At 31.9% G+C, this 144179-nt stretch overlaps 1 protein-coding gene and 1 long non-coding RNA gene across 3 annotated transcripts; one reads left to right on the top strand and one right to left on the bottom strand.

Annotated features, from left to right (window-relative positions):
* Positions 1-27054: 27054 nt before the first annotated feature.
* LOC129956466 (uncharacterized) lies at positions 27055-62645 on the bottom strand. The gene is made up of 3 exons (XR_008782696.1): positions 62542-62645; positions 45988-46122; positions 27055-27177 (listed from the first exon to the last, which is right to left on the bottom strand). It is a non-coding gene; the product is annotated as an uncharacterized LOC129956466 (long non-coding RNA).
* A 3385-nt stretch (positions 62646-66030) lies between these two features.
* LOC129957538 (SAP domain-containing ribonucleoprotein-like) lies at positions 66031-90009 on the top strand. 2 transcript variants are annotated; one of them, XM_056069892.1, is made up of 8 exons: positions 66031-66236; positions 74142-74226; positions 76675-76961; positions 80000-80052; positions 81645-81720; positions 84339-84410; positions 87384-87455; positions 89859-90009. In XM_056069892.1, the coding sequence occupies exons 1-8, from the start codon at positions 66180-66182 to the stop codon at positions 89898-89900; spliced, it is 744 nt and encodes a 247-aa protein (XP_055925867.1). In that variant the 5' UTR covers positions 66031-66179; the 3' UTR covers positions 89901-90009. The 2 variants fall into 2 exon arrangements, with proteins under 2 accessions (XP_055925867.1, XP_055925866.1); XM_056069891.1 differs by having other exon boundaries at positions 76597-76961.
* Positions 90010-144179: the final 54170 nt, after the last annotated feature.

The following is a 144179-nucleotide window of genomic DNA, read 5'->3' as shown; positions in this document are numbered from 1 at the left end:
CTCTCATACACACAGTCTCTCTCTCACACACACAGTCTCTCTCTCTCACACACAGTCTTTCTCTCACATACACACACTCTCTCAAACACACACATGTAATGATATTTTTAATTTAATTTAATTTAAATCTTAATCGATTTCCTCATTTTTATAGTATATTATATGTTAACTTTATTCTAAAATGTTCGCTTATTTCCTGATCCAAATCCCACATTTTTATTTAATTGTTTCTGACAGTGCTCTAGAACTGATGACTCTTACAATTTCTCAAGCTTCAAGCGGAGGGATAAAAAATCCCTAACACCTACACATTCCTTTCAGATACTTATCCAAGATTCTTTTTCCTAAGTCTACACGTGTGAAAGAAATCTCTATCAGAATCTCATAGTAAAATTACTCAGGGAAAAAAAAATGCTTTCTCTTTGCTCTTGCCTCACGATGTATCTCTTTATCGTTGATCATTTTTCCATGGTCAAAATATGACTCCTGTGTCATTTCTTCTATCCGGCTACACGTTTGAAAAAATATGATTATATATGTATATGTGTGTGTGTGTGTGTAAACATATTTCTTAGTAGTCTCGTGGCCGAAGAGAGAGAGGACACTTTGAATTTTTAACTTTGATTTATTCCATCCCTGTAGGCATAATTTATGTACAAGAATAAGTTGTAAAAAATACATCAGTTTTCAATACAAGCGCAAAAAAGACCGAAATGTTTTCCTCGGTGATTATATACTATGGGATTCTGATAGGGATTTCTTTAACACGTGTCGATTTAGGTAAGGGAAATATAGGTATCTTTAAAAGAATGTGGTAAATAGTAAGGAGTTTCATCCCTTCACTCGGAGTTGAGAACTGGCAAAAGTAATCATTTTTACAAAGTGCGTGTAGCATGAATTAAATAAAAAAAAAAAGGTGGAATTGTATCAGGAAATAAGAGACCATTTTTAGAATGTCATTAATATGGATTAAATTAAGATAAAAATCAGGAAATTAATTAAGTTTAAATTGGATTAAGAGATATCATTACATGCATATACATATCTTAAGCATTCTGACAATGTTATCTACAACAACATTCTGTGTGCTACATATTCTATGACGCTCATATTTGAAATACCATTCATAGGATAAAAACCCGTCTAAACGGGGACGTCTTCTAATTATACAGAATTATTAACTATTTAAATTAGCTATTAATTATTACTAGCTTATTAATAACTATTATTACTATACAGAATTAATAACTATTAAAATACTATGGTGCAACGAGTATTATTTAGCAATCTATTTCTTTGATTAAACAATTTATTTAAAGTGAAAAAAAAATAAAGCAGTGACGTTCAATACCTGATTGTGAAACATATTGCTCGCATTAATTTTCCAAGAATAATGTAACTTTCATCTTTCCTGTAGCAAGTCATTAAGGGCACTCATCTTTTTCTACGTAACTAATAGTTCATGGTAATTGCATCTCTTTTGCATGATTTTTGGGTTAAAAAACAGATTAAATAACAAGTCCCGCCTTTCACATTGAGGAAAGTACGTATTATTAAAATTGCAACACGAACCTTCGCTTAATGAATATTTTGAGGAGACAATATGTCTTCGATCTCTTATTCATTTTTATGTTATTGCTTCTCTAAAGGTTAAAAGTACTGCTGTTGATAATTGAACAGATCACGGCTTTGGAAATATTTTCTACTTTTGTGGAGAAAAGATTTTTTCCATGCACCAAAACTTTAAAAATCTTTCTCAACGAATAATAAAGATAAAAGTATGTGTATATATTAGCATTTACAGGCCAAATCGTTTGACCTACAGCTACTAAATTTGGCATATGCATATATATATATATATTTTAAATTCTTAATTTAACACATAGCAATTTCATTCTCTTATTTCCTGATCTAATTTCATTTTCTCTACTTCTTTAATTCAAGGGAAGCTTTATAAAATTGCTGAATCGGCTAAACGCCGACGCTGTCACACGCTCCTCGTGAAGGGCTAGAAAAATGTCCAATAAGCACATTCTTTTTTAAAAGATCCCTGTGTTTCCCTTACATGTGATTGACATGCGTTAGAAATCCCTATCAGAATCTTAATAATATTGTAGCGAAAATTGCTACTTCCGACCAAGCGCCGATGGCTCAGTCGGCTGAACGACGCATCTCATCGCGGAGCGGAAGGTTGCGGATTCGAATACAGCGAGGCGAACTGCCAAAAATTGATTTTTAATTTCAATTTGCTTTATGTCAGACTTATGCAAATTTATGTTAATTATTCTAATATGTTATTTATGTAAATTCCTAATTTTCTGCGGGACTTCTTTTCTGCGGGCCTTTCAAATTCTAGAAGGTTCTTGAACTGTATATAAGTAGTTTCACAATCGGTTAAATTGTTATTAAAACTCTTCAGTTGATCTTGATTGTGTTCATTTCTATTGGACTTACTACATTCACTTCATGTACGTGACAATATATTAGCACTGTGAAAAAATATTTTCCCTATCCCTATCTCATGTCATATAAAACGAGGGATAATTTTTTCTCTGTCTTCCCCACTTCTGCTTTTGTACCGCGCAGAGAGCGGACGTGCCTTGTCCGCGCCTTCTTGAAAATAAATCATGCCTCCCGGGAAAGAATAAATCGAACTTAAAAGTGCAAAATGACTCTTCTATATCTTCGAAACTGCATTCTGCTTCAAACAAAATAATACTTACATATACCTTAGAGGGCGGAAATGTGCAGCTCGGGGCACTTTTTTTTTCTTTTCGAAATTTTAATCAATTTAAAAGTAAGCTAAAACTTATTGTTTCTCCCGCTATAGCTTTCCAAAATAATATTACAAAAAAAAATGTTTTATCCTGTTGCTAAAATTTTCTTTAAAAATATTTTTTAATGATACCAATTTAATAATCGTGCAATTTTTTTTTAATTTTGGTGATTTTTAAATTTTTTTTTAAAAAAACTTATTTTCAATAATAGATTATTATATTGTTGCTCTGAAATCTAAACCGTATTTCCATTGTTTCATCCAATATTTAAAATGCTTAATCGTATGTTTTCTTTCATTATTGAAAGCTACGGAAGAAATATTCTATTTAATATCTGTGCTGTTTACATAAGAAACAGGAGAGTGAAATTACAATATCGCGAAATTTAATAGATAAACAGCACATATACGTTTTTAATTGCACTATAATGTCGTGGGATTGGTTCCCATAAGAAAGGCTCATGCACACAATGAGGAAAACATGTATGAGCCAATTAAAATAACACAGTTTTAATAACTGACAATTAGGCGGAAAAAGGATATGAAAATATAACTAAATGATTTACCTGAAATGAAATATAATTAATATCTCTGGGGAATCAACTAATAACCAAAGACGAGTAGTATAAAATAAAATTGAAACGAATTTTTTGTTTATTCTTAATATAAGTTTAAATTAATGGAATTTCGTCAAAATTTCCTCGTAAAAATTATGAAGCATTAGGAAGATTTTAGTGAAGATAAATAGGTTGTAAGTTTAGGTAGATTTTAGTGAATAAGGTAAGAAATACACGGAACTTGATAGATAAAATTTGGCATATAATGTTTCTCCAGACTTATATATCTATATCTAATTTTATAATGACCGAAAACGAATTAACCTTACCTGCTTCGTTCTCCTAAAAAGTTGAATGACCGTCATTGCGACGCATTTGGAAACTGAGGGTGAAGTCTTAATGGTCTTTATTGGCATGACCCGACTCTTCCCGCTTAAGTTAATTTCCATCATCGAAATGGAGGTAACTATATCCATTATGATAGGGGGAACATTCTTGCTTATCCAGCACATTGGAAAACTGAAAGCGTGGTAATCTACCTTCTCATGCTCGTACTCATGGTCCTTTTAGTAAATACGACAGACTATAAACTGTCCGTGAGTTTCCTGCCCAATAAAAATAAGAATACTATACACATTTCCCGTAAATGTAAAAATCGCAATAAATAAGTAAATTCACTTTAGTACATGATATAGATAGCCAAATCATAGACCTGTATTAAGATTCGAACCCAACAAATCAACTGGAAACGTCCTAGAATTCATTCTCATAGTTCTACATATGACATTAATCGAAGAATGATTATTAATATTTATGAGAGAAAGTCATTAATGTTTATATATATATATATATATATTAAACACTTCGTCGGATATAGTATTGCTTGAAAGTAAAAACTTATTTTTAGGGTCTATTCGGTACTTTTCAGTTGTTGAAGCCTTATTCGTCGCCAAATTGAAATGCTGGAATTATTCCATTTTGGCGCCAACATTAATCACTAAAAAGAAAAAACTGCTGCCAAGATTTCGGGAATTACGGCTAAAATTCAGAGAACAGTGACTAGAATGTAGCGGTTTTGTCTGGCTTTGTTTAATGTAAAGGTATTCTTTATTCTATGGTGAAAAGAGACGGCGAGCCAATATACGGATATATATGTAATGATATCTCTTAGTCTAATTTAAGCCTTAATTAATTTCCTGATTTTCATCTTAATTCATTTCATCCAATTTTCCCATCCAATTCCCAATTTTTTTATTTAATTCATTCTACACGCGGTTTAGAAAACTGAAAGTTCAGCATTTTCCCACGCTCCTAGTAAAGAGATAAAAATCCCTAATTCTTATCAAATTCTTTTAAAGATACCTAAATTTTCCTTTCCTAAGTCTACACACATCAAAGAAATCCCCAGCAGAATATCATATTAAAATCATTGAAAGGAAAAACTTCTGCCTCTTTTACTTTTGTGTCGCGATATGGATTGACGCATAGCTTATTTTTTTGTACATAAATTATGCCACTAGTGGTGAAATAAATCGAAGTTAAAATTCTAAAAGTTCCTTCTGTTTAGCCACTCAAATGCTAAAATATGTATTAGTATATATAATAGGTTTTCGTTCCAATTGACAAATACTATCATAATTCTCGCAAATGGATTTCTGTTCAAAACTTCACGTTTATTTGCAGGAAGTTTTTATAAAATTATAACTCACGATATTTTTAGAAATCTGAATATCTTTTTTAAAAATTAGAAGGCGAATTTTCATCTATAGAGATAGTAATTATCGTCTTAAACTTTTATAAAACATTTTTACAATTTCTATAAATATTTGACAAGAGTCAGAAATTTAATACAATTTATCGTCTGAAAATAAATTTGTTTTTAATGCGAAAAGAATTCCCGCTCAGTTGATTTTCCGAATGGTAAAATTTATTGAGCAAAAAATATGCATTAAATTTTGTTTTTGCAATGAAATTTCCGCTACAAAAGTACTTGAAAGGTCGCAAAAAACTTTTAAAGATGATTGTTTATCATAAACAACAATATCTGATTACTATAAAAAATTTAAAGATGGTAAAGAATCCGTCGTATATCATCCACAATCTGATGGGTAATCATTTCAATTAATGATCAAGATATCGATAAGGTCAGAAAATTGGTGCTTGGTTATAATTTTTTGACAATAAAAGATATTATTGAACAAGTTTCTATATCATTTTGTTCCTGTCAAACAGTTTTAAAAGATTATTTAGGATTTCGACTCATCATTTTCCCAAGTTATTCCAAGAATTTTGAATTTGTTCCCAAAATAACTTTGCTAAAGTAATCCAAGGATTGCCATCTCAGCCATTTTTTTTCTCTGAAAGCAGTATTACAGTAGACAAAATTTGGATTTATGTTTTTAATGCAAAAACATTTCAATAATCAAGCGAATGGCGTTTGAAAGGCAAAATAAAAACGAAAAAAAAAAAAAAAATACGTTAAAATCTTTTTCTATTATTATTATTATCATGGTGACGCACTTTATGAATTACTCCCAAATAGACAATAAAAATTATCATTTGAATGTTTTGCACTACTTGCGCGAAACAATTCGTCGAAAATAACAAGAAATATAGTGAGAAAACTCACGTATTTTACATCATAATAATGTGCCTTCTCATAGAACAATTATTATTTGTCAGTTTTTAATCAAATATTCAATAAACATGGCTTCATGTGTTCACCTGATATGGCACCGTGTGACTTTTCTTATTGAATTCCTTGGAAATTGCTTCTTCGTGACATTTTTCATATGCCTTTGAAATTAATAATTCTATAAAGGAAAATTCGTTACAAACTCTGTATGAATTTCACACATATGAATTTAAGGAATGTTTTGATGTAGGAAAAAACGCTGGTAGAAGTGCATTGCAGTCAAAATAGATAATTTTGAAAATATTCAATAAATTGAAGGTTTGTGGCACTATATCGTGTACTTTTAGTTCACTATAATAAGAATTGTTCACATATTAAAAATTTTCAAAAATTATCTTTCTAGAAACTAATAATAATTGTTTAAAAACTGTAACTCCAATTAAAACATTGTATTCATATTTCGGTATAAGCCTGAACTTTTAAAATAAAATAAACACTAATGTGTTTGTTGAATTGAATTATAAGAACAATTTCTGGTTATATAGGTCTTATAAAAACTTTAACAAGTTTCCTAAAGAATTTGGCATTTTTAATATACTTCTTAACGTCTTTAAGATTAAATGTTTACACTTTTAAATTATTAATGTGTTTTCTAATGTATTTAGACTGAGTGTTTATAGACTTTTTTCTTTCTTGTTTGGCGTTCATTTCGTATCATAGACTGAACAACTATATATTTCTTTTCCCTAGCGTGCATTTTCTGCCAATAAAAACTTTTATTTTTAAAATCTCAGCATTTTTTTTTTAATTACTTAGTTGGGAATCGAGAAGAAACTTCAATTTTTAAGGTTAAATCTCATTAAAAATGCAATATCTTTTGGTGTTTTAACAGCAATACATATTATTAAAACATAGTTAATATACTCTCTCTCAAAATCTTTCTTATACAAAAAATTTAAAATACCTAAAAAATAACGTAACTTTGTTGTGTTAACCTTGCTTTAAAATAGAAAATAACTTCGACTGTGTTTAAACAACTCAGGCAAAGTTATTTTCTTTCTCTGTTTGGTGTCTGGAAACTGATTTTGTAGAAAAATATTTCCCTTGAAACTGAAAGCAAACAGCTGTTTAATTTTTTTATTTACAATTTTGTGTTCACGTGCTTTGTTTTAGTATCAAAACGTCACATTGGTTTTGAATTGAAGCCACCGTAATGGTAAAATAAACAAAGAAAAAAAAAACCACACTTTTACTCATAAGCTAAAAAATATAAAGTATTTTTTATTAACAATTCACAAATCAAAACAAGATTTGTAAAATCAAGAAGTACTCATGTAAATAATCTAAACTATTCAAAATTTTAATCAGTTTTGAAATATTTTCGATCAAGAATCAGTCGGAAAATTTTTAATAAAGTTTAGGAAGTTAGCTTTCTTAGTATTCACTGTAGTCAATTTCATCATATTGTTGTGTTTTAAATTTTTCTTTGTTGTGTCAAAGTTTTAAGATATTGAATATTTTTAAGATTTTGGTCCTTTAAGTTGTATACTTTGAAATGTAATAAGAGTTTTTAACTATTTCTTACTGTTTTTTTTTTTTGTGTGTGTGTGCTGCTAATCCTAGATAACAACAATTTTATCATCAAATTGCTTTCAATGTCTCTCGCTATTGCTATTTTTATTTTCATCGCCAAATATTTGATAAAAAATTCGCTTTTTGCTTTTTAATATACTATGGTAAAAATTATCTTCATATATTTTTCTTTTCAAATTTTTCTGCTTTTTGAACTTATATTTCTTTCTTCCCTTTTCTTCTTTAACTTATTCCTGACTAGCCGCCTTTGGCGACCAGCCGGTTCGCCAATCTTAATGTTCGGTTAAATTTTAATAATTAAATAGGTTGAACCGGAGTTTAACCCCCTCTTTCGCCAAGTTGTGATAACGCGCCAAAGCTGGCAATCTTTATTATGCGCTATAATTGAACATCTGCTCCTTTGCTTTTGAACATTTCGCAAGACCGTTGTTGGCGATTTTTAAAAATTGCGCAAGCAGGGGGTTAGACTCCGGTCGCACCATTAAATATTTTACGCAATTCCAACTTTAATAGATTCTTCAGAAAAATATTTTAAAACTTCAAATTTTGATAATCATATAATTCACTTATAATATTATAAAGGCCTTCAGTCATAGCGTGATATGTATCTCTCTAATTTTCTGTTATCCCTCGTAGAAATTATGCTTTAAATTAAAGTGCAAAGGATGAATCTGCAATTAATATAATAATATTTTTTACTGAAACAAAGCATTTTTTTTAATAATATGTTTACTGATAATACAGTCACTGAGCGTTTAAACTTTATGGGCACTAAAGAATATCTTTCTTAATTTATGTAATATCTCAAGAATTTGTCAACAAAAATTTCTCAGATTCATCATGAACAGATCGATTCATTAACAATGTTTAGTTTTAAATGCATCAAACACTAAGAAAATAAAATGAATCGTTTAAAATAATCGGTCGAAAACAGGTTTAAAAAAACTACTTAAAAAACGATGCACTTAAAACTATAAGCATATACAAAAATATATATATAACTAACATAAATACAATTTAATTTCAAAAGCACGCAATTAGCCTAAAAATAATTTAAATCATTGAAAACAGGTTAAAAAAAACTACTTAAAAACGATGTACTTAAAATTATAAGCATATGCAAAAAATATATAACTAACATAAATACAATTTACTTACAAAAGCATGCAACTAACCTAAAAATAATTTAAATCATCCGTTGATAATGGTTGTCATGTCAACAATCAGAACACAATGCGCATACGTGAATTTTCTTCGCCAGTTACGTTAACGCAAATGCGTGAATTTTTCTACGCCAGTTGGGGTAACGCTATGCAGATTAGAAATTTTTAATTTCCTTTATTCTGTGTTATTTTAATTCAAAAGTACTTCAGAATGAATCTGAAACATGGATTAATTAACAATGTTTCATTTTAAATGCATCAAACATTAAGAAAATAATAAGAATCGTTTGAAATAATCCGCCGAAAAATGTTAACCCTAGCCTCATTACTGTTGAGAGAAAAAAAAAACTGAAGCCTTACTCATTTGGCGGTGGGGAAAATGGAAGATTTTTTTTGGCGGAAAAGTTGGCGGTGGGTAAAATGAAAGATTTTTTTGGCGGGAAAGTTAGTTTTTAATTAATAATTAAAATTCTAATTAAAATTTCAAAAAAACTAACCCCAGGTGCACATTTCCGACCTCTAAGGTATACATGTACCAAATTTGATAGCTGTATGTCAAATGACCTGGCCTGTAGAGCGCCAACACACACACACACATTGAGCTTTATTATAAGTATAGATATAGATGGAGGATTTAAAAAATCGTTTGCCATGTTGACGTATAACTGTAACTTTATATGTTTTTTGACCGTGATATGTTTTACCTCAGAGTAGGAGTGTTTTTTCTCTGTGCGTTTTAATATGTTCATTTTTATATCTTAAGGTGAGATATAAAATATGAAATATCTAGTTGTATTTGTGAAAATGTGAGCTTATTATCGAACTCAGTTTAAATATTGAGTATTTTGATAGTACAAAGATATTTTATAATTCCTTATCATATTTTTTTACGAAATAATGTAACCCGAATATTTTTTTTTTAAATTGATTACTTGACGATGCTTTCATATAAAATCATATTTTAATTCAAATCGATAGGCCAATGAATAATTAAGTTTTGGAAGTGTTAAAATAATTCATTGTCATCGAAAATGCAAATTATAGAATATTTTTAACATGACAGAAAATAAGAGAAGAATATGGATTACAAAATTCTTTCCAGACATGAAACAAGATACATCACAGCATGTAAAAACTAGCACAGCTGCATAAACAATCTAACTGGTCAATCTAAAGAAGACTTAAGAAGAAAAAAAAATTGAAAACTGATGTGAGCTTCATTAATCCTAATGGCAGAGTCTCGAATTTGACGCCGGAGATATCGCAGATACGAAGTTCATTCCATTTCATTCATTTAGCAGATCAGACACTCATTAAATCCATCGAGGTCAAATGTTTTCTTGTTATCGTAGAAGTTTGGAAATATGGTTTATGCAATATGATATCTTTTGTGCATTATAGAATAACGAAAAAACATTTTATATATTTTTGAAATCTTCTTATTCATTAATAAGTCATAGTGGCTTATATTCAGATAAAGAAAACAATATTTATATTGCCATCAAGGCCACTCTTTAGTGGACCAATATTTAATGCAAATCAACAAATCTGGGGATAAATCTGCAGATGAATTTTTTTCCATCTATCTTATTATATTTTTGAGTCGTCATATCTGCATATTCGAGGATAGAGGAATCTTGATTGTTTTTTAGATATCGATTAACAATTTTAATGTTAAGATCGCCTAAGAGTAAAGAATCACTTGTTAAATCCCATTTGTCTTTTTGTCTTTGTCATTTTGTTAAGTTCACAGGCAAATACAATTATTTTTAAAAAACTTTTTCATATGCGCAATTTACAAAGAGAAAATTTTGCATCTGTCGAAAAATTGGAAATTGAGATATTGACAAATCTGCACTTTTCAAATCACCTTGAGTCCCCAAAATACATTTTTGGAGTTATGTCTGTTTGTCTATCTATCTATGAACACGATAATTCAATAATGCTTTGAGCAAGTAGGAAATTTGGTTTGTGGTTTTTATACCAAATTTGATAATTTCTATTAGATTTCCGAATATTCCGAAATTCACTTTCCGAATATGTTGACACGATTACTTCAAAACAAAGAAAATCTGAATGAAATTTGCTGCACAGATTTTATTTCTAAAGTGCCGATACGTATTAATTTTTGAACCAAATTATCCAAAAAAAAAATTGACCGTCTCCCTGTTCGTACTTTTATAAGCAAGCATGATATCTAGTATAAGATTTTATGGTTGAAAATTGTAATTTAGTCTCAATTTTTGGTTTCAATTGGTAGGAAAATAATAACTTCAAAATACATATTCGATGTTCGGATGTTTGTGTTATCGCGTCTAGGGATTGCAATACCGGTATACCGGGATACCGAATACCGGTATTTTGAGTCATTTGTACAATTTTGTAATACCGGTATTCACAAGTTTTAATACCGTTTTTTCGGTATTTACTAGAATTTTTTTAAAATTGTCTCCACTATATGTTCAGTTATCGCCAACATAGCAAAACAGTATACGTTTTTGTTTTTATGCCTCCCTAACGGGCGAAATTAAATAGCTAATGAATGGCTTAATTAATTGCTTAAATCTAAATTAGCAAAACATGGATTATCCCTGAAAGAAAATATTGTATCCATAACGACTGATGGAGCAACAATTATGAAAAAAGTTGAAAAATTGATTGGTGCAAATCAGCAGTTGTGCTATGCACATGGAATTCAATTAGGAGTAATAGATGTATTATACCAAAAAAATAAAGAACAGAAGAATCCAAATACTGTGGATATAGAAACTTCGGATTCCAACTTTGAAAAGAGTAAGAGTGAAAGTGATATTGACAATGAAGATAATGACAATGTAATTGTTAAAGAAGATATTGCTAATGAGGATGAAATATTAATCTACCAAGAATTGCTTCCTATAATTTTTTAAGATATTTAAACGTTACCCTATTAAAAAGGATATATTACTAAAATATATACCAACTGAAAAAAAAAAAACAGAATACATATATGTTAATATTAGATTCTAAAACACGTTGGAACAGTTTACTGCTAATGATGGAACCATTTTTGAAATTGAGAAATCCAATCCAAAAAGCAATAATCGATTTAAACCTGTAAATTAATTTTTCAGATAGTGAATTCGACTTAATATCCAGAACTATATCAGCTCTACTTCTAATAAAACTGACTATTGAGACATTATGTCGGAGAGATTCTAATTCATTGACAGCTAATGCAACAATAAATTTCATGTTGCAATCACTGAAAGAGCAGCACACATCACTATCTGAAGAATTATATATTACATTGAAAAATCGCACAAAAAAAAGGCATACCAAAATAGAAAATATCTTATGGTATTTACATAATTATAATGATTTTAAAAATGAAAATGAAAAAGAAGAAAATAAAATAAACAATTCAAATCTGATTAGAGTAAATTTTCTTAAAATTTTTTACCCACAAACTTATCCACATTCAGAAGAATTCGGTTCAATTTTTGAAGATTATGATGTCACTACTGTCGATAGTGAAAAGGAATTTCTCTTGAACAAAAATTAGAATTAGCGATGAATAAAAAAATTTCAACGAATCGAAATACAATACAGAAATCAGCTATATCCAAAACCATCCGACGAGAAATCGATTTATTTGAAGATGAGGGATTTAGAGGTAAATACTTAGAAAAAGTATTGCTAACAGTACCAACAACTAGCTTAGATGCCGAAAGAGCGTTTTCGACAGCTGGTAAATGTTACACAAAATTACTTTTCAGGCTTAATGACAGTACAATTGATGTATTATGTTTTTAAAGATCACATTTCAAAAATTTGTAATAGTACCACAGACTGAATAGTGATATTTACACTTTTTTTTGTGATTTAAATAAATAAGATGTTCCTTTACTTTTTTGTGATTATATACTGTTATAATTTATAAGTTACAAATTATTTTTTGTGATATTTACACTCTCTAACAAAATTGGCAAATAAAACAAAGAAACACCTGTGTTTTTTTTTTTTTTTTTTCTTTTCTAAAATTTCTAATACCGGTATTAAAACCGGTATCCCGGTATTAAGATTTAAAAAATACCGAATACCGGTATTGAAATTTTGGTCCGGTATTGCAATCCCTAATCGCATCCTAGCAATTAATCGCCCGAAACAAGTATCCAAACATTATACACTGTTAGACTTATGGCTGTATTACTACCCACTACGTAATCTGACCGGCAAGAATTTAAAATTTTTTACCAACTCGAAAGAGCTACTTCTACTCGTTCTGTGAATTTTTCTTGGTAATTTTTTTTGTGTGTAAGTGTATAAAAGAAATCTACTCTTGTCTTTAAATATGCCGTAGCATCTTTTGAAGTTCTGAACATTTCAGCGGAAGAATCAATCCATACAGACTCCTTCATACCTGTTGTTCGCAAAGGCACGGGATTAATAATACTAATTTATTTGAGATCATACGAAAATATTTCCGCTGCTTTTCTGACAGAAGATTTAAAAACATTCAACAAAATAGCAAGATTAAATTTCTGACTATTATAATATCTTCTTTCCGTGTAAGTCATATGCAAGAAACAAAAGTTAATACAATGAAACTGTATAAACTCTTATATAATCCTATATTATTATATTAGCGTTATAAAAAAAATCATATGTAATGCTTTTTTTTTTGGCGCAACTTCATCTTAGATTCGGTTGCAATCAAAGTATAATATTACAGCTCAGTAGTTTGATAACTTGGATAAAAAATGTTGTCCATTTAATTTGTCACGAAATAAATGAAGTAATAGGTAGCTGGTATCTTTAATTGATATAAAAGAGTGAAAATCTGAATCATTTTTCGTGATTCGTTTACAGAGTCACAATACGATCTTTAAAAAAATACTTTCGAGTTGATAAATTACGAACATGTTTAAACGCATGTCTTCGGTAGAATGATTGTTCTAGAACTGATCATTCTAGATCACATTTCGAAATGCAGTTACATCCAAGAAACAAACAGAACCCTTACCAACGGTGCTTCTATTTTCAGTTCCGTTACACAGAATTCTGACTAGACTGATACAGATGAAGCCGGAAGTTGCACATAACGAACCGACGATTTTCACGGTTAGAAATCTTGGCAACGTAAACCGAGACTTCATTTTGTTTTTGCAGACGATCTACCGCTGCGTTCGTTCGTCTGTCGCAAAGGGTTCTGGGAGGACGATGACTGATTCAAACAAAAGGTGCATTGTCAGTCGTTGCATCACCTGACTTGAGCGTTAAGAGTTTTAAAGTTGTTGGCTCAGGTCTTCGTGTTCTTTGAAATTAACCTAAAGAGGTACTCAAGTTTGAAATTTGTCGTGGGCGTCAAAATCTTAAGTGTGGTAAAGTAGATCTCTTAGAAGAAGTTATTTCAAGAATAATCACAACTTAATAAAACTGCGCAAAGAAAAATTTATTTATTTTGGATTTAAAGTGAAAAGAATTGACGAAGCTTTAACTTTGAGGGAAAGATAAAGGAAATTAGAGCTTTTTCCAAATGCAATATAGCGTCTTTTATACGTTTCTCATTTATGCGTTGTTTCATCACTGTCTGATTCATTCGCAACCAATGTATGGCTAAATATTTTAACTTAGTTTATGCGAAGCAAAACTTCGTTTCTTCTTTCCAAAATCATTATTTTTTTATCATTTGAGAACATGATGTTGTTTTGGTTAGAGAGTTTTGAAACTCGAAATCGCGTAGGCAATGGATAAAGCATGAATGGAAATTTTCATGCGAGTTCGCAAATTGTACAGACTAAGTCTATGGCAAAGGATACCGACGTGCTCTGATTGGTTTAAGCCTTGGCATCTTTTTGGCAATGTTTTGTCAAAAAGATGCCATAACGAAATATATTTTTATAAAAATAAATAGATTTTGTGAATTTATCTCCCCTCCTTTTTTTTACGGTTTACATGTAATATTAATCTGGAACACATGTACAGCAGAAAAGATCAAATCCTGAAACCTAAATTCAGGAAATATAAAAATTACAATTTATTAAAAATATTTTGTGTGTGTGTTTCTTCTTAATATTATTTTGATATAACTAAAAAAATGAGCTACGAAATCATATATTCCGTTAAAGCTTACATATTTATACGTTTTGGGCATTAAGTAATCCTCTCCTCATATGTAGTTGATGGGAAAGTAACAAACGTTCAGCAACAAGTTTCACTGACTGCATAAATTATCTAATAAAGGCACGAAAATCATAGAAAAATAAGAATTATTTAATTGCTGCATCATATGTTGAGTTATTACTTTCATTTAGTTCTTATACTTCTGCGCATAAACAACATTAGTTACTTTTATTACTGGTATTATTAGTAATATTTATTATTAATTAGTATTAGTAGTATTACTAGTAATATTTAGAGAAAACAATTATATTAATAAAAATTAGATTGTGTTGCTATTCACTCGTATCTTCTATAAAACTAATGAAAGGTACGAGGTTTGAGCCAAATAAGCGAAAACTACACTATTATGAGTGCAAAACATTGCCAAAAAGATGCCAAGGCTTAAACCAATCAGAGCACGTCGGTATCCTTTGCCATAGACTTAGTCTGTACAATTTGCGAACTCGCAATTTTCATCATCATTTTTTAAGCGCATATATTTTTTCACCTGCTTTTACTTGTATTGCATTATTATTATTATGTATGCGTTTTTAAAATGGATGCGTTTTTATTAGGTTGACCTGCTTTTACCAGTATTGCTTTATTATTACGTACGCTTCTTTGACAGCAGATGCGTTTTTAAAAGGTTGACGTAGAACTATGACTTCATAGCTGTTATTTTATCTCAAAATCGGTCGAGCTCCAAAACTTTGTTTGCCAGCTAAAAAAATTGAAAATGAAAGTTTAAAAAAATTATCATATATATAGAGAGAGGGATACAGACCAATAGAGAAGTCCCGTGATTGTTTTAAACCGGTTTAAACTGGTTAATGACTTCAATTAATCAAGACAAATAATGACTTAAAAATAATAATGTTCTCACATGATAACTTGAAATTTGCGATCGTAGATTTCATTTTAATTTTAATTTTTTCCTTTTAAAATTGAAACTTTTCTGTCAGTTGAATAATTGATGACGAAGATAAATTGTCTGACTAAATTAAGCGACAGTGAAAAAAAATGAGAAAAAAAATTGTTCCATTTTTCTTTAAAAACACAGTGGATTGAAGTGAAAAACTTCCAACTTTGTCAAAACAGTAATGAAAAACTTTCAATGGCTTAATTTAATTCATAGTACTGTATATAATATTCAAAGACAATCAGCAAATCAGATGATTATGAGATTTTTTTAATTTATCGCCTACCTGAAAGCACATAAATTGTATAAGGAATGTATAATTGGTACTCATGTTGTGCTATAAAGATATGATTTTTTTTTTCACTTTTATGACAAACTAGTCGTTTAGGCGACCAGTTCGTTCGCCTAAGATATTGTTTTTTTTTTTATTTCATTTAAATAGTTTAAATATAACTTCAAATCCATGAAACGGTGATTTTTTTTGACATTTTAAATGTTTTTAATTGTCTTACAAATGCTTCTCTCATTGTCTATATGAGACTTTCTAATGGAGACCCGTCCCATGACATCATGGCTCTTTTAAAAATATGTGCTTTTCGGATTCAAGGAGGTTTGAAATGTAGAGATTCGTCAAAATCTCGATCTAGAATTTTTTTGACAATTACTTCACTTCTTCTTGTACAAATAGTATCCGAGGAACTGAAAATATGTAAAGAGACAAAAGCTTTTGGGGAAACCAAAAATGTTTTCCCTCGTTTTTCCAAAAACGTCATTGGTTGCTAGGCAACGAATTATTTTGTGAGACAGAATGACCGACGAAACTCTGAAGCATCGAAAACGTAGATAATATCAATTACTAAGAAACATTTTATCTTTTGAAATATAATATATCGATAATTGGATTATAAATAATTCCATTTTTAATGCAAGTTCCACGAGGAATTTTCATTTTTTTTTTTTTACATTTCCGGATACAATGTATAGAAATATATATAATACATTTTTTTCTTTCTTAAAGAATGAACCGTAAGTTTTCTCTTCAGAATTGGGAGCTAAAAAGATGACAGTCAAGTTCTGATTACATTACTAGGGGTTATAAATTTTTTTTAAAAATCAGTGAAATCGGACCTGAAGTTGAAACGGGGAAACTGGTTCTTTGGTTTTTTCCCCAATTATTTTAAATATATAGATGAAACTAGTTCATAATAGATTTCTTTCGGAGAAATATTCATCAGAAGTTAGGATGAAAATATCATAATCATTTATATTTGTCAAGCAATATATAATTATATATTAGCAAATGCAAATTTATTAATTTAATTACTAAACACTAATATTTTTATTTACTGTATACTTGAGCTGTTCTCAGTGTATCAAACATTATGAAATAATAGTACCATCGAAAATGTATTTCTCCGCGTCGTTCAATTGTCCATTGTTTTTTGCGATATTGTATTTAACTTCATTTTCTTATTCATCATGAAAATTGCATCATGCAAATTGTTAAAAATTTTGCAAAAAATAGTTTTGTTTGACTCTTGAAATGCAAGAGAAGATTATTAGGCAATTAAATTGTATCGTTAAAAAGAAGATTTTAAAATTTTAACTAGTTTTTTAAAAATTATTTTTTCCAATGACCTTTTTGAAGGTAAAGCCGCAAAAGGCCAAAAATCACGCTTAATTAATAATTTTAATTAATTAAAATAATTATTAAATTATTAAAAAATCAGTGTAAGACAACATTGCCTCCCTCTAAAGACACATGTGCATATATTCTCCTATTTTATTAATCGAGATAGTGAAGTATTATTAAAGAAAATAAAGGCATTTTTAAATATTTTTAGCTTTTTAAATTGACCAAATCAATTGAAAGTTTATAGGCTATCCCAGATGCAGGTAAGGTTTACTTTCGAGATATAGATCTTTCAAAAAGGTTTTCCGAAATTATATGCTTTATACAATAACTCAATGATACATCAATAGTTTTCTGGATCTTTACAACACACGCACACACACAAAATAAATAAATAAACCACATCTTTAAAAAACGTAAAGAATAGGCAATTTTTTGTTTCTCTTAATTCAAGCAATGGATGCATTAAAAAGCAATGTTATTGATACTGTTGCCATAGAAACACCAATTCTTTCCATGTAATTCAATGTCAATTGTAAAAGTTAATAATGCATGCTTATTATTTCTTCTCAGGATGCTTCGGATGATAATGAAAAGACGAATCAGTCGATATATCGATATTCTCAAAATGTGCAAATTCAACTTCACATTTATGGAATATGAGAGAGATGAATAATCAATAAATGCTTTTATATATACATGCCCCAGTTTTAATATTTTAAAACTATTTGCTTACTTTAAAATATAAACCATTTATTTTACCTTGTCTCGCAGACTACTTGTAAAATAAAACCAATAAAAATGATTTCCAAATTAAAGTAATGTCATTGCAAACGATTTTGCAATGACATTACGTTCAAAAACAAAGAATTGCAATTATCAAAAAATTGATGATTGATATTTTGATGAATCTTCACATTTTAGACATGCAAAAGTCTGAACCCCCCCCCCCTCCTCCACAAATTAGACGGGCGAAATTTGATCTGCGACCTTTACAAAACTTCAGCTTTGTTTTCTTTTCTTTTAATCAGTTGTTGAATGAAACTTGTCGGTGTTTTTCAAACTAACTTTGGAAAACTGATTAAAAATTAACGAAAAATTATATGGAAGTAAGATAAATTAAGATAAACTAATTTTTTGAATTTTAATATAGCGTAAAAAATTTTTTGTTACATCTTCGAAAGTTATGGCTAAAAAAAAATTTAAAAACTAATTAGCTACTACTTTTCCTCTTTTAGAAAGACGCAATTTTTTTTTTTTTTTAATATTGCAGAAATTCTTTCCTTGTACTAAGGAACATGTACGCCTTATTTCATTAGAATTCATTAAGAGCATAGAAATGTATAAGGTGCAAGCAAACGGATAGATATTCAATTTTATATGCAGAAAATGTACATCCATACCAAATTTTGGACAAACTAGAAGACTGTCCGTTTATCTTTTCGTATCAAGATACGTTGGTTAAAAAATTTTGATATGAAATCTTAACCCTAAAATAGTTAATTTATATCAAATTTTGGACTCACCCTATCAATAGTAGGTAGTCATTTGGGGCCCCTTTTTTTTTTTTTTTTTTTTTTTTGTAAAACAAATATATATATATATATATATATATAAATTTTTTTTTTGTTAATACATCAATTACTTCAGAAAAATTACAATTTTTCGCAATTTTTTTTTTTCGATGCTTATTAAAGCAAGTGCATTTAAGCGTTCTGAACACATGCTTGACCGAAGATAATTCTTCACTGATTTTAATTTGCTGAAAAAGCGCTCAGCACTTGCTGTAGTAACTGGCAACGTAAAGAAAAATTTTAACACAGTTAATGCATTTAGAAATAACTCATTATAATTATTATTTAGTATGCATTGCAATATGTCTCGCGCGTTATTTACATCTCTTTCATTCAAAATCAAATCCCGTAACAAACAAATTTCTTGGATTAGGTTTTCATCTGCATCTGTGTTATAAAACTTCAACAAAGGTTTTTGAACATTTCTCTAATTCATATTTTGTGTCTTGTGACAAAGCCTGACGACAGCTATGCAAACACCTTCAATAGCTCTTAATGTCGCACTAAGAATAAATTTCAATTTTTCTGGCGTCTTTGTGGTTTCTAAGGGTTTAAGACTGAAATCATGTATAAAGCTTAAAGGATAAATGTAGGAAGAAGGTATGTAAATTATTTATATCATCATTTCACACAATATTAAGTTTTTTCATGTATAAAACAGATTCCTAATTCAAGATGAGTTTAATAGAAAATGAAAAAAAGCTACAAAATACTAATTATATTTAATACATTCCATACTAATTAATTTTAACAAGATGAATGGTTGCATTTCACTTTCCAGGTTTTGAGCATTATTTGTGCCACTTGAAGCTTCAATTCAGTTTCTGGATACTTTTTATAGCGAGACACAGAAATTAAAGGTTCGGTAAGACTTAACATTAATGTCCAGTTACTTGCAAAACACGACAAAATCGTGCCAACTTTCTGAAAACTCGTCAACAGTCAATCAAATAAGAATGGTTCGACGGTGTGCCTAGCCAGGACTTATAATAGTTAAAAAATATAATTTATAGTTTATACATAATAGTTTAAGTATAGTTTTATAGTTTGCACTTAATAATAGTTTTTTTAAAAATTCGAACTACATAATTTGACGAATCAGCACGTTTTAAATTTCCCATAATGTGATAAACTTATTTTTAAAAAATAAAATCACGCCTATGAGTGAACACAATTATTCAAAAGCGTTTTCAGCTTGATGGATGAAATTTTGTATAGGGTCTCTACTTCAGATTTTTAAATTTCTATCAAATATTGAACGAAGTGCATTCAGAGAAAATTTTTGAATTCGGTAGTCCAAAAGTAATTTAACTCGATAGCAACAAAACAAAAAACGCTAAATGAGTAATATTTGATGAACAGATCTAACATCTGATGATGTCGTGTCCACGTTACAACAGAAAGAGTGGTCCAGTAGCTTCTGAGAGTAAAGACCCCTAAACACTCGAGGGCAGAAGTCTGACTTCCAGCTCATATGAAAATGGACTCACACACTTGCTTGCACAACCCCTTTTTTGAGGGGGGCACTTTCACATACCTCACAGACAGAACACAAGGGAAGAACAACCAACTCGAACCCGGGACGCCCATATAACGGGGAAGACACGCTACCCCTAGGTCAGGATGCCGTCGATTTCACATCTAAAGTATTTCAAATTTGGATTGACCGTCTGTCGATCTGTTCGTTCATAAGCGTGTAAACATAGTAACCTAACGACTTAATCTGATAATTGATCTTATCATAAATTCCATATCATTGGTATGGAATTTTGAGTTTTATTTGGTGGACAAATGAGCGTCCAAAATACATATTCGGTTTTTTTCATTATTCTACGAAGCACTAAAAGCTCATGTAAGGGATTTTGAAAATTGGTGCTTCTTGAATTGATGTTTTTTTATGCATTAGTTTTACATGAATTTTAACTTTTAGCATACTTTTGCGCTTTTCTTCTCTCTCTCTCTCTTTTGCCTCCCACTTCCTTTGTTTAACAGATTACTACGCTAATATGAGATGGCAATTTATCTCAAATATAGCACAGGGCAGAAACTTATTTCTTAATATATTAAGCAAAAAAGAAATTTGTTCTCAAATTTTACTCAACACATTTTTTACAAATTTTAATCAATCTCGATCGATAGTATTCGTTTTAAATCCCTCATGAAAAATCTATTGAATATTCGAAAAAATATATAAATTAAAACCCACATGATTTAATGAAATATTAACTCCCCTCTTTGTCCCCCCCTCTAGTATTCTGTGCTTGTTATTAGATTTATCCCATTGTTAATTTCGTAATAATCATTGGTTATATTTAAGGTTGTTACTGGATGCAGAAGGTTTCAACAATCACTCTTATTATTGTTGTTAGCAGAAATATTACTGTTTAATGTTAAACAAAGGCACAAAATACATACAATATAATAGATGAAACAATGAATCCACCTTCTGCTGCTGTGTTAAGAATCATTTCTCTTTTTGCAACTGATCGTTGTGTGACTTTTTTTTGCTGAGCTATGCTTGGTGCGTTTTGTGAACATTTGAATGAGGCTACAGCCATCATTGGATGGATTGTCCTATGGACAAACTTGGAACTGTTGAAATATTACATGTTCCCTCACTTACCCTCAGTCGGAGATCTGTTTTTCGATCCCGATTCGGATCAAGATATTGATACACCATCTGATCCACCTGCGACTAGAGTAGAATCCGTCCCAGTGGTTCGCTCCTACACGGTATTTAGGATTTGGCAGGCTTTAGAACTTCCAGCGAAACTGGCTCCATCTGCAACCCAGAAGTTAGATATCCCTGTTGTAGAATCCTATACGGTCTACAAACTATGTTCTGCTCTGGGTTTGCCTGCACGGATGACTCCTGTCGGAGTGCCAGTTGTAGAATCCTTTGCGATCTACCAGTTCTGTTTAGCCTTGGATATTCCAGTGAGATACCGGTCGCAGAAGGACGCAGTTTAACATCAAAACTGTCGTCGGCTGCCAATGCAGTTTTCAGATCAGAACTGTCTTCGGATGCAGCGCTGGAGGGTGGGTGGGCGGGGAACAAAAGTAGCCCACCTCCACGTGGTGTTCCCTGGGCAACGGTGCAGTTCTTGGGAACTGCATCGGCTAAGAGGCTACTCAAGTATGAAACAAATAAAAAACTTTTCATTTAGTTTGACAAAACTGCGCACTTTATTTTTGATTTTGTGTTTTAATGCCCCAAAATTTCATTACAAGCATCAAATTCAGAACAAACTGAATGCGTATTTACGGTAGCAACAACTGTAATGTTTTTTAGATATACAGAAAAATTATATAATTTTTATACTAAAAAAATAAAAAAGAATTTAAAATATGTATTTGACAAGGAATTGTAGTAGAACTGACACATACAGAAAATCAGTAGCATTGGCGATCATAAATCTGATGGAGGAATTTTATAATGACTTAAATTTAAAAAATTATAGCAACAAAAATTTACAAATTCATAACTTAATTCGCCGCCATATATTTATAAACAGTTATGACAAAGTGGATTAAAGGCCTTATGGTCAGAGCCGGCCTTCTCTTCAAAGGGGCCTGGGTGCAAGAAGTCATTTGGGGCCCTAATTTTTTTGTAAAGCAAAGAAAAAAATCTGAACATATATTATTAATGCATATTTATTTAATATGTGATTTTTTTTTCTTTTGCTAATACATTAATTACTTCAGAAAAATTACAATTTTTTGCAATTTCTTTTTTGATGTTTAATAAGGCAAGTGCATTTAAGCGTTCTGAACACATGCTTGGCCAAAGAAAATTCTTTATTAATTTTAATTTGTTGAAAAAGCGCTCAGCACTTTCTGTAGTAACTGGCAACGTAAAGAAAAGTTTTAACACAATTAATACATTTAGAAATAACTCATTATAATTATTATTTAGTATGCATTGCAATATGTGTGCGTTATTTATACAATAATATAAAACTTTACAAAGTTTTTGGAACATTTCTCTAATTCATATTTTTTTTAAGTTGTTATGTTGTTGTTAAGTTGTTTTTGTTAAGTGTGATTAATTTGAAATCAGAAATACTATTTGGTATACTTTTAAACCCATCTTCTATTGGTACAATAACAGTATCAATTACAGTGTTAAAAAAATAACATCTGAATTCCTCTACCTTTTTTTTTTTTTTATAATTTCGGAACATAATCTTTTCCTTTTTCGAATTCGTTTTTCAGGAAAATGTTCAAATTATGTGATAGCACTTTTGCTTCCTCAAAAAATGTGTTAAAAGTTTGTTTTTAAATTTTGGATTTCAGTTTTAATTTTATCGACTAAATTGAAAGCCAAGTCAAGAACAATTGTTTCTGCTTGAAATATTTTATTTTTTATTTGTTAATTTTGGAAAATTTTGCAAACAATACTATTAAACATAAAATAAATGACAGTTCTTGCATCTAATAAACTTTAGTTTCGGATACCTCTGTATTATCGTTGCTTACATCATTTAAACATCAATAAATTCTTCTAGGGTTCCTTACAAGTTCCTTCAAACTGTGTATACACTGCTTTCACATAATCTATTTTGGCTTCCCAACGAGTGTCATATAATGGTTTAAGAGTAATGTTTAAATGCTTTGGAGAATTTTCCATCTTTTTCCCATTGCAGAAAATAAGCAATATAAACGTTGTAATATCCCAAAAAGTTTTTTTACTATATAAACTGCTGGTAACAGTATCACAAATTAATAAATTAAAGTAATGTGATAAACAAGAAACATAAATTGCATGCGGATTTAGAGAAAGTATTCTAGATTGCACTCCTTTATATTTCTCTTTCATGTTACTACCGTTGTCGTATGCTTGCCCTCTACATTTCATAATATCTAAATCAAGCTCAGTAAATCTTTGCAACAGAGTTTTTGTTAGTCCTTCTCCAGTCACATCAGTTCCTTCAATAAACCCTACATCTCATTTATAGTTAACCTTTTCTCTTCAAATTTTATATACCTAATAATGATGAAGTTTGTTCCCACGGGAAATATCAGGAATACAATCCCTTTTAATACTATAGTACAGGGCTGCTTTTATATCATGTTTCATTTTGTTAAGGACTTCATTTCCTAATGCAGCGATAATTTGTTCTTTTGAACTATGTGCTAAATGATGTACAATTTTATTTTTCGAATTTATAATTTTGTTTATATGATCCGTTAACACAGGGTCCTATTTACTTAATAATTCCATCAAACATAAAAAATTTCCCTTATTAGGCTATCCTTTTTTTCGCGATTTCCTCGAAGTAGAAGATTAGAAAAATAGAATCATTTAACTTGATTTGTATTACCCATAGTTGAAAGTAAATTTATTCGTTTGAGTAATTCTTCCCAAGCAATAAGCGAATTAAAATGACAACTAGAACGCTCATGATCTTGGATTACAGTTCACAGCTTTCTCCAGTTATTATAGCCACCTATAAATCGTGTAGTTTAGACATTTCTTATTCTTTTGGAAAATAGTATACAACAAAAACAAAACACGGAGTCTTGCGTTTTTGAATAAATTAATCATCTGCGAAGTTGGGTTTCGCCATTTGGCATTTTTTAAAAATAGTACTTAGTGGAAAATGATCTACCCTAGCATTTTTAGCAAAACATCCCTCGTGTTGTACAGATCTGCTTTAACACAAAACATTCTAAATTTATCAGTTATAATACTTGGTCATAAACCAGGATCAATTATACTCTCTTGATCGTATTTGTTATTGTCATTTTCGTCATTATTTTCTGATTCAGTCACATTTGTATAAACACACGGTTCTTCAACAAATTTCACCGTTTCAACATTTTCAATGCAAGACTGTGTAGTTGGAGTAGAAATTTCTTCCCCAGTTGAAGTTCGAATTGTAATTTCTGAAGTTGAAGCAATTTCTTTTCCAGAATTACTTCGAAGCCAAGAAAACTGATCTACTTGTGACTTCTTGTGAATTTTAGCTTTTTTTCTTTTTTCTTTTCTTATAATTTTCTTTCTTGACATCCAGAGGGATATTTCTTTGGCGTGGACATGGTTATATCTAACGGTACTAAGTAGTTTATAGAATGAATTATCAAATTATTATATGCTATACTATACGCTATTACCTTGTAAGGGAGATAAGTGACTGTAAATCTACTTACCTTATATTAATAATATTTGCACACTTGCACTAGACTATAATTTATACTGTAAACTTCGTATATTTCCAAATCCGTCGACTACTCCATTTAAACTTCTTTCTTAATTCTTCTTATCCGGGCGTGGCCTGTAAAGAAGTAATGCAGTGTGCATTGCTAGGAGTTGATTGTTTAATTTATCTTCGTTTTACTTTTTGTTTCAACAACTTAATATAAACAAATATGCACAGATGCACACATAAAATATACTACATTAGATGTAGAAAAAAGTAGATAGTTGATGATTTACAAGTTCATTTGAACCCAGCCTCATCCTCGACTTCTGGGAGCCGCATGCGCCCAGAGGTCGCACCGCTCTGTCTTAACATGTCTGAAAGGGATCTCCTTATTCATAAATGAACTCCGCCGGCGTCCTGGTATAGGGGTAGCGCGTCTTCCCCGTGATCTGGGCGTCCCGGGTTCGAGTCCCGGTTTGGGCATGGTTGTTCTTCTGTTGTTCTATCTGTGAGATGTGTGAATGTGCCCTCCTGTAAAAAGGGGTTGTGCAAGCGAATGAATGATGCGTGAGTGGCAAAGTCGTACTCTTGGCCCTAGTTGGCGCTGCTATAAAAAATAAGAGACGTCCCCCTCAGGTTTAAATCGCTGTCTTCGTAACAGCGGGCTTGTCAGTGGCAAGTGCCATAAGAAACAAACAAACAATAAATGAACTCCTCTTTCCTCCCCCCCCCCCTTTTATAGGTATCACTGCAATCGTTACCCAATAACAGCGTAAATCGAAGCTCAGCCAGCGAAGTGGAAACAAACATATACTTTCAGTATGTGTAAACGCTATTATTGTTCAGAACACCGTTTGAATTCTTGTTCACAACGGGGCCCCTCAAACGCGGGGCCCCGGTGCATATCATCCACCGCAGCCCCAAGATGTCCGGCCCTGATGGCAGGATTCCCCAAATTAATTGAAACTCTAATCACTATAAAACACAACTTGAATCGTAAATGTGTAAGAAATTTAAGAGGGGAACCCTATCATCGGTTGAAACAGAATTTCGTAAAATTAAGGGATGTTAGGATCTCATGAACGTCTCTTAGACCTTTCCGACTATATTCTGTTAAAAAACAATTTTCCATCCGAACACTTTATATAAAATTTTAACCTGGCCTGTTAATTCACTGAACGGTTACAGTTTTTTTTATTATTATTATTTTAAACGAAGTTAGGGTTTAATGATTCTAATGACATTAAAATCATCCACCAAAAGTAATCCAAATGGTCCAAAAGGTAAATAGTGCAAGAAAAATTATAAGGATTTTTTTTTATTTGATGAATACAATATCTTTACTATTTTTTTTTTTTTAAGTGAGGTTCATTTTCATCTTTATTGTTTGTTTGTGTATGTGTTTTGACGCTCTACAGGCTAGATTGGTTGACCTTGAGTTATCAAACTAGGCACATATATTCTTTACAGGGTGGAATGTCCATCTCGGAGCAACTTTTTTTAAATATTAATTGGAACTTTGATTCAAAATTAACAACATTTTGGTTTTTTTTCCCGTGATAGCTTCTAAAACTATCAGGGTACAAATATGATTTTCATATTGCCTTAAAATTCAAACAATTATTTTTCAATAATATTAATTTTTGCCGCATAAATTATTTTGTATATTTAAATCCATTTTTCAAAAAACTCTTTCAAACATGCTAACAAAAATACAAAAATACGTAAGAATTCCAAATATTAAATGTATCTCGAACGACGATACAAAAACATAAAAATTCTGAAAGAACACTAAATTTATTGATAAAAGTCAATATTAAAGGTGTATATATATTTTCGTTTTTTTTTTCCAATCCGAATTGCTATCAATATTAATTCAAGAAATAATGAAACATGTAAAATAATAAAATTAAACCTTTATCTTAAACATGTAACAAATAAATAATGAAGGTAAATCTCTGTCTTTAACACAAATCAATTTTCGCGAAGCTGATTTCAGGAAAGCAAGCAATATGTTTTCCTCTTTCTGAGAAGAATCTATAAAAAATTATATTTAAAATACTACTATTATCATGAAGAATAAAGTGAAATTTCGCACTGTTTTAGGTTAGAAATTAGGTTAGGTTAGGTTACAGTGTTAAAAGGTTCATAAGTAACAGAATGTATTCAGTTTTTATTAGTGGAGCTGACAGGAAATAAAGTAAATATATAGTAAAAATGAACAGGACAGCTTAAAGATTTTAAAATAGTATGAATTTTATATATTATTCCAACATTTAAAAATATTTTGTTGAAGGAGCTATTAAGACCAAGTTGTATAAAATTTTTAATTGAAAATTTCAGCGATCATTAATCTTGGCGAACCTGTTGGTCGTCAAAGATGGCTGGTAAAATATTATAATACACAAAATCCTTTTCGTCATCTGCAATTTCATATCTAATTAAATTGAAAATATTAGTTTCTCTAGCGAATTTTAAAAACTGATGAAAGTTTATTTTTTTCCTAGGTTCTTAGTAATTTTCAAAAAGTATACTAAATTTAGTTTGAATATAACGAGTTGATGTTGGGATATGTGTACATAATTTGAAACAACTGTAATGTTTTCATTAACAAGAATGGCAATACCATGTAAATTTTTATACATGATGTTAGTTTCCAAAAATTCGTGATTGTGGACTGTATTACTTCTTATTAATTCCTATTTTCAGTCTCTGCGTATTTCATGATATTATAATATCCAAATATTATCGCTTGCTTACAAGTGCCAGTTTCAATGAACATTGAAGAGTATCTCTTCATTTTTCAATGAATTTTTCTTTATAGGAAGATTTATAACATCAACAATAGCGTGCTTATACTTATCCGTAAAAGTTTGTATTGAGTACATAAAAACAGATGAAAACATACTTTTTATTAATAAAAAAATGAGCTATTTAATTAATTGTGACAAAATCTTCCTTAAATATCTTGTTTATGCATCAAGGTATCTATGAACAGAATTTGAAGAAAATCACTAAATTAGTTTAGATTTATATAGCACACAAACTGTATATTCATGCGTTGCATCTATGTTTGTATAGATTATTGAATGTAGTAAGTTTTTTTTTTATTTCTTTTGCTTCCCTTGATGGAATCTGTCACATTTTCTTGGCTATTTATGCTAAATATATTATTTATTTAAGGAACGTGGTCTTTGAAGTTCGCTAGAAATACTTTTGAATTAATAATATAAATATATCACTAGAATGTTAGGCTTAAAAAGTAATATTCATTAATTTTTGCTTATTTATTTAATTTATTTGTCATAATTTTTATTTATTTTATAAATGAATGCCATGTTATTTTATAAAATGAATTTTTTCAATGAGTTAGCCATACGAATGATTTTTCTTTTACTTGATTTTTAATAAATAAGCGTATTAGTTTTAAATGCTGAATTATAAATTTACTTGATTAATTTTCATAAAAATTTAAACTAAAGATCCATTTGCAGGGTTTCATCGAAATCTGGCAGAACAGCCTTCGAATAACAAACGTTTTTAAACTCCCAATTCAGCAAAGAAAAAAATAAGTTATGTCTACCATTTCGCAAACCTTCCCATCATCCTTTGGATACAAGTCAATGTCAAATCTTTGAGAGGCTTTCACACTCGTGGTGGAATTCTGAATTATGCGTTGTTTCTGTAATTTCCCGCCGCCACGATATCCATATTCATACTAACACTCATAATAAATCATGATGTCATCCTGTTTCTGTTGATATTACTAAGTTTAGTTACACAAGCCGCACAACTGCTCTTGGAAAAAATAAAGAAATAAAATAAAGTTATAAAAAGAACAATGAATGCAGAAAAATCGTCTGCCACCCGAAGGTTGTCGGCTCTGTGAGTTGGTTGCCAACCATCTAGTCATAACTTCTTTTTACTTTTTGCTGAACCTTGAAATATAAAAGTAATGTCTGCCTCTTTATGTTTTGTCAGTCGTTTACTTAAATAATATGGTTGCCAGTTTTAATGGTTAAATGATTTATTTATCTAGATTGCAAAGAGCCAGTTAAGATTTTATTTTTTGTGCAAAGAGCAAGCGTGGTGTTTTTTTATCGTCACGAATTCCAAGACACAAACGTATTGAAATATATAAAGTGAATAGATTGAAAATTTCTTTTTATATTAAAATTTTTAAAAAAATTATGCAGTGTAATATTTAATCAGGTTTAATAAATAAATTATTCCTTAGATACATTTCATATATGTAAAAAATGCATTATGAATTAAAATTAAATGGATTTTTACCTAATATGGATCATTATACCATAAAAGATAATATTTATCCTTAGTTTATTCATTTACTAGCCGCCTTTAGCGCCCAGCCGGTCCGCCAATCTTAATGCTCGTTAAAATTTTAATAATTAAATATTTTATGTAATTCCTACTTTAATATCTTCTTCGTTAAAATATTTCAAAAGTTCAAATTTTGATAGTCATATAATTCACTCATAATATTATAAAGGCCTTCAGTCATGACGTAATATGTATCTCTCTCATTTTCTGTTAGCTCCCATAGAATTTATGTTTTAAATTAAAGTGGAAAGGATGAATCTGCAATTAATATTTTTTACTGAAACAAAGCATTTTTTTAATAATATGATTACTGAAAACAGAGTCACTGCGCATTTAAACCTTATGAGCACTAAAGAATATCTTTCTTAATTTATGTAATATCTCAAAAATTTGTCAACAGATCATCATGAGCAGATCGATTAATTAACAGTGTTTGATTTTAAATGCATCAAACACTAAGAAAATAAACAGAATCGTTTAAAATAATCGGTCGAAAACAGGTTAAAAGAACTACTTAAAAAAACGATGTACATACAACTATAAGAATATACAAAAAAAATATGACATATACAGAAAAAATATATTTAAATCAAGTCCGCATCCGTTGAAAATAGTTGTCAACAATCAGAACACAATGCACATGCTTGAATTTTCAACGCCAGTTACGGTAACGCAAATGCGTGAATTTACTACGCCAGTTGGGGTAACGCTACGCAGATTAAATTTTTTTAATTTCCTTTATTCTGTTTTATTTTAATTCAAAAGTACTTCAGAATGAACCTGAAAGATCGATTCATTAACAATGTTTTATTTTAAATGCATCAAACACTAAAAAAATAAACAGAATCGTTTGAAATAATCGGCCGAAAATATGTTAAGCCCATCCTTGTTAGCGTGGGGGAAAAAACTGAAGCCTTACTCATTTGGCGATGGGGAAAATGAAAAGAGTTTTTGGTTTGAAAGTTAGTTTTTAATTAATAATTAAAATTCTAATTAAAAATTCAAAAAAAGAGACCCCAGGTGCACGTTACCGACCTCCAAGATATGCATGTGCCAAATTTGGTAGCTGTAGGTCGTACGATCTGGCCTGTAGAGCGCCAACACACACACACACACACATTGAGCTTTATATAAGTACTAGCCGCCTTTGGCGACCAGCCGGTTCGCTAATCTTAATGTTCGTTTAAATTTTAATAATTTACGCAATTCCAACTTTAATAGATTCTTCAGCAAAATATTTTTAAACTTCACATTTTGATAGTCATATAATTCACACATAATATTATAAAGGCCTTCAGTCATAACAAGATATGTATCTCTCTAATTCCCTGTTACCCCTCGTAGAATTTATGCTTTAAATTAAAGTGTAAATGATTAATCTGCAATTAATATAATAATATTTTTTACTGAAGCAAAGCATTTTTTTTAATAATATGATTACTGATAATAGAGTCACTGAGCGTTTAAACTTTATGGGCACTAAAGAATATCTTTCTTAATTTATGTAATATCTCAAGAATTTGTCAACAAAATTTTCTCAGATTCATCATGAACAGATCGATTCATTAACAATGTTTAGTTTTAAATGCATCAAACACTAAGAAAATAAAATGAATCGTTTAAAATAATCGGTCGAAAACAGGTTTAAAAAACTACTTAAAAAACAATGTACTTAAAACTATAAGCATATACAAAAAAATATATAACTAACATAAATACAATTTAATTACAAAAACATGCAACTAACCTAAAAATAATGTAAATCATCCGTTGATAATGGTTGTCATGGCAACAATCAGAACAGAATGCGCAGGCGTGAATTTTCTTCGCTATTTACGGTAACACAACTGCGTGAATTTTTCTACGCCAGTTGGGGTAAGGCTATGCAGATTATACATTTTTAATTTCCCTTATTCTGTGTTATTTTAATTCAAAAGTACTTCAGAATGAATCTGAAACATGGATTAATTAACAATGTTTCATTTTAAATGCATAAAACATTAAGAAAATAAACAGAATCGTTTGAAATAATCCGCCGAAAAATATTAACCCTAGCCTCATTACTGTTGGGAGAAAAAAAAACTGAACCCTTACTCATTTGGCGGTGGGAAAAATGGAAGATTTTTTTGGCGGGAAAGTTAGTTTTTAATTAATAATTAAAACTCTAATTAAAATTTCAAAAAAAGGGACCCCAGGTGCACATTCCCGACCTCTAAGGTATACATGTACCAAATTTGGTAGCTGTATGTCAAATGACCTGGCCTGTAGAGCGCCAACACACACACACACATTGAGCTTTATTATAAGTATAGATAGATTTGCATATGAAGAATACAAAGACAGGCATAGTAATTCTCAAAAATTCGAACTTCTATTCCTGGTGAATTTCCACATTTCAGTCCGAAAATACATATTTTTGGAATTGTGTTTGTTTGAGAATACGATAGTCAAAAAACGCTTTGAGCTAAACACGTGAAATTTGAAATGTGGTCTCTGTATTAAAGATGTATATTTTTTAATTAAATTTTGAATGAAATCCATTCAGAGGAAGTCTGTCTGTCCAAATAGAAGTGAACACGGTAAGTACAAAACCTAAAAGGTTAAACAGATTAGCTTTGATACATACATTTAGCATCTAAAATGCTGATCCATGTGAATTTTCAATCAAATTTGGATAATGGAATAACTGTCTGCCGGTTTGTTCTTTCGCAAGCATGTAAACGCGATAATTCAAATATGTAATGACTTAAATACGTGAAATTTGGTATGTGGTCTTGTGACTACGATTATAGCTCTATGCCAATTTTGGTTTCATTTGATGGGAAAAAAAGTATCCAAAATGCATATTCAATTTCCGGATACATATTAGAAATTAATCGCCAAAGAAGAATGCCAAAGATCGCAACTTAGTTTCAATAGAAGTGTTAAATGCATGCTAAATATCTATATTTCTTATCTATAGTTCGCCAGTGGCCTGCAAGACATTCTCAACCTTACCAAGGTCCATTCTTTCATGCGGGGAGAAGGGCAATAATATGTTGGTTAGAGAGTATGAAAGAAATTTTGAAGGAAACCTCTCCCGCTAATTGAAATTATGTTTATTTGTCTGTGAACAGGACAAATAAAAGAGACAAAGAGCTACAGGTATGAAGCCATATGTTTTATATGTAGTATTTTAACCAAACCTGCAGGTGCAAGTTTAAATTTTTCTATCGAATTTTCATGCAATTAGTTTAAATGAAAATTGGTTTGTCTGTCCGTCCATGTCCATGCAAATACGATAGCTCAAAAGTGTTAATCCATGAGAAACCGCTCAAAGATAGTATCGTTATCTCTATCAAAGTCTTGGATTCAACCAAAGTTGTCGGTTGGTATACTTTTAGAATTTTTTGCTTATCACTTTTGGACGATTTTATTCCGCATAAGGATGATACGCTACAAGAAAAGTATCTTTTCCTTATTTGGCGCATTTTTCTTTTACCTATTCTATTTCAATGTTTATTTTCTTTTTGTTTTTGAATTTACTGTTTTGCTTTTTTTTTTTGACGAACTCGAATTCCAGATGGCACATGCGCGAAAACGCGAAGTGTTTCTATACGGAAAACAGACTCAATATATATATATATATATATATATATATATATATATATATATATATATATATATATATATATATATATATATATATATTCATCTTCTTCGTTGATCTGTGAAGCCAAATCGCATTATGCTGGGTTTAAATCACATATATACAAATAGATAAATCTGGCTGTTTACTCCAACATTCAACATCATAATTTTGATGATTAAAAACCATAAACCAAATTTCATTCATTTAGTTGACTACGCTTTTGCATGATCCTTCTTATTCCTATATTGATAAAAAAAATTTCGTTGGCGGATTTTGTTTAAAATTTAATTCATAACTGCAGTTTGCTGTGTCAGCTTTAGAATATCGTATTCTCAGGCAGACGTAGTTATTTCAGAAATGTTATCTTTTTGAATTCAGAGACGTTTGAAACTTAATGAATCCTAAAAATATCGTTTTGAAATATTTGGAAGATTGCAGTGCTTTCGTTTTGAATTTTTGTACACAAAAAAAGTAAAGATTGTTAGTTATGTGCTGTTGACGATTTCTTCCATCTTTAGCGTTACAATTTACATATTGACGGATTTTTTTTTTTTGGGGGGGGGGGGGGGTTGTTGTTCATGCACGATAGTATGCAAAATATTTTCATTCAGAATAGAATAGGAATATAATGATGATTATTACATTAATTGTTACTCTGATTGAAAAGTTGGCATTTTGGACATGCTATAAGGAAAGATACATATATCTATTTTTTTTTCTAGGAGAAAAAGAAACTTGTTTATTAATTAGTGCCGTAATCCAAGTGGAATTCATACCATGGATTATCTTCCCAAATGATGCCAAAGCGCGCACACACCTTTTTTATACCTCTGTCTCTACTAATAACAAAAGAGAACATGTGTATGTGAGTGTGTTGGCATTCTACAGGGTAGGCCATTTTAATTAGAGCTAAAAAATTTGACTCAAATGTACTTTGGAAGGTAGAAATGTGCATTTCACAGCGATGTTTTATGAAATTTTAATTATTTAAAATTTAAGAAAAATTTCGATTTTTTTCACTTTAACCACAAAAAATAAATTTTTCATCATTTTAAAATTTTAAAAAATTACCAACGATATCAATTTTATTGTCGTATACAATTTTTTTTCTATTTTTAAGTAACTTTTAAAAACAAAGTTAGTTTCACTATAATGTATTTCATTATAATAGTGAAATTCAAATCGTTTTCACTGCTGCTACAGATATTTCATCCAGGATTTTCTTCTATCATCGCTGATTGAGGCTTAAAGTTGTGGTATATATACTCAATATGACTTATGCTTTTCATGAAAATCTTGAAATTTTGTATTACTTATAGTTAAAATTCATCGTCCTAAATAAACAATCATGAACAATTTTTAAGTGAGCCAATCTTTAAATACTAATTTTTTCTGTAATATAATGAGATGTATAAAAGTATATTATTGTTCTAGCTTGAAAATGGTTATTATTATTTTTATTATTTTAGTAAACTAAATTTTTGTTGAAATCAAGAAATTTTCATTCAATAATCTTCTGATATACACACCCATGTCCATAAATTAAGGATAATGCACGTTCAGGAAAAGAAAGAGTCAGAAGCAAAACAAATGTGACTTATTTGTAAAGCCTATTTATTAAACAAAAGGTAAAGAGTAAAAAAGATGCTATATGTTTGATATCATTAATAAAAATTGTGATTTTTTTACTCCCTAGAGAAAATTTTAAAAAAAAATTTTTTTACAAAAACCAACATTACATGGTTGGTATGGTGGTTAATACGTAGTATGTCTCCCAGACGATGCAATACAGTCCGTATAAAGCTTAGGCATGCTGAGTATCAAGTTATCGATCTGATCTTGGGGAATATTACACCACTTATCAAGCAATGCTCTCCGAAGTTCCGGTAGACATGAGGAGGTGGTTGACGGGCTGCAATTCTTCAGCCAAGCATGTCCCACACATGCTCTACTGGTTTCAAGTCCGGTGAGAATGCTGGCCAGTCCATAAGGGTGATATCTTCCAATCGAAGGTACTCGTTTACGATTTTTTGCACGGTGAGGACGGGCGTTGTCATCCATAAGCAAGAAATTTTGCGCTCCGAAACAAGCGTACATGTTGTTCCAGAATGACGTCCCGATAGATTTGGCCTGTTATGGTTCTAATTTGAACATGCAGATCAGTTCTGGAACCCAGAATAATTCCTGCACCACCAGCAATCCTGCACCACCGTAACGGTGTCATTCAATGATGTTCTCTTGGTGGTAAAGGGTACCTGGCCTCACCATATGAAAGTCCTCCGAGAATCAGACTGCAAGCTAAACCAGGACTCGTCGGAAAACATCACACAAGCCCACTGTTGCGGTGTCCACAATGCATGCTCTCTACTTCAGGCTAACATATCTGACAGGCCTATGAGCATATAGACCAATCCGCCCTAAGCGTCTGTACACGGTCTGCCTTGAAACTGTCGCACCAGTGGCCGAAGAGAGCTGACCAGACAGGTCTGATGCTGTGCTCCGTCTGTTTCTATTGGCAGTAACTGCCGAATACCGATCCTCATCCGTCGTTGTAACTCGGGGGTGACCTGAGCTGTAACGTCTACTCACATTACCATCATCTTGGAATCGTTGCCAAAGCCTGGAGATGACACTCTGGGAGATTCCAAGTTCTCTCGGATACTTCCAGCTTTGTACGCCCACATTCCAGACGGTCGATAACTCTACCAAGTAAAAAAGCATCCAAATGCGTCCTTTGTGTCATAATTATGCGGTTAGTGCATTGAAAGGCTTGTAAATCGCTTGCGAACAATTTTACTTCTTTGCCTGTATTCCTTATACATCACTCTCTTACACTCTCGTCATTGTGACGTACTATCGGTGTCATCTGGTGGCTTCCTGCAATTTGCATATGATTTTTGAAGATGTGTGTTGTCATTTTACGGATGATATATATATTTTAGAGTTCGATTTCCGCGTGACTCTGAATTATCCTTAATTAATGGCCATGAGTGTATTATGCAAATTATGAAGCATATTCGCTAGCACAGACAAAGCACCAATGCTGAATGATTCCACCTTTTATCCTTATATTTTCGATGAATAAATTGCAGCGCAAAAAAGTTATTGTATTAGTTGATATTTAATCACTCTCAATTCAAAACAAAGTTCTAATTTTATGTGAAATGACAGAAAATTATGAAGATATATAGCACAACGGAAGAACAGTATGCATTTTTTAAAAATAGTGCGGCTGACAAGTTTTTCAAAATTTAAAGTTTAAAACTCTTTGTTGAGGAAATAATTTACTGTAAGTTACGTACTATTTAAATGAAGATTTTAATATACTGGTGAACCAGCTGGTCGCCAAAGGCGGCTCATAAACAATATTTTTCTTTTTTCTATGTATATGCTTTAAATTTTGCAGTAACATTCACGCACATATTGTATTTGACATTGCAAAATTTGTCACGAATTTTCCATGTTTAAAACATTTATGCTATCTCATTGCAAATTTTTTCTGATATTTAAAAGTTCCTTGACACCCTCTACATTGGATCTCGTTAGAGGCCCATTGAAGAAAAACACACCAAAACGTGAACCACGCCAAACTAGTTTGTGAGAGTATTGTTTGCGACTCTTTGGCAAGTCGCGACCCGACCTCAAACAAGTAACTTTCTGCATTCGGGTCACACACGAGGTTTGAAACACTCTACCGCATATGGATCGGTGAACTAGAAAATTGAGCTTCGTTATTACTTGTGAATTGTTCTCATACATATACCGAAAATAGAAATGCTAAATATAAAAGTCGATGAAAAAAAGTCATTACTTTTATACAACAGATTTTACAGAAACATTATTCTCAGAATGACTTTTCTTTACTTTGGTAAAAATAAAATGAAAACTTTGAAACGAAATCTTTTCAAAAAGATTTATAGTGCTAATAAAATGATTATTTAGTAGCAAACGATTTATTCATTAATCAGCTGCTTTTCCGATCAGCTGGTTTCCCGTATTATTGGTAGCTGAAATTATTAATAAAATATGATATGAAAACTGTCCTTAATGGTTTCCTTAGCAAAATAATTTTAAGCTTCAAATTTTAATAAATATATAATTCACATTATTTCAGAAGCCTTACGCCGTTTTATTTATTTTTACTATGCGTTAGTTACACTTATTTTCTGTCAATTCTCCTAACATACTTTTAAAATTGATGCCCTCATTATTACAATACAAAGATAATTTTTACATCATTTTAAAATTTAAAAAATTATGTTTACAAATATGTCAATGTTTTTGTTCATAATTTTTTTCTATATTTGATCGATTTTTAAAAATATTTAAGCTTATTTCTTAACCAGAATACAAAAATAAGTAAGAATTCTGAGCGAATATTAAACGTGCTAAGAACGATAATACAAAAACGTAAGAATTTTGGAAGAACACCAAAGCTATTGGTACAAATCACTTTTAAAATTGTAGATATATTTTTTCAATTTTGTTTTACTAGTCGAATGACTATCCATATTAATACAAAAAAAATTATGAAATATTCAAAATAGTGAAATTTAACTTCTATCTATAACACAAATTATTATTGGTAAAGCAGATTTCAGGAAAACAAGCAATATATTCGTTTAATTCTGAGAAAAAAAAAACTTTAAAAGATTTAAATTTATATTTAAAATATTATTAACATATTTTAGTTTGTTTTAGGATCGAAAGTAGAATTACAATCTGTATCGATAAAAGCAGGATGTCTTGAACTCTACCTACAAACTTTTAAGGATAATAGCAACCTACAAAACAATTTTTTGCAATTAACTGGGAGGTGTAAGGACGCAAAAGTCTTTGGAGGTTCTTTACTTAATTCACCACCAAACAGGTATCCTCTGCTTTTTCGAGTCTATCTTCTATTTTAAGAATTGCTTCTTTTCACAAGTACGATCTTCCTTAGAAGTTTTAATGGAATTTTCGATCACCTTGTAGTATATCACATATAAAGATAAATGAAAAGTATCATATCCTAAGCGTATGTTGCCATATAAAAAAGAAGAAAAAAAATCATAAAAAATAAGCATTGAAGTTGGAAGAAAATTTCACTAAAATAATTTATTTAACAAATTTTTCTAATAACACAGTTTTATTATTGCATTAAAATAGCTGACATTTTCTTATTTTACTTTTAATCTTGAGATCTCTTGCTTCTCATAGCTGATGGAAAATCAAAATTTAATTAAATCATTTTCTAAAACCAGTAATTTAATTAAATTGCATGTTGTTACTGAGATGCACTAGAGTTTGATTTTTCAATTCTACGTTCCGTTAGGAAGCGAGATAAAAATCGTTTGCAAAATTCTATCTTTACAAATATGATGCCAACTGTAAAAGTTAAATAAATGTCTTTAACAAAATGAAAGAAAGAGACGCACGCAATGCTATTTTATTTTGCTTGCGTGAGAGCAGTTTAAATGATATTTAAGGAATTTCGAGAAATATCCCAAAAATAGGTAAATATAAAAATGTTACATTCTGGATATTTGGAGGAAGATAAACACAAACTAATAAAATAAAGTAAGCAAGCTTTTAAAAAAGCACGCGATCACATGCTAGAGGTTTAAAAAGATTGTGTTCCTGCTATGCAAAAATAATTTTCCTCATCTTGAAATGATTCTCTTTCGTAATTTTATATTCTGCTATAGATTATATTAAAATATTTCAAAACTAAGCTTTTCTTTCAAAATTAAATTTATACTGTTGAATTTCTTCCCTTTCTTAGAAAGCATCAGTTGAAAAAAGATTACTAAAAAATAAATCCCGAGTTTTCATGAAATTATTATGCAGCGATTTATCGTTCATAATCCTATTTAAAATTCTCTTTGAATACATTGTATTATTGTGTTCCAAAAATTCGACCTCGGCATTTTGATGAGTTCCCTCATTTTAAGTCATTATGATTCCGAAAAAAAAAAAAATTAAAACTATTCAGATACCTGAGCTTTTTTTTTTTTTTGTAATATCGTGTATTTTTGGAGGAAATATTTAGATACGAATTACATACTGATTACATATGAATATTTTTCAATCTTACCTATATATAAATTGGTCATTTAATTAAAAATAAAATCATGAATGCACTTAAATTAGCATGTTATTCGAACAAATTCTGCTATATTACAGTATTCATTTTATAGTTTATCTATCATATTTGGATAAAGTCATATAGCGCCATTTTGCAAAGTTTAAGGTAGGCTATCATCCTATGGCAACAATGCAAGTACCACAAACATTTACGAGATGGCGCAATATGACGTTGTCAGCATGAGAGCAGATAGAAAAACGGCCAGTATATGCCAGCACAGTTGCACAAGAACATGAAGTAATTGAATCTTGAAAGTTTTCACTTTTTCACTTGAATCATATCCATCAAAAACGTGCTCTGACGTCCATTCACCATTCCAGTAAAACATCCACAGCAAAAATCCACTCTTATCAAAATTTTTATCATCAATTTAGCGTCTTAAATTGTACTAACGTCCACAGCTTTTTCAACAATTTGGCGGGATTTGCTAGGGGTATTCACTAGATAGGCCGACCCCAAAAAATGTGGGAAAAGGCAACGACCAGCATTAATATGAGAAATATATTTATTGAGATTAAAGGACAAAACATTACTAACATAGAACACATAAAGATACATGAGCGTGAGCTGTACGTCTTACAGACTCACTACCCAACTCTCGTCTACCAATAATGGCGGGAAAGCATCATGTGATGCATGACGCAGCATGATGTTCAAAATGTATTAATATTTTATTTTATTTATTTATTTATTTTAGAATGGCAACGTTATTTAAGAAATATTTTTTGCTGTCTCATTTTGTAGATGGCAACTTGTATATTGATCCCAAGATGGAATAAACAAAGTTTGAATTTTTTACCCGTGGGATATCGTTTTTCTATTTTAATATAAAAAGCTAAAGAAAATGGTGTTTTTCTTAGGCAGCTTTAACAGCATGGCTCCATACAGGAGATGAGATTTGTTAACAGTTCCCACATATATATGTAATGATATTTTAAACTCTTAATTTAATCCAAATTAATTTCCAAAACTTTATCTTAATTTAGCGCATCGTAAATTCATTCTAAAAATATTCTCCTATTTCGTGATCCAATTCCACTTTCGGCTTAATTAATTCCTCTGTAAAAATAATGCGCAATCATTTTTAAGTATTAAATGAAAGTGATATCTTCGGTGCCTTTGAAAAGGTGTCAAAGGTCACCACGTGTATTGAATTGGCGCGTGGCCAGAAATCCAATCTTATATATGGCTAGTAATCATTTGTTTCGGCCCTTTTTCGGCCTTTTTTCTTACTTCTGCTTTTGTGCCGCACTGCGTCTGCTTGTAAATAAATTGCATATATATATATATATATATATATATATATATATATATATATATATATATTGCTCGTTCAAATTTATAAGATAACTGCCAAAGCAAGACATAGGAAATTTGGCATGCGATCTATAACCTATAATTGGAAATTTCCGCCATTATTTTGGATGAAATCTATAAGCAGAAAGCTTGTCAGATTGCCAGCTCAAATCTATCTCAATTCAACCAACTAGAAAGGTTTCTCCGAAATCTTCTCATATACGCTCTCATGCCTTGCGTGGCATTGGCAAAAAAACAGTTGCGAATGATCAACTCCTTGACGTATTTGATTCGAAAATCCTGATAAGAATTTCCATTTTAGATACTAAGCCTGTGCATCAAAATTTATTTACATAACTCTTTACGTTTTGTAATTATCGAATTATATTTGAACAGTCAGATAGAATTCTTTAGAATTTATTTCACTCGAATTTGACGTAAATATACAAATTTGGCTTAAAGTTCATATACCAAATTTCATCCATCTAACTCTAGGCGTTTCTGAATTATTGTGCTCACAGATAAACAAGCATAATTTGAAAAATGTGTTGTTTTTTTTCTGGTCCTTAAGAAGGTTTAAAACGTGAAGATTTGTCAAAATCCCTAATTTTTTACCATTACATTACTTTCTCTAAATTTCATATACAAGTAAATAAAAAGGCAAATAACTAGAATAACGATATTCAATATGCTTAATATTATCAATAGAATTGTAATTGTGTATCAAATGCTTCATAGAATTAATCATCAATCAGTTTGTGCATTTGAGTGTACATAAATGCGATATTTCAAAAATTCACAGAGGATCGTGATTACCTCGTCTCAAGGTCTGGGCTTCGGTGCCGGAGGACATACAGGCTCGAGGTCCGATTCTATCGCAGGATCGTCGTATAATGACGTTTCATATCTAATGCATGTTAAATCCGTTGAGGCCTAATGACCTCCCGGTGGTGTGGTGCGGAAGTTTGGAGAAGGGGTGTCAGATCAGGTATCATCCTCGGCATCTGGCCACGGCTCAAAATTACGAGGTCTTTCCTAAAATAGCCTTGGTTTTGTATTAAAAAGGGATATTAATATAACTGAAGTGAACTCGAAAAATCAACGCCTTTGACAATTGAAATTTGGTTTGAGCTGATTGATTATAGCTAAAAGTGTAGATTTGTATGAACATATGATACTTTGAAAACTAGTTCAGTCGACCAATGGTCAATTTTCTCCGAACTCAGCTAAGTGTCATCTTGAAATGAATTCCTTTTCAAAAATAGAGAAAATTAAAAGAGATTTAGCTGCCACATGCGAGATATCAACATTTGACAGTTATGACTATTATGTGACAGTTCTCATCTGATTCGAAAACCATTACGAATCCTTTTAATGAATATTTTGTTTCCAAATTTAGATTCCATGCCTCATTTTATCTAAACTTTCCATAGAAAAATAAAAGCGGAAACTGCTTTAAACATGATAAATTTTTTAGGATAGCATATTATTCGTGATATGTATATCACAATGTGATATGTATACGTGTTGCAAAAATAGTTACGCAACTTTCCATTGGATCTAGAACTTTAGATTTGACACATAGTTCTCACCTCTTGGATAAGACGTTCTCACTAAAAACAGTTTTTTCTTTCAAAATTTTGTTTGGATTTCAATTTAAAAACTTACTTAACTTTCTCCTTAATAGCTTTAGCTCAAATTACCGTACGAAAATCCTTTACGTCACCTTAAAATTTAAAAGAAATTATCTTTTCAGTGATACCAATGGTATTTATATATAACTTTTTTCCTTTAATTTTAATACAATAAAAATATTTTAAGCATATTTTCTCACGATGTTTTTCATTATTTCAGTTACTTTTATACTCAAGCATATTGCGAAGATATTAAATATATTTTTGTGTGCGCAGGTTAAATTGTGCGACAAGCAGTGATAATTAATAAATTTTAAGATTACAATAAATATAAAACGAATTAAGCCTAAAGAATAATCAATACTACACAGTAGGCTTAGAGATTTGAATCTCCTTTATTTATTCATTTTTTTTTTCATGAAGAATGTTCGTGATTTTTTTTCCTTTACTATCCGATATCATCAATTATAAAATGACTCTACGACAGTACCAATTTCATTTGAAATTTTTAAATATCACTACATCTACATTTTATTCATTTCAGACGATTTTATACGAATACAGCTGCTTAGATACCATTTATGAAACTCTGGAATGATGAACAAACAAGTGAAAAATAGTCCTAACAAGGTCGTCCTTCAAGCTTATCTGTAAGCAGGTGAAACTTGTGAATTTGTTTAATCACACATTTGCGAATACTTTTCCAGAAAGAAAAAGAATAAAAGAGAAGCACTCATCTTGATATCAGGTGTCAGTATTTCAACAAGAAGACAGGGCCTGTTTCACTTTAGACACATGATAATCTAGATTCTTAGCAGAAATGTGTCAAGGCAAGAGGTGGTGATAAATTTTGATTATTTTATTGCTCCAAAAAATTTATCGTTGATTTTGAGATAAAATTTTAACCGTTTAACTAGTGATTTTTTTAAAACTAAATTTTGTTTTTAACCTGTTTTTTTTTAAAAGGTTTTACATACATATTTTATAGAGTCGAATTTTCGCAAAGAAATTCTGAGAGAAATTTCTGACAATTTTTTTTACTACTTATGTTAATAAATAATAAGCATTGAATTGGAACATTTTTACATCTTTTAATCTAAATAACAATTTTTCTTTCCATTTTGTTTTATTATTTATTGCATGATAATCTAATTATTTATTTCGTAATAAAATATTTTCATAAATAGTAAAATATTTTTGAAACCAATTTTCATAAATTATTTTAAGACAAAAATAAAATAAAAGTTGGATCGATTTCAACTAGACATTGTCCACTTATTCTTTAAGACAAGAGAAACAATACTGCCAGCCTTTCAAAGTATGAAAGATAATTATATAATCAAATTATTAGAAATTAATTTAAATTTGCCGTTTTCTTAAAATCGGCCTCAAATAATATTACCAGAAATAATTTAATACCATCTTATAATGCAAAATACCTTTTCAGTGATACCAAATTCTTGCAATTTTTTCTTCACTTTTATTAATCCTTTTCAAATTTAGAGCAGATGATTTTAAATTACAATAAAAGAACAGCGAGATCAAAGGCCAATCAATCAGGTGGTGTAGTATTACAAAAAGACTTTGTGTATTATAATAATTTATACAAAATTAGTTTTTACATTAAAAATATTGCACATGTAAATATTTATTTATATCATCTAGTATATTAATAAATACAGCAGAGAAAAAAAATTGGATTTTTTAATTCTGTTTATATTGGTTTCTTTTGGGTATAAAATAATTCTTTCAAACACTAGTACCTTTATTTGTTTAATAACTGATAAAAACAAATAATACTCTTATTATAAATTAGCAACCCTTGGCGACCTCTCACTAGCTAAGAATTTTGATTGTCAAATGAATATACTATGTAAATGCCCATAACAAGTATTTGCTATAGACATAAAAACCGTGTTATTTTAATAGCCCGAAACCTGATTTGTTTATTTTGTGTATGAACCTTCCTGATGGTATCAAGTCCCATGATATCACAATGTTATAAAAATATAGCTTGTAATCTTCTAACTACACATTGTCTTTCGCGTTACTGCAACTTCTCTTTCTTATTTCTCATGTAAACCAAGCAGATATTAAACAGAGTTTTCCTTCCTAAGTTTAAAAAAAATAAAAATAAGAAAATCATGCGATTATATTTTTCATAAAACAATGGAAATGGTTTGAATTTCAATGCATCAATAAAAATCGTTTTTGTAAATGATTCAATAAAAAAAATTGTCAAAATTCAGGAAAGAAAATTGCACAATAACTCTGTTAGTATCATTAAAAAAATATTTAAAAAATTTTAAATGGTAAAAATTTATTTTTATTCAATAATATTTCTGGAAAGACACCATAATCTCCCTTAATTTTTAATTGATTAAAATTTTGATTAAAATTCAAAAAATAGCTTTCAAACGCACAATCTTATATTCCAAAATATATTTATGTCTGTCAAAACGAACTGGCCTTTAGAGCGCGAACGGACTGAAATATTTATTAAGTAAAATTTAGGAAATATATCCATTCGAAATTTTCAGCATATTTAATTTAAGGTAATTAGAAGATAGCATTGAATATATTAAACAAAGAATATTTTAGAATACATTTAAAATAAAAACTAAAAGTCGCTCAAATGAAATTTTAATATACCTAAAAATCAGACAGTAAAGAAAATATAAAGAAGGAAATGAGCAATTATTTGAACAGTAGGATTGCTTTTAATATTAAGGCAAAATACGCTATGGGTTACAACTAAACTGACCAGGTGAACTTTGCATGTACATGAATTGAGTAAATAAGTTGTTTTCGCAGACAGACTGGCTCCAAACTTCATTAGCTACTTCCTTTCGAATAAAGAATATTAATAATAAGTTAATATATGCAAAAAGAATTCTTCTGAATAAAGGCAGGAAAAGAAATTGATGGATCGTTCTTTCTGAAATATTTATTTAAAAATAAGTTTTTCTAAATGTTATTTCATTATGATAAATACTTTTTGTGAAGCGGAATTGTGTCTGTCATTTTTTATTCTAAAACATGTTTAGAAGTTTGAAATAGAATTTATAAAGAATCGTTCTTATTTCAATTCTGTTTTTGAATAAATCATTCTAAGTGCCTATTTAATTATTACCATTGTCTCATAATTTTATGCATTTTATACAAATTTCGAAATTAAAACACATAAAATGTTATGCAGCTTATTTGTAACATTCTTTTTTGCTCAAAAAGGGATTTACCATATTACATTATCTAAATTCATGCTAAATTCGTTTATTTTGATACTTCAATTAAAGTAAGTTTGCTTAATAATTTTTATTTCTAATTTAATTACTCTCTAACAATGACTTTGATTTGAATCAAGTTAGTTATAATTTCGGTTTTGATCTCTCTCGATTTAATGTCACTCATAGTCAGCCAATATTTAGTGGAATTGAATATAGCTGACATTTTAACAATTTATTAAATTGGTTGGCGAGATATCTGCTATAAAGGTTCATAAAGGCATGAAATAATTACCTCTAATTTTTATGATTAAGCAACCAATTTCCGTAAGGTTTTCTAAATGTTATCAGTTATTTAATGCAATAGCTAAACGCTTAATGTGATTACTTCAGAACTTAAGAATTTTAATAACATTAGATGATTAATAATAAACGAATTGAATAAATTCAACTGCATTGTTACTACTTAAAGGGAGAAAAAAACACCCCAGCGCGAGTGGTTTCTCCAAAACTTTCTCGTACATTCTCTAGTAAAGACGTTATCCCAGAGAAAGCCATCTAAGTAATTGGCGTAAATAGTTACGCAATACTAACCTTTGGCATGTGTTTAGCATTTTCATTGAAAGTATCGTGGCATCCTTGGCGACTTTTTTGGGCATTAATCCCTGGCATGCAGTTAATAGCATCCGGAAAACACATTTGTATTTTAAATGTGTTTTTCCCTACCAACTGAAACAAAAATTTGCACTAAATTATTGTAGCATTCGATATATTTTCGATATATTCGATATATTTGACCACATTCGATATATTTAAGTCGGCGCGTTTTAAAATTATAACTTTTACATGTTTCTAAAAAGACAGATCGACAGATGATCAACCCCTCATTGGATTTGACTCAAAATTTTATAGATGTCTACACTATAGCTGTTAAATGTATGGACCGAATTATATCTACCTAGCTCTCTTCGTTTTGTAGTTATCAAGTTAATTTATATTCGAACAGCCGTACAGACAGACTTCTTCTGAACGGATTTTGCTCAGAATTTGATAGAAATCTATAAAATTGGTTCTAAGACCACATACCAAATTTCATCCTTCTAGCTCAAAGCTACTATATTTTCACTATATTTTCTTTATGTATACGCGAAAGTAAAATTGCTTATCTCTGGAGAACTATAATTAATTTCGAAAATAACAATTCTAAAAATGTACTAATTGTTATTTATTGACATTATTCCTGCTCAATTAACTTATGTATTGTTCGTACCTGTTATTGCTTTTTTAAAATGTTGTTAAACTATGTTCTAAGTTCTCAGATTATTTCAAAATATCATTTGGGTATTCGTTCGTGTTTTTTTTTTTTTTTTTTTTTCCTTCTTCTTCTTTTTTTTCAATACATTCATCGTCGTTTGAATCATTAACGTTTATTGTTTGACCTTTTTCCCCAAAAGCTTAGGATTTTTCAAAATTTATCGAAGAAAAGGTTGTGAAATTTCCAATTGCGCCAAGCTTTTTTATTTGACTCATTTTAGGTAAACTTTCATACCTTTTAAGATTTTCAGTTTGTGTTTATTATTTATACCAATTCATCAAACAGTAGTTTGCAGTTATTTAACAGATTTCAAGCCAGACCTGGAAGCATAGTTGTCCATTTACAACGATACAGAACGTCCTAATCCTGACAATAAATAAATAAATAAATAAAAAACGTGAACCTCATTTCATAGAAGAAATTACTCCCAAGTTTACAATAAGGGCAAGGAATTTTATGAATGCCAACTGTTAACGCTGGATGAAAGTGAAAGATTGTCCAATTTCTAGTTCAAATCTGATAACATTAAGCGATATACTGATCACATTAAGAGGATATTTTTGTGTACACTTGAATATTTCGATTCGAGACTTGAGGATTTTGATAATATAAAGCGAGTGACAACATTATGCGCGATCGCACTAAGCGACGTCCGCTGCATTATATTTAAACATCTTTTCTTATTATATATTTCTTTGCCAGCTACATTGTGACTTGTCATGGCTGACATATTTACTATTTCGGAATGTCACGTCCTTAGATCAATCTTCGTTCTTAAATTTATATTTTTGAAATAGTAATTTAATAAAATTTTTCGTTCGATAATATTAGGCCTAAAATGATGTAAACATTAAACCGGAAAAAGTACTCTGTTATTTTATTATCACTGGGCAAACATAATTTTAAACATACATCTGTTATAAGATGGGGCTTTGTTCAACAACTTTTAAATATAAATGCTCAAAAGTTGATAGTTTGTGTCGCTATTTGTGCTATGTTAAGATCAAGTTGGCGATTTCCTCACAGGCGTACAATTATTGTTTTTTTGGAAAGGGAATTCCAAATCGATTATACTGTTGTGATAGTGAGTATTTAATGTTTGATCCTTTGTTTATTTTTTCATGTATCTTTTTTCCTTTTAATTAATTCGATTTTGATTTCCTTAGTTTTTTTATGCGTTTTCAAAAATAAGTTTAAAGTTATTGGCTTTCAATCTATTTTACTTTAAAAAAATATTTCTTTCTCTTTTTGTGCTTAGAGAAGCTTAAATTATTTTTTTATTGATTGCATAACTTCTGCTTTTGCATTGAAATGCAATATACCAGGAAAAATAATTTTAATGCACACCACAGAACATTATTTGTTGAAAAGTGTTCCACCTTTTATTCCCCTCCTCCACATTATCCGTGATTTTTGCCTATCTGATTTCTGAAACCCCCGTTTACATCGAATAATCAAAACTCTGTTCTATATGCTTAATCTATTTTCAATCATAATTTGCCTTATTAAGTTCTTCAGAAATTCTATAATTTTCAAATAATATTTACTTTATTAATATATTACTTATTATTATACCAACTGGCCTAAAACTTTCCAAGCTGTATTGCCACAGCTATAGAAAATAGTCATAGCTAAACCTGAAAATTATTATCGCTTTGATTTCTATTATACCGCCTTTGGAGACCAGTATATAACCACCTTTGGAGACCAGTTGGATTGTCAGGATTTAGAATTGCTAAAGATTTCAATTGATTTTCAACAAAATATTTTAAAACTTCAAACTTTGATAGACACATAACTTACATTATTTCAAAAGTTTTATATCATTCTGCTCATTGTGCTTTGCATTTCTCTAATTTTCTGTGTACATCTTTATGTATACTGGAGTAAGCAGATGTATCACTGGAAAAAGCAGATGTATTTTAAAATGGAAGCACTTTAAAAGTTTTCCACCATTGGTTGAATCCGAATCTAAGCCTTATTTTTAAGCACAATAAAATATCAAACAAATTATTGAAAGCATGTCTAATACTAAAATCTATTCAACTAGAAAAAAATAATCCGAATCTTCATCAGTTTGATCGCAGTAATGGAAAAAAAGGCAGGACGAAATATTGATAGCAACAATACGAAAGGTTTGAGATTCATTTCAGCAATCAAATGTATTGCTTTAAAATACATTTAAAAATATTTATTTAAAATAGAAAAAAAATTAGTTGGCAAAAACATTTAATATCATTTAATAGTTTTGCTGATTATCGTTAAAAAACGTCAAAATTTCGCTTAATTTTTTTAAAAAATTATCAAAGTGCACATATCTATCCTCTAAAGTAATTGTATGCCAAAAGACCAAACGGTCTGTCTGTACAGCATCAACGTATACATAGGATACACACACTTGCATCGTTGTTATTAGCAGAGATTTTATGTCTTTAATATTTATTTAAGAAATTGCTTAGAATTTAGTATTCGCAGTTTGATTGGTTTCTTAAAATTGTTAACTTCTTTTCCAATTTTAAACTTCCATAGAAAACAAAATTAAAGTTGGAAAAATAAAATTTTGAATTCCTAAATAGTATATAAGTACACACTGCCGATACTGCTTCGTTCAGTGGTGGCGGGGTGGTCGGCTGTACACAAAAACTGACACACATTCATTTAATATACAAATTTGTAGTATTATACAGTATTCTAAATATTTAGAATAAAAAGCAAGCATGCCTGAAAAATGACAGCTCCAAAATTTAAAATACAGATTTTTTTAATGTCAACTTTTTAAATATCCTTTTATGAAGAGCAGAATTTAAAACAAAATATTAGGCACCTTTTAAGACCAGTTGGTTCCTCTGGATTTATGGGTGTTAAAAATTTTAATTAAATATTTTATGTCATTTGATCTAAATGACTTTCACAGATAAATAAGCTTCAAATTTTGATAGATATATACTATTTTAGAAGACTTGCATCATTACACCAATTTTTGCTTATATCTTTATACATCTAAATATATCAAAAGGAAAAGCAGCAGTGTTTAAAGCGGGGCGCACTTATTTTTTATTTTTATTTATTTATTATCATTGCTTGATTTTGAAGTAAAATTTTAATTGCATGTACATCAAAATTTTAAAATTTTAATTAAAAACACGCTTTACACTGAAATTTACCCAAAATGGGAAAAAAAATTTTATAGCCTGATAATTAATAATGAAAAAAAATGCTCAGATGAACTATAGTAGCAACAACGAATACGATGTAAATTCTATTCCAACAATAAAATATATTTAAAAAAATGATTAAAATATTTTTTTAATTAATTAATTCATTGAAAAATAATACGTTAATAAGTTGGTATCACTAAAAACGTAATTTTTGAATTTTAACTTGATGAGAAATAGCTTTTAAACTGTAATATTTTCAAAAATTATTTGCTGGAAAATAACAAAATTTCAATTAATTTTTAAGCAATTGAAATTCTTAATGAAATATTTAAGAAAATCGCTGTTAAATACGCATTTGCATTCTCCAAAATATATATGAGGCGAATTGGTAGTTTTAGATTGAACGGTCTGGCAAGTTGAATGCCAACACATAGACACAAACACACATTAAATTTTATTATTTTTAGAGATAGAGAGTAACTTTAAATTCAACATAAAAAACAAAATCAAAATATCTAGAACACGAAAAATGTATAAATAATTAAAGCTCCAATTTTGTTAGATCTACTCAGCCAACATTATTTAACACAGCAGCGTTTATTTTTATGTGGAACGGTTATACAGTCAACATCTCATTGCACCAATAAGTACTTGGTCTTTTGCCAATTTACAATTTAGTATAGCACGTTTTTTTGGCACGCTTAACAAGAAAATGTGTAACACTTTTAAACGTTATGAGCCTTTCAAATATAGAAACCATTACTAAGCGGTGATATATTTAGAAATTCGTAATTATCTTTACGTTTTAATCTTTTTTATTTAAATTGTGGAATTCTGCTTTTTATTTATTTCTAAAATCTATTTTTTTATTCTGCATTTTGTTAAGAGTATTAATATTTAAAAAAGTATTTTATTTTATGTTTGCCAACATTTTTAATTATTGTTTTTATGGTTTTGTAAAAATCGTTTGGTTTTATTCTTCGCGCGGTTTTTCTAAAAATTAATTTTGTAACGTTGTGAATAGATACAGTACTGTGCAAATTAATTGGGACAAACACAAAAATTTTCACAAATGTTGTTTAATTAGTATAGGTTAACTTACATGCACGGTATAGCAATCTAATACAAAATATGCCCTCCTCTAGCTTCAATGAGATCCTGTACACGGTTTGGCATGGATTCCACTAAATTAGAACATAAATTTTTGATCTCGTCATCACGAAACCAAACTTTTATAGTATTCTCAATCATTGTTTTCTTTGTTGAGCAGTCCACTTTACTCGAACGTCTCTTTACAATGCTCCACAAATTTTCGATGGGATTTACATCAGGAGAATTACCAGGCCAATCAAAAACCGTTATTTTCTGTTTTTGAAAAAAATTCGTTGTTAGCTTAGAAGTATGGCATAGAGCAAGATCTTGTTGAAAGCAACCAACACCACCAGCGAACGTTTGCGTCAAAGGCACAATTTTACTTTCTATTATAGAAATATATTGTTTAGAGTTCATCATCCCTTTAACTGGTACTAAGGTGCCAGGTCCTCCAGAAGTAAAATGACCCCAAAACATCTGTTTCTGAGGGTGCATAACTGTTTGAATAAGATGTTGTTCTCTGATGGGTTCTCCATTGTTTCGCTTGACAAATCTTGGTCGAACCCCTTGCACAAAAAAATACGTTTCATCGCTAAATGCAATCTTCTTCCAATCTTGTGCAGTCCAGGATTGATATTTCCTGGCCCAATCCAAACGTTTTTCCTTCATTGCAGGTGTTAATAACTGTTTTCAGATTGGTTTTCTTGCAAATCTCCCAGCTTCACTAAGCCATCCTCGAACTGTGGATGAATCCACGCTCACACCAGTAGCTAATAATTCTCTCTGAAGATCTCTACTTGTTTTGTAAGGATGCATTGTACTATTTCGTACAAGAAATTTGTCTGCTCGAGGTGTGATCTTGCGTTTGCCTCCACATTTACTCTTTCGTTTTGGAGACACTGTCCCAAAATTCTTTTGCTGATTAATAATCCTAGAAACACTAGATTTTCCAACTCCAACTGCTGCAGCAATATCCCTCACAGTCATAGAAGTATGCTGACTAAGGATAACAATTTTAGTTCTTTTCCTGGGAGTGATATCTATTTTTTAAATACACGTCAGAAGGAGACAATTCACACAAGCGATCACTTCTTACAACAACTGAAGAGAAAAAAATTTCGACATGTCCTGATCCCATAGTCAAACCTGTTTAGACTAGTCAAGGGCAGTCGCACGTTGTAAGAAAATGCAATTGAAACCGGTTTGAGGCAGAAAATCTCCGAGAAAGGAGCAGTTTTCTTAAAAAATATGCTTGTCCCAATTAATTTGCACAATACTGTATAAAAGTGGAAAAGCGATATTTTTTTTAAATCTATAGTTTAAATAAAAAAATTTTGATGTAAATATTTGAATTATTAACTACTTAATGAAAAACTTCTTCAATTATATGTAACGTCATTTACTGGCGTTCTTTCACTGTGTTCTGAAATTTAAGAAAGTCTTATGATTTTCTTAAGAAATTTTAACGTCTTTTAATTATGATAACAATAATACTGCCACTATTTTAGCGTTGTTTTAACCCTTTGCTCTCGGAAAAATAGTTCAATGCATAGCTATTCACTTAATATACGAATTTGTTTATTATTTCGAAAAATAAATACATATAATTGTTTTAAGATGAATTTCTAGAAAATGAATTCATCTTTCTACCACTCTATAGATATTTTTAACTATCAAAATTAAATAAAATCTCAAAATGATCCATCGTCTCGAATGGTATCTGACAGAAGACATTGAGTGCAAAGAATTAACAAAATATTTATCCTACAAATAGATGTCTATGGACCAACAAATTATGAAAAATAATTCGCTCCCAGATGAATTGTTCAAAGTTTTAGTCTCTCTAGCTCATTTAATGTTGCTATCGGTGAACTGTAATCAAAATACCACAAATGAGCGTTGAAATCTTTATTTCTTTTGCTAAATGCAGTAGATTGCAGTACTTTCAAGCGAAGAAACTTGCAAAACATTCGACAGCTATTGAAACGTCTGCCAAAAGGCTGATATTCACTTGAGAAATTTCAATTTTCACTTCTTAAAGTTACAACTTTTTAGAATATATTCACTTAAAATTAGAGTTAAAAGTTGGATGGTCCCAAGAAGATCTTGAATGTATCTGCATCTTTCCACAATTTACAAAAATGTGATGTGGGTTTAAAATCTTTATAAAGCCATACATTAGAAATATTTTTGTAAAAATTATAATCAATAATGATTTTTTTTTCTTTCACCAAAATTTCTTTTCGCACGTAAAATTTCTTTCGAAAAGAACATGTGTTCTTCCTTTTTGAAAAATTCATTACACCGATATGAAGTGAGACGCTTTAGATTCGGTTTTTTGAAAAATGTGTTGTTTTATTTAAATAATCTAGGACCGTGTAGTAAATTGTTGTTAACGACAATCTCAAGTTGATACCAAGAAACAAACTTCGCAGACATAATTATTCTTAATTAATTAGTTTTGTATTAATGAGTAGAGCATTGACAATAATAAAATTGAAAAACTTTTTTTAACTGTTTATTTGACTGTATAATTTTCATTTTATTGTTTACTAGCCACCTTTGGCGACCAGCTGGTTCGCCAATCTTAATGTGCGTTTAAATTTTAATAATTAAATATTTTACGCAATTCCTACTTTAATAGATTCTTCATCAAAATATTTAAAAACTTCAAATTTTGATAGTCATATAATTCACACATAATATTATAAAGGCCTTCAATCATAACGTAATATGTATCTCTCTAATTTTCTGTTAGCTCCCGTAGAATTTATGCTTTAAATTAAAGTGGAAAGAATTAATCTACAATTAGTATAATAATATATTTTTACTGAAACAAAGCAATTTTTTATTATATGATTACTGATAACAGAGTCACTGAGCGTTTAAACTTTCTGGGCACTATAATAAGAATATCTTTCTTAATTTATGTAATATCTCAAGAATTTGTCAACAAAATTTTCTCAGATTCATCAGGAACAGATCGATTCATTAACAATGTTTCATTTTAAATGCATCAAACACTCAAAAAATAAAATGAATTGTTTAAAATAATCGGTCGAAAACAGGTTTTAAAAAACTACTTAAAAAACGATGTACTTAAAACTATAAGCATATACAAAAAATATATAACTAACATAAATACAATTTAATTACAAAAGCATGCAACTAACCTAAAAATAATTTAAATCATTGAAAACAGGTTTTAAAAAACTACTTAAAAAACGATGTACTTAAAACTATAAGCATATACAAAAAATATATAACTAACATAAATACAGTTTACTTACAAAAGCATGCAACTAACCTAAAAATAATTTAAATCGTCCGTTGATAATGGTTGTCATGGCAACAATCGGAACACAATGCGCATGCGTGAATTTTCTTCGCCAATTACGGTAATGCAAATGCGTGAATTTTTCTACGCCAGTTGGGGTAACGCTATGCGGATTAGAAACTTTTAATTTCCTTTATTCTGTTTTATTTTAATTCAAAAGTACTTCAGAATGAATCTGAAAGATTGATTCATTAAGAATGTTTAATTTTAAATGCATAAAACATTAAGAAATTAAACAGAATCGTTTGAAATAATCCGCCGAAAAACATTTAACCCTAGCCTCATTACTGTTGGGAGAAAAAAAATGCTGAAGCCTTACTCATTTGGCGGTGGGGAAAATGGAAGATTTTTTTGGCGGAAAAGTTGGCGGTGGGGAAAATGGAAGATTTTTTTGGCGGGAAACTTAGTTTTTAATTAATAATTAAAATTCTAATTTAAATTTCAAAAAAAGGGACCCCACTTGCACATTCCCGACCTCTAAGGTATACATGTACCAAATTTGATAGCTGTATGTCAAATGACCTTGCCTGTAGAGAGCCAACACAGACACACACACATTGAGCTTTATTATAAGTATAGATTATTTCTACTTAAACATCAGCTTAATTGTGACTGTTATACAGCACGTTTTTACTTTCTCCAGCTTCGCTTGCATTTATTCTTTTTTCTCTGTGGTATTTTCATGTTGAGTGTTTTTTGATTATTGATTTAGGTAAATGTAATTAAAACGCAATGTTATGATGGAAACGCAATTCTCTTAAACAAGCTTATTCTTTACTGTGAACTAAATTTAAAGAAACTAACATCTACACCAAATATGGAAATCATAAATACTCAAACTCCATAAATACATATTTATTTGAAAATAATTCATAAAGCATATTCACACAGATGTCTGTTGCATATAAACTGTAATATACACATATCTGTTACAAGAACTCCTTCAGAACTGTAAATATTTGGGAATCATTTTTAGATCAACTGTACTATTTTCAATTTTAAAAATTCAATGTTTAAAATTCAATAATACAAAAGTAAGCCAAACTTCAGCGATTTCTTTCTTTCACCAATAACTTCTGAAATATTTATTCTATATAAATTGTTTATATACCATCTTTAAAAGAAAAAAAATATCGTAATTGTGTTAATTTGGATATTAAATAATGCTTTTTTTTAGTTTTCGCATATTTTCAAACGTTCCTAATCAATGTATAAATCATGCAATGTTAAAGTCTTTCGTCTCTTTGAAGAAGAGGAAACCTGGTAAAGAGAGAGTGATAAGATATTATGTGATATCTTTCCGATCTAGTGCAAAAGCCCACACAAAATCATACATGCATATTCAAAATCATAATTAAAGAATCATATATCGGATTACGGAAATAAAATCCATAATATGGAAGAACTTCTGTTATCACTTTAATATCCTATCAGCTCAAGATATTGTATGACTCCACTTTGCTATTCAATATTTTGAATACCGTACAATATTGTGACAATATTGTTGAACATTTTGTGCTAACAGGTAGAGGAAAATGGAATTCCAGGGCTACTTGACTCATGACGGATGATTCAAGATATGGAGAGAAAAAGAAAACACAATTTGACTACTTGTCAAAAGTTAAGACAAAAGTTTTTCAAATGGCCTAGAGGGTTCTAGAGTTTTCCATGGAGGATCCAGAGTCAGAAGGTGAGGGCGTTAAGAGGGTCGATTGTAGAGCATTTGCCTATTTAAAGAATTAACGCAATAACCTACTGGAATTAGAAGACTCGCATGTACTCAGATATATATATATATATCCGATTGCAGATACTCGATATATGCCAAGTGATTCAAAGTACGGAAACAGACAAAAAAATCAAGAGTTGGCTACTTGCCAACGATTTAGAGAAGAGATTTCCAATGAGCCTGGTGAGTTCTGGAGCCTTCCATGGAAGCGGTCGAAAGTCCAGAGCCATAATGGGTGGGGGGGGGGGGGTGCAGTGGCGTTAGGGCAATCAGGACATTTGCCTATTTAGAGAAACATCCTGGTAACATGCTAGAATTAATAGATTTCCATGTCTGCTGCAGCTACTCGACTCATTCCAAATGATTCAAAGTGCGGAGACAAGAATAAATCAAGATATAGGTACTTGCCTAGAGTTTGGATAAAGGGTTACTAATATGCCTCGTGAGCTCAAGAGTCTTCCATGTGAGCAGTAATTGAGCCTGAGATCCATAGTGGGGAGATAGTCGAGAGGGCCGATTGTGGAGCATTTACCTATTTAGAGAATTAACATAACAACATGCTGAAATTAGTAAATTTGGATGTTAGTTGCTATTTGATTCATTCAAATAAAATAAAAATGAGCCGACGCCCTGGCATAGGGATAGCGCGTCTTCTCCGTAACCTGGGCGTCCCGGGTTCGCGTCCTGGTTGGAAGATGGTTGTTCTTGTGTGTTTTATCTATGAGGTGCATGAATGTCGCCCCCCCCCCGTAAAAAAGGGTTGAGCAAGCGAGTATGACTCATGAAGTAGCTAAGTCGTACTCTTAGCCTTAGTTGGCACTACTGAAAAAAACAAGAGACGCTGACTCGGCTTAAATCTCTGAGAGATCTTCAACGGGCTTTTAACATGCCATTAGTAACAACAACAACTAAAATGAATCAAAATTTGGTTGCTTGTTGAAGATTTAGACAAAAAGTTTCTTAGGACCTGTTGAATTCCGGAGCCTTCCATGGAAGCGGCAGAAAGTCCAGAGGCTCACGGGACGGAGGTAGGGCGCGTTAAAACAATCAAAAGGATCGATCGCGACGCATTTATCTACTTGGAGAATCAACATAAAAACATGATGGATTTAGTAGATTTGCATATCAGCGACAGCTACTCGATTCATGCCAAGCGATTCAAAGTACGGAGGCAAGAATAAATCAAGATATAGGCACTTGCCAAAGGTTTAGATAAAAGTTTACCAACAGGTCCCGTGAGCTCTAAAGTTTCCCATGGGACATAACAGAACCAGAGATACATGAGGTGCGTTAAGACAGTCAAGCGAGTCGATTGTAACTTAAATCGATGTCCATACTACAAGCAAGTACATGCTGGAATAAGTTGATTTACATGTCAGCTGCAATTATCAAATAAAATCAAATAGTTAATCGGATAGAAATAGCAGTCATATGCGGTTCTATTTACACAACCATGTATTAAGGTATCTAGAGACACGAATCGCTCAATGTAATATTATGCAATGCAGAAGATACAACGTTTCGCATTATTACAGAACAAAGTATGTGAGACATCAAGAACGTGAGAATGAAACTAGGTTATTTCATAACAAATTGTTAAAACTTCACCAGCCTAGTCTATCTCATTCACTTTTTTTAATTACTTCTTTTCAGTCGCCTTTGATGAGAAGTTGGTCCGCTGGGGATATCGATTGCATTTAATTTCTTCAGTTTAATCGTGTATATAAATTTCGTGGCCACGATTTTGTCAAATTATCAATAATTAAAGTTGTATTATTTTGATTGTCTTACATATCACATCTTCATTATGTGCAATACCAATCCTAAGACAATATAAATGCTATTAGAAACTTTAATATACAATTCATTTGTCTTTGCTTTCTGTTTCCTCATGTAAACTATATCGATATTAAACAGAATCCTTCTTCTTTAACTTTCAATAATGGAAGTAAATCAAATGATTAAATATTTGATGAAACAATGATAACGGTTTATTTTAGGGAAATAATGCAATCTATTGTTAAAAATAAGACACACACACAAAAAGAATTTCCCCAAAATTTAGAAAAAAGGTGCACTTATATTAAATTAGTATGAATTAAAAAAAAATTTTTTTAACTTCAAGATGATCTAAAAATAATTTCTGTGTTATAGTATTTTCGAAAGTTTTGGTAGAAAAATATCAAAATCTTGCTTACTTTTTAATTAATTAAAATACTAATTAAAATTTTTTTAAATTATTACAAGGTGTCCATTTCAATCTTCAAAAGTATATAACTGCCAAGCATGGTAGCTCTAGACTTAAGCGGCATGGTCTATAGAGCGACGAACACTTACACAGACGCACACATTCACTTTTATTATTTACTAGACGTGTTTCGCAACCAACTGCTTCGCCAAAAATATTGTTTACATTTCATTTCAGTTATATAGTTTGGCTAAAATTTCATATCCATGTTCTCATCGAATTGGCAGGCATTAAAACCATGTTGTTTTAATTCATATGTTCTGTTTATACTGGGCATATGATCATTTCTAAGGTAAATTAATTCCATGATATCATAGCACTATTATGTCGGATTCATCTGTCTTCTAAATTTAGCCGTATTATAGCCTCATTTTTTTATCCATCCTGTACATATAAATTAAACAGGATCTTTCCTTTAGATTTCAATAATGAAAGAAAATCACACGATCAAATATTTGATAAAAACACTGAAACCGATTTCGGATTCATTCGCAAAATTGAAAATATTGTCGTGAAAATATTCTTAAAAATGTGCTTGAAAGTTAATTAATTTTTGACTAAAGAATTTTACAAGTAAACTGACATCATTGAAAAGATAACCTTTTCAGTTTTAAAACGGTGTTAAAATGCTTTTTGATGAGATTATTTATGGAAGTCATTGCGTAGAAACATAAAAATCTAGCCTAATTTTTAAATAATTAAAATTTTCCCCAAAAAAATGCTCCGAGGCGCATATTTCCACCCGCCATAATATACATGTGGTACGCTTGGTAACTCTAGGTTAAATTGTCTGACCTGTAGAGGTCAAACACACTCCCATACCCAAGCATTCATCTTTATTATAAGTAGAAATAGAGACTGATTTGGAGTTTATTTTAAAATTTTTAATAACATTTTGTTGCTACATTTGACAGACATTGTTATACAGATAATTAGACAAATAAAATAAGTATATGCAATGTACAATAATATTTTAATCTCAACTAATATTAAAGATAAGTGTGTGTACTGGCGCTCTACTGGCTAGACCATTTATTCCACGGATGGCAGTGACGCTCCTCGTTACCCATACCTGATAATTGGCATTTCCGGCCAGATGTAACGCCTCCTGTTACAATACACATTGTTAAGTGCCACCAGATTGCCAAATGAGGGATCCTCTTCCCCAGTAGAGTCATTGCGTCTAGTCATTCATTAGTTGTGTCCAAATAAAGAACAAAACGTGCGTGTTTCGTTGTTTCAAGTAAATAAATCGTATCTTCAATGGGGAAGAGTGTCAAACCACCTAGATGTTAAATTTTTTTCCATTGTGAAGGGACTATAATTTACATGTGTTCGGGAAGGGTCAGCTACAAAGATGGATCATTAACGGACATTCCCACGATCGACTGAAGACCATTGAAGAAGCATTGCTGAACAGCTGTTGGGTGACAGGGAGCTCAAGTGTACTAATGTGAAAATGAGAGGTGGAGATTTGACGGAAAATAAAATGCGAGATTTTTGGAAGAGAAGGGAGAGAGCAGTGAGAGTCATTTTGAAGGGGAAGTCAGAGAAGCTTCGGGTGATTCGGGTTTCTGAGTTAAGATCCACTCGATGAAGATCGGTTGATTCCTAGAGCTACCCTTGGAGTAGCCGTATGAGCTAACAGCTTATTGGTGTTTTCTGTGGTGTTTATTCTCCGAATTGGTCTATTCATGATTAACTTTCAACTGTTGTGTAAATTTTATCAATCATATTAACCTAGATGAGAACAAGTTGTTTTTGTGTGCATATATAAGGCTGTAAATAAAGGAATTGTCTGTAATGCTACTCTCTTATTTGATCGGTCAGGATCAAGACATTAAAGCACATATAAAATTTGGAGGTTAAGAATGTGCACCTCAGAACGATTGTTTTTTAAAAAATGTCTTCAGAATTTTAATTAATTAAAAAGTATGCTGAGTATTGGCGTTTTTCTACGATAACTTCCCGCAAATATTACCGCACAAAAATGATTTTTTCACCGTTGCAAACTTTAAAAAGATGTCTTTTTAATGATACCAATTTAATAGTCACGCAAATTTTTACTGAATTTAAGCATTTTTTAAATTTATATGCTACTGTAAAAGTGATTAATCAGGTGATTAAGCATTATCACCACTAAACTGTTTAGAAATTACGAATAATCACCAGTTCTTTACATCTACCGTAACTATCTGATGGCGTGATTTTCTTCCTTTGTTGAAAATTTGAAAAAGAAGGATTCTATTTAAGATTTGGCTAAAAAAATAAATTTGCATTACCGCGAGATTTAGAAGATAGAAGAACCGGACACCACCGCCTTGAACAGCGTTATGATATTATAAGACCGATCTTCATTAGAAAGACCCATTGTCGATATTAGAGGAGTATCACGGAGTTCTTGAACTCAGGACTCTTAACCTCCGGATATAACAAGTGAATAGAGTAATGACATGGCAATGAGATTATTTATTAAATAATCTGCAAGAAAAATAGAGGATTTACTTAAAATATAACAATTAATAATAACACGTGAAAAAAATAAATAAAAGATCAGCAGTTTTTCTTTCTGCAAAATCGATCCAGTGTTAAATCGCTTGCAAAACCAAGGTGATGTCCTAGACATGTAGGAGATGGCGAGGTAGTTTGGCATTCTTTGGAATTGCTAGGTCGTATACTTCAATTGCTTTAAATGTCTATGTCTATTTTTTGGAAGAAGCGCTTTGAAAGCTTCTTATGGAAGTCTTGCAAGGTTGCGAAATTCATATCTTTTTATATGACTTAATTCCTGAAAAACCATTGCATGTTTTAGATTTGCCTAACCATTTACAATTGGAAGTCTTTCTAATGATGTTATGTGAGTTTTGGCACTAGAAAGATTCATATGTACAATAAACAAAATTATATAAATCATTAAAAACTCATTAAATTTCATGATTATAATGAAATTCAGCAAAATCAATAACATTGGGATTACAAGGCCCGGAAGCCTGGTTGGGAGCTCATTGGATTCGCATCCCTTGGATTGTGAGTTCTAACCCCACCGGCCGAAGACTCCCCGTGTGTGTGATGGCTGGTGCACGTATAAATCTGTCGTGGAAACAAAGTCTTCCAAGTCGAGAGAACACGACTGAGGGTTCTGGATAAGAGGTGATCGTTCTCTGATTCACGTCGAAATTACGATCTATGGATGAGTGAATGAAATGTACGAATGAAGTCTGCCCCGTAAAAAGATTTGTGTCGCATGAGTAGCTAAGTCGTACTCATTGCCCTAGATGGCGCTACTGAAACAAAAGACACTCTCTCGGCTTAAAATATGCTGACCTCGTCAGCGGGCTTGTTTATGACAAGTGCCATAAGAAACAACAACATTTATATTATGGCGTTTATATATGACTGATGATGACATAATTTATTTATTGTTATAGGATTATTAGATTAATATCATTAAAAATATTCTTTTTTTTTCTTTTGCATTTTGAAACGACATAAAATTAATTTTTGTACAATAAATATTTTCGAAAGTAATCGCGAAAAAAATACCAAAATTCAATTAATTTTTAATGAATTAAAATTTGAAAAAAAAAATCGCTCGGAGGTGCACATTTCCACCCTCCATTGTATCCCTAGAACAAATTGCGTAACTGTAGGTCTGTTGAGCGCCAATATATACACATAAGTATCCAGTTGATTTATGTGTGCATATTGATCTTCAGTAATAGTAATTAATATCCCTACTGGCACAAAATGCTTATCTATATCATCACATAATATCTTCAATATCTGTAATATATTGTCAAATATCTCCTTGATATTGTACGATATTCAGAACATCGAACAGTAGCTTTGAGATATCTTAAATATTCTTGTGCTAATAGAGATATTTCGCATATTTCAGAATATAGTGAGTATGGCTTCAAATAGAATATAATTATAATACGATAACTGCAGCATCATTTCCTGCAATTATTGTATTATAAATTTAAAAATGTCAGCATAGAATCGCTAACCCTAAACCCCGTAGAAATTTATAGCAAAGGAATAAACAAGAGAAAAAAAATTGGGGGGGAAACGAGATTTATAATTATTGGAATACTTTAAGATTTTAGAAGTGGAAATCTTTTTTTTTTTTTTTAATCTCAAATGGCAGAAAAATCATGAATACTGGCAAGCTTTAACGCGTCTAGCAAAAGCAAAGAATCCTTTAATATGAAAAATGTGGAATGAAACATATTTTTTAAATATTTATTAAATAAATATTTAACTTACAAAATGTTTATATGATGGTTGGATTGAAGGAATCGTCAGATTTCATGTCACTTTTCTTTCTATGTGATTAAAAAAATAAACCGCAGAAAATTATGATCCCAGATTCGTTTGGAATGTAACCTTGAATTTTATTTTATAGACCAGGTGTCATAAGAATTTATCGCAGAAATTTATAGCAATGTAAAAGCTAATGCTGCCATCTATATTTCTGATTATAAAATGAAACTATTTTAATTACCGATCTAATTTGTTCTTATTTATTTATTTTTTGCAAGCATTGATTTACATGATTCAGATAATTAAATAATTTAAACAATTTGAAAATTTTTGTCATGCAGTAATTATTTTTATGGATTACATAATACATTTATTTAACATTTTGTAATAAATAACTACTTGCACAGTTTAAAGAGACTTATTATATACTTTTATTGAAAAAATTTCTCTAAAGATATAAAATGGTTATATAGTATTGTAGAATATATTTATTCATAGTTAATACCATAAAAATATTATTTAATAACCTTTTCATCTTTGATTAAAAACTATGCTTTGCATCGTATTAAAAATTATGCTACTTGAAGTTGAAGTTTAAAAGAGGTATGTTTTAAAATTTTAATTAAGTAGCAAATGCAATAAATAAAATTATCAATCTAAAATATTCAAATGTAAACCTAATGAATAAAAAAGTAACTTGTTTTCGGTAAATAATTTCAGAAGTTTTTCATTGTATATGTGCCTTTTATTTTCAGGAAGTTCAAATGGAAAACTAAGCTGGCATTATAATATTTTAGAAATCAAAGAATCCTTTTTCTGAAAATTAAAACTTATTTTATACTTATTTTAGTTAAAAGAGTCGAACAATTTTTCATATAAAGTTAAGAACATATTGTGCAATTATTAAAAATAAAATAATGCGACATCGTTCTGATGATATTAGAAACATCCGGAAAATGTCAGGGAAATTTAAACAGTAGAAATGTGTATGCTTATAAATCTTTCTTGTAAATGAGTTGTTTCTAATGATTATCATTATTGTTATTATATTTATAAGTTTGAATTCTTTTCAAATTATTCTACCGCTTAGCCCCTCCAGCAGTCTGCTGTTTCTCCAGAAATATTAGTTATATTTTAATTTTACTTAGGGGGCCGGGATGTGCTGGTTGGTAGGACACTAGTTTCGCGTCCCTTGGGTCGCGAGTTCGAATCCCGCTTGTCGAAGACCCTCCGTCTGTGTGGCGGCTGGCGCACACATAAATCCGTCGTGGACACAAAGTCTTTCATGTCGAGAGTAATACCACTTGGGCTACTGGATCAGGGGTGATTGCTCCCTGATTCAGGTCTAAATTACGATCTGTGGATGAAATACAAGAATGAAGTCCGCCCCTTAAATAGGATTGTGATATGTGTGTAGTTAAGTCATACCACTGGCCCTAGATGGCGCTATCGAAAAACGAGAGATGCATCCTTGGCTTAAAATCACTGACTTCTAAAGTCAGTGGGCTTGTCTTTGACAAGTGCCATTAGAAACAACAACAATTTCACTTAATATGCTCAGATATAAATTCATATCCATGATTCCGCCTAATTGCAAGATATTGAAACCGTGTTATTTCGGTTGTCTTGCATATGTTTCGTGTATTGTGGACATGAACCTTTCTAATGGAAACCAGTTACAAATCTAGATCATATTAATTTCATTCTAAGATGTTCTTTTATTTCCTGATTCAATTCCTACTTCTTTTTTATTTAATTAGTTCTACACACGCTCTGTGAAAGTGATTACTTCTGCATTTTCTCATGCTCCGAGTGGAGGGATAAAAATCCTTAATCCAACATTCTTTTAAAGATACCTGGATTTCCCTACCTAAATCTACACTTGTCAAAGAAATCCCTATCAAAAATTTTATTATAACATCACTGAATGGAAATTTTCTCGTTTTTTTGTAGACTGATGCATTGCTTAAAGCTTTTTATCTGTACGTAATATGCACCCCGGGATGGAATAAATCGAAGCTAAAAATTCATAAAGTCGTACAAAAATAAATTTTTATATACTTTCCATTTGTGATGAAGAAGAAAAACAAGTAAACTGAGCGTAGAAATCAGAGGGGAAATTTTGTTGTTTACTTATTACGAGAAAAGGGATTTTTCTTTTAAAAATGTTAATCTGAATTTTTATTCTTTATAAATATGTGTAACATTGGCTTTTTGTAAGATTTTATATAAAATAATTGGTTTGGTTCAAATTACTTTCAAAATATGCATTTAGGATACCACAAAAAGTATGAAACATTAAGTTAAAATAATATTTAAGTAGTTTTATTGACTTCATAAATGTATAAATATATAAAGGTATTCTGACTGAAACTGATTATTTTTTAAATACTCTCAAATATTATTGTTAAAGCTTTTATTTAAATATTTTATTTAACTTGCTCTTAATGGTTTCTCCAACAAGATATTTTTGAAAAACTTTCGATGGACATATTATACTATAATATCACATTATTTTAGAAGCTTTATGCTTTTCTGTTCATTATATGCTTTGCATTTTACTAATTTCTTGTTCATATCTTTATGCATCCAATTATATCACAGGGAAAGGCAGTAGTGTTTAAATGGATGGACTTTGAAAAATTTTCATCATAGCTTAATTCTGAAGTTAAACCTTTAATATAAATGCAACAAAATTTAGAAAGTATTTATAAAAAGCGTGCCTTATAATGAAATATATTTATTCTATTAATAACAGAGATATAAATAATATAGTTATTAAAGAGAATTCTTCTTACGAATAAATATTTTAATAAACAAAAAAACCCAACGAGTTTCATTCATAATAAAGAAAATATTACTAGTTAATTAATCTAGACCAAAGAATCTTACTACAGTTAAACTAGTATTAATAAAAAGATATTCTTTAAACTTTAAAATAGCGTAAAAATCTTTTTTGTGCAGGAAAATTTTCGGAATTTACTGCGAAAAAACTAAAATAAAAATCGCTTACTTTTTAACTAATTAAAATTCTGTCTGAAACTTATAAAAAATCTCACTAAAATGTACATTTTCATATTCCAAAGTATATGTGTCAAATTTAATAGCGGAACTAGATCGGCCCTATGTAGCGACAACACTAACACATGCACAAGCACGCCCAAACACACTTACATTTTCCTTTATTATTGCGATTAGTATTCAATTAAAAAATTAGTTCTTCCTCTTTTAAAATTATTTGCAATGAAAATACTAATCATGTTAATACCTGCAAGTTGTTTGGTGTTTAAAGTTGCTCTGAATCTATGAAATTCTAAACTAATGTTATATAATTAATATCCTTTATTATTACTTCCTTTAAAACATTATTTATATTACATTTCGACATTCTTCATTTCAAAAAAAAAAAAAAAATGTATTATATTATTTTAGATGCTTGTTGCTCTAGAGCGACATTCCAGAAATAATCGAATATTTCAACAATAACCAGAAGGAGATGAACGTCGGTGTGCGCCATCGTAAATGCTGAGAATTGTTTTTCCTTGATAAACAATAGAGCGGGTGCTTTCGAATATTAAGTGGTTTATTGAAAGCTTAATATAAAAAATAAATAAGAGCTTCCTTTTTGTAAAGATTTTAGGATGGCTTCTAAAAATATATCCGCCTCCAAAATCAAGGGTGATACTAAAAGTGTAATGGTAAGAAAAATTTTATGTAATATGATGTTCCATTTTTTTTAATGAATTACTAATAAATTTCATTTACTCTGAGGTAGAAACATTACCAATATATCTTTTTATTGAAAATATGGAGTCAATTTGACTCTTATTCTAAGATTAATCAATATTGTAGTGATAATCGTGTATTAAAATACAAAACATGCAGGCTTGACGTGAATGACGCTTACATATGTTAAGATGAATATCCATTACGTTTTGCTGGATTGTAAAATATAAGAGTTTAAAAATAACATTTTCGAAATATAAGACAATAGATACGGCATGAAAGATGATTTTGAGAATATTTGGGCCAATTTGAAATCAAAAGATAATTAACAATATATTTTTGAAATAAAAGCTAAAATTTATTAAAACTAGATCATCTCCATAATAAACGCAATTAAATACTAAACTGTTGCTCTTTAATTATAAAAGCAAAACAAAAAATCTGCTATTATAGATTGAAGTAATATAAACATTAAAGAAAATATTAGGCAAAGGAGAGAATTATAACAGTGTAATGAGTATATATAAGCATTAAATATATATCATATATAAATAATATAAAATAAATTATAAGTTTTAATGATATTAAGGATTAAATATAAGTGACCAGTTTCTTAAAAACTTACGATTGAAAAGAATTTTTTTTTCTCAAATTACTCAGCTTATATAAAAAGTATTATAAAAATATTTTATGAAATCTAATTAGTAAAATAGTAGCAAAAACCAAGTGCAAAAAAAAAAAAAAAAGTTTCTCTTTCAAATATTATTTATCTTCATTAACCATTTTTCTCTTTATAAAGGATTTTTATTTGATTTATATTGATAGAAAAAGGAAAATTTTCTGTAATATTTGTTGCATTATTTTGCTGAGATAAATGTCATCTGCAAACTATATCATTCTAAGTGAAATGATTCCAGATGCTGCTGAAGGGAGATTAAAAAAATAGCAAGAATTGATTGTTTTTTCATAACACTTGGTGGAAACATAGAGTTCATTTGACACTTGATATTTTCAAAAACTACTGGCTGAACTAGAAATGGTATATAGTACATTCTCAGTTTTCTCAAAATCTCTAAAGAATGTAATTAGCAGAAAATACTCTCCTTCATCTAGAAATGGCAAATCTTAGTTTAAGTAGAAAGACAAAAATGATTTCAAATTACTTTCCTAGGGTTAATATTTAGATACTGTTATATATAAACATGGAAAATGTTGTACTCAAAGAGATTTATAAATTTTATCGTTGGTTTTTGATTCATTATTCAGAATTTTTATTCAGAATATCTTTGTGTGAAGTAAACTTCTTCCATTTTTGAGAGATTCTAAAATTTGTCATATATTTACGAGACATTTTAAAAGAAATCTGTTTGCTTGATACTATTTTGATTATTGAAATTATTATTTTTTTTAATATAGACATTTCAATATAATCACAAATATTAATTTATTAAACTGTAGTATTGTTATTTAAAGTCAAATATTTTTTTGTGTTATGGATTGCTGTCAATGAGTTTGGACAGTTTTCTATTTTTACTATTATAATCTGTGATTAATTTTTTTAAATTCAAGATTGCTGCATGAAACATTAAAAACTATGGTACAAACTTTATTAAGAACTTTGATTAAGTACATATTATAGTCAAAAAGAATTTTGTGTCATAAATATACAAATGAATATTTATGACACAGAATTGCATAACTAAATATTTAAAGTTATGCAATTAATTAATAATAAACTAGTTGTTAGTGCTCAGTTTATCCAAAAATATCCTGCCAATATGTAATTAAGATCTTTGACTTAATAAATTCTTAATTATTTTATTAATGGCTTAGGTCTTCAAAATCAAAATGACAGTACTTGTGTATTAATTGCTTGCTAATGATGCAAAAAAGCTTAAGATCGCACATTAATAAGCTGCTTGGAACTAATGTTTATCAGTGGCATAGTGAATAAAGGAATTGTTAATGTTTTTTAAAATTAATCTGAATTTATCTGCAGCTTTTCTAAATAAGCGTTTATGAACTGTGAGTTGCTACTTCAAATGTGGTCTTGTAAAAAATCAACAGCACTCAAGACAAGACCTTGTCAATGATGTATGGTTAGTGTGCAAACTACATATATGAATACCCACCTTTGACATCCAGTCTTTTATTAGCTGTATTAATAGAATTAACCTAGTCATATCAAAAACTTTAAACATTATATTTTATACACAAAATAAAAATATTATTTTAAATTAAAAGTGAACAGTGCATTTTGATGAAATAGTAATGTTTATAACTTAGCCAACCATTTGTTAAAGTTTAAGGCTCTGATGAAGTTTTGCATTATCTTTTGAAACTTAGAGATGATGGAGGTAGGTGACAATTTTTGATATATCCAGATGCCAGGAGCTTTTATACGAAATAAAAATTGAAATAATCAGATTAGTGATTGGGGTTGGAAGTTGGTTCTTTAATTTTCCCTGAGTATTTCAGATATTTAGATTAAACTTTTACATGAAAGTGTGTGTTTATGTTCTAGGGACATTGGGAAAACAAACTGTATTGAAAATTTCCTAAGGACCATGAAAACCATTTAAAAAACATTATTCTTAAAAAGAATTTATCAAAAAGCTGTGCAACTATTATTATGAATATTTATATTTTTATAAGCAATAGGTTTGGTTCGATGGTGGCTTATTTAGTAAAATAAGGAAGATGTGATTAAATAAACAAGTGGAGTAGAATAAATAGATTACAGGAAACAGACAGTAATTACCAAATTATTTTATTGGCTTGCCAATTTTTTTAGATCTTTTGAATCTTAAGCAATATTTTTAACTGAATTTTTTAATTTGGCTACATTTTTTCAGAATGAAGCATCTTTTTTCTGATTGTAACTTTGACTCTGTCTACAGAACCTCAAAATTTGTATTACTCTATCATTTTTGTAATTTAAAAATTCTAGGAAATTTGATGGTAGGTTGTCTGCTCTTATTCTTAAGAAACATAATCCTATATTAAGGAAGTTTCGTTCATTTTATTTAGTTTAGAGCTGTTTAAGAAAAGTGGGGTGAAATGAACATTGTGTTAGATGTTGAAGTAAGTAATTAACATTTTGCGTTATTTTGATGATTCTGATAAAATTAATTTTTTTTATATATATAATAAGTAAATCTAGTTGTTTATCATTGTAGCCTGAAAATGGGAAAGAATTTATACCATTATTCTCAAAAATTTCAGTACTTTTTCCAGATTGTTTAAATATTACATTGTCATTTTTATAATTATAGCATTTTTTTCTTATCACTTCATCATGTTAATCTTCTTTATCTTTATTAATTTATGCTCACCATCATTTAATTTTAAAATATTACAATTAGGACCTTGAATTATTTATATCTTTAAAGAGAAGTCAAAGAAAATAATAAAAAAAAATCAGGGGAGCAGATTACAGAATGTTTCTTACCTACACTTTTAAAACAGCAGGCTAAGAAGTTCTCTTCACAAAATGCTTTAGAGTTTTTTTTTTTTTTTATAAGGTTGCGAAACCTATTTAGTCCACAGAATTGAAGTAGAGAACTGAATAGTTGTGTAAGTATTGCACAATTCAGCTTCAAAAGAACCTGTGAAAATTTCCTCAGTTTCAAAAGAAGGTGATAAAATTTATTCTTCCAAATGTTGTTGTATCTCCTTTGAAAGAATTAAAACGGAATATTTTTTTCATCATAATCACCTCTTACACTGAATAAAACAAAAATTGCGCTTGAAAATTTGAAAGTAAAAAGGAAGCATGCATATAGCAACAGGTGAGATTCTGTTTGCTGTTTTCATAAAATGTATTGAGAGAATAAAATGAACAAAGCATGTTAGTCTTTAAAAAACTATAGTAGTAAACAAAATTAGTATGGTAACTCTTAAAGAAGTCAAAGAAAGAAGAAATGGAAGTTCTGCAGTACCTTCTTCAGATAAAATATCTTCTAATTTGGTTTTGCAAAACATTATGGCAAAAAGTTAATGAAAACTTTTGTTGATCAAATTTTGCTAGCAGAAAATGGTGTATTTACAGACAAATATTTAGAAAGATGTTTAATAAAGGATGGATTATCTGTTTTCCAGTTGATCATAATAATATTACAGGAGTTCTATGAGTCATTCCTTTTTTTTTTTTTTTCTGTATTAATTTTGCTCTATACTATATGGTAAAATGATTGTATAGTCCACCTCAGTATTGTTGGCGCTCGACGGTTGAGTCAAAAACATCGAATTAGCAGGAAATGGGGAGGGCCATAAAAGCAAGCCGCAAATCAAGGTTTCCATAGTTGGCGCATTAGCGGGGGGATTTGTCTCAAGCATTCAGCTAATTATTTTTTCAGCTTCTATGATACGATATTTGTGAAAATAAAAAGTCGTGGCGAATGAAATAATACTACAGTTATATGGCTGAATCAATCATTTATCTTATGATTTAATTAATTAATTATCATATGATTAAGTTAATTCAGCATTACTATAATCAATCAAGATAGCTGGTATTTGCATATGCAGTTTCAGACTTTATATAGATTCCCAGGAACTTAGTGAGAGGAGGGGATGAGGGGTGACACCGCTCCCCCTAGATTTGGCTTCAAATCGGTAATATTTGAAAGGAACTCAAACGTGATATTTTATTCTGCAATATCGATGACATCTAGATAAATACGATTACATTGTTAAGAGAAAACAGTAAAATACTCGAGTATTCCGTGAAATGCTCAACTACTTCCTCCCGAAAAGTAATTCAAGGTTTAAAAAAAAATGTGTTGCAACTTTATTGAAATAATTTAATCGAAAGAAAAAGCTGTTGCTTCTCTGATTTTTAGAAAAATCTTTATTGCCTTATATAATAAAATTCAATATTATTTAATCAAGTTTTACATTAGCCAGACGAAATTTCATGTTATTACGCATTAGCTTTCAAACCAAATCATTTTTTCAGAGATATTTTTGTCTTAATTCTATCAAAAACAAAGAATTTCTAATTTGAATATTAACAATCTATACTATTTAAGCATCAAAAATATTTAAGCATCATAAGAACCGTCAACAGAGAAAGCTATATATACTGAAAAACCAGGATGCAAATCATGCAAAAAAAAAAGAAAAGAAAAAGAAGCCACAAAGCTGATGAATGTTCAATTTTACGGTGTTCTAGTCGAAACACCGGTCGCTTCTGCAGCTCTTTTGATCCGTTAACAAAGTGGGATACTTAATTCGTTTTAAGAACATTCATTTTCAAAATACCTCAAAACATTCATAATTATTATTCTTTCTTTGGAAACAATGCGATTCCCAGGCATTATGGCACTGATATTTAGATGGATTTAGATTAGAAATATAAGAAGTCGGAAAAGCACCAATAAACACAAGGCACTCGCAAAGCCAATCGTAAACAAATAATGACGCTTCACGAAGGAAACTTCTTTCGCCAACGCATGATTATAGCAACCTTGGATCGTCTTGTTTCCAACCCGTTTTGAAGTGGACTCGTCTGAAGTTGAACGCCAACAATCATGAGGTGGACTATACTAACAAATTAAGAAAAAAATATTTATCATTGATAGTTATGGTTATTCAGTTTTATTGCTTAAAAAAAGTGAATAAAAAGTTGTAGCTATCCTCGGACCGTATAATTTAAAGTACCCTTTTAAAAAATGTATAATATGTAGCCTAATTTATGACATTTAATTTGTCAGTGCATTAACAGTTCAAAATAGCCTATTTTAATGTCATTCCCCCTCTCTTGCCTTAATTATTTATAATCAGTAACAATTCAGTGTGAGAAAAGCAGTGCAGTAATATAGTGGGTCTCAAAATTTGAGTATATACCAATCGCTCTCTTCTCTAAAAGTCTAAAAATGTAATGCAAACTTACCATTTAAGCTTGATATTTACAGAGACATTGAAACATAAATTGGGCTGATAAATATGATGACATCAGAATATTTTAATGATATAATTTACATATGACAAACAAGAAAAAATGTGAAGTCACAAAATGGCATATACACCTAAAAAAATTTCAGTTAATCATCACTTTTTTTTTTTTTTTTTTTTTTTGAAAAATAGTTTTAAATTATTTTACATTGCACTTGAAGCATATAAATGTAATAATAATTTTTTACAAATGCAGTTATTTTTTTCCTCTTGTGAAAACTCTAGTAATGAATTCTAGGAGGAAAACCTTATAGAATGTATGCAATTTAGTTATCAGATTGAAAGATGGCAAATCTCTTCGAGAAATTGCTTCAATTATTGGGGAAAAGTTGTTGTGTCTTAAAAATATGGCAAAAGTGCCATAGAACTGGATATGTCACCAATGTTCCAGGAAAAAGATGTAAAGAAATTTTGAGCATGATTGCAAAAGGGAAGATTATGCATTTAACGAAGAAAAATCCCAAGTTAAGTTCTCCAAAACTTGCATCATTGATGTCCTCAGCAATTGGAAATTTTTTTTTAACTGAAATTTGATGTATTCTTCATAATACAGGATTTCATGGTCATACTCCAAAATGGAAGCCACTCACTAGTTGCGCCTTTAAAAAAAAGAAATAGAAGATATTTTAAAGCTGGTATCATTTTGGAATGTTATTTTCTCTGATGAAAGCAAATTTAATCTGTATATGGGAGTGATGGATGATATAAAGTGCAGAGAGAAGTTAGAAAAGAATTGATTCTAAGAACAGAATAGCGATGATTAAGTATGGTGGTGGTTCTGTCCTTGTTTGAGATTGTATGGCAGCAAATGGTGTAAGAGAACTTTCATTGATGGATTATGGATAGACTGGTATATCTTGACATTTAAAAAAATGTTATTTACAAAAAAGTGCCAATAAATTAGAATTAGGGCCAAATTTAATCTTTCATTAAGATAATGGTCCAAAGCATACTGTGAAGATTGTCAAGTTATACTTGTACCATTGCAAGCAACAGCTACACATGCCACCCCAATTTCTAGACTTAAATGTTATAGAAAATTTATAGTTTCAGTTAGAGAAATCCATCTGTGAACATTATTTGGCAAGTAAAGAGGATCCCGGGAAAGTCGTAAGGGAAGAGTGAGCCAAAATTTCAGTAGAAACAACCAAAAAAACTAGTGGTATCCATGCCTAAACAATTATATGCTATGATTTAGACAAATGGTTTAGCAAAATACAATGGAATACAAAATATTAATTGTGGTATTCTTTTTCATCTAAACATTATATTTATTTTTATATTAAATTAAATTTTATTATATATTCTTCACATGTTGGAAGGGAATGAACTCAAATATCATTAGTAAAAAAAAAAAAAAAAAAAAAAACTCTTTAAAGCAAAATTTAGCCTGTTAGATGAAAATATAGTTTATATATTCTAATTTTGGGCCTATATAGATATGCTCCACTGAAAAAGTCCTTGAGTTGGTTCTAATATATTGGACTGTATTTGAAATATTTGGAAATAATGCACTTTTAAGCATACAAAATAAAATATCCTGTATAATATTCTATGTATTTAAGAGAGCATTTGTTTAGTTTCATTATCATCCTTAGTCCTAAGATGTATTGGAGTATATTTTATATACAAAAGGGCTATGTTTCTAGCTTAAGATATTTTAATTGAGTTCTTAGTGATAATAGTATTTTTGTTTACAAGCAATAATTTAAAATAACCATTTAAATTATAATTTTCATGAAAGAATACAAGTGCTAACCATTTAGATAAAGTGTTATAGTGTTTCTAAGAAGAAGCCGGAAAATTTATTATTTTAAAGAAATTGTTATGCTAATAGTGTTCAGTGGCACTTTTTATTTTTCATTTTTATAAGGCTAATAAAGATTCTGTTAATTTAATGTATGATTCTTTTTTTATAGATAAATGATACAGCTGATGCTGCCCTCTTATCTGATAAAAAGTCTGCTGTGGTAGAGGAACAGGATTCTTCAGGCTTTGAAAAAGGTATAAATATGGCTGTAATACTATTCTTTTCTTAACCATGCTTTTCATTATATATTTTTATTCTAGTTATACACTAATTGACTGCAATTGTTTCATCTGCTTATTGATACTATTCTAGCTTCAAAATAACATTATTAAATTATTTTATTAATCATTGAAATTAATGCTTGAATCAGGAAGCATTATACTGAAAATAGATTAAATAAAATTTTAGACTGTCAAAGAATTTCTAAATCAAAACATAAGCATGTGTAATTTATATATATAATATGTATTACAAGACTGATGGTCAGCTGTACTAAGTTAGTACAAGAGTAATGTAAATAGGTAGACAATTCTTTTCTACCTATTGCTTAGTTAATAAAATTGTTGGCAAATTTTTGAGATATCTGTTATTATGTTCATTTTGTATAGTATATCATACATACAACTTTATAAAAATATACTATCACTATAAAATAATTTTGAACTTAGTTTTATTACACGATTTCTTTTATTTAATTTTTGATGTTTTTTATAGAGTAAAGAAGCTACCTATATACATTTTTTTTCTTTTCTTCAAAAAAGCAATCTTGCCATGATAAGGGTTAATAAAATCATATCCATAATTCTACTCTCCATGTATAGTAATAGAACAACAATAGCACAATTTTATTTAGTATAATCTTTTATGTATCTTTTATAATTTGCAGTATACAAAAGTATCACTTGCAGTATCACACTTATCATAAAAAATAATTAATATAAAAATATTCCTTATTTAGGTAAAAATATAGGCATATGTTGATATATAAATTTGATGATGTATTTTTTTGGGGGGGGGGTGGAGGTAGCAATATTTATATTCTTCATACCATCATAGATTAATAATCTGATCCTTTTTGTCAATGTAAATTTATTCTAGTCTCCACATAGATGGCATAAATGATAACTTTTCGATTGTAAAATTTGCATTTTGGAACCAGTCATCAATTAATGTTTTGATCCTTTCTACCTAAGTAAATTTGTCTGTTTTCTAGAAAATTTTAAATAATATCTTTACATGTGTGAGAAAATCCATTAATATCTCATTTATTTTCAATACACATTATTGAGTCTATAAAAGGTCTTTACTGTATGTTTAGCAAAAAAAAAAAAAAAAAAAAAAAAACTCTCTTTAATAATTTTAGACATTTTTGTTACTAGATTATTTAAAATGTACAAGAATTTCATTAGTCTTAGTCCAATGTAAATGAACATAAGGCTACAAGATAATTTATTGGCAGCTTATGAATTTATATGCAAAAAAACAGTTGCTTTTAGTTAATCATTAATTTATTACTAACAATTAACTTTAATATTGTATGCTTAGATATTACTAGACATTCTATGGAAAAGTTGAAAACTTCATTACTGAGTTTGATAAAAAAGAATTTTATTAGATTTATTACTTATTTTTATTTCAGTTTATGCCTTATATAATTATTGCTAAAAGAAATGTGGATAATTGTGCATTATCTACATGCTAGTGATTAATTTTTTAAAAAAAAATGTCAAAGATGTCATATTTGTCATAACCAACAATTAATTGCCAAAGATGCTGTATCAATCTATTTAGATACAGGTTTGAAAAAAAAAATCTGATGTTCACAAAATATTTTTAATAATGCGTACATATGGCAGAATATCTCATTAAATGCTCTTAGCTCATGTTTGAATTATTTTTGAGTAATCTTTTTTTCAAATTCACTCTTTAGAAAGTAACATTAAGAAAGATATAACACATCTTGTTAACCTAGCATTTTTTAAATTTTTTTTTTTGTACATTAAGTGAATTTGATCCAAACTGTTATGGCTTGAATTTATACCAAATGTTAAAATAATAGTTAATGTCACTTCATTTCTTTCTTTTTGTTGTTTTTAAAATGGCAATGAAAAGATATTTAGTTTTATTGTTTGAAAAAATAAAATTGCAAATGGGTTTTAAGAGCTATTTGTTATAAAGATTATTTCGAAGTGAAATGTGGATTAAAGTTATTTATGATAGCAGAATTCTAATTATTAAGATTAATTTGGCGTTAGGAACAATAAAATCCATTGTGAATTTTTAAAAAAATGCTTTGAAACAGATTGCTTGAAGTAAATGATCAATTTCATCTAAATTTTCTCTCGTAAAATGTAATCACGTTTTTTCTTTTTCTTGAAGAATGATTTTTTTAAATTCTGTTTCTAAAATTTTTTTAGCTGCATTTTTTACAGTAATTTTAATGGATATAATAGCAATGGAGAAAATTTCTGATTAGATCAAAATTGGTTTTAAAATCATTATAACTTTTTTTTTCACTTAGAATCCATTATCCCATTGCATGCTATTTATTTTCTTTTAAATAGGACTCAAACTAAATGATGAAAAACCTACTAAATTGAAATATGAAACAGATGTATTAAATGAAGTGGATAATATTTTAGGCAATAAATCATCCACGCCATCCTTAAAGATTCTGAAAACAGCAGCAACTGCAGCAAGCACTTCACCGATTACAACTATAAAGAAAGAAACAAGTGATGAAGAAGAACCATTATCGAAAGCTCCTGCCTACAAACCTACTCGTATAAAATTAGTCAAGACTGTGAATCAACAGGCCAGTGAAGTAAATTCTGATGCTACAGCCAGCCTGAATGAGGCATCTGATGGGGATAAAAAAGGAGGAGCTAATGTTATACGGTTATCTGTTAAAGATCTTTCTGATGAAGAGGTAAGTTGTTAATGCAGTCTATTGTTTATGATTGATTATTATATATTTTATGATTGCTTTTCTATTATATAAATTTTTTAACGTAAACATTGTATTTTATTTGCTTTGTGATTGGTAGATAGTCACCTGACCCATGACATTTAAGGTTTGTTTTGCCAGCATTGTTGAAATACTTAATGAAAATTAATTATATGTTATAACAAGTATTTATATTGCACTTGGTGACAAAAAAATGAAAAGTAAAGCTTTAATTAATACCAAATTCACAACAGATGAGTTTAAAACAATATTACTGGCTAATTCTGCTTTTAGGTACATCATTTGTGGCAACATAAATAGATAGCTTTCCAGTTTATTTTTTCAAGTAATGGAAATTTTTCTTTTCTTGGCTAGCAATTGTCTGAATGCTTAAGCAATACACTTATTAACCATGTATGCATTAAACATATTATATATATAAATAATGTAAAAACTTTTTTACACAGTAATAAGCCCACTGACAAGCACTTGTTATTGATTTAATTGACATCCATAGAACCAACTTAAATGTCAGCATTTTTTTGTTAGTGAATTTATGGTTAATTCTTTTTAAATTTTATTGTGATCCCAAAAATAATGGAAATTTTGTGTAATATGGTCAAGTAAGCCCATGTGCTTTTAAACTGTACCTGCAACAATAACGAAATACAGCATTGGTTAACTAATTTTATCTTTAAGTATCTATAGAAAAAACTCAGATTAGAGCTATCCAGTTTTATATCTTCAGCTTTGAAATCTAATATGATTTTTAATTAGGATTTATTGGTATATCATATCCAGCACTAATTGAAATACAAGTACAGTTACTAGATATATAAATTTAAATATGGTTCCAGTTTAACAGTTGGGAATTTATATGTCGATTGAAATAACGGATGTAATATATGTATAAACAAAACGATTTGATTATTCTATTACATGGAAAGAAATAATGCTTCGATATTTATAGTAAATATGAGAGACAATGTGTGAAGTCCATACTGATAAGAAACTGTAAGTTATTTTATGATAAACTCCTTTAAAAATGCCATTTCCTAATAAAAGTGTTTTGTCAAGAAATAAAAATTGACTTACTCTAAAATTATGTATTTTCATCTAACACATATAAAAACATAATTATTTTAATTTAAAACATATTTCTCATTTAAGACATATAAATGATAAATAAAAGAATTGTGATTTATACTGTGTTTTAATTAAAACAAAATTGTGTACTTTTACTTATTGAGAAGCTAAAATGTAATATTCTAACTATAGTTGCATTTCATTGTACGATATATTATTCTAGCTTAAGGATTTCTTTTGTTGATATATTGGAATCTGTTTTGGTGACTGATGTGAAGAAGTTCCAATTCTGATTTGTTCGTGATCTGTTTCAACACATTTTATTGTTCCTTACAGTAAAAAATGAAATAAAATTCTTAAAATTTGTTTCTTATGAAACATTATAAATTTTTTATATATATATATATCAGAATTTTTAACAAAATTCTATTTTCTATGATGCCAAACTCGTATAAATATTTCCTTTGGAAGTTTTTATTAATGAAGTTTGCATGCTTTGAACATTTATTGAAATAGTAAAATTAGCTAGTTTCTTCTGAAATTATTGAATTTCTCTTCAATTTATTGAAGTTAAGTTGTTTGTATTGAATTATATATATATATATATATAAAGTATTATCTGACTAAATTGCCATTGTAACTGTGTGAATTATGTTCCTTGTCTCCTCCTCAACAACTGGGGCAAATTCAATCAAATTTTGCATACTTATTATTACAGATGTGAAAATATATTAGCACTTTTCAAGACTGAATTAAATATTCAATTAAATAGAAACCAGTTAAAATGTTGCCTTTTTCCTCTGTAACTTCAGAGGAAATTATACCAGAAGAAATACTTTTAATCTGTCTTAAAATGAAAAAAAAAATTTATAATTTCAATGATATTAATTTTATTTCTGCATACTATTTCTTTCATTTGTTATGAATTCTAAATATATATATATGAGCACATCAAAATTAATGTTTCTTTTTATAGGCTCCCACTTGTTTTTAAGTAATTTAATGTCTAAAAAGAGGTGGAGGAATTAAAGCCCTTACAAGCAACTGAAACTGATATACGTCTACAGTTGCTACAGGCTACGAAAAATAAACTCATATTTCATCTTTTTTCCCACACAATCTTTAGATGAAATTATTCTGAAAACAATTTACATTATCTCTAAATTAAAAATTTTACTCCTTCAATGGTAGCAATTTCATTTTTTAATATTTTTTTTCAATTGTTAGTAATTTTTTAGAAAATTTCAACAGATGATTTTGAAATAAAGGAATTCAAAAGTTGATTGATTTTAAGCTTAGCGTTGAGATTGATTTTAAGCCCAGTTTATAAGGTGTATTATTGCAATTGGCTCATAAATACAAGATGTCCTTGAAAAATTTAGAAGTATGTAGGAGAAGAGTCTTTGCTTCAGGATCTGGCTTCATTCACTAAATAGAGCATCTTATATTTGAATCTACTGTATATTAAATGTATTATTGGGACATATGGTCAGTTTTCCTCTGTGAAATGTTTAGAAAAATTTTGATTCTTATAATTCTTTTATCTGACAATTCATTAATATGATGTCTGTATTCTAGATAGCCAACATCCTTCATATTACTTCAAAATGAAATATTTATCTAACAAAACAGTTTAATTTTATAATGGAGTGTCAATTTTAAGACTTAGTGCTTTGTCTGAAATTTATTTTTAGAATGTAATTATGAGTGCCCAAATTGTTATAGAATAATGACCATTCAGAAAATAGTTTTTATATTTCTGAAATTTGTATAAAACTGTATAATTACTAATATTGGAATGCCTATTATTCAATTACATTTTCTGAATTTAATCATCATTGAGAAAGGAACTTATTTTTGTAGCTCATTTAAATTTAGTCTAATTTTCCCAATTTTTCAGCTTTTTAATAACAATTATATATATTATTTTTTAGAGAAGGAAGCTTAGAGCAAAAAGATTTAATATCATTGTTGCTGATACTTCTAAGTAAGACATTATTTTTATTAATCTTTTGATTATATATTATTAGACAATCTGTGTTTGAAATAGAACTTGTAGTTAATTTGATATATATTAAATTTGCTTCAAACTTGTTGATTACTGCAAAATTATTGCATTTTCTAAGCTTTCAAAATAATATCTTAATTCATTTTAGATCATCTATTCTGTTTCATACTCTTGTCATTTATCATTAACAAAACTATTTCACACCTGCTGTAGTAATTAAGTATCCTCCTAGTAGGAGTTAAATGATATGTTGTAAAATTATTATACCATATAAGTGACAAACAATGTTAACAGTTTCTATGTTACTGATGAGGAAGAATTTTAAATTTTCTTTGGAATACATATATCTGAATAAAATAAAGTGCGTAAATTTACATTATAGAAATCCACACTCTAAATAGAACTTTTACAGATTTTGTCCGCATACTATGAAGCATAGTAATGCTTAATGAAGATTTTGTAACAATGAATTAAATAATTTGTTATTAAAAAAATTCTTTCTATATGTAGGAAAGATAATTTCATTACTACCATTCCTACTGAATGAAAATATTGACATTTTAAATCGTTTTATTTATTTGCCACCAAACTGCATCTTATAATATTTTATCATTCTTTAAACATTAATAACTTATATTTAAAAAAATCTGGCTTCAGCAGTTCTGAAAAATAATTTGAATCCAAAATGAAATTCAGATAAAGATTTTTTTTTTATTATATTTTATATAAAATGATTTTACTTTAGAAATATTCAATATATTGAAAAAAATGAGTTTGTTTATATTTATTATCTGTTTATATATTAGTACATGCATACTTTTGTATTGCTATGCTAAAATAATGTATGAAAATTTAGATTTTTATATTGAATAATTCTTATGTGGCTAAAAGCTAAAAGTATTAATAAATGAGTTAGTAAACTAAATGACAAATGAAATTGTTTGATAGCAAATTGTTATAAAATAATCAATCTACTAAATATTAAATTATTTTGATTTTATAGTTTTAAGGTTTGAATTTGTTTTAGTTAGAACAAACCTGTATGTTTTCAATAAAATTTCTCAAGTCTTAAGAATATTTTATTGGTAGTATTTTCAGAAAATGTGCATATAAAACCTCTGAAATTTTGAAACAGACTGGAAAAAAACGTTTTCTGCATGCAGGGCTACAGATCTCTAAAAAGTTTCCCCTCCTTTTTTTTATTTAAATTTTTTTAATGATCAAAGACTTAACCTATTATTCTTAAACAAATTTCTTTTAAAGCAAAATTTGCTTCATCTGATGTGTATTGTTTTGACAGTGAAATCATTCTGCTTAATATGAATGTTAATCATTTGTTTAAAAGAAAATTATTAACTTTATATAATTTACAATTATGAAATATAGTATATTTTTTGTTTAAGAAAATTTGTTTCAATTCATTTTAAACAGGGCTGAAGAAGCTTAAGATTTTCTTATTCATAATAGTTTTGTGAAAGCAAAAATTCTATCTTCCATCTATTTTTTATGCATATATAATTAAAATTTATATGAATACCATTATAATAATATTTATTATTTTATAATGATAGGAGTGTTAAAAAAACTGTAACAACAAAAGCTGCTAATCCAATCTCCAAAGGTATATCCAGCTCATCAAATGTTCCTGTAAGTATAAGTTTTCTTTTCTTTTCTTTACATTAATATCTTAAAAATTTGCCTATTTCAAAATTACTAATATCAAATAAGATAAATGATTAAGATTATGCTAATTTTAAATTCTGCAAATATAATAAAAAACAAATAATATAAAGCAAAATATTTTAATCAAATGATACATAACAAAAAGTATATGCTTAATCATTTAACTTATTTTCCATTGCATTATATGTGCTTTACTTTGATCATGTTTAAATTTATGCTTTAAGGTATTCACTTATCTTATGATTTGATAGCATATATAATAATTTCAATTTGTCCATATTCTAAATATATTTATTTTCTGATCTTTCAAACTTGGGTTTTATTTCAATTACTGAGTGGTGTGGAGTTTTATTTTCTCATTGTGAGTTTACACTTGCTGAAGCCAAAATTCTGGCTCAACTATCTTTCTAAAATTAAAAAAGTTCTGATTGCTTTCTTATGGCTCTTTTTTTCACTACTTCCTATTCATACTGTGTCTTTACCTAGTCATGGTTCTAGCATTTATCCGAACTCTCTAGTCTAATGCAATTGAAGTGCTGACTGAATAGTCTAGAGTTACTTACTTGATATCCCACCCATTCATTAAAAATGCATCTTTTATGCTAAAACCCACTTTTATTTGTATTTTCTGACTTTTCACTATAGAATATTTTTTATATATATAGTTACTAATTAAAAACTTCATCATACATTTTAAAAATTAATTTAGAAAATATTGCAACCATATTAAAGTAAATGGTATAAAGCTTTATTTCAGGAAATATAAAGTCTAGTATTGTACAATAAAAAGACGATCCTTTAAAAATATTAATAATAAAATGTAGGCTTAATTGTAAAAAAATTAAAATTACTTAAAATTAATCTTTACTTAATTATTTAAATTATAAAATTAATTAAATCTTTTTACTGTTCTTTGTTTAATGATGTAATTAATGTGTAAAAAGAAGGCCTCAATTTAAAAAGTTAAAGCTAATGATTGCAAATTTGCTAATTTTGGGTTTTTTCTCATTATTAAGTAAAATTTTCAATTAATAACTGCTATACTATAGGCATTTTGTTTAAAACCATGAATACGAAATGGAAATTCCTTATAATTAGAGAATGTTATTTGTTTCTTGCATTCTAAAATGAAAGCATATGAAAATAGAATACATTCTGTGCATCAATAATATTGTATTCAGAATGCATGAATAATTTTTCAGCATGAGAACAATAGGAAAGTATAAAGTTCATTCAAAACCCGATCATTTTTAGTTTTCTAATTGTGATCTAATTTTTAGACAAAAATTCATACCATAGAAAAAGTTCTTTCAGATTACATACTTATTAATTTAATAATTATTAAAGTATCATATACTATTGAAGATTCCCTTTTGATATTTTCTTGTTGAAAGCACTCAAATCTCTATTATTTTTATGCTAAAGGTCTCGTATATTTTTGCTTTAATCAATCAAAAAATATATTTATTATTTCTGAGCACTTCAATAGCCTGGATCCAACATATAAATATTTTTTGTTTTGCTGTGACAAATTAAGCTTTTAACTAGACAAGATAAAATAAAATCTGTTGTACTTGAAATCCTTGGACTTCAAGTATTATTATTAGTTCTTATTTTATTCATAACAGCTACACATTCTAGAAATAGATGAGCTGATAATAATGAATTGAAAATTTGAAAAACCAAAAAGTTAAGAATTAAATAGATTTTTTTTTTTTTTTTGAAAATTTTAGCTGAATTTATTTATTTATTTTGTGAAAAACTAAAATCAGTTATAGAGTGATATCCTGATTTGTATTTACCAACAATTCTATAGATGTTAATGAATTAATGTTAGAACTGAAATGAATTTTTATTTAAATGGATTGAAAAAGAGCATTAAAGTGCATCAGCAGTTTATGTTCAATAAAACACCCTTTGTAATTGATTTTTTTTATTTATATATTAATGCAGTATTATATCAGGGAGTATCATTTTATGTATTTCATAAAATAAAGCAGCATGATTGGAATGGGATGTCTTAACTTTTATATATTCATTGCTATTTTGCTTTTTCTCATTAACATAATTTATGCAGAAAAAAAATTCTCTTTGAGACTTATATTCATAATTTTGTTTGTTTTTTGAGTTTTTTTTTTTTTTTCCCCTTTGTGTGTGTGTGTGCGTGCGTGCTATACAATAATAACAGTAATAAAGCATTTAAAACAATACAATCACAATTAAAATAATGACGCTTTTATTATTTGTTTTCTTCCAAAGAAAATTATCTTATAAATATATTTGCAATATGAAGTGTACTGAATACATCATTCTGATAAATCTTTTAAAAAATTGTTATTATTTTTTTTTTCTTTAAAATCTTTTCAGTTTGATATTTTGAAGTTTTTTTGGGGGGGATGAGGAGAACAAAAGAATTCCATTCTTTCCGTGCCTTTCTTGAAACTTGAATACATTGGTATATTTTAACTTGGATTAAAATTAAATTAATTCTATTCTGCACTTATTTATTTAAGATGGATGTTGTGATTTTTTATTCTTTTAAAATACTTAGATTTTTAATTGTAATGTTCTTTTTTTTTTAGGCTCCATCATATGACATCTTAAAGAGAAGAGCTGAACGATTTGGGGAAAATGTTTCTACAGTTATGAAAAGTGTAAGTTTTTATTTTAATGCTGTTTATTGCAATTGATCCTCTGCAATCAATATTAATTGATTGCAGAGGATTGCAATCAATTAATATTGATTGCAATCCTCTTTTAAGATTTAATTCTAATTTATTATTTCAAAAGAATTATAAAATGTATTGCTTGAAAATGAAGTGAACCTCTTTTTGGCTAAATATGATGACATCTATCAATTTTCATTTTATCCGATTCTTATTATTCCAGTTTGTTACTTATTAAAAATTATCTATAAAATAATATTAATTTTATTTTTATTTAGCTATTAGTATACTTGAAAGATTTTCTAATAGTGATGCATGAATATTGTGAAATCATTTGCAAAATAAAGGAATGCATTGTGAAGTTCTTTTTCATAAAATATTGTTATAGTGATTATATTATGGAGAGATGTTATAAGTATAATAGGTATAAAATATTGCATTAAAAATTATATGCATAAATGTAACAAATTTTCTTTTTGCTAAACAATTTTACTGTCTTAAAAAAAAAAATTGAAAGTTTTTTTTTTGGGGGGGGGAGCAGACATTTGTAAAAGTATCAATTAAATTATTTTTTGGTTATAAATTAAAAAAACACACACTCAATAATAATAGAATAATTAATAAAAATATAGAGAGTGATCTGTATTATTTAAGAGAGTTATAAATCTAAACTTTTGTTACATATCAAATGAATTCTGTTTGATTTCCGTTGCATCAGCTGTTATTCAAAGCTTTTAGTAGTTTTGATTCAAAGTTTCTCATTATATTATTTTTGGTAGTATATATATACTTATTATATTATTTTTGTTAGTATACATTGTATTTCTTAAATATGATTAGATGAGGCTGCTTTTTTGTATTTAAAATTAATAAAGATAAAATCTGACATAATAAAATAGGTTATAGTGAAACTGATATTAATATTTTGTAATAAGAATTATTATTATATATTATTAACCACTATTTATTGCAATATATAGTATGTTTTATTATAATAAATCAAAGGCTTCATTTACAGTTATAATAAAATATGTTTACAATTTTTTATTCTTGGGTTATCAGTATTCTATTTAAACTCATTCCTTTTTAAATAAAAGATGCTTTTATGATATTGCATTAATTCTTGCAAAAGTAACATAATGTTTAAAAATCCTTGCATTATTTGAATTTTAAACTATTAGATTTTACATTGTACGAACTGTCACCTTAACAGCAATTTCGATCTTTTAAAAATTAAGTCTGCCTGAAGCATTTAGAAATTTTATATTAAATATGCAATAAAATGAATTTTAATTAGATGTGAATTTTTCATATTGATGTGTAGCCCATTATTGCTTTCATACAATTGTCCTTTTATTATTTTATAACCTAATTTTAAGTAACAATAAACATTTATGTAGTAAGTAATCTGTTGAAGTCATGCTAACTTACTAATTATCTAATAAAAAATATTATCTTATTTAGCATTTATCCATTTTAGATCTGAGAACAAACAGTTAGTTATTTTGATTTTAGAAAACTTAGGTTTTAAAATGGATGGACCAAGCTTTCTGTATTTCATCACGTTTGAATCGCACAAACAGATTGCTCATTAATATTTATGTAAATAAATATGAATACACATTTGAATTGGGTACCAAAAGTGGAAAAGGGATTCAATGTTTACAATGATTTTTTACTAAAACGCTTTTGTTATGAATAGTACTAATGCCTTAAGATTAGAAGGAAAGAATTATTTGTAGAAATATATTTCTCCCCAACCTGGTTCTGATTAATATTCGATTAGCTATTTTATCTTCTATTACAACATACACAAAATGCAAGAATGTAGTTAGTTCATATAGTTTTGTTTGTTTATATTCAATGGCTTGTTTAAAATTTGCATTTCAAAATTTAGCTTTCAAGGTTTAAAAAAAAAAATCCTTTTTTTGCGAGTGTCATCCAATAGTCTGCAACAACTTAAAAAAAAAAAAAGGAGCATAATTTTGATTATCACAAATAGTGTTTTGACAATCAGCTGACATTTAGGGGGGGGACAATTTATTCAATAGCTTCATCAAGAGGGAGGGGGAATTTTAAATGCATGCTTTTTTTAGTTGCCAGTATTATGGACAATTGCAGCTGATTTATAGTTTGCTGCATAAAAACCATGCAGTGTACTATTATGTTTGATTAAGCAACCCTAAAAACATTCTTAATATGTTTAAAACTTATGTTTTTCTGCAATAAGTTAGTTTTACACTTCTTTAATTATTTTTTCGTGTAATAAAAACTGGAATTGAATTTTATGTAGCTTTTTTTTTTCCCCCCATAAATGCAGAGAAATGCCTTCACATCATTCATGGCTGTGTTTGCATGATCAATTTCAATTGTCGTTGATATTACTTTCACAAATTATAGTACATGACATGTTCCATGCTTATAAGAATAGAGTTTTGTTGTAAATTTTTCACTCTTCTGTATGTGCTATATTTTTGAAATAATAGACAGTTATGTGTTTTTGATAAAAGTACCCTGTTAATATTTTTAATATTTAATTTTTACTTAATTAGTTCACATTTTTATTCAGTTTAATTAACTTTTGATTCTATATAAGTGATCCCATTTTATATTAAATGATTTTAAGGCTCTATTTATAACATTATCAGGAATAAGAAATCTTTCATTATGGAATAATTAAAATTGAAGATTTTTTTTAGTCTGCGGTTTTAAAAACTATTTCTTCTTTTTTTTATTACCTTAATATTTCATAAATCATTATTTAGTTTACTAAAATGGGCGTAAATAATATTTTGTGACATAGCTGGTTAAGCTTTGATGCAAATAGATAAGTATTGTTAATTTTTTAAAACTATATTTACTTTAAAGGTGTCTTGTGTTAATCTCTGCACATTCATTTATTTTTCTTATTTAATCACTTACTCATACTTTAAAATAATTTTTTTTAAAATTGTTTTTCAGTTGGATCATAAAGAGAAGATGCTGAAGAGGAAACTGAAATTTCTCGAAGGTGCTACAAATTTGAAAGAAGTTGTAAGTAAAATATCTTATATATTTCTAAATCATTCAATTTTCTCCTAAACTTTAATATGAAAGGTTGCCTTTAAAGTTTTCCTTAAATCTTCTTCATGGGTCAAAATTTTTTTCTCAAATCTCTTTCTTTCTCTCTCTCTCTCTCTCTCTCTCTCTCTATATATATATATATATATATATATATATATATATATATATATAATGCAACAAAAAATTTACAATTTTTAAGGATTTTATAATGAATTTAGTGAGCAAAATAAAATACAATTTACCCAATATTTGCACTGCTATGTTTAAAAGTTTTGGCATAAAATTCTACAAAATATTTTACTTCTATCATTATTGTACTTTGCATTTAAGTATTTCAGTTTTGGGACATCTTTGCTTTATTACTTCTTACAGTGTTTCCTCTTACGTCCCTTTCAAAAAAGAAATCAGTTGTGCCTCTTCATTAGCTTTTTCTTTCTTTTCTTTTTTCTTTTATTTTCTTCTTATTGCCTTATGTATTGTACTTTCTTTTCTTTTATTCTATTATTTGCTTATCTATGGAAGTTAAAACAGTTACTTCTTTTCTTATTGATACCTTTGTAATTTTGTCGTACATATGCAAGATGCAATATCAATTTTAATTTCTGATAAAATATATTGTGCTTGGTTTTTGTAATATGTGACGAATAGTTATTTTTTATATATCAACTAAGCATTCACTACTGTTAGTATATAGATTTGAAAGTTAAAAAAAAAAAAAAAAAAAAAAAAAAAGCATTAGCCTTATTTTAAATGTACCAAAATTTGCTATAATAACTTACTGTAACTTGAGAGTAACAAAACTACATTGTTTGCAAATAGATTAATGCAATACTATTGTAAATGATTACTGCAGTACAATCAAGTTAATTATTATTAATGTACAACAAAAGCTATTAGTTGCACGGCATTTTCATTTGATATTTCTGAGTGCTGTTGCTGCTAATCATCATCAATGTTGTTACTGATTATCTTCAAGGCATAATATAATAAGATACACATGATATTTTATAGGAAAAAACAGCAATAAATGATTTGGTAAAATGTCAATATATTAGTATGTTACCTGAAAGTTATATAGGCCTGTAAAAAGTTAATATTTCTTCAGAATTCCTCAAATAAATTAAAATTGTCTGCATAATTTCCCCTTTATATTTCCTCTTTTGTATATAAAAGATTAAAATTAGTTTTTGATTCATTCTCTGTGGGAAAAATAAGAATTCTATTCCTGAATAGCTATAAGATAACACTATAAATAAATAAAATATTAATTCTTTGACTGTGAATTTGTTTAACTTCCTAATTAGATGACACAGATTTATTTTTTCAACTTCTGTGACAATATATATATAAAAAAAAAACTGATATTCTTATATATGTTCAAATAATAATTTGCCTCTTTATATTAATTCTTAATTTGAATCAGTTGTGGATTAAATATCAAATTTTGCAAATCAGTGAAGGGGTGACATTTTTTATTGTATGCAAAGAAGCAAATCTTCCACTAATGTATTGAAAATTGTATATACATTGAAAATTGTGATTATTTATATATTATATATAATTATCTACAATTTAAGCTTATTTTCATTTATTAAATTTGTATTTGTAAGTTTTGTTTGATATCATCTTATTCCATTAATGCGTAATGTCTTATTTGTAGAATAATTGTCTTTTATTTCCACGACTAAACTGCGTGCTTTTTTTTTTTTTTTTTTTTTGCTTTGCTTTACAAGTTAAATTTAAAAACTTCTGACAATATTCAGTTGGCATATACCATCTGTTGATTAGATTTTAAGTTTAAAAATACTATAATTTTGAGTCTTTTTTCCATCCTCTTTACTTTTAATTTGGTGCAAGCATTTCAAAAGCAATATTTAATTTTTGATATTTTACTATTTTTTAAAAAAAATTTTGATATCTACCCATAAAAAATTTTAATTTTTTTTGTGTGTGTGATAACTTTTTTGTGTTACTATGATACAGAAATACTATAATTTTGAATCTCTTCACCCCTCTTGTTTACTTTTAATTTGTTACAAAGATTTTGAAAGGAATATTTAATTTTTGATATTTTACTTTAAAAAAACTTATGATAACTTTTTTGTAAAAAATTTGAAGTTAATTTTACATTGTTATCTAGATGTTTTTAACAAAACTTAAAAGAAATGTTCTACTTAAATAAGTTGAGGGTTTAAATGTGTTTTTATGTTGCAGAATTTTTTCTTCATAATAAAAAAAGTGGTTGTAATTTTAGATTACAGTACAAATACTCACGCACACCATATTAATGTGATAGACTACATATTCTATAATTCACTAATATAATTTTATTTATAATTTTCATATTAAATATTTGTTTGCTTTTGTTTTTAGGAAATAAAAAAGAAGAGGGCCGAGCGATTTCGAATGATTTAAAAGAATGCAATTCAAGAACTCATGTATAGCTTCCACTGATAATTTGGATCACATAACCTATTGTACAGTGTCATCATTGAATCAGAATAAAATTTGTTATTGATACTCATTTTTTATTTGCATTTTTGCTGAATGTTTCATAAGCAGTTTAAGAATTTTTTAATAAATCATGTACTAGAAACTTGATTAGGTTTCAGTTCTGAAAAGTTGATGTGTATTTATTGAAATATAGTGTAACTCATTATAATCAGTTTTATTGGTGCAGAACTGGCAAATTGCATGAGATAAGAATGACATGTGTCATGATCAGTTTTTCAACCATTCTCATTTAACCAGACATCTTGTGGTTTAATAAATGCTTCAACTGATAATTTAGATCATGTAACTGATTGTGCTGTGTCATTTAATTTGTTCTTGATACTCATCTCTTATTTGTGTTTTTGCAGAACATTTCATTATACTCATTGTTACTCAGCTCTTATTTGTCTTTTTGCTGAATGTTTCATAAGCAGTTTAAGAAATGAAACTAGTACTGTAATTTACTAGAAACCTGATTAGGTTTCAGTTCTGAAAAATTGATGTGTTTTTATTGAAATATTATGTACTGTCATAATTAGTTTTGTTGGTGCAGAGCTGTCTGATTGCATGAAATAAGAATGATGTGCCCTGATCAGTTTTTCAACCATTCTCATTCAACCAAATATTTTGTAGTTTAATAGAAGCTTCAACTGATAATTTAGACCACATAACCGATTGTACAGTGTCATTTAATTTGTTATTGATACTCAGCTCTTATTTGTATTTTTACTGAATGTTTCATAAGCAGTTTAAGAAATTTTTAAGAAATCATGTACTGGACACCTGATTAGGTTTCAGTTCTGAAAAATTGATGTGTATTTATTAAAATATTGTGTACACTCATAATAATCACTCGTTTTGTTAGTGTAGAACTGTCTAATTGTGTGAAATAAGAATAATATGTGTAGTGATCTGTTTTTATGCAACTGATTCTTATTCAATTAGACAATATGTGGTTTAATAAAATGATTTTTTGGTCATATATCTCAATTTATACTTAATAAAATATATCTGATAAATTTTGTGGAGAATGATTTCTCATTTCTGTTGGAAAATTGAGAGCATTCAAGGAAGAATCAATTAGTAGTTGAAAACTTTTTTGCAACAGGAATAAGACCATCTATCTCAAGAACTTCGCTATTATGACATGATGCAATGAAAGGAAGTCATACACCATATTTAATTTAATCTTGCACAATGCAAGATTTTGCAATTATTTTATGTTTGTATATCCATGCTGTTTTACTATATGTACTTCGTGTACTTTCTCATGTGGAATTATATATCTGTATGAAATATGAATATTTAATTCATGAGTGTATGGTTCTTTTCTATCATTTTTAATCATCAAAATTAAATTCTTGATTATGTCACGAAACTTTAATTTCAATGCTCAAAGTGTTATTCGTATTTGTAATTGTTTAAGACTATTCTATGAGAATTAAGGTGTCACATTTTTCATTCTTATTTCTCTCTTAAAAGTTGTTTATTTAAATTATTAGCCCAGATTAAATTTTCAGTTATGAAAAGTATTATGAATGTGATAATTTTATTTACTTTCAAAATAATACACATTTAAATTTGGAAGATACAATTCTTTTTATTTTCTGGTTTCTAAAACTTTTTCAAATAATGTTTTTTTTTTTTTTTTTTTTTTTTAAAGCAATATAAAGTCATATTATCAAGATATAGAACCTGCTCACAGAATGTATATAAAGGATGTCCCAAATTTGAATCTGCCACCATTCATGCAGTAAAGTGTTGTCAACAATAAAACATTTGACTGGGGGTTAAATATTGACAGTTTAGTAAAAATGGAGGATTACATGATAGAACAGCATGCTAATGCAAGATTTGAATTAAATTTTTAAAAAACGCAGTTTTTCCCCACCCCCTTTAAATTGTTGTATTTTTGACTTGTAAAGTATCTATGAAATAACCTAGGGCAAACGGCCTCCACTACTCTGTTGGCCCATACACACTCTTTTGTCGAAATTTTGCATAAATGTGGCTGAATTTCTTTGATGCTGTGTTGAATTTTCTCCTTTAATGCACACATACATGCTTATGGGCTTGTTGGCATAAACCTTTGACTTCAAATAACCCCTTAAAAAGAAATGCAATGGTATTAAATCACAGGATCTAGGGGGCCTATTCTCAAATTTTTAAAATGTGGCCGCCAGACTTTTATTATTTTTGAAGCATTGTTCAACAATAAAAACACTTAGTTTTATTGTGCAACACTATTTTTACTAACTCAGGGGTGTTTGTGCTCCGGGGAAACCCCGGAATTCCGGGGATTTTGAACTTCGATCCCCGGAATTTCCGGGGATCGTCGTTCAAAAGGAAGTAGAAATAATAATGAATTATTTATTTTGATCTGGGTAATTTTGTTTGCTTTTAAAGCTGAAAACGCAAGGTCAGTGTGTGTGGTGAAAACTTTTCCTTTCTTTCTCCAAAGGCAGTGATAATGCGTGAAAAGGGGGAAAAAACTTCTTTTTTGTTCTTTCCTTATTGCGAGTTATGACTCATTCCCCCGGTTCTCGGACATTCTCTTCTGGATTCTTTTCGGCAAGTAGGCGCGGCAGAAAAAAAAGGGGGAGACTTCGTTCGACCAGATGTGCGATAACGTGACTCTGGGTTCAAAGGTCTTATCTCTACTGGCGTGGCGCCAATAAGTAGAGAAGGGGGATTTTTCGCCGTATTAGCTATTTGTCATTGATCGCTTCGCAACTTTTTTTTCTCCGCTGTGTAAAATTTTCGTTTCATTTATTGATGCACGTGTAAATTTTTCGTTTCGCTTATTGAAATATTTTTTTATTTATGTACGCAAGAGAATTTCATTTAGAAATTTCAGCATATGAAACAGAAATTACCCCTTAAAAATTCATATCTAATTAGTTTTACAGCATTAGATCCAGAGCTAAGAGGTAAAACCAGTACAATATTAGCTTTTGAAAAATTATTATCTTTTATGTCCCATATTTTTAGTGATAATGAAAAGTCAAAAGTAGAAGCTGAAATAAGGTTATACCAGAGTGATATTGATATCACCAAAGAAATGCTCTACACATCTGATGAAAGTGGAAATCAAGTTAAGTGTACAATTGATAAATATTGGTCTAAAGTTTTTAATTTAAAAGATGATTTCACAAATGATTATAAGTATCCTACATTGGCTAAATTGGTCAAAGCCTGCCTTAGCTGCTTCCATGGCCCATTAGTGGAAAGTGCATTCAACTTAATGGATACACTTGTCACTGACTATAGAACCTCTCTTAAGATTGATTCCCTAGATGCAGTGCAGACTATTAAATATGATTTCATGGCTTCTAAAGAAACATCATGTGAAAAATACGGCTTAAAAAATCCAATGACTGATCCAATTCACAAAGATCTCTTACTGAATATGAACAGAAGTTGGAAAACATATCAAGAGGACTTAAAAACATGTATTTCAGATGAGTCACCTATAAAAGTCTCTGAAAAACCTTCTACATTAGCAGAAAAGCAAACTGCTTCTGCATGTGCAGTTCTCGAGGAAATTTCTTCAACTGTAAATGAGGAAAATAAAAGTCAACCTTCCTGCAATTATGAAGTTCACCACAAAAGAAAGACAAGCCCACAAACATCAAAAAAATAAAAAAAAAAAAGCAGCAGAAATTAGATAATTTTTTTAAAAGAATTAATTCAGGTAATTTAAAATATTTGCATAAAATGTAGTAGTTTATATGTTTGAAAATTTATGGTTATTAATTTTGCAAAAAAAGTAATTCATTGAACTTTTATAATTAGGTCATTCAATACTTCATAATTGTAATTTTTCATTTCTCCCCCCCCCCCCCTTCTCGAAACTCCAAAATGCCGGTAGTAAGTCCGTAAAAGTTTCAGGGGATTTTTTGGGGTCCCACAAACACCCCTGCTAACTCTAAATTATCAGCTGTCAAATGTTTTTTTTTTTTTTTTTTTTTTTTTTGCTAATGGGGTTGTCAGCACTTTACTGCACGAATGGTGGCAAGTTCAAATCTTGCATTAGTTTTGGGACACACCTTATTAGTTTATATTGAATGCTGTTTTTTTTTTTTTTTTTTTCCGAGAGAAAAAAAAGTAATAAAATATTCACAAGTGAAACTCGGACTTGCAAAAGAATTTTTATCCTACTTTAAGATGACTGCACTGAAGCTGAATTGAAATGTAGCTTAATACTTATACAAATTCATTGGTTTGACAAAAACCTTATAAATTCATTCTTTATAGAATTAGAAGGTTTTTTTGCTGTCAATGCTCCTGAAGTCCTTGTCCATCACCATTTCCAGACAATAACTAAAATTTTAAGTCACTGATGAAGAACTGAAGTTTTAACTAACAACTGAATTTTTAATTCACTAATTTTCAATCTTTTAAGTTCATAAACCAATGGTAGATTTTGACAACATGTAGCCACAAGTGTACAACCTTTTTGACCTGACCTGGAAAATCTGTACCTACTACTAATAAAGCTGAATATGTTGTGGCGGATTGGAATGAGCGAGGATAGAACCTGGGACCTTGTGGTTCGCAGTCCAGTAACATGACCACGATACAAAAGCAATTGCTCAGGTAGCGTAGCTGTTAACTGGCTTATAAGCTATTCACTACAATGTGTGTCTATATCTGTGTGTATTGCCAATCGCAGGGATGAAATTTAGTATATAGACCAAATTAACGGATTTCTATCTAATTTCGCGTGAAATTTATTCTGAGGATGTCTGGTTGTTTGAATATGAGTTAACACGATAATTATAAAACGAAAACTTAGATAGCTAAAATTTGGCACATAGATTCAACTATCTATAGTATAGAACGCATATCATTTGAACCATATCCATCAAGGGGTTGACTTTCTGTACTTTTAGTAACATGTAAATGTGATACTTCAAAAGCACAGTGACTTAAATATATCAAATTTGATATCTGATTTTGTGACTACAATTGTAGCTCGTATCAAATTTTGGTTTCTGTCGACTGAAAAAAATATGTCCAAAGTATGTATTCGATTTTGGGGTTCTAACTTCATGCCTGGAATGAACTGCCAATCTTCACACAATAGATTCGGTAAAAATATTAAAGATCAATATTTTGTAAATTATTGTTCGTCTTTGTCTTGCAGGCCTTTGTGGCTCTGACCCAGAACCAACATTTTATGCGAAGCGAGAAAGATAAGCCTTTATTAGAGAGTATATGAAAGAATTTCGAGGGGAAAACTCATGCTGTTTTATTTGATAATATAAATGAATAAAGCGATAGAGATTTTTTTTAGTCTTTTTTTTTATCATGTGAGAACATGATGTTGTTTTGGTTAGGGGAATTTGAAGCTCGAAATCGCGTAGGGAATGAATAAAGCATAAATGGCAATTTTCATCTTCATCTTTTAATTGCATGTTGTTGTTTTTTTTTACTTGCTTTTACCAGTATTGTTTTATGTATGCTTCTTTGAAAGCAGGTGCGTTTTTAAAAGGTTGACCTGCTTTTACCTGCATTACTTTATTATTACGCATTTTTCTTTAACAGCAGATGCATTTTTAAAAGGTTGACGTAGAACTGTGATATCATAGCTGTTATTTCATCTCAAAATCGGTCCAACTCCAAAACTTTGTTTACCAGCTAGAAAAATTAAAAATGAAAGTTTAAAAAAATTGTTATTATATATATACAGAGAGAGGGATAGAGAAGTCTCGTGATTGTTTCAAACCGGTTTAAACTAGATTTTTTTTTTTTTTTTTTTTTTTTTTTTACAAAAAGGCTAGACGTAACCATATCCAAGAATTAAAATTTTATGTTAAGCAAGATTAATAATTGAAAAATTGTTTTTAATAAATATTTTTTTTCTGCTCTTCTAAATTTCAATTTCAAAAATGACGCTTATTTAACTTCAAAACTGGTTAATTACCAACTTATTTATTTGCGAAATGTACTAAATTTTACTAACAGAAAATTTTTAAGTTCACATTTCATATTCCTTCTAAACTTTGAATTAGAATAAAGACTTTTTGTCTCAAAGAACTAAATGGTTTTATTGTATTAACAATACAAAGGAAAAGAGAAACGTGAAATTGTGTGCCAAAAAAAGTTTAAAAAAATTAGCAATTTGAAATAGTTAGATACAAAGTACATCATTAGTAATGTTCCCTCTATTTCTTTCTCCACTAAAAAGGCCTGCTTTTTACAAATGATAATATTGTTACAGAAAATTTTGTTTGGTATGTGTACAGTGAAAAGTCCAACAGGATTAATAACGCTTATTTCTACGCAAAACACGTACAATACACAAGCAGCTTGCAGCACACAATCAGTAAATTATTATTAAACAATTGCAACAATACAAAGCTCGCAGAGAGGACTCAATGGAGATCAACTCTTCAAAGAGAAAATTCATTCGACCTTGTGCGCCATTGCTTTTTATTGCTCCCTGATTTGAATGACATCGAATGTTCTAGAACAAACGCTGGAGTTCGAATTCTAATATAGATATCTCCATGATTCTCGGATATTCGGGATTCTTCATTTTTTTTCGCCAAGACTGGAAGTTATTGACTCGGCGTAAAAGTCTCTTTCTTACTACAAAATTAATTATGAAGGGAAGCAGTATTACGTAACAATATGAATTATAAAATCAAACAACGGAGATATAGTTGATAATCTAACATAACTAAAAATGTAACACAAGTTATATTAATATCCTAAATTCAGTTTATTCACGTGTTTTCTGATGTATAAAGTACGATTGAGTAAGCATTCTTGAGTAGCAATAGAAGAAATCATTGTTTCAAATGATGGCAAAAAAATTTAAATTAAGTTTATTAGAGAAACAAAAATAAGCGTTGTAATTACTTCTTTAAAAATGTAAAATGAAGTGAAGATAATGAATGATATGAAAAGAAATCAGGCGCAGTGGTTACCTCCAAAACTTTTTCGTTTATTTTGTAACAAATGTGTTAGTACCCCGCATAAAATTGAGGACTTGGGTTAATACAGTGAAAAGTGCTCAGATTTTTATTTACGTATATCAGAGTTGCGTACTTCGCAGTATTGTCAAGAAAAGTCGGTATTTTTGTATTAATTGCATAGTATTGGCGAACAATAGTTCCCATTTAAATCTATTGTTTTTACTGAATTTAACGCCCGATTTTTTGGCGATTAATCGCTGACATATTTGTTAATACAAAAGTATGAGAAAATTGAATATATATATTAGACGCTTTTTCTTCGGCCGATCGAAACGAAAATTTGAAGTAAGAATACAATTGCAGTCGCAAGATCATATACCGAATTTCCTTTATTTAAATCATTGCGTTTTTTGAGCTATTGTGCTTATATGCATGCAAAAATACAGACCTAGAGATGGTCAATTCTTTAACAAATTTGGTTCCAAATACGATGTGTATCTGCATTTTAAATGCTAAACCAGTGTACTAAAATTCATCTATCAAGATCTTAATGCTTTGTAATCACCATGTTCATTTGTATCCAGACAGACAGACTTCCGAATGAATTTCATTCGAAATTCGATAGATATATCTACAAATTTGGCACAAAATCCATATACTAAATTTCATTTGTCTAGTTCAAAGAGTTTTTGAGTTATCGTGTTCACAACAGAAACATGTCCAAAAATTTCTTTTTAGGACTCAGGATTCTTTAACAAATTTGGTTCCAAATACGATGTGTACCTGCATCTTAAATGCTAAACCAGTGTACCAAAATTCATCTATCAAGATTCATCAACATCTCGATTTCAAATTTTCAGACCATTTTTTTTTTGTTTGTTTGTTTGTTTGTACATCATACATGAACAATTAAAAAAAATAATCGGAGCGAAACTTTATGAGACATTGAAAGATGTTGAAATGCCACTTTTCGTACTTTTATTTTCAAAAAAACTTGTACTCGTGTGTATGTGTGTGTACAATTTCATTCTTTTTATTTCCAGGGCCGCGGTGACCTGATGATAAGGTCTCGACTCGTGAACCGTAAGGTTTCGGGTTCGAGACCCGATTTCACCAAAGAGCCGTCGTGTATGAGAGTCTGTTGCACGTTAAATCCGTCAGGGCCAAATGTCCTATCACTGGTGTGGAGAGGGGGATGGCAGCACAGGTGTCGTCCTCATCATCTGACCTCGAATCAAAATTGCGATGTCCATCCGAAAATAGCCCTAGTCTTGCTTTACAACGGGACGTTAGTGTCACTAAATGAAAATGAAATCCTGTTATTTCTATTAACCCTTTGTAGGGCCGTGGGAAGTATGCTTCCCAGCAAATTTATCAATCTTTGTATGAAATTATGTAGGTTGGCATAAGTTCTGACACATTTTTTTAGTAAGTCAGAAACTTAGATGCTTCAGTTCTTTATCTCAGACAAAATGATGTGTCTTGATTTGTTACTTAATTATTAATGAACCAAATTAATTAATGAATCAAATTAATTTATCTAATAAGCTAAATGAATCCCTTTTCTTATTCTAATTTCAAGCCTAAAAATATTTTGACTAGAAAAAAATGGCCCTTTAAAGGGTTAAATTATAGTTCAATAGGCGCGGTTGCATAATAGACTGCAAATATTTCTTAATGCGTTTTGAAATAGAAAACAACCTGTTTCTGCTCGAATTCCTGATTGATAAAATAAGATTTTGTACCTATGTAGAAAATGTTGCTTGGAGATCATTTGCAATCTATTTATATATATATATATGAGTGGGCAGTGGAGGATTGTGTCTGAAATTATTGGTTGCTAGGAGACGATGGAGGCTCATTAAAGCAGAATGCAGGTTGGAAGCATTGAGGAAACATTTAATATTTTTAAATTAATTTTAATATCCATTTCGAGAAAGCAATTTATTTACAAGCAGAAGTAAGAAAGAGGGACGAAACAAATCCTCACTAGTCTTAAACATGGGATTTCCGGCCACGCGCCAATTCAATACGTGGTGACCTTTGACGCCTTTTCAAGGGCACCGAAGGGATCCCTTTCTCTTGAGACGTAGATTGACTGCGCAGTAATTTTTACACAGCTTCATACGTGGAATGAGATCAGAAAATAAGAGAATATTTTACTATGGGCTAAATTAAGATAAAGTTTTAGAAATTAATTTGGATTAAATTAAGAGTTTAAAATATCATTATATATTTATATATATCTTGGAGGGTCATTCGAAGCGAGTCATTTAAAATTTTTTTTAATTAGATTAGATATTTAATTAATTAATTAAAAATTAAGCTGAAATTCCCTTTTATTTCGCAATAATTTCCGAAATTGTTTTGCACAAAAATGAATTTTACGTCATTCAAAATTTTAAAAGATTGCCAGTCTTTAATTATTGCACAAATTTTTGCTGAATTTTGGCAATTCTTTTTTTTTTTTTTTTTTTGAGCAATATCCGACATTAGATTAAATTGCTGCCCCCCCCCCAAATTAAACAGTTTTCATTGTTTCATCAAATATTCAATCGAATATTTTTCTTCCAGGATTTTGTTTAATATCTGTGTAATTTAGAAGACGAATGAAAAAGTGAAGATACAATATTGCGATATTTAGAGGATAGATGAACCTGTTATTCAGGTTTCTGATAGTGTTACAATGTTATGGCACTATCTGCATTAAAAAGGCTCATATACATAATAAATAGAGTAAGACAATCAAAATAACACGGATTTAATGTCAGATAATTTAGAGGAACCATGGACATGAATTTGTATCGAAATGATTCATCAGAAATTTAATATGGCCATTATTCCAGGTGAACCAGATTTTCATTTTCATAGATGAAGAGAAAAGTAAAAATTTTTCTTCTTGTCCTTCTCTAGTTCACAATTTTATCTAAATAACAGAACTTGTTTTAAGGGAACCGATTATTTTACATTCTACCATGTTATTCTTAATATGTTGTTTCGATAAGAATTTAATCAGAATTAGTATTAAATAAAAATATATTACCAAAATTATTATGAATATAATATATAATGTTAATGACAACTTTTACCAAATGAAAATGGAAAGTAATAACGATATGATTATATTTTTTTATATACATCGTATTTTTGTTTAAATTGAATTGATTATTATTTAAATTGAACTTTATGACTTGTACGAAAATTTTACACAAAAATCAAATACCTTTGATGAAATATAAACTCATTATCCATAAATATTTTGCTGTTTCAAATAATTTAGAATTCGAAATTCTCTAACTGCAAATTTTAATTAATGCTTACTTAATAATTACTTTTTCTTTATTTAAATTGTAAAATTAAAAACAAACAAAAAGGCCAACGGAAAAAGTTTAATTTAATTACATTTTTTTCAGTGTGAAAATATAAATTATCAGTTTATTTTAAGACATTGATGTTTAAAGTGCTATTATCTTAAAATAGCAAATAACACTAATTTCACATCCGTAATGAAATTAAAGCTATCACATTTTCAATTAAAAATTACTACTCCAGTACATTTTTTTTATTGTACATTTTCGTTCAAAAAAATTTGATTTTTATTAATTCCTTGTTTTCCTGCAATTTCCTGGTCCAATATGAATAAGCAAGAATTGGTCCATATTTTTAAATTCTAAAACCTGTATTTGTTTTCTGTTTTCAGAACATCTAATCATGATTATGTAATTATTTGCTTGAGTAGGAAAATGCCTTGAGAGAATGCAAATTAAAGAATAAAAAGCAAACGAATTTTATTTGCTCATTTCCTTATTCTAATTTCATTCTCTTTTCCATTCTTGTTTGTTCGTAGTCGTTGAAGCTAAAATTTTTTTTAAATCTAGATGTACTTTTATTTGATTTCTTTCAGTTTTCTATACTTTCCTTTTTAGAATATATTTATTTATTTTCTTTCAGTCATTAAAAGTCCTATAAGCTATTTTTCATTCCATTTTGTGATTCTGATCTAGGAAAATATTATTAGATTAAAAGCTTTAGCAGACGATTTTTTATATTTATTTTTAACTCGCTGCCAGCAAAATATAATTAAACAATGAGCAATTTACATACATAATTAAACAATAAACCATTTTTAGTTCATTATTTAATCAGACAATCAGAAAAAAAATGATTATAAAGCGCTATCATTCCTAAAAATATTTAAAACTAAAGCTGGTTAGAAATTTTGATTTTTCCGTTTAAAACAAATATTACCACTGAATATATTTTGACAAGATGTTATATATTTTTTTCTTTCAATATATAAATATTTGGATTGTATTTCTTTTAAATTAATTTATAATTTAATTTGTAGTAGCGGGCATGAAATTAAGAATATTCAAGCCACTAAAAAGAGATAAAAATCATCCATATTTCAAATAATTTGTTCGTTTTATTAATTAAAAATGGCGAATTTAATATTTTACTAAATTTTTTTAAGATCTGAAATTCCAGAATCGAAATTAACGAAATAATTTTTTACCAATCCACATGAAAAATTAAAAAAAGGTGCAAAATTAAATATATCAAAAAGATATTTTACGTAATATTAAATTAATATTGAATTTACGAAATAAATATATTTTTAGAAAAGAAATCATTTACAGTATAAAATACAATAGTTGAAACTATCTTCATATTTTTTGTCATAATTTTGCCGACAATAAAAATATTAAAATGCCTTATATAAATGTTTAAAAATGTTTTATAATAGTTAATTTTGAAGTCAATATGATTCATAACTTAAAATAAAAATGTTATGTCAAAACAAACCAACAAACCACGTGTTATTTGTCAATGCAAAATAGCGATAATTCATGTATTTTTTTCAGTTCTGAAATTAGATTTGAATACTTGACTGACCATGTATATTCTACTTTATGGAATGTTTTTAAACAATAAACAAAAATTTTCAACTTATATTTTAATACATTTCGTATGCGTAATATTTTTATGCATTATACATTTAATAAAAATTTTGCAAACTGTTTCCAAAAAATATAAAAGATAAGTTTTTTTTTAGTACAATAAAATATATTTAATGGCATACATACACAATAATTAGCTTTTTTGGTTCTTTCCTTGATTTTCTTGATTTATTATTATGAAAACAATATTAAACCAACGTATACTCTCCAATAAAGATCTTATCTGCCCGTCCCACATCATAAAATTTTAGACCTTTAATAAAGCTCAATTGTCTTGCATGCAGCAGCGATTAATAGTTACGAAATATAGATCTTTGATAAGAATTTAGCATTTTTAATTAATCTATTATATAAATACACATTTTGGATGCTTTTTTTCCAAAATTAGACGTGAAACTACCGTTCTTGTTAAACTATCGAATTTTATTGATTTAAGTTATTGCATTCATGAGTTATTCTGATTACATGATGTGAAAATATAGATTGAAAAACGGTCGACCATCTGACAAATTTCAAAATTTGAAAAGTATCTATACTTTATATGCTGAACTTCTGCACCATATTTAATTTATTTATCTCTTTATGTTTTGTAATTATCAAGTTCGCTTATAATTGAACAGTGATTGCTATAAAGCTTCATATAAAATGAATTTTTGGCATTTTTTTTTTCTGTACGAGAAAGTTGTGGGGAGAATACTCCAGATGGTAATTATATATGATTAAAATACTTTGAGTTAAACAATTTAACTAAATTTTGGTAAATAACTATTGTTATTAGCTATTTTCAAAAAGAAAAAAAAAAGCATTTTATTAGTGAATATGTTCTTGTTCAAAAATTAAAATTTCAGTAGCTTTTCCTGATTATCAGCTTTTGTTTTTCACCAAGTTTTAAACAATTAAAAAATGGAAGAAATTTAGAAATGATGAAATCAATTTTGCATATTTACCCAGCGGAAATGGTCTCCCGGAAACGTTTTGACCTACTGCTAAATAAAAAGGCGTTATACGTTCTGTAATAAACTACAGAAAACAATTACATATGTATTAAGTTCATGCCATTGTTGAATAATAGTTACACATGACCGATTTTTGGTGAAATCTGACATTTCTATTAAATCTAGTGCATTATGTTTGTATTTGCGATGCTGGCATGCGGTTAATGCATAAGTACCAAAAAACCGAATATATATTTTGGACACTTTCTCTTTAATCGATTGAAATTAAAATTGGCCCAGTGTTATAATTGCAGTGGCATGATCACATATCAAATTTCATTTAAATCATTACATTTTTTGAATCATTGTGTTTATGTGTATGAAGAAATGTAGAGCGACCGACTGTCAACCTTTGATGGATTTTAATTCAAAATTTGAAAAGAATTTGAAATTGCTAAATCTAAATCTTCATATAAAATTTTATCTATCTAGCTCTTTACATTTTGTAGTTATCGTTATTATGTGTAATTATAAAGTCGGACAGACGGACTTTCCTCTGAATTTTGAAATTTTGAGCACAGACCAAATACTAAATTTCATTGTTTTAACTGAAAGCGTTTCTCAATTATCGTTTTCACAGAGAGACAGGCGGGAAAACAGATAGACATAATTCTAAAATTAAGTTTTTTTGATTCAGAGAACTCTGGAGTTACGTGGAGATTCGTCAAAATCTCGAATGCGAGTTACTCAGAGATCACAATCCATTTCTTTTTTGTATACGAAAGAATAAACACCGATTAAATTCTCATGCTTCTTCAAGCTTAAAATGAGAATTAAAACGACTTTATAATCAAGGTAGCACATCTCGTTATCAAGGATAAAAACCTTCAGGGTGAAATTTAGTGAGGAAAAGTGCATCGAAGAACCGGCTGGACGAGGCATTCGTTCTTCCGGTTCAGTTTTCGCTTTCACGGCATTGATCGGAAGGGCGAGGCAGAAGAAGGCTTTGCCTCCAAATACGTCAATCTAAAGTACATACGTCAATCTCTATTGTTGTTGTTGCTAAAGCGATTGAGTATGTGAATTGAATGAAAAGATTAGCATAGAAAATTTTAACTTAAAATTAATTAATTAATTAATTTTTATTTAAAAATTTTCAGACTGAATTGAAATTTTTAACCTATTATTTCTTTTATCAGCATTTCTAAAAGTATCTCAGCTGATTTTCTGTTTGAAAAGCTGAAAAACAAATTAAAAATTAGCTGTAGGAACTTTTACGTCGATTTTTGGACGATTTGTAGAAAACGATTTCTTTAAGAAAATAGCTTTAAGGAGAAAGTGGACTTTAAAATAAGCAAAATTGGACTGTATTATTAAAAAAAATTTTATCTTTTCATTACAAAAATTTTTTATATTCAATTATTCTCAATTCAACACAAATTCTTTATATTCAATTATTCTCAATTCAACACAAATTCTTTATATTCAATTATTCTCAATTCAACACAAATTCTTTATATTCAAATAAAATAATTATGAAATATATTGTTCAATGAAATAAATATTTAAGTGGTTACAGGAGGAAAGTGCGTTTTAATGAGTTTTCTCAAAATGATATTGTAATTAGATTTAAATGTCTTTGAAATGTTCCAGGTGTCTTAATTTTTGAAGAAATTAAGAAAAAAAAATTGATAATAAAGATTCGGTTAAAGATTAAAGGAAAACAGAATAAGCATTTTATATTTCGAATTATTTTAGATAATTAAAACTCAATTTTTGTTTAGAAACACATAAAATCTTTATGAAAATTCAGTAAATGTGCAAGAAAATATTTCTAAAAAATTAGCACTTGGTTGGAATTACAAAATAATACACATATTTTTTGGGTAATAAGGAAAAAAATAATAGAAAGAATTAAAAATTAAGTCGCTTGGAATATTTTGAAATTTTTAGAAATTATATATTATTTAATTTTTCAGAATAATATATTTCGTTGGATAAACATCTTTTTAAAAAAATTTCGATGTCTTTTAATTTTAATATATATGCATAAAAAATTTCATAACCCTAAATTGAATAATTCACAGATGTGACTAATAGAATCCACCGTCCCTTTATCTTATCTCTACTGATAATAAAAATGAATGTGTGTGTTATAAATTTTGAAAATTGTCTTTTTACTTATATCACTTTAAAAATGGTGCAAATGTTTCCTAAATTTTGGCGATTTTTGAAAAATATATATATATTTTTCTAATTCCCAACAACAGCTTACATCGTTGCCTTGAAATTAAAATTGTGTTCATTATTTCATTAAATGTACAGTCACGAGACATTCTTCCATTACTGAAAACTAAAGAAGGATTTTCCTTAGAATATGTTATTTTACGAGAATATTAATTATAAAAATGTATATATAATAATAATAAAAAAAAAACTGAGTTTTATATAAAGAATTTTGGTTGCTTATACGCAATTTTAAAAGTATTTATATAAAAATTAAAATGAAAACCACGATCGCAAATTTCAAATATATATATGTAATGATATTTTAAACTCTAATTTCAATTGAATTAATTTCCAATATTTTATCTTAATTTAGCCCATAGTAAAACTTCATTCTAAAAATATTCTCTTATTTCGTGATCCAATTCCACTGTCTCTACTTAATTCATTCAAGAGAAGCTTTATAAAATTGCTTAGTCAGCTAAACACCGATACTTTTCACACGCTCGGCGTGAAGGGGTAAAAATGTCCAGTAAGCACATTCTTTCTTAAAAGATCCCTGTGTTTCCCTTACATGTGATGGACATGCGTCAGAAATCCCTATCAGAATCTTAATAAGATATTAGCACTGTGAAGAAATATTTTCCCTATCAAAATCTAAGGTTATATGAGGCGAGGGATAATTTATTTCGGCCCTTCTTCCCCACTTCCGCTTTTGTGATGCGCTATGGCGGACGCACAATGTCCGCGTCTTTGCTTGTAAATAATTATGCTTTCCCGATGGATTAAAAAGAATTTTAAAATGTAAAATAGTCTCTTCAATGTCTTCAAACTGCATCATGCTTCACAACAAATAATATTACATATATGTAATGATATTTTAACTCTAATTTCAATTTAATTAATTTTCATAGTAACTTCATCTTAATTTAGGCCATAGTAACTTCATTCTAAAATATTTTCTTATTTCGTGATTCAATTCCACTGTCTCTACTTAATGAATTCAAGAGAAGCTTTGTTAAATTGTTGAATCAGCTAAAATCTAACTTTCCCACACTACACGTGAAGAGATAACATACCGCTGATCAAGCAAATTCTTTTTTTAAATCTCCCTGTGTTTCCCCTACCTTGTCCACCCGTGTAATGAAAATCCCTATCGAAATCTCATAATACATTAGCACTGTAAAGAAATATTTTCCCTATCAAAATCATAGGTTATATAAGACCAGGGATAAAATGTCCGAGAGCTCTTCCCTCATTCCTTTCTGTGTCGTTCTGTGTGCTCGTCGCTTGTACATATGCTTGCTTCTTCAAAATGAAATAAAACGACGTCACGAAATTAAAAGTATCTTCATTGTCTTCAAACTGCATCATGCTTCACAACAAATAATATTACATATATATATATATATATATATATATAAACTTTCATTTTCACTTTTTTCCAGCTGGCAAACAAAGTTTTGGAGCTCGATGATTTTCAGATGAAATAACAGCTATGATGTCATAGTCCTACGTCAACCTTTTAAAAACGCATCTGCTTTCAAAGAAGTATACATAATAATAAAGCAATACTGATAAAAGCAGGTAAAAAAAATACATGCGATTAAAAGATGAAGATGGAAATTGCCATTTATGCCTTATTCATTACCTACGCGATTTCGAGCTTCAAAACCCCCTAACCAAAACGACATCATATTCTCACATGATAAAAAAGAAAATTTTAAATCAGAAATTAACAGTACTCGCGAAATTTAAAAGCAAGATGATTCGCTCAATTTCATTTTTAATGTGTATTGGTGCGTATAATGATGCATTGGTATTAGTATTTATTAGAAATAAAAGTTTCATAGGTTCTTAGGCACAATGCATAAGATAATTTAAATAGTACAACTGATTAAAACCAAAATTTAGCACAGTACTAAAATTATAGTCACAAAATTAAGTGCGAAATCTCACATATCTAAATATTTGCATTTTTTTTTATTTATTACGTTTACGTGCTTCTGAAAGCAAAGATCATATACTTTCACATTTTTACTTGTGTTCGTGGTATCGGACGCGAGTTCGCAAATTGTACAGACTAAGTCTATGGCAAAGGATACCGACGTGCTCTGATTGGTTTAAGCCTTGGCATCTTTATGGCAAAACATTGCCAAAAAGAATACCGAAATATATTTTTATAAAAATAAATAAAATTTGTGAATTTATCCCCCCCCCTCTATTTTTTACGGTTTACATGTAATATTAATCTGGAACACATAAACAGCAGAAAAGATCAAATCCTGAAACCTAAATTCAGGAAATATAAAAATTACAATTTATTAAAAAAATTTTTATGTGTGTTTCTTTTTAATATTATTTTGATATAACTAAAAAAATTAACTACGAAATCACATATTGTGTTAAAGCTTACATATTTATACGTTTTGCGTATAAGTAATCATCTCCCCGTATGTAGTTGATGGGAAAGTAACAAACGTTCAGCAACAAAATGACTGCATAAATTATCTAATAAAGGCACGAAAATCATAGAAAAATAAGAATTATTTCATTGCTGCATCATATGTTGAGTAATTACTTTCATTTAGTTTTTATACTTCTGTGCATAAACAACATTAGTTACTTGTATTACTGGTATTATTAGTAATATTTATTATTAATTAGTATTAGTAGTATTACTAGTAATATTTAGAGAAAACAATTATATTAATAAAAATTAGATTGTGTTGATATTCACTCGTATCTTCCATAAAACTAATGAAAGATCCGAGGTGTGAGCCAAATAAGCGAAAACTACACTATTATGAGCGCAAAACATTGCCAAAAAGATGCCAAGGCTTAAACCAATCAGAGCACGTCGGCATCCTTTGCCATAGACTTAGTCTGTACAATTTGCGAACTCGCGTATCGGACCAGCGGATTTCCATTGAAAGGATTTCATTCAAAATTTGGTAGAAAATTTAAAATTTAGTATAGAGGCTATATATCAAATTTCATTAATCCACCTCAAAGTGTTATTTTGAGCTGTCATATTCACAAACATACAGACATGATTACGAAAAATGAGTTTTTCAGAAGTCTGAAACGTGAAGATACGTCAAAATTGCGACAATACTCTCTTTTTGTATATTTCGTAGTTTTTCAATCTGCATCGCGCAAGCATTTAAATGCAATAACTCAGAAGCACAGTGACTTATATACACGGTATTTTGTAAGTAATTTTTTGATTAAAATTGTTGTTTTGCGTCAGATTTTGGTTTTAAACGATCGGAAAAGAGACATCCAAAATGCACATTCAGTTTCCTGGCTCTTGTGTATTTTATCACATCCCAGCGATTAATAGCCAGAAAATCGCATTTTGAAAAGATATTCCGTGACTATTGTTCACGAATTGCATACGGCTGATGATAGAAAAAAAAATTTGTTACAGAGAATTCACCAATCCCGCTAGTTTCTCTAAATAACATACAAAGAAAATAATAATAATAATAAATCGATCTTTAGAATTTCACGACACTTTCCATAATTATATATATACATATAAAAAGCATTTCTGGTATTATACGCAAACATGACAGCGCAAAAAATTAACACAATAATTCAAAAACACAGCAAGCTGAGATAGCTGAAATTCGGTTAGTTGTTTTATACAAAAGTTATTAATTTATATCAAATTCTGGATGAGTTATGTTTACCAGTAGTATATGTGTTCGTTACAATACCAGTAGTATATGTGTTCGTTATAATACCGTGCAATACAGTAGCGTAATTAGCTAGATAGATGAAATTTTGAAATGTGTTTTTATTACTACAACTGTAGAACAATATTGAATTTTAGAAGAAAAAAAATCATCAAAAGGTCGATTGTTTATAGATCTGTAATTCATGCTATATAGATCTAGATTTAGATCTATAATTCTATATAGATTTCATGCGATATAGATCTATAATTCCAGTGTAAAACCCACATGTTAAATTAAAAAAATTTCTGCATTGAAATGAATAGTTAAAACTAATCTGCAACTATTCGTTACCTTATGAAAAATACTTAATAAATGTAATCTTATTTATTGAAAGATTAAATATTTATGTAAAATTTGAAAAACGAAATACAAATGGTAAATTAATCATGTTTTCATCCCTATATAATTTATAGGGATATAAAATTTATAATTTTAAATTTTCTGTCTCTGTCAGAAAGAATTTTAAACTTTTTTTTTTCCTTATAAAATCATTTTGGAAATGCAAAAAATACCGTCCTTTTCTTTTCAAACAAGAAATTAATTGCAATATTCAAAAATAAATAAATAAATAAAATAATAATAATAATGAAGTGGTCGCTCGAAAATTTGTCTGCATACTCTCTAATAAAAATTTTATCGCCTCCTTCCCACATAATAATTATAAACCCTGGGCAAAGCCGTAAATACCACCATTGTTCAGATTTTTATTTTCAGAATATCACACATGAGCATTATGTACTGCTTAGTAGAAGGAAGAAATCCAAGGGCACAATTTAATATTTTTTAACTAATCAAAATAAATATTTGATACAGTAAAAAAAAAAATCACACGCAAAATTTCAAAACGAAAGGATTTAGATAAATTAAATTTCATTTACCTAAGCCGTGCGGTTTGGGGACATTACATTTACATATATGCGAATTAACATATATTACATATATGTGAATTAACATATGCGAATAACATAACATAACATGCGAATTAATTGAATTGACGGATTTGGTCCAACATTTCATGCGGATTTTCACCTTAGATACTAAAAATTATCAGAGAGACAGCTGGTGCATCGTTCGTCGGATTTGGTCCAACATTTCATACGGATTTTCACCTTAGATACTAAAAATTATCAGAGAGACAGGTGGTGCATCGTTCGTCGGATTTGGTCCAACATTTCATACGGATTTTCACCTTAGATACTAAAAATTATCAGAGAGACAGCTGGTGCATCGTTCGTCGGATTTGGTCCAACATTTCATACGGATTTTCGCCTTAGATACTAAAAATTATCAGAGAGACAGGTGGTGGATCGTTCGTCGGATTTGGTCCAACATTTCATACGGATTTTCACCTTAGATACTAAAAATTATCAGAGAGACAGCTGGTGCATCGTTCGTCGGATTTGGTCCAACATTTCATACGAATTTTCACCTTAGATACTAAAAATTATCAGAGAGACAGCTGGTGCATAGTTCGTCGGATTTGGTCCAACATTTCATACGGATTTTCGCCTTAGATACTAAAAATTATCAGAGAGACAGGTGGTGGATCGTTCGTCGGATTTGGTCCAACATTTCATACGGATTTTCACCTTAGATACTAAAAATTATCAGAGAGACAGGTGGTGGATCGTTCGTCGGATTTGGTCCAACATTTCATACGGATTTTCACCTTAGATACTAAAAATTATCAGAGAGACAGGTGGTGGATCGTTCGTCGGATTTGGTCCAACATTTCATGCGGATTTTCACCTTAGATACTAAAAATTATCAGACAGACAGCTGGTGCATCGTTCGTCGGATTTGGTCCAACATTTCATACAGATTTTCGCCTTAGATACTAAAAATTATCAGAGAGACAGCTGGTGCATCATTCGTCGGATTTGGTCCAACATTTCATACGGATTTTCGCCTTAGATACTAAAAATTATCAGAGAGACAGGTGGTGGATCGTTCGTCGGATTTGGTCCAACATTTCATACGGATTTTCACCTTAGATACTAAAAATTATCAGAGAGACAGGTGGTGGATCGTTCGTCGGATTTGGTCCAACATTTCATACGGATTTTCACCTTAGATACTAAAAATTATCAGACAGACAGCTGGTGCATCGTTCGTCGGATTTGGTCCACCATTTCATACGGATTTTCACCTTAGATACTAAAAATTATCAGAGAGACAGGTGGTGGATCGTTCGTCGGATTTGGTCCAACATTTCATACGGATTTTCACCTTAGATACTAAAAATTATCAGAGAGACAGGTGGTGGATCGTTCGTCGGATTTGGTCCACCATTTCATGCGCATTTTCACCTTAGATACTAAAAATTATCAGAGAGACAGGTGGTGGATCGTTCGTCGGATTTGGTCCAACATTTCATACGGATTTTCACCTTAGATACTAAAAATTATCAGAGAGACAGCTGGTGCATCGTTCGTCGGATTTGGTCCAACATTTCATACGGATTTTCGCCTTAGATACTAAAAATTATCAGAGAGACAGGTGGTGGATCGTTCGTCGGATTTGGTCACCCATTTCATGCGGATTTTCACCTTAGATACTAAAAATTATCAGAGAGACAGGTGGTGGATCGTTCGTCGGATTTGGTCCAACATTTCATACGGATTTTCGCCTTAGATACTAAAAATTATCAGAGAGACAGGTGGTGGATCGTTCGTCGGATTTGGTCCACCATTTCATGCGGATTTTCACCTTAGATACTAAAAATTATCAGAGAGACAGGTGGTGGATCGTTCGTCGGATTTGGTCCAACATTTCATACGGATTTTCGCCTTAGATACTAAAAATTATCAGAGAGACAGCTGGTGCATCGTTCGTCGGATTTGGTCCAACATTTCATACGGATTTTCACCTTAGATACTAAAAATTATCAGAGAGACAGGTGGTGGATCGTTCGTTGGATTTGGTCCAACATTTCATACGGATTTTCACCTTAGATACTAAAAATTATCAGAGAGAGAGGTGGTGGATCGTTCGTCGGATTTGGTCCACCATTTCATACGGATTTTCACCTTAAATACTAAAAATTATCAGAGACAGGTGGTGGATCGTTCGTCGGATTTGGTCCACCATTTCATGCGGATTTTCACCTTAGATACTAAAAATTATCAGAGAGACAGGTGGTGGATCGTTCGTCGGATTTGGTCCAACATTTCATACGGATTTTCGCCTTAGATACTAAAAATTATCAGAGAGACAGGTGGTGGATCGTTCGTCGGATTTGGTCCAACATTTCATGCGGATTTTCACCTTAGATACTAAAAATTATCAGAGACAGGTGGTGGATCGTTCGTCGGATTTGGTCCACCATTTCATGCGGATTTTCACCTTAGATACTAAAAATTATCAGAGAGACAGGTGGTGGATCGTTCGTCGGATTTGGTCCAACATTTCATACGGATTTTCGCCTTAGATACTAAAAATTATCAGAGAGACAGGTGGTGGATCGTTCGTCGGATTTGGTCCAACATTTCATGCGGATTTTCACCTTAGATACTAAAAATTATCAGAGAGACAGGTGGTGGATCGTTCGTCGGATTTGGTCCAACATTTCATACGGATTTTCGCCTTAGATACTAAAAATTATCAGAGAGACAGGTGGTGGATCGTTCGTCGGATTTGGTCCAACATTTCATACGGATTTTCACCTTAGATACTAAAAATTATCAGAGAGACAGGTGGTGGATCGTTCGTCGGATTTGGTCCAACATTTCATACGGATTTTCACCTTAGATACTAAAAATTATCAGACAGACAGCTGGTGCATCGTTCGTCGGATTTGGTCCACCATTTCATACGGATTTTCACCTTAGATACTAAAAATTATCAGAGAGACAGGTGGTGGATCGTTCGTCGGATTTGGTCCAACATTTCATACGGATTTTCACCTTAGATACTAAAAATTATCAGAGAGACAGGTGGTGGATCGTTCGTCGGATTTGGTCCACCATTTCATGCGCATTTTCACCTTAGATACTAAAAATTATCAGAGAGACAGGTGGTGGATCGTTCGTCGGATTTGGTCCAACATTTCATACGGATTTTCACCTTAGATACTAAAAATTATCAGAGAGACAGCTGGTGCATCGTTCGTCGGATTTGGTCCAACATTTCATACGGATTTTCGCCTTAGATACTAAAAATTATCAGAGAGACAGGTGGTGGATCGTTCGTCGGATTTGGTCACCCATTTCATGCGGATTTTCACCTTAGATACTAAAAATTATCAGAGAGACAGGTGGTGGATCGTTCGTCGGATTTGGTCCAACATTTCATACGGATTTTCGCCTTAGATACTAAAAATTATCAGAGAGACAGGTGGTGGATCGTTCGTCGGATTTGGTCCACCATTTCATGCGGATTTTCACCTTAGATACTAAAAATTATCAGAGAGACAGGTGGTGGATCGTTCGTCGGATTTGGTCCAACATTTCATACGGATTTTCGCCTTAGATACTAAAAATTATCAGAGAGACAGCTGGTGCATCGTTCGTCGGATTTGGTCCAACATTTCATACGGATTTTCACCTTAGATACTAAAAATTATCAGAGAGACAGGTGGTGGATCGTTCGTTGGATTTGGTCCAACATTTCATACGGATTTTCACCTTAGATACTAAAAATTATCAGAGAGACAGGTGGTGGATCGTTCGTCGGATTTGGTCCACCATTTCATACGGATTTTCACCTTAAATACTAAAAATTATCAGAGACAGGTGGTGGATCGTTCGTCGGATTTGGTCCACCATTTCATGCGGATTTTCACCTTAGATACTAAAAATTATCAGAGAGACAGGTGGTGGATCGTTCGTCGGATTTGGTCCAACATTTCATACGGATTTTCGCCTTAGATACTAAAAATTATCAGAGAGACAGGTGGTGGATCGTTCGTCGGATTTGGTCCAACATTTCATGCGGATTTTCACCTTAGATACTAAAAATTATCAGAGACAGGTGGTGGATCGTTCGTCGGATTTGGTCCACCATTTCATGCGGATTTTCACCTTAGATACTAAAAATTATCAGAGAGACAGGTGGTGGATCGTTCGTCGGATTTGGTCCAACATTTCATACGGATTTTCGCCTTAGATACTAAAAATTATCAGAGAGAAAGGTGGTGGATCGTTCGTCGGATTTGGTCCAACATTTCATACGGATTTTCGCCTTAGATACTAAAAATTATCAGAGAGACAGGTGGTGGATCGTTCGTCGGATTTGGTCCAACATTTCATACGGATTTTCACCTTAGATACTAAAAATTATCAGAGAGACAGGTGGTGGATCGTTCGTCGGATTTGGTCCAACATTTCATGCGGATTTTCACCTTAGATACTAAAAATTATCAGACAGACAGCTGGTGCATCGTTCATCGGATTTGGTCCAACATTTCATACAGATTTTCGCCTTAGATACTAAAAATTATCAGAGAGACAGCTGGTGCATCATTCGTCGGATTTGGTCCAACATTTCATACGGATTTTCGCCTTAGATACTAAAAATTATCAGAGAGACAGGTGGTGGATCGTTCGTCGGATTTGGTCCAACATTTCATACGGATTTTCACCTTAGATACTAAAAATTATCAGAGAGACAGGTGTTGGATCGTTCGTCGGATTTGGTCCAACATTTCATACGGATTTTCACCTTAGATACTAAAAATTATCAGACAGACAGCTGGTGCATCGTTCGTCGGATTTGGTCCACCATTTCATACGGATTTTCACCTTAGATACTAAAAATTATCAGAGAGACAGGTGGTGGATCGTTCGTCGGATTTGGTCCAACATTTCATACGGATTTTCACCTTAGATACTAAAAATTATCAGAGAGACAGGTGGTGGATCGTTCGTCGGATTTGGTCCACCATTTCATGCGCATTTTCACCTTAGATACTAAAAATTATCAGAGAGACAGGTGGTGGATCGTTCGTCGGATTTGGTCCAACATTTCATACGGATTTTCACCTTAGATACTAAAAATTATCAGAGAGACAGCTGGTGCATCGTTCGTCGGATTTGGTCCAACATTTCATACGGATTTTCGCCTTAGATACTAAAAATTATCAGAGAGACAGGTGGTGGATCGTTCGTCGGATTTGGTCACCCATTTCATGCGGATTTTCACCTTAGATACTAAAAATTATCAGAGAGACAGGTGGTGGATCGTTCGTCGGATTTGGTCCAACATTTCATACGGATTTTCGCCTTAGATACTAAAAATTATCAGAGAGACAGGTGGTGGATCGTTCGTCGGATTTGGTCCACCATTTCATGCGGATTTTCACCTTAGATACTAAAAATTATCAGAGAGACAGGTGGTGGATCGTTCGTCGGATTTGGTCCAACATTTCATACGGATTTTCGCCTTAGATACTAAAAATTATCAGAGAGACAGCTGGTGCATCGTTCGTCGGATTTGGTCCAACATTTCATACGGATTTTCACCTTAGATACTAAAAATTATCAGAGAGACAGGTGGTGGATCGTTCGTTGGATTTGGTCCAACATTTCATACGGATTTTCACCTTAGATACTAAAAATTATCAGAGAGACAGGTGGTGGATCGTTCGTCGGATTTGGTCCACCATTTCATACGGATTTTCACCTTAAATACTAAAAATTATCAGAGACAGGTGGTGGATCGTTCGTCGGATTTGGTCCACCATTTCATGCGGATTTTCACCTTAGATACTAAAAATTATCAGAGAGACAGGTGGTGGATCGTTCGTCGGATTTGGTCCAACATTTCATACGGATTTTCGCCTTAGATACTAAAAATTATCAGAGAGACAGGTGGTGGATCGTTCGTCGGATTTGGTCCAACATTTCATGCGGATTTTCACCTTAGATACTAAAAATTATCAGAGACAGGTGGTGGATCGTTCGTCGGATTTGGTCCACCATTTCATGCGGATTTTCACCTTAGATACTAAAAATTATCAGAGAGACAGGTGGTGGATCGTTCGTCGGATTTGGTCCAACATTTCATACGGATTTTCGCCTTAGATACTAAAAATTATCAGAGAGACAGGTGGTGGATCGTTCGTCGGATTTGGTCCAACATTTCATGCGGATTTTCACCTTAGATACTAAAAATTATCAGAGAGACAGGTGGTGGATCGTTCGTCGGATTTGGTCCAACATTTCATACGGATTTTCGCCTTAGATACTAAAAATTATCAGAGAGACAGGTGGTGGATCGTTCGTCGGATTTGGTCCAACATTTCATACGGATTTTCACCTTAGATACTAAAAATTATCAGAGAGACAGGTGGTGGATCGTTCGTCGGATTTGGTCCAACATTTCATACGGATTTTCACCTTAGATACTAAAAATTATCAGACAGACAGCTGGTGCATCGTTCGTCGGATTTGGTCCACCATTTCATACGGATTTTCACCTTAGATACTAAAAATTATCAGAGAGACAGGTGGTGGATCGTTCGTCGGATTTGGTCCAACATTTCATACGGATTTTAACCTTAGATACTAAAAATTATCAGAGAGACAGGTGGTGGATCGTTCGTCGGATTTGGTCCACCATTTCATGCGCATTTTCACCTTAGATACTAAAAATTATCAGAGAGACAGGTGGTGGATCGTTCGTCGGATTTGGTCCAACATTTCATACGGATTTTCACCTTAGATACTAAAAATTATCAGAGAGACAGCTGGTGCATCGTTCGTCGGATTTGGTCCAACATTTCATACGGATTTTCGCCTTAGATACTAAAAATTATCAGAGAGACAGGTGGTGGATCGTTCGTCGGATTTGGTCACCCATTTCATGCGGATTTTCACCTTAGATACTAAAAATTATCAGAGAGACAGGTGGTGGATCGTTCGTCGGATTTGGTCCAACATTTCATACGGATTTTCGCCTTAGATACTAAAAATTATCAGAGAGACAGGTGGTGGATCGTTCGTCGGATTTGGTCCACCATTTCATGCGGATTTTCACCTTAGATACTAAAAATTATCAGAGAGACAGGTGGTGGATCGTTCGTCGGATTTGGTCCAACATTTCATACGGATTTTCGCCTTAGATACTAAAAATTATCAGAGAGACAGCTGGTGCATCGTTCGTCGGATTTGGTCCAACATTTCATACGGATTTTCACCTTAGATACTAAAAATTATCAGAGAGACAGGTGGTGGATCGTTCGTTGGATTTGGTCCAACATTTCATACGGATTTTCACCTTAGATACTAAAAATTATCAGAGAGACACGTGGTGGATCGTTCGTCGGATTTGGTCCACCATTTCATACGGATTTTCACCTTAAATACTAAAAATTATCAGAGACAGGTGGTGGATCGTTCGTCGGATTTGGTCCACCATTTCATGCGGATTTTCACCTTAGATACTAAAAATTATCAGAGAGACAGGTGGTGGATCGTTCGTCGGATTTGGTCCAACATTTCATACGGATTTTCGCCTTAGATACTAAAAATTATCAGAGAGACAGGTGGTGGATCGTTCGTCGGATTTGGTCCAACATTTCATGCGGATTTTCACCTTAGATACTAAAAATTATCAGAGACAGGTGGTGGATCGTTCGTCGGATTTGGTCCACCATTTCATGCGGATTTTCACCTTAGATACTAAAAATTATCAGAGAGACAGGTGGTGGATCGTTCGTCGGATTTGGTCCAACATTTCATACGGATTTTCGCCTTAGATACTAAAAATTATCAGAGAGACAGGTGGTGGATCGTTCGTCGGATTTGGTCCAACATTTCATGCGGATTTTCACCTTAGATACTAAAAATTATCAGAGAGACAGGTGGTGGATCGTTCGTCGGATTTGGTCCAACATTTCATACGGATTTTCGCCTTAGATACTAAAAATTATCAGAGAGACAGGTGGTGGATCGTTCGTCGGATTTGGTCCATCATTTCATGCGGATTTTCACCTTATATACTAAAAATTATCAGAGAGACAGGTGGTGGATCGTTCGTCGGATTTGGTCCAACATTTCATACGGATTTTCGCCTTAGATACTAAAAATTATCAGAGAGACAGGTGGTGGATCGTTCGTCGGATTTGGTCCACCATTTCATGCGGATTTTCACCTTAGATACTAAAAATTATCAGAGAGACAGGTGGTGGATCGTTCGTCGGATTTGGTCCAACATTTCATACGGATTTTCACCTTAGATACTAAAAATTATCAGAGAGACAGCTGGTGCATCGTTCGTCGGATTTGGTCCAACATTTCATACGGATTTTCGCCTTAGATACTAAAAATTATCAGAGACAGGTGGTGGATCGTTCGTCGGATTTGGTCCACCATTTCATGCGGATTTTCACCTTAGATACTAAAAATTATCAGAGAGACAGGTGGTGGATCGTTCGTCGGATTTGGTCCAACATTTCATACGGATTTTCGCCTTAGATACTAAAAATTATCAGAGAGACAGGTGGTGGATCGTTCGTCGGATTTGGTCCAACATTTCATGCGGATTTTCACCTTAGATACTAAAAATTATCAGAGAGACAGGTGGTGGATCGTTCGTCGGATTTGGTCCAACATTTCATACGGATTTTCACCTTAGATACTAAAAATTATCAGCGAGACAGGTGGTGGATCGTTCGTCGGATTTGGTCCAACATTTCATACGGATTTTCGCCTTAGATACTAAAAATTATCAGAGAGACAGGTGGTGGATCGTTCGTCGGATTTGGTCCATCATTTCATGCGGATTTTCACCTTAGATACTAAAAATTATCAGAGAGACAGGTGGTGGATCGTTCGTCGGATTTGGTCCAACATTTCATACGGATTTTCGCCTTAGATACTAAAAATTATCAGAGAGAACGGTGGTGGATCGTTCGTCGGATTTGGTCCACCATTTCATGCGGATTTTCACCTTAGATACTAAAAATTATCAGAGAGACAGGTGGTGGATCGTTCGTCGGATTTGGTCCAACATTTCATACGGATTTTCACCTTAGATACTAAAAATTATCAGAGAGACAGCTGGTGCATTGTTCGTCGGATTTGGTCCAACATTTCATACGGATTTTCGCCTTAGATACTAAAAATTATCAGAGACAGGTGGTGGATCGTTCGTCGGATTTGGTCCACCATTTCATGCGGATTTTCACCTTAGATACTAAAAATTATCAGAGAGATAGGTGGTGGATCGTTCGTCGGATTTGGTCCAACATTTCATACGGATTTTCGCCTTAGATACTAAAAATTATCAGAGAGACAGGTGGTGGATCGTTCGTCGGATTTGGTCCAACATTTCATGCGGATTTTCACCTTAGATACTAAAAATTATCAGAGAGACAGGTGGTGGATCGTTCGTCGGATTTGGTCCAACATTTCATACGGATTTTCACCTTAGATACTAAAAATTATCAGAGAGACAGGTGGTGGAACGTTCGTCGGATTTGGTCCAACATTTCATACGGATTTTCGCCTTAGATACTAAAAATTATCAGAGAGACAGGTGGTGGATCGTTCGTCGGATGTGGTCCACCATTTCATGCGGATTTTCACCTTAGATACTAAAAATTATCAGAGAGACAGGTGGTGGATCGTTCGTCGGATTTGGTCCAACATTTAATACGGATTTTCACCTTAGATACTAAAAATTATCAGAGAGACAGCTGGTGCATCGTTCGTCGGATTTGGTCCAACATTTCATACGGATTTTCGCCTCAGATACTTAAAATTATCAGAGAGACAGGTGGTGGATCGTTCGTCGGATTTGGTCCAACATTTCATACGGATTTTCGCCTTAGATACTAAAAATTATCAGAGAGACAGGTGGTGGATCGTTCGTCGGATTTGGTCCACCATTTCATGCGGATTTTCACCTTAGATACTAAAAATTATCAGAGAGACAGGTGGTGGATCGTTCGTCGGATTTGGTCCAACATTTCATACGGATTTTCACCTTAGATACTAAAAATTATCAGAGAGACAGCTGGTGCATCGTTCGTTGGATTTGGTCCAACATTTCATACGGATTTTCGCCTTAGATACTAAAAATTATCAGAGAGACAGGTGGTGCATCGTTCGTCGGATTTGGTCCAACATTTCATACGGATTTTCACCTTAGATACTAAAAATTATCAGAGAGACAGGTGGTGGATCGTTCGTCGGATTTGGTCCACCATTTCATACGGATTTTCACCTTAGATACTAAAAATTATCAGAGACAGGTGGTGGATCGTTCGTCGGATTTGGTCCAACATTTCATGCGGATTTTCACCTTAGATACTAAAAATTATCAGAGAGACAGGTGGTGGATCGTTCGTCGGATTTGGTCCAACATTTCATACGGATTTTCGCCTTAGATACTAAAAATTATCAGAGAGACAGGTGGTGGATCGTTCGTCGGATTTGGTCCAACATTTCATACGGATTTTCACCTTAGATACTAAAAATTATCAGAGAGACAGGTGGTGGATCGTTCGTCGGATTTGGTCCAACATTTCATACGGATTTTCGCCTTAGATACTAAAAATTATCAGAGAGACAGGTGGTGGATCGTTCGTCGGATTTGGTCCACCATTTCATGCGGATTTTCACCTTAGATACTAAAAATTATCAGAGAGACAGGTGGTGGATCGTTCGTCGGATTTGGTCCAACATTTAATACGGATTTTCACCTTAGATACTAAAAATTATCAGAGAGACAGGTGGTGGATCGTTCGTCGGATTTGGTCCACCATTTCATGCGGATTTTCACCTTAGATACTAAAAATTATCAGAGAGACAGGTGGTGGATCGTTCGTCGGATTTGGTCCAACATTTCATACGGATTTTCACCTTAGATACTAAAAATTATCAGAGAGACAGCTGGTGCATCGTTCGTCGGATTTGGTCCAACATTTCATACGGATTTTCGCCTTAGATACTAAAAATTATCAGAGACAGGTGGTGGATCGTTCGTCGGATTTGGTCCACCATTTCATGCGGATTTTCACCTTAGATACTAAAAATTATCAGAGAGACAGGTGGTGGATCGTTCGTCGGATTTGGTCCAACATTTCATACGGATTTTCGCCTTAGATACTAAAAATTATCAGAGAGACAGGTGGTGGATCGTTCGTCGGATTTGGTCCAACATTTCATACGGATTTTCGCCTTAGATACTAAAAATTATCAGAGAGACAGGTGGTGGATCGTTCGTCGGATTTGGTCCACCATTTCATGCGGATTTTCACCTTAGATACTAAAAATTATCAGAGAGACAGGTGGTGGATCGTTCGTCGGATTTGGTCCAACATTTCATACGGATTTTCACCTTAGATACTAAAAATTATCAGAGAGACAGCTGGTGCATCGTTCGTCGGATTTGGTCCAACATTTCATACGGATTTTCGCCTTAGATACTAAAAATTATCAGAGACAGGTGGTGGATCGTTCGTCGGATTTGGTCCACCATTTCATGCGGATTTTCACCTTAGATACTAAAAATTATCAGAGAGACAGGTGGTGGATCGTTCGTCGGATTTGGTCCAACATTTCATACGGATTTTCGCCTTAGATACTAAAAATTATCAGAGAGACAGGTGGTGGATCGTTCGTCGGATTTGGTCCAACATTTCATGCGGATTTTCACCTTAGATACTAAAAATTATCAGAGAGACAGGTGGTGGATCGTTCGTCGGATTTGGTCCAACATTTCATACGGATTTTCACCTTAGATACTAAAAATTATCAGAGAGACAGGTGGTGGATCGTTCGTCGGATTTGGTCCAACATTTCATACGGATTTTCACCTTAGATACTAAAAATTATCAGACAGACAGCTGGTGCATCGTTCGTCGGATTTGGTCCACCATTTCATACGGATTTTCACCTTAGATACTAAAAATTATCAGAGAGACAGGTGGTGGATCGTTCGTCGGATTTGGTCCAACATTTCATACGGATTTTCACCTTAGATACTAAAAATTATCAGAGAGACAGGTGGTGGATCGTTCGTCGGATTTGGTCCACCATTTCATGCGCATTTTCACCTTAGATACTAAAAATTATCAGAGAGACAGGTGGTGGATCGTTCGTCGGATTTGGTCCAACATTTCATACGGATTTTCACCTTAGATACTAAAAATTATCAGAGAGACAGCTGGTGCATCGTTCGTCGGATTTGGTCCAACATTTCATACGGATTTTCGCCTTAGATACTAAAAATTATCAGAGAGACAGGTGGTGGATCGTTCGTCGGATTTGGTCACCCATTTCATGCGGATTTTCACCTTAGATACTAAAAATTATCAGAGAGACAGGTGGTGGATCGTTCGTCGGATTTGGTCCAACATTTCATACGGATTTTCGCCTTAGATACTAAAAATTATCAGAGAGACAGGTGGTGGATCGTTCGTCGGATTTGGTCCACCATTTCATGCGGATTTTCACCTTAGATACTAAAAATTATCAGAGAGACAGGTGGTGGATCGTTCGTCGGATTTGGTCCAACATTTCATACGGATTTTCGCCTTAGATACTAAAAATTATCAGAGAGACAGCTGGTGCATCGTTCGTCGGATTTGGTCCAACATTTCATACGGATTTTCACCTTAGATACTAAAAATTATCAGAGAGACAGGTGGTGGATCGTTCGTTGGATTTGGTCCAACATTTCATACGGATTTTCACCTTAGATACTAAAAATTATCAGAGAGAGAGGTGGTGGATCGTTCGTCGGATTTGGTCCACCATTTCATACGGATTTTCACCTTAAATACTAAAAATTATCAGAGACAGGTGGTGGATCGTTCGTCGGATTTGGTCCACCATTTCATGCGGATTTTCACCTTAGATACTAAAAATTATCAGAGAGACAGGTGGTGGATCGTTCGTCGGATTTGGTCCAACATTTCATACGGATTTTCGCCTTAGATACTAAAAATTATCAGAGAGACAGGTGGTGGATCGTTCGTCGGATTTGGTCCAACATTTCATGCGGATTTTCACCTTAGATACTAAAAATTATCAGAGACAGGTGGTGGATCGTTCGTCGGATTTGGTCCACCATTTCATGCGGATTTTCACCTTAGATACTAAAAATTATCAGAGAGACAGGTGGTGGATCGTTCGTCGGATTTGGTCCAACATTTCATACGGATTTTCGCCTTAGATACTAAAAATTATCAGAGAGACAGGTGGTGGATCGTTCGTCGGATTTGGTCCAACATTTCATGCGGATTTTCACCTTAGATACTAAAAATTATCAGAGAGACAGGTGGTGGATCGTTCGTCGGATTTGGTCCAACATTTCATACGGATTTTCGCCTTAGATACTAAAAATTATCAGAGAGACAGGTGGTGGATCGTTCGTCGGATTTGGTCCAACATTTCATACGGATTTTCACCTTAGATACTAAAAATTATCAGAGAGACAGGTGGTGGATCGTTCGTCGGATTTGGTCCAACATTTCATACGGATTTTCACCTTAGATACTAAAAATTATCAGACAGACAGCTGGTGCATCGTTCGTCGGATTTGGTCCACCATTTCATACGGATTTTCACCTTAGATACTAAAAATTATCAGAGAGACAGGTGGTGGATCGTTCGTCGGATTTGGTCCAACATTTCATACGGATTTTCACCTTAGATACTAAAAATTATCAGAGAGACAGGTGGTGGATCGTTCGTCGGATTTGGTCCACCATTTCATGCGCATTTTCACCTTAGATACTAAAAATTATCAGAGAGACAGGTGGTGGATCGTTCGTCGGATTTGGTCCAACATTTCATACGGATTTTCACCTTAGATACTAAAAATTATCAGAGAGACAGCTGGTGCATCGTTCGTCGGATTTGGTCCAACATTTCATACGGATTTTCGCCTTAGATACTAAAAATTATCAGAGAGACAGGTGGTGGATCGTTCGTCGGATTTGGTCACCCATTTCATGCGGATTTTCACCTTAGATACTAAAAATTATCAGAGAGACAGGTGGTGGATCGTTCGTCGGATTTGGTCCAACATTTCATACGGATTTTCGCCTTAGATACTAAAAATTATCAGAGAGACAGGTGGTGGATCGTTCGTCGGATTTGGTCCACCATTTCATGCGGATTTTCACCTTAGATACTAAAAATTATCAGAGAGACAGGTGGTGGATCGTTCGTCGGATTTGGTCCAACATTTCATACGGATTTTCGCCTTAGATACTAAAAATTATCAGAGAGACAGCTGGTGCATCGTTCGTCGGATTTGGTCCAACATTTCATACGGATTTTCACCTTAGATACTAAAAATTATCAGAGAGACAGGTGGTGGATCGTTCGTTGGATTTGGTCCAACATTTCATACGGATTTTCACCTTAGATACTAAAAATTATCAGAGAGACAGGTGGTGGATCGTTCGTCGGATTTGGTCCACCATTTCATACGGATTTTCACCTTAAATACTAAAAATTATCAGAGACAGGTGGTGGATCGTTCGTCGGATTTGGTCCACCATTTCATGCGGATTTTCACCTTAGATACTAAAAATTATCAGAGAGACAGGTGGTGGATCGTTCGTCGGATTTGGTCCAACATTTCATACGGATTTTCGCCTTAGATACTAAAAATTATCAGAGAGACAGGTGGTGGATCGTTCGTCGGATTTGGTCCAACATTTCATGCGGATTTTCACCTTAGATACTAAAAATTATCAGAGACAGGTGGTGGATCGTTCGTCGGATTTGGTCCACCATTTCATGCGGATTTTCACCTTAGATACTAAAAATTATCAGAGAGACAGGTGGTGGATCGTTCGTCGGATTTGGTCCAACATTTCATACGGATTTTCGCCTTAGATACTAAAAATTATCAGAGAGAAAGGTGGTGGATCGTTCGTCGGATTTGGTCCAACATTTCATACGGATTTTCGCCTTAGATACTAAAAATTATCAGAGAGACAGGTGGTGGATCGTTCGTCGGATTTGGTCCAACATTTCATACGGATTTTCACCTTAGATACTAAAAATTATCAGAGAGACAGGTGGTGGATCGTTCGTCGGATTTGGTCCAACATTTCATGCGGATTTTCACCTTAGATACTAAAAATTATCAGACAGACAGCTGGTGCATCGTTCATCGGATTTGGTCCAACATTTCATACAGATTTTCGCCTTAGATACTAAAAATTATCAGAGAGACAGCTGGTGCATCATTCGTCGGATTTGGTCCAACATTTCATACGGATTTTCGCCTTAGATACTAAAAATTATCAGAGAGACAGGTGGTGGATCGTTCGTCGGATTTGGTCCAACATTTCATACGGATTTTCACCTTAGATACTAAAAATTATCAGAGAGACAGGTGTTGGATCGTTCGTCGGATTTGGTCCAACATTTCATACGGATTTTCACCTTAGATACTAAAAATTATCAGACAGACAGCTGGTGCATCGTTCGTCGGATTTGGTCCACCATTTCATACGGATTTTCACCTTAGATACTAAAAATTATCAGAGAGACAGGTGGTGGATCGTTCGTCGGATTTGGTCCAACATTTCATACGGATTTTCACCTTAGATACTAAAAATTATCAGAGAGACAGGTGGTGGATCGTTCGTCGGATTTGGTCCACCATTTCATGCGCATTTTCACCTTAGATACTAAAAATTATCAGAGAGACAGGTGGTGGATCGTTCGTCGGATTTGGTCCAACATTTCATACGGATTTTCACCTTAGATACTAAAAATTATCAGAGAGACAGCTGGTGCATCGTTCGTCGGATTTGGTCCAACATTTCATACGGATTTTCGCCTTAGATACTAAAAATTATCAGAGAGACAGGTGGTGGATCGTTCGTCGGATTTGGTCACCCATTTCATGCGGATTTTCACCTTAGATACTAAAAATTATCAGAGAGACAGGTGGTGGATCGTTCGTCGGATTTGGTCCAACATTTCATACGGATTTTCGCCTTAGATACTAAAAATTATCAGAGAGACAGGTGGTGGATCGTTCGTCGGATTTGGTCCACCATTTCATGCGGATTTTCACCTTAGATACTAAAAATTATCAGAGAGACAGGTGGTGGATCGTTCGTCGGATTTGGTCCAACATTTCATACGGATTTTCGCCTTAGATACTAAAAATTATCAGAGAGACAGCTGGTGCATCGTTCGTCGGATTTGGTCCAACATTTCATACGGATTTTCACCTTAGATACTAAAAATTATCAGAGAGACAGGTGGTGGATCGTTCGTTGGATTTGGTCCAACATTTCATACGGATTTTCACCTTAGATACTAAAAATTATCAGAGAGACAGGTGGTGGATCGTTCGTCGGATTTGGTCCACCATTTCATACGGATTTTCACCTTAAATACTAAAAATTATCAGAGACAGGTGGTGGATCGTTCGTCGGATTTGGTCCACCATTTCATGCGGATTTTCACCTTAGATACTAAAAATTATCAGAGAGACAGGTGGTGGATCGTTCGTCGGATTTGGTCCAACATTTCATACGGATTTTCGCCTTAGATACTAAAAATTATCAGAGAGACAGGTGGTGGATCGTTCGTCGGATTTGGTCCAACATTTCATGCGGATTTTCACCTTAGATACTAAAAATTATCAGAGACAGGTGGTGGATCGTTCGTCGGATTTGGTCCACCATTTCATGCGGATTTTCACCTTAGATACTAAAAATTATCAGAGAGACAGGTGGTGGATCGTTCGTCGGATTTGGTCCAACATTTCATACGGATTTTCGCCTTAGATACTAAAAATTATCAGAGAGACAGGTGGTGGATCGTTCGTCGGATTTGGTCCAACATTTCATGCGGATTTTCACCTTAGATACTAAAAATTATCAGAGAGACAGGTGGTGGATCGTTCGTCGGATTTGGTCCAACATTTCATACGGATTTTCGCCTTAGATACTAAAAATTATCAGAGAGACAGGTGGTGGATCGTTCGTCGGATTTGGTCCAACATTTCATACGGATTTTCACCTTAGATACTAAAAATTATCAGAGAGACAGGTGGTGGATCGTTCGTCGGATTTGGTCCAACATTTCATACGGATTTTCACCTTAGATACTAAAAATTATCAGACAGACAGCTGGTGCATCGTTCGTCGGATTTGGTCCACCATTTCATACGGATTTTCACCTTAGATACTAAAAATTATCAGAGAGACAGGTGGTGGATCGTTCGTCGGATTTGGTCCAACATTTCATACGGATTTTAACCTTAGATACTAAAAATTATCAGAGAGACAGGTGGTGGATCGTTCGTCGGATTTGGTCCACCATTTCATGCGCATTTTCACCTTAGATACTAAAAATTATCAGAGAGACAGGTGGTGGATCGTTCGTCGGATTTGGTCCAACATTTCATACGGATTTTCACCTTAGATACTAAAAATTATCAGAGAGACAGCTGGTGCATCGTTCGTCGGATTTGGTCCAACATTTCATACGGATTTTCGCCTTAGATACTAAAAATTATCAGAGAGACAGGTGGTGGATCGTTCGTCGGATTTGGTCACCCATTTCATGCGGATTTTCACCTTAGATACTAAAAATTATCAGAGAGACAGGTGGTGGATCGTTCGTCGGATTTGGTCCAACATTTCATACGGATTTTCGCCTTAGATACTAAAAATTATCAGAGAGACAGGTGGTGGATCGTTCGTCGGATTTGGTCCACCATTTCATGCGGATTTTCACCTTAGATACTAAAAATTATCAGAGAGACAGGTGGTGGATCGTTCGTCGGATTTGGTCCAACATTTCATACGGATTTTCGCCTTAGATACTAAAAATTATCAGAGAGACAGCTGGTGCATCGTTCGTCGGATTTGGTCCAACATTTCATACGGATTTTCACCTTAGATACTAAAAATTATCAGAGAGACAGGTGGTGGATCGTTCGTTGGATTTGGTCCAACATTTCATACGGATTTTCACCTTAGATACTAAAAATTATCAGAGAGACACGTGGTGGATCGTTCGTCGGATTTGGTCCACCATTTCATACGGATTTTCACCTTAAATACTAAAAATTATCAGAGACAGGTGGTGGATCGTTCGTCGGATTTGGTCCACCATTTCATGCGGATTTTCACCTTAGATACTAAAAATTATCAGAGAGACAGGTGGTGGATCGTTCGTCGGATTTGGTCCAACATTTCATACGGATTTTCGCCTTAGATACTAAAAATTATCAGAGAGACAGGTGGTGGATCGTTCGTCGGATTTGGTCCAACATTTCATGCGGATTTTCACCTTAGATACTAAAAATTATCAGAGACAGGTGGTGGATCGTTCGTCGGATTTGGTCCACCATTTCATGCGGATTTTCACCTTAGATACTAAAAATTATCAGAGAGACAGGTGGTGGATCGTTCGTCGGATTTGGTCCAACATTTCATACGGATTTTCGCCTTAGATACTAAAAATTATCAGAGAGACAGGTGGTGGATCGTTCGTCGGATTTGGTCCAACATTTCATGCGGATTTTCACCTTAGATACTAAAAATTATCAGAGAGACAGGTGGTGGATCGTTCGTCGGATTTGGTCCAACATTTCATACGGATTTTCGCCTTAGATACTAAAAATTATCAGAGAGACAGGTGGTGGATCGTTCGTCGGATTTGGTCCATCATTTCATGCGGATTTTCACCTTATATACTAAAAATTATCAGAGAGACAGGTGGTGGATCGTTCGTCGGATTTGGTCCAACATTTCATACGGATTTTCGCCTTAGATACTAAAAATTATCAGAGAGACAGGTGGTGGATCGTTCGTCGGATTTGGTCCACCATTTCATGCGGATTTTCACCTTAGATACTAAAAATTATCAGAGAGACAGGTGGTGGATCGTTCGTCGGATTTGGTCCAACATTTCATACGGATTTTCACCTTAGATACTAAAAATTATCAGAGAGACAGCTGGTGCATCGTTCGTCGGATTTGGTCCAACATTTCATACGGATTTTCGCCTTAGATACTAAAAATTATCAGAGACAGGTGGTGGATCGTTCGTCGGATTTGGTCCACCATTTCATGCGGATTTTCACCTTAGATACTAAAAATTATCAGAGAGACAGGTGGTGGATCGTTCGTCGGATTTGGTCCAACATTTCATACGGATTTTCGCCTTAGATACTAAAAATTATCAGAGAGACAGGTGGTGGATCGTTCGTCGGATTTGGTCCAACATTTCATGCGGATTTTCACCTTAGATACTAAAAATTATCAGAGAGACAGGTGGTGGATCGTTCGTCGGATTTGGTCCAACATTTCATACGGATTTTCACCTTAGATACTAAAAATTATCAGCGAGACAGGTGGTGGATCGTTCGTCGGATTTGGTCCAACATTTCATACGGATTTTCGCCTTAGATACTAAAAATTATCAGAGAGACAGGTGGTGGATCGTTCGTCGGATTTGGTCCATCATTTCATGCGGATTTTCACCTTAGATACTAAAAATTATCAGAGAGACAGGTGGTGGATCGTTCGTCGGATTTGGTCCAACATTTCATACGGATTTTCGCCTTAGATACTAAAAATTATCAGAGAGAACGGTGGTGGATCGTTCGTCGGATTTGGTCCACCATTTCATGCGGATTTTCACCTTAGATACTAAAAATTATCAGAGAGACAGGTGGTGGATCGTTCGTCGGATTTGGTCCAACATTTCATACGGATTTTCACCTTAGATACTAAAAATTATCAGAGAGACAGCTGGTGCATTGTTCGTCGGATTTGGTCCAACATTTCATACGGATTTTCGCCTTAGATACTAAAAATTATCAGAGACAGGTGGTGGATCGTTCGTCGGATTTGGTCCACCATTTCATGCGGATTTTCACCTTAGATACTAAAAATTATCAGAGAGATAGGTGGTGGATCGTTCGTCGGATTTGGTCCAACATTTCATACGGATTTTCGCCTTAGATACTAAAAATTATCAGAGAGACAGGTGGTGGATCGTTCGTCGGATTTGGTCCAACATTTCATGCGGATTTTCACCTTAGATACTAAAAATTATCAGAGAGACAGGTGGTGGATCGTTCGTCGGATTTGGTCCAACATTTCATACGGATTTTCACCTTAGATACTAAAAATTATCAGAGAGACAGGTGGTGGAACGTTCGTCGGATTTGGTCCAACATTTCATACGGATTTTCGCCTTAGATACTAAAAATTATCAGAGAGACAGGTGGTGGATCGTTCGTCGGATGTGGTCCACCATTTCATGCGGATTTTCACCTTAGATACTAAAAATTATCAGAGAGACAGGTGGTGGATCGTTCGTCGGATTTGGTCCAACATTTAATACGGATTTTCACCTTAGATACTAAAAATTATCAGAGAGACAGCTGGTGCATCGTTCGTCGGATTTGGTCCAACATTTCATACGGATTTTCGCCTCAGATACTTAAAATTATCAGAGAGACAGGTGGTGGATCGTTCGTCGGATTTGGTCCAACATTTCATACGGATTTTCGCCTTAGATACTAAAAATTATCAGAGAGACAGGTGGTGGATCGTTCGTCGGATTTGGTCCACCATTTCATGCGGATTTTCACCTTAGATACTAAAAATTATCAGAGAGACAGGTGGTGGATCGTTCGTCGGATTTGGTCCAACATTTCATACGGATTTTCACCTTAGATACTAAAAATTATCAGAGAGACAGCTGGTGCATCGTTCGTTGGATTTGGTCCAACATTTCATACGGATTTTCGCCTTAGATACTAAAAATTATCAGAGAGACAGGTGGTGCATCGTTCGTCGGATTTGGTCCAACATTTCATACGGATTTTCACCTTAGATACTAAAAATTATCAGAGAGACAGGTGGTGGATCGTTCGTCGGATTTGGTCCACCATTTCATACGGATTTTCACCTTAGATACTAAAAATTATCAGAGACAGGTGGTGGATCGTTCGTCGGATTTGGTCCAACATTTCATGCGGATTTTCACCTTAGATACTAAAAATTATCAGAGAGACAGGTGGTGGATCGTTCGTCGGATTTGGTCCAACATTTCATACGGATTTTCGCCTTAGATACTAAAAATTATCAGAGAGACAGGTGGTGGATCGTTCGTCGGATTTGGTCCAACATTTCATACGGATTTTCACCTTAGATACTAAAAATTATCAGAGAGACAGGTGGTGGATCGTTCGTCGGATTTGGTCCAACATTTCATACGGATTTTCGCCTTAGATACTAAAAATTATCAGAGAGACAGGTGGTGGATCGTTCGTCGGATTTGGTCCACCATTTCATGCGGATTTTCACCTTAGATACTAAAAATTATCAGAGAGACAGGTGGTGGATCGTTCGTCGGATTTGGTCCAACATTTAATACGGATTTTCACCTTAGATACTAAAAATTATCAGAGAGACAGGTGGTGGATCGTTCGTCGGATTTGGTCCACCATTTCATGCGGATTTTCACCTTAGATACTAAAAATTATCAGAGAGACAGGTGGTGGATCGTTCGTCGGATTTGGTCCAACATTTCATACGGATTTTCACCTTAGATACTAAAAATTATCAGAGAGACAGCTGGTGCATCGTTCGTCGGATTTGGTCCAACATTTCATACGGATTTTCGCCTTAGATACTAAAAATTATCAGAGACAGGTGGTGGATCGTTCGTCGGATTTGGTCCACCATTTCATGCGGATTTTCACCTTAGATACTAAAAATTATCAGAGAGACAGGTGGTGGATCGTTCGTCGGATTTGGTCCAACATTTCATACGGATTTTCGCCTTAGATACTAAAAATTATCAGAGAGACAGGTGGTGGATCGTTCGTCGGATTTGGTCCAACATTTCATACGGATTTTCGCCTTAGATACTAAAAATTATCAGAGAGACAGGTGGTGGATCGTTCGTCGGATTTGGTCCACCATTTCATGCGGATTTTCACCTTAGATACTAAAAATTATCAGAGAGACAGGTGGTGGATCGTTCGTCGGATTTGGTCCAACATTTCATACGGATTTTCACCTTAGATACTAAAAATTATCAGAGAGACAGCTGGTGCATCGTTCGTCGGATTTGGTCCAACATTTCATACGGATTTTCGCCTTAGATACTAAAAATTATCAGAGACAGGTGGTGGATCGTTCGTCGGATTTGGTCCACCATTTCATGCGGATTTTCACCTTAGATACTAAAAATTATCAGAGAGACAGGTGGTGGATCGTTCGTCGGATTTGGTCCAACATTTCATACGGATTTTCGCCTTAGATACTAAAAATTATCAGAGAGACAGGTGGTGGATCGTTCGTCGGATTTGGTCCAACATTTCATGCGGATTTTCACCTTAGATACTAAAAATTATCAGAGAGACAGGTGGTGGATCGTTCGTCGGATTTGGTCCAACATTTCATACGGATTTTCACCTTAGATACTAAAAATTATCAGAGAGACAGGTGGTGGATCGTTCGTCGGATTTGGTCCAACATTTCATACGGATTTTCGCCTTAGATACTAAAAATTATCAGAGAGACAGGTGGTGGATCGTTCGTCGGATTTGGTCCACCATTTCATGCGGATTTTCACCTTAGATACTAAAAATTATCAGAGAGACAGGTGGTGGATCGTTCGTCGGATTTGGTCCAACATTTAATACGGATTTTCACCTTAGATACTAAAAATTATCAGAGAGACAGCTGGTGCATCGTTCGTCGGATTTGGTCCAACATTTCATACGGATTTTCGCCTCAGATACTAAAAATTATCAGAGAGACAGGTGGTGGATCGTTCGTCGGATTTGGTCCAACATTTCATACGGATTTTCGCCTCAGATACTAAAAATTATCAGAGAGACAGGTGGTGGATCGTTCGTCGGATTTGGTCCAACATTTCATACGGAGTTTCGCCTTAGATACTAAAAATTATCAGAGAGACAGGTGGTGGATCGTTCGTCGGATTTGGTCCACCATTTCATGCGGATTTTCACCTTAGATACTAAAAATTATCAGAGAGACAGGTGGTGGATCGTTCGTCGGATTTGGTCCAACATTTCATACGGATTTTCACCTTAGATACTAAAAATTATCAGAGAGACAGCTGGTGCATCGTTCGTCGGATTTGGTCCAACATTTCATACGGATTTTCGCCTTAGATACTAAAAATTATCAGAGAGACAGGTGGTGCATCGTTCGTCGGATTTGGTCCAACATTTCATACGGATTTTCACCTTAGATACTAAAAATTATCAGAGAGACAGGTGGTGGATCGTTCGTTGGATTTGGTCCAACATTTCATACGGATTTTCACCTTAGATACTAAAAATTATCAGAGAGACAGGTGGTGGATCGTTCGTCGGATTTGGTCCACCATTTCATACGGATTTTCACCTTAGATACTAAAAATTATCAGAGACAGGTGGTGGATCGTTCGTCGGATTTGGTCCAACATTTCATGCGGATTTTCACCTTAGATACTAAAAATTATCAGAGAGACAGGTGGTGGATCGTTCGTCGGATTTGGTCCAACATTTCATACGGATTTTCGCCTTAGATACTAAAAATTATCAGAGAGACAGGTGGTGGATCGTTCGTCGGATTTGGTCCAACATTTCATACGGATTTTCACCTTAGATACTAAAAATTATCAGAGAGACAGGTGGTGGATCGTTCGTCGGATTTGGTCCAACATTTCATACGGATTTTCGCCTTAGATACTAAAAATTATCAGAGAGACAGGTGGTGGATCGTTCGTCGGATTTGGTCCACCATTTCATGCGGATTTTCACCTTAGATACTAAAAATTATCAGAGAGACAGGTGGTGGATCGTTCGTCGGATTTGGTCCAACATTTAATACGGATTTTCACCTTAGATACTAAAAATTATCAGAGAGACAGGTGGTGGATCGTTCGTCGGATTTGGTCCACCATTTCATGCGGATTTTCACCTTAGATACTAAAAATTATCAGAGAGACAGGTGGTGGATCGTTCGTCGGATTTGGTCCAACATTTCATACGGATTTTCACCTTAGATACTAAAAATTATCAGAGAGACAGCTGGTGCATCGTTCGTCGGATTTGGTCCAACATTTCATACGGATTTTCGCCTTAGATACTAAAAATTATCAGAGACAGGTGGTGGATCGTTCGTCGGATTTGGTCCACCATTTCATGCGGATTTTCACCTTAGATACTAAAAATTATCAGAGAGACAGGTGGTGGATCGTTCGTCGGATTTGGTCCAACATTTCATACGGATTTTCGCCTTAGATACTAAAAATTATCAGAGAGACAGGTGGTGGATCGTTCGTCGGATTTGGTCCAACATTTCATACGGATTTTCGCCTTAGATACTAAAAATTATCAGAGAGACAGGTGGTGGATCGTTCGTCGGATTTGGTCCACCATTTCATGCGGATTTTCACCTTAGATACTAAAAATTATCAGAGAGACAGGTGGTGGATCGTTCGTCGGATTTGGTCCAACATTTCATACGGATTTTCACCTTAGATACTAAAAATTATCAGAGAGACAGCTGGTGCATCGTTCGTCGGATTTGGTCCAACATTTCATACGGATTTTCACCTTAGATACTAAAAATTATCAGAGACAGGTGGTGGATCGTTCGTCGGATTTGGTCCACCATTTCATGCGGATTTTCACCTTAGATACTAAAAATTATCAGAGAGACAGGTGGTGGATCGTTCGTCGGATTTGGTCCAACATTTCATACGGATTTTCGCCTTAGATACTAAAAATTATCAGAGAGACAGGTGGTGGATCGTTCGTCGGATTTGGTCCAACATTTCATGCGGATTTTCACCTTAGATACTAAAAATTATCAGAGAGACAGGTGGTGGATCGTTCGTCGGATTTGGTCCAACATTTCATACGGATTTTCACCTTAGATACTAAAAATTATCAGAGAGACAGGTGGTGGATCGTTCGTCGGATTTGGTCCAACATTTCATACGGATTTTCGCCTTAGATACTAAAAATTATCAGAGAGACAGGTGGTGGATCGTTCGTCGGATTTGGTCCACCATTTCATGCGGATTTTCACCTTAGATACTAAAAATTATCAGAGAGACAGGTGGTGGATCGTTCGTCGGATTTGGTCCAACATTTAATACGGATTTTCACCTTAGATACTAAAAATTATCAGAGAGACAGCTGGTGCATCGTTCGTCGGATTTGGTCCAACATTTCATACGGATTTTCGCCTCAGATACTAAAAATTATCAGAGAGACAGGTGGTGGATCGTTCGTCGGATTTGGTCCAACATTTCATACGGATTTTCGCCTCAGATACTAAAAATTATCAGAGAGACAGGTGGTGGATCGTTCGTCGGATTTGGTCCAACATTTCATACGGATTTTCGCCTTAGATACTAAAAATTATCAGAGAGACAGGTGGTGGATCGTTCGTCGGATTTGGTCCACCATTTCATGCGGATTTTCACCTTAGATACTAAAAATTATCAGAGAGACAGGTGGTGGATCGTTCGTCGGATTTGGTCCAACATTTCATACGGATTTTCACCTTAGATACTAAAAATTATCAGAGAGACAGCTGGTGCATCGTTCGTCGGATTTGGTCCAACATTTCATACGGATTTTCGCCTTAGATACTAAAAATTATCAGAGAGACAGGTGGTGCATCGTTCGTCGGATTTGGTCCAACATTTCATACGGATTTTCACCTTAGATACTAAAAATTATCAGAGAGACAGGTGGTGGATCGTTCGTTGGATTTGGTCCAACATTTCATACGGATTTTCACCTTAGATACTAAAAATTATCAGAGAGACAGGTGGTGGATCGTTCGTCGGATTTGGTCCACCATTTCATACGGATTTTCACCTTAGATACTAAAAATTATCAGAGACAGGTGGTGGATCGTTCGTCGGATTTGGTCCAACATTTCATGCGGATTTTCACCTTAGATACTAAAAATTATCAGAGAGACAGGTGGTGGATCGTTCGTCGGATTTGGTCCAACATTTCATACGGATTTTCGCCTTAGATACTAAAAATTATCAGAGAGACAGGTGGTGGATCGTTCGTCGGATTTGGTCCAACATTTCATACGGATTTTCACCTTAGATACTAAAAATTATCAGAGAGACAGGTGGTGGATCGTTCGTCGGATTTGGTCCAACATTTCATACGGATTTTCGCCTTAGATACTAAAAATTATCAGAGAGACAGGTGGTGGATCGTTCGTCGGATTTGGTCCACCATTTCATGCGGATTTTCACCTTAGATACTAAAAATTATCAGAGAGACAGGTGGTGGATCGTTCGTCGGATTTGGTCCAACATTTAATACGGATTTTCACCTTAGATACTAAAAATTATCAGAGAGACAGGTGGTGGATCGTTCGTCGGATTTGGTCCACCATTTCATGCGGATTTTCACCTTAGATACTAAAAATTATCAGAGAGACAGGTGGTGGATCGTTCGTCGGATTTGGTCCAACATTTCATACGGATTTTCACCGTAGATACTAAAAATTATCAGAGAGACAGCTGGTGCATCGTTCGTCGGATTTGGTCCAACATTTCATACGGATTTTCGCCTTAGATACTAAAAATTATCAGAGACAGGTGGTGGATCGTTCGTCGGATTTGGTCCACCATTTCATGCGGATTTTCACCTTAGATACTAAAAATTATCAGAGAGACAGGTGGTGGATCGTTCGTCGGATTTGGTCCAACATTTCATGCGGATTTTCACCTTAGATACTAAAAATTATCAGAGAGACAGGTGGTGGATCGTTCGTCGGATTTGGTCCAACATTTCATACGGATTTTCACCTTAGATACTAAAAATTATCAGAGAGACAGGTGGTGGATCGTTCGTCGGATTTGGTCCAACATTTCATACGGATTTTCGCCTTAGATACTAAAAATTATCAGAGACAGGTGGTGGATCGTTCGTCGGATTTGGTCCACCATTTCATGCGGATTTTCACCTTAGATACTAAAAATTATCAGAGAGACAGGTGGTGGATCGTTCTTCGGATTTGGTCCAACATTTCATACGGAGTTTCGCCTTAGATACTAAAAATTATCAGAGAGACAGGTGGTGGATCGTTCGTCGGATTTGGTCCAACATTTCATGCGGATTTTCACCTTAGATACTAAAAATTATCAGAGAGACAGGTGGTGGATCGTTCGTCGGATTTGGTCCAACATTTCATACGGATTTTCACCTTAGATACTAAAAATTATCAGAGAGACAGGTGGTGGATCGTTCGTCGGATTTGGTCCAACATTTCATACGGATTTTCGCCTTAGATAATAAAAATTATCAGAGAGACAGGTGGTGGATCGTTCGTCGGATTTGGTCCACCATTTCATGCGGATTTTCACCTTAGATACTAAAAATTATCAGAGAGACAGGTGGTGGATCGTTCGTCGGATTTGGTCCAACATTTCATACGGAGTTTCGCCTTAGATACTAAAAATTATCAGAGAGACAGGTGGTGGATCGTTCGTCGGATTTGGTCCAACATTTCATGCGGATTTTCACCTTAGATACTAAAAATTATCAGAGAGACAGGTGGTGGATCGTTCGTCGGATTTGGTCCAACATTTCATACGGATTTTCACCTTAGATACTAAAAATTATCAGAGAGACAGCTGGTGCATCGTTCGTCGGATTTGGTCCAACATTTCATACGGATTTTCGCCTTAGATACTAAAAATTATCAGAGACAGGTGGTGGATCGTTCGTCGGATTTGGTCCACCATTTCATGCGGATTTTCACCTTAGATACTAAAAATTATCAGAGAGACAGGTGGTGGATCGTTCGTTGGATTTGGTCCAACATTTCATACGGATTTTCGCCTTAGATACTAAAAATTATCAGAGAGACAGGTGGTGGATCGTTCGTCGGATTTGGTCCAACATTTCATGCGGATTTTCACCTTAGATACTAAAAATTATCAGAGAGACAGGTGGTGGATCGTTCGTCGGATTTGGTCCAACATTTCATACGGATTTTCACCTTAGATACTAAAAATTATCAGAGAGACAGGTGGTGGATCGTTCGTCGGATTTGGTCCAACATTTCATACGGATTTTCGCCTTAGATACTAAAAATTATCAGAGACAGGTGGTGGATCGTTCGTCGGATTTGGTCCACCATTTCATGCGGATTTTCACCTTAGATACTAAAAATTATCAGAGAGACAGGTGGTGGATCGTTCGTCGGATTTGGTCCAACATTTCATACGGAGTTTCGCCTTAGATACTAAAAATTATCAGAGAGACAGGTGGTGGATCGTTCGTCGGATTTGGTCCAACATTTCATGCGGATTTTCACCTTAGATACTAAAAATTATCAGAGAGACAGGTGGTGGATCGTTCGTCGGATTTGGTCCAACATTTCATACGGATTTTCACCTTAGATACTAAAAATTATCAGAGAGACAGGTGGTGGATCGTTCGTCGGATTTGGTCCAACATTTCATACGGATTTTCGCCTTAGATAATAAAAATTATCAGAGAGACAGGTGGTGGATCGTTCGTCGGATTTGGTCCACCATTTCATGCGGATTTTCACCTTAGATACTAAAAATTATCAGAGAGACAGGTGGTGGATCGTTCGTCGGATTTGGTCCAACATTTCATACGGAGTTTCGCCTTAGATACTAAAAATTATCAGAGAGACAGGTGGTGGATCGTTCGTCGGATTTGGTCCAACATTTCATGCGGATTTTCACCTTAGATACTAAAAATTATCAGAGAGACAGGTGGTGGATCGTTCGTCGGATTTGGTCCAACATTTCATACGGATTTTCACCTTAGATACTAAAAATTATCAGAGAGACAGGTGGTGGATCGTTAGTCGGATTTGGTCCAACATTTCATACGGATTTTCGCCTTAGATAATAAAAATTATCAGAGAGACAGGTGGTTGATCGTTCGTCGGATTTGGTCCACCATTTCATGCGGATTTTCACCTTAGATACTAAAAATTATCAGAGAGACAGGTGGTGGATCGTTCGTCGGATTTGGTCCAACATTTAATACGGATTTTCACCTTAGATACTAAAAATTATCAGAGAGACCGCTGGTGCATCGTTCGTCGGATTTGGTCCAACATTTCATACGGATTTTCGCCTTAGATACTAAAAATTAGCAGAGAGACAGGTGGTGGATCGTTCGTCGGATTTGGTCCAACATTTCATACGGATTTTCGCCTTAGATACTAAAAATTATCAGAGAGACAGGTGGTGGATCGTTCGTCGGATTTGGTCCACCATTTCATGCGGATTTTCACCTTAGATACTAAAAATTATCAGAGAGACAGGTGGTGGATCGTTCGTCGGATTTGGTCCAACATTTCATACGGATTTTCACCTTAGATACTAAAAATTATCAGAGAGACAGCTGGTGCATCGTTCGTCGGATTTGGTCCAACATTTCATACGGATTTTCGCCTTAGATACTAAAAATTATCAGAGACAGGTGGTGGATCGTTCGTCGGATTTGGTCCACCATTTCATGCGGATTTTCACCTTAGATACTAAAAATTATCAGAGAGACAGGTGGTGGATCGTTCGTCGGATTTGGTCCAACATTTCATACGGATTTTCGGCTTAGATACTAAAAATTATCAGAGAGACAGGTGGTGGATCGTTCGTCGGATTTGGTCCAACATTTCATGCAGATTTTCACCTTAGATACTAAAAATTATCAGAGAGACAGGTGGTGGATCGTTCGTCGGATTTGGTCCAACATTTCATACGGATTTTCGCCTTAGATACTAAAAATTATCAGAGAGACAGGTGGTGGATCGTTCGTCGGATTTGGTCCAACATTTCATACGGATTTTCACCTTAGATACTAAAAATTATCAGAGAGACAGGTGGTGGATCGTTCGTCGGATTTGGTCCAACATTTCATACGGATTTTCGCCTTAGATACTAAAAATTATCAGAGAGACAGGTGGTGGATCGTTCGTCGGATTTGGTCCAACATTTCATACGGAGTTTCACCTTAGATACTAAAAATTATCAGAGAGACAGGTGGTGGATCGTTCGTCGGATTTGGTCCAACATTTCATGCGGATTTTCACCTTAGATACTAAAAATTATCAGAGAGACAGGTGGTGGATCGTTCGTCGGATTTGGTCCAACATTTCATACGGATTTTCACCTTAGATACTAAAAATTATCAGAGAGACAGGTGGTGGATCGTTCGTCGGATTTGGTCCAACATTTCATACGGATTTTCGCCTTAGATAATAAAAATTATCAGAGAGACAGGTGGTGGATCGTTCGTCGGATTTGGTCCACCATTTCATGCGGATTTTCACCTTAGATACTAAAAATTATCAGAGAGACAGGTGGTGGATCGTTCGTCGGATTTGGTCCAACATTTCATACGGAGTTTCGCCTTAGATACTAAAAATTATCAGAGAGACAGGTGGTGGATCGTTCGTCGGATTTGGTCCAACATTTCATGCGGATTTTCACCTTAGATACTAAAAATTATCAGAGAGACAGGTGGTGGATCGTTCGTCGGATTTGGTCCAACATTTCATACGGATTTTCACCTTAGATACTAAAAATTATCAGAGAGACAGCTGGTGCATCGTTCGTCGGATTTGGTCCAACATTTCATACGGATTTTCGCCTTAGATACTAAAAATTATCAGAGACAGGTGGTGGATCGTTCGTCGGATTTGGTCCACCATTTCATGCGGATTTTCACCTTAGATACTAAAAATTATCAGAGAGACAGGTGGTGGATCGTTCGTTGGATTTGGTCCAACATTTCATACGGATTTTCGCCTTAGATACTAAAAATTATCAGAGAGACAGGTGGTGGATCGTTCGTCGGATTTGGTCCAACATTTCATGCGGATTTTCACCTTAGATACTAAAAATTATCAGAGAGACAGGTGGTGGATCGTTCGTCGGATTTGGTCCAACATTTCATACGGATTTTCACCTTAGATACTAAAAATTATCAGAGAGACAGGTGGTGGATCGTTCGTCGGATTTGGTCCAACATTTCATACGGATTTTCGCCTTAGATACTAAAAATTATCAGAGACAGGTGGTGGATCGTTCGTCGGATTTGGTCCACCATTTCATGCGGATTTTCACCTTAGATACTAAAAATTATCAGAGAGACAGGTGGTGGATCGTTCGTCGGATTTGGTCCAACATTTCATACGGAGTTTCGCCTTAGATACTAAAAATTATCAGAGAGACAGGTGGTGGATCGTTCGTCGGATTTGGTCCAACATTTCATGCGGATTTTCACCTTAGATACTAAAAATTATCAGAGAGACAGGTGGTGGATCGTTCGTCGGATTTGGTCCAACATTTCATACGGATTTTCACCTTAGATACTAAAAATTATCAGAGAGACAGGTGGTGGATCGTTCGTCGGATTTGGTCCAACATTTCATACGGATTTTCGCCTTAGATAATAAAAATTATCAGAGAGACAGGTGGTGGATCGTTCGTCGGATTTGGTCCACCATTTCATGCGGATTTTCACCTTAGATACTAAAAATTATCAGAGAGACAGGTGGTGGATCGTTCGTCGGATTTGGTCCAACATTTCATACGGAGTTTCGCCTTAGATACTAAAAATTATCAGAGAGACAGGTGGTGGATCGTTCGTCGGATTTGGTCCAACATTTCATGCGGATTTTCACCTTAGATACTAAAAATTATCAGAGAGACAGGTGGTGGATCGTTCGTCGGATTTGGTCCAACATTTCATACGGATTTTCACCTTAGATACTAAAAATTATCAGAGAGACAGGTGGTGGATCGTTAGTCGGATTTGGTCCAACATTTCATACGGATTTTCGCCTTAGATAATAAAAATTATCAGAGAGACAGGTGGTTGATCGTTCGTCGGATTTGGTCCACCATTTCATGCGGATTTTCACCTTAGATACTAAAAATTATCAGAGAGACAGGTGGTGGATCGTTCGTCGGATTTGGTCCAACATTTAATACGGATTTTCACCTTAGATACTAAAAATTATCAGAGAGACAGCTGGTGCATCGTTCGTCGGATTTGGTCCAACATTTCATACGGATTTTCGCCTTAGATACTAAAAATTAGCAGAGAGACAGGTGGTGGATCGTTCGTCGGATTTGGTCCAACATTTCATACGGATTTTCGCCTTAGATACTAAAAATTATCAGAGAGACAGGTGGTGGATCGTTCGTCGGATTTGGTCCACCATTTCATGCGGATTTTCACCTTAGATACTAAAAATTATCAGAGAGACAGGTGGTGGATCGTTCGTCGGATTTGGTCCAACATTTCATACGGATTTTCACCTTAGATACTAAAAATTATCAGAGAGACAGCTGGTGCATCGTTCGTCGGATTTGGTCCAACATTTCATACGGATTTTCGCCTTAGATACTAAAAATTATCAGAGACAGGTGGTGGATCGTTCGTCGGATTTGGTCCACCATTTCATGCGGATTTTCACCTTAGATACTAAAAATTATCAGAGAGACAGGTGGTGGATCGTTCGTCGGATTTGGTCCAACATTTCATACGGATTTTCGGCTTAGATACTAAAAATTATCAGAGAGACAGGTGGTGGATCGTTCGTCGGATTTGGTCCAACATTTCATGCAGATTTTCACCTTAGATACTAAAAATTATCAGAGAGACAGGTGGTGGATCGTTCGTCGGATTTGGTCCAACATTTCATACGGATTTTCGCCTTAGATACTAAAAATTATCAGAGAGACAGGTGGTGGATCGTTCGTCGGATTTGGTCCAACATTTCATACGGATTTTCACCTTAGATACTAAAAATTATCAGAGAGACAGGTGGTGGATCGTTCGTCGGATTTGGACCAACATTTCATACGGATTTTCGCCTTAGATACTAAAAATTATCAGAGAGACAGGTGGTGGATCGTTCGTCGGATTTGGTCCACCATTTCATGCGGATTTTCACCTTAGATACTAAAAATTATCAGAGAGACAGGTGGTGGATCGTTCGTCGGATTTGGTCCAACATTTAATACGGATTTTCACCTTAGATACTAAAAATTATCAGAGAGACAGCTGGTGCATCGTTCGTCGGATTTGGTCCAACATTTCATACGGATTTTCGCCTTAGATACTAAAAATTATCAGAGACAGGTGGTGGATCGTTCGTCGGATTTGGTCCACCATTTCATGCGGATTTTCACCTTAGATACTAAAAATTATCAGAGAGACAGGTGGTGGATCGTTCGTCGGATTTGGTCCACCATTTCATACGGATTTTCGCCTTAGATACTAAAAATTATCAGAGAGACAGGTGGTGGATCGTTCGTCGGATTTGGTCCAACATTTCATACGGATTTTCGCCTTAGATACTAAAAATTATCAGAGAGACAGGTGGTGGATCGTTCGTCGGATTTGGTCCACCATTTCATGCGGATTTTCACCTTAGATACTAAAAATTATCAGAGAGACAGGTGGTGGATCGTTCGTCGGATTTGGTCCAACATTTCATACGGATTTTCACCTTAGATACTAAAAATTATCAGAGAGACAGCTGGTGCATCGTTCGTCGGATTTGGTCCAACATTTCATACGGATTTTCGCCTTAGATACTAAAAATTATCAGAGACAGCTGGTGCATCGTTCGTCGGATTTGGTCCACCATTTCATACGGATTTTCGCCTTAGATACTAAAAATTATCAGAGAGACAGGTGGTGGATCGTTCGTTGGATTTGGTCCACCATTTCATGCGGATTTTCACCTTAGATACTAAAAATTATCAGAGAGACAGGTGGTGCATCGTTCGTCGGATTTGGTCGAACATTTCATGCGGATTTTCACCTTAGATACTAAAAATTATCAGAGAGACAGGTGGTGCATCGTTCGTCGGATTTGGTCCAACATTTCAAGCGGATTTTCACCTTAGATACTAAAAATTATCAGATAGACAGGTGATGTATCGTTCGTCGGATTTGATCCAACATTTTATATGGTTTTTCCCTTTAGATACTAAAAATTATCAGATAGACAGGTGGTGGATCGTTCGTCGGATTTGATCCAACATTTCATATGGTTTTTCCCTTTAGATACTTAAAATTAACAGATCGGCAGGTGGTTGACTCTTTGACGGATATGATCCAACATTTCATATGGTTTTTCACTTTAGATACTAAAAATGAACAGATCGATAGGTGGTCGACCCTTTAACGGATTTGGTTCCAAAATTTGATAATTACATATTTGATACTAAACCTGCGTCTCAAATTTTATTCATCAAACACTCTTTACATTTTGTAATTGTCATGTTCATTTCTATTCGGCCGGACAGAAAAATTGTCTTGTATGGGAATTCGCAAATATACAAATTGGATGTAAATACCAAATTGCATCCGTCTAGCACAAAACGTTTTTGTGTTATCTTGTCCACAGACAGACATAATTCCAAAAATATTTTTTTTT

The sequence above is a fragment of the Argiope bruennichi genome, chromosome 11 (assembly GCF_947563725.1).
Source record: "Argiope bruennichi chromosome 11, qqArgBrue1.1, whole genome shotgun sequence".
In the NCBI taxonomy this organism is placed as follows: domain Eukaryota; kingdom Metazoa; phylum Arthropoda; class Arachnida; order Araneae; family Araneidae; genus Argiope; species Argiope bruennichi.
The sequence above is the reverse complement of the archived record's forward strand: the minus strand, read 5'-3'. Positions and strand labels throughout refer to the sequence as shown.

Coding starts and splice junctions, on each gene's coding strand:
- LOC129957538 (XM_056069891.1), top strand. CDS start 66,180: ATGGCTTCTAAAAATATATCCGCCTCCAAAATCAAGGGTGATACTAAA. Junction 74,227..76,596: donor TTCTTCAGGCTTTGAAAAAG/GTATAAATATGG, acceptor TCTTTTAAATAG/GACTCAAACTAAATGATGAA. Junction 87,456..89,858: donor CTACAAATTTGAAAGAAGTT/GTAAGTAAAATA, acceptor TTTTGTTTTTAG/GAAATAAAAAAGAAGAGGGC.